Below are 130,128 nucleotides of genomic sequence, written 5' to 3'. Positions count from 1 at the left end.
AAATTTGGCTCCGTCACTAAGGCGCAAACAGGCTTCGTCACTAAGGGGTTAAATGAACTGGCGCACAGTCAGCTGATCAGCGTCAGGGAAGTGTATTTGCGCATGCACTCCTCTTTGATGAAGTGGAGAAGAAACGTGCAGGTTGAGTGGAGAAAGCACACGTGTCCACTAAGGTCTACAGCAACGACAACACAACACTGTCAGTGAGGACTGTGCTAATATAGGTGTATCCTGCGGAGCTTAAAGGAGACATAAATGGAAAGTTAAGCAGCTGATACAATTGCACAAACATAACAGGCGGCATTTTGAAAAATAAAATATGCTAGATATGTGCATATAAATAAAATCTATAAAAAAACAGAAAAAATGAACAGTACTCCAGTTAAAATAAACAATTTAAGTAAAAAAAGCTCATGTCCTATTAAATCCTCATCCCACACAGCATCGTAAACCATTATAGGTAAATATGTAAATAAATGAATATAAATAACCATAAAACACACAATATATATGTGAGCAAGTATGAAATAGAACTAAAATTGAGTCAAAGACATTTTGAAAGCCCTCAATTAGACCTATTGAGGAGATTGAGGAGTCTCGTGGCACGTACTGAGTCGTTACTTCCCCAAGATCCGTCCACAATAAAACATTGACAGGGATGTTTTTGAGAACCCAACTTCCTTCATTCCCCTCCCCATACCCCAATCGGGATGCACCCGGGCCATCAGCAGGGTAGGGTGGGTGTCCCCAATTTCTATCAGAGTCATAGTCCTTCTGGGAATGATGTCCATGGGGGACAATACTACTGGCCGGATGATGGTCACCTCAATGCCCATGTCCAGAAAACCCACAGTCACGTTCTCACCCATGGTCACCAATTGCATGGGTTTGTTGCTTCTTCCAGAGCACCTACCCGCCAATAGCACAGCTGGAGCTATCATGGGGGCCTTAGGAGGGGCAGCTCCTCTCCTCTTGTCTGGGCAGTGGATGCTGACATGGCCCATTTTACTGCAGGAAAAACATCTAACATAGTAACATAGTATGTTAGGCTGAATGAAGACAATGTCCATCTAGTTCAGCCTTTTTCAACCCCTAGTTGATCCAGAGGAAGGCAAAAACCCCAAGAGGCAGAGGCCACTTAGCCCATTTGGGGGAAAATTCCTTCCCGACTCCATATGGCAATCAGAATAATCCCTGGATCAAACTATGATTGTTCCTACCTAAATATAAGACCTGGAATTATAAACCCACTGGTCACCTATATCCTGTAATATCCTTCCACTTGAGAAAGATGTCTGTGGGTGTCAACAGGAGGCGTAGAGGGGAAAGAGGGAGGAAACCCCCCTGAGGATTTAGGAACATGGAGGAAGGGTTTGTCAGAGTTACTGTTCTACTTGCCCCCTCTCCAGCTGGTTCTATTGGATTTTGGCAGGTCCGACTTCCAATTGGTGATGTAGTTGGTGGTGATCCAGGCTGTTTGAGCCAAATCCTTGGGCTCCCAGTCCTTGACGAACTGCCGCACCTTTTCTGGGCAGACCTCCAGAAACTGTTCCCACTTTATCAGGTCCCTCAGGCCATTGTAGGTGGTGATAGATAGCCCCCAGGTCCATTGCTAGAAGGTAGTACTCAGGCCATCTGCGAGGTTGATGTAGCCATTTGGGAATCCAAGACGAAGGGTCTGGAACTTCTGGTGGTACACCCCTGGAGTGAGGCTGTACTTGCAGATAAAAGCTGCCTTGATGGCCTCATAGTCACTATCCTGCTCCCTTAGAAGAGCTATGTATGCTTCCAGGGCTTTGTTTGTAAGTCCTGGAATTAAGTACTCAGCCCATTGCTTGGGAGCTGGCTAATACCAGTAATACGTCTTTTCAAATCCCCTCAGAAAAGTGTCTAGGTCCCCTCCTTTGCTAGGACAGTGAAGTGTTCTCGCCAGAGTTGCTTGTTCATCGTGCCGCTGGCATTACCTGTCGGTGGCGTTGGATTCCGCACCTGGGACTCTGCCATTTGCAGTTCGTGTTCACGCTCTGTGTAATGTTCTGCAGCGTCTCGCTCTGCCTTGTGCTCTGCAGCCTCATCTTCTTTCATCTGTAGAAGTATCTGCAGGTGCTGCTCAGGGTCCGTTGGGGCCAACTGCTGCAGGGCCTCTGTATAGGTAAGTCCCAGTTAGAGTCCACCTGAGGGCCTGTGCTGTCTGGATCTCCTTGATCCTGACTAGAGATGAGCGAGCCTACTCGGCCACGCCCCTTTTTTGCCCGAGTACAGTGATTTTCGAGTACTTTCATACTCGGGCGAAAAGATTCGGGGGGCGCCGTGGGTGAGTGGGGGGTTGCAGCGGGGAGTGGGGAGGAGAGGGAGAGAGAGAAGGCTCCCCCCTGTTCCCCGCTGCTACCCCCCGCGCCACCACGCCTCCCCCCGCCCCCCCGAATCTTTTCACCCGAGTACTGAAGTACTCGAAAATCACGGTACTCGATCGAGTAATTACTCGAAATGAGTAGGTTCGCTCATCTCTAATCCTGACCCATAATCTGCTCTCTTATGGGGCCAACCATCTCTGGCTCGGGGGCCATGATGGGCTGGTGCTGGACATCATCTTCCTCTAGCAACTCAGTCATCTGCCCCTTTAGCTTAGTGACCACCTGGCTCCTAGTTACCATTTCCGTGGCTGCTTGCCAAATAAAAGACAGGATAGAAATAAAAGGAGGGGGGGGGGGGTGCTGTCTGTACACACAGCATAGCCTTACTCCCAAGCAAAAGATTAATTATTTATTAGCACTGAGTCAAAGTCTTGTAAAAGTTTCCCGGCAATCTACGCAAAGAGTCTGCTAACTTTTTTTTGTATGAGGATTCATTGCTTAGTTCTGGCAATTCTATAGTGAGATTGCAAGTGTGGGGTTGCCAGACTACAGTGGATTTGTAACCAGCTTTTATGGGATCCTACCACATGCAGACCGCAGCTCAAATCACCTGCTGATTCGGCCTAAAGCACTCCAGCACGCTACAATGCTTCTCACATACACATGCTGCCATGACCAGCTGTTCAGGGAAGCTAGGACTATGAATTATGCATACAATCTTTGGAGTTTTTGGTTCGTTTCAAAATGGACAAAGCTTGATTAATAAATTGCAGATTTATGCTGAAAAAGACTAGCAGTTCAAATATCAAACTACTAACCTACCACTTGAATCATAGAATCATAGAATGGTAGAGTTAGAAGGGACCTCCAGGGTCATTGGGTCCAACCCCCTGCCAACTGCAGGATTTACTAAATCATCCCAGACAGATATTTATCCAGTCTTTGTTTAAACACTACCATTGAAGGAGAACTCACTACCTCCTGTGGGAACCTGTTCCACTCATTGATCACCCTCACTGTCAGAAAGTTTTTTCTAATATCTAATTTGTGTCTCCTTCCTTTCAGTTTCATCCCACTGCTTCTAGTCTTTCCTTATGCAAATGAGAATAGGGCTGATCCCTCTGCACTGTGACAGCCCTTCAGATATTTGTGGACAGTCATTAAGTCTCCTCTCAGCCTTCTTTTTTGCAAGCTTAACATTCTCAGATCCTTTAACCGTTTTTCATAGGACATGATTTGCAGACCGCTCACCATCTTGGTAAGTCTTCTCTGAACTTGCTCCAGTTTGTCTATGTCTTTTTTAAAGTGGGGTGCCCAGAACTGGACACAGTATCACAGATGAGGTCTGACTAAGGAACAGTAGAGGGGGATAATGACCTCACGTGATCTAGACTCTATACTTTTCTTAACACATCCCAGAATTGTGTTTGCTTTTTTGGCTGCTGCATCACATTGTTGACTCATGTTCAGTCTATGATCTATTAGTATACCCAAGTCTTTTTCACATGTGCTGCTTAGCTCAATTCCTCCCATTCTGTATGTGTTTTCTTCATTTTTCTTGTCCAGATGTAGGACTTTCTCCTTGTTAAATACTATTCTGTTAGTCGCTGCAAGTTTTTCTAGATCTTTTTGAATACTCTTTCTCTTCTCTCGTGTTAGTTATCCCTCATAGCTTTGTGTTGTCGGCACATTTGATCAGTTTCCCCTCAATTCCCTCCTCCTTGTGGTACACCACTTGATACATTCTTCCACTTGGATGTGCAGCCATTTATGACGAATCTTTGAGTACGATCAGTAGACTGTTGTCTTGTCGATCCCATATTTGGTCATTTTTTCAATAAGTATAGTGTAAGATACTTTGTCAAATGCTTTACTAAGGTCAAGATAAACTATATCCACCGCATTTTACTGATCAATCCAGTCGGTGATACTGTCATAGAAGGAAATCAGATTAGTCTGGCATGACCTGTTTTTTACAAATTCATGCTGGCTCTGGTTAATTGGATCCTGGATCCACCTTCTACCCTTTTTTGAAGAAAGGGACAACATTTGCCCTTTTCTAATCTTCTAGGACTTCTCCTGTTCTCCAGGAATTTTCAAAGATTATGGCAAGTGGTTCAGTAATTACCTCCGCTGCTTCCTATAGTATCCGAGGATGTAATTCATCTGGACCTTGAGGCTTAAATTCATTTAAGTTAGCTAAATGTTCCCTCACCATCTCTCTGCTTACAGGTAGCCTGCATTCTTTTATTTCCTCAATAGCACAGTCCATGTTGATGTTCCATCTACTTTCTGAGAGAAAACAGATACAAAATAGGAATTTAAAAGTTCGGCCTTCTCAACATCATTCTTGGCCAATTCACCATTTTCATCTTATAAACATCCAATAGATTCTTTGACTTTTTTTTGCTTTTGACAAACCCGCAAAATCCTTTTTTATTACTTTAGGCCTCTGTTGCAAGCCTCAAGTAATTAGTAGCTTTAGCTTTTCTAACATTTGCCCTACAGTTTCTGCAGACTGCATTATATTAACCTTCTTGGAAATTTTTGTCCTTAAGAACATCCAGCCATTGGATTCTTCCTACCCTCTTTCTCAGTTCATTGAAATCTGCCTTTCTGAAATCTAACCTTGAGGTCTGACTTTTCTCAGGTCTTCCTCCCCTTTTTATCCAAAATTTCAGGATAGCATGATAATTACCTCACAAGGTCCCAGCCACCCTTACTTTCTCCACCATTTCCTCCCTGTTGGTAAGAATTAGGTCCAGGGTAGCAGATCCCGTTTTTCTCTTCGATGTTTTGGAAGATAAAGTTGTCAGCGAGAGCGGATAAGAATTTTTTGGATCCATTACTTTTACCTGAGAGAGATTCCCAACAAATGTCTGGATAGGTAAAATCTCCCATGATCACTATGTCATGCTTTTTTGAGAGCTTGGCCATCTGATGTAGAAATAGTTCATCAATATCTTCTGCTTGTCCATGTGGCCTATAGTAAATGCATACTATAATGTGTCCTTTCTGCTGTTCTCTCCTTGTATTCTTACCCAAACAGTTTCTACAGAACTACCATGCTCTGAAACTTGAATCTCTGTGGAGATGAATGTTTTCCTAACATATAATGCAACACCTCCTCCCTTTTTTTGGTCTATTTCTTATCAATAAGTTGTATCCTTCAAGCCTTGTATTCCAATCATGTGTATCATTCCACCAAGTTTCTGTGATGCCTATGACATCATATTTCACTTCCTGTGTTAGAAGCTCCAATTCTCCTTGTTTGTTTCCCATGCTCTGTGCATTTGTGTAAAAACATTTTAGTTTGTGATCGGTGTCTCTTGCTCATCTACTTGCCTTCTGAATGTTTTGTCTTTGTTCTTTCTTTCCACTCCTAATAGCGAGGTTCTCAAATGTATTAATTAGCTGTATATTTTTACCTGGCCTTTCACTTCCCTTCCCATATTGTTCTAGTTTAAGACTCTCCTAATGAGTGAAGCAAGACGCCCACCAAATATATGCTTCCCTGTTTTTGTAAGGTGCAACCCGTCTCTAGCAAGCAGTCCATCATATAGGTAATTCATTCCATGGTCTAGGAATCCAAATCTTTGCTGACGGCACCATCGACGTAGCCAGTTTTTCACCTCTAGAATCCTGTTCCATCTTCTTATTCCATGGCCATCCACTTGGAGGATGGATGAGAAGACCACCTGTGCTCCTAGTTCCTTCACCTTCTTTCTGAGGTCTTCAAAGCCTCTGCAGATAGTTGTAAGGTCCTTTTTTGCTGTGTCATTTATCCCTACATGTATTAGTAGGAATGGGTGGTGTTCTGTAGGACTGAAGAGTCTTGACAGACACATGTTTGATTTGTGCACCTGGAAGACAGCACACCTCTTGTGCGGTGTCAGGTCTGCAGACAGCGGCCTCTGTTCCTCTCAACAGGGAATCCCCCACAACCACCACTCTGCTTTTCTTCTTTACAACATAAATTCTTTTTCTCCATTCAAGTGGACTCTTAGCGCTTACTACACAGTTCTTTGTGGGTAAAGTCAATTCTTGCTGTACCTCTTTCTTCTCTGCTCTTTGTGGGTAGAGTCATTTCTTGCTGTACCTCTTTCTCCTCTGCCCTTTGTGGGTAGAGTCATTTCTTGCTGTACCTCTTTCTCCTCTGCTCTGTTATTTGTGCGTAGAGTCATTTCTTGCTGTACCTCTTTGTCTTTTGCCCTGTTCTTTGTGGGTAGAGTCATTTCTTGCTGTACCTCTTTCTCCTTCTGCTCAGGAACCAGTAACAGGTCCTCCTGCGTGAGAACCTTGTACCGGTTCCCGAGCAGTATGGGTGCTGGCTGATTCCTGATTCTCCTGCTTCTTTAGCTCTCATGCTTCCATTCCTCTGCTTCTGCAGGTACACTGGATTTTTTTTTTTTTTACTTTAACATTTTGAAGACTTTATTCTACTCTGTCAAGGAAATCCTCATCTTCCTTAATACGTTTCAGTGTAGCTATTCTCTCCTGAAGACCACGTACATTTTTCTCCATTAGAGACACAAGCTTGCATTTCTGGCAGGTGAAGTTTAGCTTTTCGTCTGGTAGGTTTGTAAACATATAGCATACATTGTAGCTCACCAAATGGCTCCTCTCTTTTTCCATGTTGTCAGTTGATGTCCAGTTCTAAACTTCTAAAAGTCAAGAATTGTAGAGAAGATATACAGTTAGGGCCAGAAATATTTGGACAGTGACACAAGTTTTGTTATTTTAGCTGTTTACAAAAACATGTTCAGAAATACAATTATATATATAATATGGGCTGAAAATGCACACTCCCAGCTGCAATATGAGAGTTTCCACATCCAAATCGGAGAAAGGGTTTAGGAATCATAGCTCTGTAATGCATAGCCTCCTCTTTTTCAAGGGACCAAAAGTAATTGGACAATGGACTCTAAGGGCTGCAATTAACTCAGAAGGCGTCTCCCTCGTTAACCTGTAATCAGTTAAGTAGTTAAAAGGTCTGGGGTTGATTCCAGGTGTGTGGTTTTGGATTTGAAAGCTGTTGCTGTGACCAGACAACATGCGGTCAAAGGAACTCTCAATTGAGGTGAAGCAGAACATCCTGAGGCTGAAAAAAAAGAAAAAATCCATCAGAGAGATAGCAGACATGCTTGGAGTAGCAAAATCAACAGTCAGGTACATTCTGAGAAAAAAGGAATTCACTGGTGAGCTTGGGAACTCAAAAAGGCCTGGGCGTCCACGGAAGACAACGGTGGTGGATGATCGCCGCATACTTTCTTTGATGAAGAAGAACCCGTTCACAACATCAACTGAAGTCTAGAACACTCTCAGGGAAGTAGGTGTATCTGTCTCTAAGTCAACAGTAAAGAGAAGACTCCATGAAAGTAAATACAAAGGGTTCACATCTAGATGCAAACCATTCATCAATTCCAAAAATAGACAGGCCAGAGTTAAATTTGCCGAAAAACACCTCAAGAAGCCAGTCCAGTTCTGGAAAAGTATTCTATGGACAGATGAGACAAAGATCAACCTGTACCAGAATGATGGGAAGAAAAAAGTTTGGAGAAGAAAGGGAATGGCACATGATCCAAGGCACACCACATCCTCTGTAAAACATGGTGGAGGCAACGTGATGGCATGGGCATGCATGGCTTTCAATGGCACTGGGTCACTTGTGTTTATTGATGACATAACAGCAGACAAGAGTAGCCGGATGAATTCTGAAGTGTACCGGGATATACTTTCAGCCCAGATTCAGCCAAATGCTGCAAAGTTGATCGGACGGCGCTTCACAGTACAGATGGACAATGACCCCAAGCATACAGCCAAAGCTACCCAGGAGTTCATGAGTGCAAAAAAGTGGAACATTCTGCAATGGCCAAGTCAATCACCAGATCTTAACCCAATTGAGCATGCATTTCACTTGCTCAAATCCAGACTTCAGACGGAAAGACCCACAAACAAGCAAGACCTGAAGGCTGCGGCTGTAAAGGCCTGGCAAAGCATTAAGAAGGAGGAAACCCAGCGTTTGGTGATGTCCATGGGTTCCAGACTTAAGGCAGTGATTGCCTCCAAAGGATTCGCAACAAAATATTGAAAAAAAAATATTTTGTTTGGGTTATGTTTATTTGTCCAATTACTTTTGAGCTCCTAAAATGTGGAGTGTTTGTAAAGAAATGTGTACAATTCCTACATTTTCTATCAGATATTTTTGTTCAACCCTTTAAATTAAACGTTACAATCTGCACTTGAATTCTGTTGTAGAGGCTTCATTTCAAATCCAATGCGTTGGCATGCAGAGCCCAACTCGTGAAAATTGTGTTACTGTCCAAATATTTCTGGCCCTAACTGTATAACCTGTAAAATACTACTAAGTGTATAATTTCATGTGACGCTAGGCGCGCAATGTCCTCCGAGCACCTAGACCTGGCTAATCCCAACAATCTTCCTGCTTACAGTAATTCTTTGCTCTTCTCATAATGCACAGGGAATATGCAAATGATCTTCCTGCAGCTCCAATCTCTGGTTTGACGATGTCCTCTGAGCAGCTGGACCCAGCTATTTCCAGCAATCTTTCTGCTTACAGTGATTCTTTGCTCTTCCCAGAATGCACAGGGAATGATCTTCCTGTAGCTCCAATCTCTGGTTTGTCTGTGAGTGCTTCTTATGCTCCACCTCTGGTGATGTCATTTCTCCACGCCCTGGTGATGACATCAAAGGTCCTACAACAGAGGGGGGTAGTCAGTGTAGCTAGCGACCTGGGTCTAAGCAATGGGAATGTGGGTCGAGCAGGGGGTGGGGTTAGTACAGTTAGAACTGAGAGATCAGCCAATAGTACCATTAGTAACCAAATGAATTTAAAAAACAAAAAAACTGTATAAATTGTATGACCACGAATGCAAGAAGTCTGATCGGTAAAGTGGGTGAGCTTGAAGTGAGAATGACTGATGAAAACTATGATATAGTCGGAATAATGGAATCATGGCTTGATGATAAGTGCGATTGGGCGGTGAATTTACAGGGGTACAATCTCTTCAGAAGAGACCGTGGAAACCAAAAAGGGGGAGGGGTGTGTCTGTACGTTAAATCGTATTTAATACCGAGGCTAAGGGAGGATATAGGGGCAGGAGATGAACACATGGAATCTCTATGGGTAGAAATACAGGGAGAAAAAAAATAACAAAATCCTGATAGGGGTTTTCTATAGACCACCAAAAGCAACAGAAGAAACTGAAACCTTACTACTAAGGCAGATAGAAGAGGTGTCAATCCACAATGAAGTAATTATCATGGGAGACTTTAATTATCCGGACATAACATGGGAAAAAGAAACCTGCAAATCTCAGAGGGGTGATAAGTTCTTGAGAACAATTAAAGATAACTACCTTACCCAACTTGTGCAGGAACCAATGAGACGGAGGGCCATTCTGGACTTAGTACTAACTAACAAACCGGACCGAATAACGGGGGTACAGGTTGAGGAGCACTTGGGGAACTGTGACCACAATATAATCAACTTCCAGCTGTCATTCAATAAGAAGCCTTATCAGGGAGCAACAAATAAAGTAAACTTTAGTAAAGCAAAATTTGATCAGTTCAGAGCTACTATTGGTAGCATTAATTTGGAAATAAAAATATCAGTACAGAGGACAAATGGGAAAAGTTCAAAAGGATCCTAATCACCTCATGTGAGCAGTTCATTCCCTTTAAAAATAAAAGAATTTCAAGTAAAACGAAACCAATGTGGCTCGACAAGACGGTAAGAGGGGCAATAAACGAAAAAAAGAAAGCGTTCAAACTACTAAAGCAAGAAGGCAGCGAAGAAGTGCTAAAATCGTACAGGGAAAAAAACAAAATATGCAAAGATACGATCAAAATTGCCAAGGAGGAGGCGGAAAGACTGATCGCCAAAGAGAGCAAAAACAACCCGAAACTATTTTTTAACTATATTAACAGCAAAAGGATTTACATTGAGCACTGTTCCTTTAACAAATAATGCAGGAGAAATCATTGAAGATGATGTAGGGAAGGCAAACCTATTAAATAGTTTCTTTTCAAGCGTATTCACAAGCGAAAAGGAAATGCCATATGAGATGCAGGGGAATAATATGAATCCCTCACAAAATCTATCATACCTAACGTAGAAGGAAGTGCAGAACAGGTTAAAGAAGAGGCCCAGATGGAATACACCCAAGGGTACTAAGGGAACTAGGTGATGTGATAGCTAGGTCGCTATATCTAATATTTGTGGATACTATCAAAACCGGGGTTGTACCATTGGATTGGCGCATTGCCAACGTGGTTCCAATTTACAAAAAGGGGTCCAAAAGTGAGCCTGGTAACTACAGGCCAGTAAGTCTCACTTCAGTAACTGGAAAAATATTTGAGGGGTTTCTGAGAGACGCCATCGAAGAATACCTTAAAGAGAACAACGGAATAACTCCTCACCAGCATAAATTCATGAAAGGTCGATCATGCCAGACCAATCTGATCAGCTTCTACGATGAAATAAGCTCTAAGCTGGACCTGGGAGAGTCTATTGATGTCGTATATCTGGACTTCTCTAAAGCATTTGACACTGTGCCGCATAATAGGCTGATATATAAAATGAGACAGCTCAGATTGGGTGAAAACGTGTGTATATCGGTAAAGAATTGGCTCAGAGATAGAAAGCAGAGGGTTGTAATAAATGGTTCATACTCTGATTGGGCCACCGTCGCTAGCGGGGTGCCACAGGGTTCAGTATTGGGCCCCATTCTATTCAATGTATTTATCAACGACCTGATAAAGGGGCAGCACAGTAAAATATCAATATTTGCAGATGACACAAAATTATACAATATAATCAATGCAAAAGGGAAAAGTGATATGGAAAAAGACCTGAGGGTATCAGTGGATTATAGATTAAACTGGAGTAACCAATGCCAGTCAGCTGCTACGAAAGCTAATAGAGTCTTTGGGGTGCATTAAAAGAGGTATAGGGGCAAGGGACAAGAACATTATCCTCCCACTATATAAGGCACTTGTCAGGCCTCACATGGAATACTGCGCACAGTTCTGGTCACCAGTGCTCAGGAAAGATGTTACGGTGCTTGAGGGGGTTCAAAGAAGGGCAACTAATACATGGAATGAAGGGACTGGAACACTCAGAGAGGCTATCCAAATTGGGATTATTTACCCTGGAAAAAAGATGGCTAAGAGGTGATCAAGTAACTATGTGTAAATACATGAGGGGACAATACAAGGATCTCTCCCAAAATCTGTTTACACCCAGGACTGTGACGGTAGCGAGAAGAAAGCAGGTTTCATTGCCAACACACAAAAGGGTTCTTTACTGTAAGAGCAGTGAGACTGTGGAACTCTCTGCCTCAGGACGTGGTGATGGCAAAATCCATAGAGGAGCTTAAAAGGGGACTTGATGTCTTTCTAGAGGGGAAGGATATTACAGGATATAAATCTTAGGTTAATTGTTAATCCGGGTATACAGGCAGGTAGGAACTATTAGAGGTTGATCCAGGGATTACTCTGATTGCCATTAGGGAGTTGAGAAGGAATTTTCCCCCAAAAGGGGTAATTGGCTCCTGCCTCTTGGGGTTTTTTGCCTTCTTCTGGATCAACAATGTGGGAGGATGGGCGGGCTGAACTGGATGGACATTATCTTCATTCGGCCTTACATACTATGTTACTATGATGTGTGGGGGTCATAATGAATGTACTATGTAGCAGAGATGTGTGTGTATGAATCAGGATGTACCAGAGCTGCATGTGTCATGTGTTTTGTGTGTGTGATGTGTTGGGTCAGGATGGATGTAGTAGAGATGTATGTGTTGTGTGGGGATCAGGATGGATGTGCCATGTAGCAGAGCTGTGTGTGTGAATCAGGATGTAGGAGAGCTGTGTTTGTCATGTGCTGTGTGTGTGATGTGTGGGGTCAGGATGCATATAGTAGAGCTGTGTGTGTGATGTGTGCGGATCATAATAGAAGTACTATGTAGTTGAGCTGTGTTTGTGTGAATCACGATGTAGTAGAGCTGTGTGTGTCATGTGATATGTGGAGTCAGGATGTATATAGTAGAGCTGTGTACGATGCGTGGGGATCCTAATGGATGCACCATTTAGCAGAGCTGTGTGTTTATGAATCAGGATGTAGCAAAGCTGTGTGTGTGATGTGTGGGGTCAGGATGCATGCAGTAGAGCTGTGTGTGCGATGTATGGCGATCATAATGGATGTACCATGTAGCAGGGCTGCATGTGTGTCAAAAAGGATGTAGCAGGGCTGTTCATATCATGTGCTGTGTGTGTGATATGTGGGGTCAGGATGGATGTAGTACAGTTTTGTGTGTGATGTGTGGGGATCATTATGGATGTACCATGTAGCAGTGTTGTGTGTGTGTGTGAATCAGAATGGATGTAGTAGAGCTGTGTGTGATGTGTGGGGATCATAATAGATGTACCATTATGATCTCGCAGATGGCTCCAACATACTTCTATATCTATCTTGCCCAAGGGTAGGTTTACCAGTGTTATTCTAGAAGTTTCAACGGTTTGGGAGGGTCACTAATTTCAAGGTCAACCTACAGCAGTCAGAAATTTAAAATATCACGTTGCCGCAAGCAAAGTGCCTATCTTAAATAAAGAGTTCCCTTTTATGTTCAATCACTTTTTATTAAGTTACTTTTTTTTCCAAAGTACAATACAAAATATCCATCAAAGGTCACGCAGGACTCTGACAGACCCCCCCCCCCCCTCCTCCACTTGTTCCTACATCCTCAGGGGGGTGTTCCCTCTCCCCCCTCCAAGTCTCATATGGAGATCCGCAGATGTTTTTCCTGCAACAAAGTGGTAGGTATTATCCTGGTAGGTATTATCCTGACGGGTGGGGGTGGTAGAAAGGACACTGGCAACCTTCAAGCTGTCGCTGTGGGAAAAACTGTGACTGTGGAGCTGCATGATACTGATGCAGAGATGACCATCATGCACACTGAACTGGTGTCCACCACGGACATAATTCCTGGAAGGACTATGACTGTGATGGGAATTGAGGACACCCAACCTACCCTGCCTATGCCCGATTGCAGTGTGGGGAAGGATTTGCGGGAGTTGGAAGTCTCTGATGACCTTCCTGCAAATGTTTTATCAATTTGTCATGTAGCAGGGCGAGGGGAAGGAAGGCTCTTAGATTGTGGATCGACTGATACACAATTTTTCGAGACACCGGACAAGCGACCATGAGCCACAGCCACAACTCTACAGCAATGCGCCTGGCCCCGCACTGTAAACCACCAATTTCGTAACGGTAAATTGGAACCCAATTTATAAATTATTAATATAATCTTCAGAGAATATGGTTTCGTGTTAACACGAAGGAGGAGCACTAATTAATTTAAAGTTTTATTCTCAAAGAAAAGAGCAGTGCTTATTTACAGAAATAATACAAAAATGATAATATAAGATAATCAGCAAGAGACTTACATATGATATCACAAAAAGTAAAATAACAAGGATTAAAATAAGAGTGTTACCATTTTTATGCATGGAGTCTCGGGGGATACTATGGGGCAGTCATCACATATAGTGACCTCTAAGGGGCTGACAATTTGGGGTCGGTGACCTCCCACTTTTAAAGGATCCCTCAGTACACACCTTCTCCCTGCCTTCTCTGAGGTTACACAGAGCAGGGAGGGCTGAATTTGTAGGAACTCTGAAAAATCATAATTTCCTACTTCCAGTCATATCGTCATGGCTTACTGATTGGAAATATAGGCTCGGCATATTTTTAGCTACGACTTTACCTACACGCTGAGTCCACACATGAGCTGATTTGGGTGTATCCTGTCCAAGATATGCAATTCTCAGTTCCAGAGCATCATGGAAATATGGGAGTCCCTGCATCTTATTTGTAGTGATTAGAGATGAGCAAACGTACTCGTCCGAGCTTGATACTCGTTCGAGTATTAGCGTGTTCGAGATGCTCGTTATTCGAAACGAGCACCACGCGATGTTCGAGTTACTTTCACTTTCATCTCTGAGACGTTAGCGCGCTTTTCTGGCCAATAGAAAGACAGGGAAGGCATTACAACTTCCCCCTGCAACGTTCAAGCCCTATACCACCCCCCTGCAGTGAGTGGCTGGCGAAATCAGGTGTCACCCGAGTATATAAATCGGCCCCTCCCGCGGCTCGCCACAGATGCATTCTGACATAGTTCAGGGAAAGTGCTGTCTTGCTGAAGTTGCTATAGGGAGAGCGTTAGGAGTTATTTTAGGCTTCAAGAACCCCAACGGTCCTTCTTAGGGACACATCTAACCGTGTGCAGTAGTGTGGAGGCTGCTTTTTGCAGTGTTGCACTTTTTTTTTTTTTTGTATATCGGCCGTGCAGAGCATTGCGTCCTGCAGTAATTTTCATTGTCCAGGGCCAGTAGTGGTGAGGCAGGGACAGAAGACATGTTTAGTGTATATAGGCAGTGGTCCTTTCCAAAAACATTTGGGAAAAAAAATCTATTTGGGCTGCCTGTGACCGTCCTTAGTGTACTGGGTCTCTGCTGGGGGTAGTTGTCCTAATTCATACGCAGCCAGCTAAGTGTTACAGCAGGCTTGCGCAAAATTTTTTCCTGGCTCTGTGTTGCCTGTTACATCACCGCTGTATTCCTGTCCACAGTGAAACAGTCTGCAGTAATTTTACATAGTACAGGGCCAGTAGTGGTGAGGCAGGGACAGAAGACATATTTAGTGTAAATAGGCAGTGGGCCTTTCCAAAAACATTTGGGAAAAAAAATCTATTTGGGCTGCCTGTGACCGTCCTCAGTGTACTGGGTCTCTGCTGGGGGTAGTTGTCCTAATTCATACGCAGCCAGCTAAGTGTTACAGCAGGCTTGCGCAAAATTCTTTCCTGGCTCTGCTGTGCGTTCCGTAAGCGAAGTCAGCCTCCAACCACAGGCCAATAAGCGGCACATTTAATTACAGCGTTCTGTTTCTGCACTACTGGTAATACAGCATGCTGAGGGGTAGGGGTAGGCCTAGAGGACGTGGACGCGGGCGAGGACATGGAGGCCCAAGTCAGGGTGTGGGCACAGGCCGAGCCAGTGCGGTGGCCAGGGGTAGAGGCAGGGCCAGACCGAATAATCCACCAACTGTTTCCCAAAGCGCCCCCTCGCGCCATGCCACCCTGCAGAGGCCAAGGTGCTCTAAGGTGTGGCAGTTTTTCACAGAGATGCCTGACGACCGACGAACAGTGGTGTGCAACCTTTGTCGCGCCAAGATCAGCTGGGGAGCCACCACCACCAGCATGCGCAGGCATAAGATGGCCAAGCACCCCACAAGGTGGGACGAAGGCCGTTCACCGCCTCTGGTTTGCACCACTGCCTCTCCCCCTGTGCCCCAACCTGCCACTGAGATCCAACCCCCCTCTGAGGACACAGGCACGAGTGCCTACTGGCCTGCACCCACACCCTCACCTCCGCTGTCCTCAGCCCCATCCAGCAATGTCTCTCAGCGCAGCATCCAGCCATCGCTAGCGCAACTGTTTGAGCGCAAGCGCAAGTACACCGCCATGCACCCGCACGCTCAAGCGTTAAATGTGCACATAGCCAAATTGATCAGCCTAGAGATGCTGCCGTATAGGCTTGTGGAAACGGAGGCTTTCAAAAGCATGATGGCGGCGGCGGCCCCGCGCTACTCGGTTCCCAGTCGCCACTACTTTTCCTGATGTGCCGTCCCAGCCCTGCACGACCACGTCTCCCGCAACGTTGTACGCGCCCTCACCAACGCAGTTACTGCCAAGGTCCACTTAACAACGGACACGTGGACAAGCACAGGCGGGCAGGGCCACTATATCTCCCTGACGGCACATTGGGTGAATTTAGTGGAGGCTGGGACAGAGTCAGAGCCTGGGACCGCTCACGTCCTACCCACCCCCAGAATTGCGGGCCCCAGCTCGGTGCTGGTATCTGCGGCGGTGTATGCTTCCTCCACTAAACCACCTTCCTCCTCCTCCTCCTCCTCCAACGCAACCTCTGTCTCGCAATCAAGATGTTTCAGCAGCAGCAGCACGTCGCCAGCAGTCGGTGTCGCGCAGCATGGCAGCACAGCGGTGGGCAAGCGTCAGCAGGCCGTGCTGAAACTACTCAGCTTAGGAGAGAAGAGGCACACGGCCCACGAACTGCTGCAGGGTCTGACAGAGCAGACCGACCGCTGGCTTGCGCCGCTGAGCCTCCAACCGGGCATGGTCGTGTGTGTGACAACGGCCGTAACCTGGTGGCGGCTCTGCAGCTCGGCAGCCTCACGCACGTGCCATGCCTGGCCCATGTCTTTAATTTGGTGGTTCAGCGCTTGCTGAAAAGCTACCCACACTTGTCATACCTGGTCGGAAAGGTGCGCCGGGTCAGCGCACATTTCCGCAAGTCCAAGACGGACACTGCCACCCTGCGGACCCTGCAACATCGGTTTAATCTGCCAGTGCACCGACTGCTGTGCGACGTGCCCACATGGTGGAACTCTACGCTCCACATGTTGGCCAGACTCTATGAGCAGCGTAGAGCTATAGTGGAATACTAACTCCAACATGGGCGGCGTAGTGGGAGTCAGCCTCCTCAATTCTTTACAGAAGAGTGGGCCTGGTTGGCAGCCATCTGCCAGGTCCTTGGAAACTTTGAGGAGTCTACCCAGATGGTGAGCGGGGATGCTGCAATCATTAGCGTCACCATTCCTCTGCTATGCCTCTTGAGAAGTTCCCTGCAAAGCGTAAAGGCAGACGCTTTGCACTCGGAAACGGAGGCGGGGGAAGACAGTATGTTGCTGGATAGTCAGAGCACCCTCATGTCTATATCTCAGCGCGCTGAGGAGGAGGAGGAGGAGCATGAGGAGGAGGGGGAAGAGACAGCTTGGCCCACTGCTGAGGGTACCCATGCTGCTTGCCTGTCATCCTTTCGGCGTGTATGGCCTGAGGAGGAGGAGGATCCTGAAAGTGATCTTACTAGTGAGGACAGCCATGTGTTGCATACAGGTACCCTGGCACACATGGCTGACTTCATGTTAGGATGCCTTTCTCGAGACCCTCGCGTTACACGCATTCTGGCCACTACGGATTACTGGGTGTACACACTGCTCGACCCACGGTATAAGGAGAACCTTTCCATTCTCATACCCGAAGAGGAAAGGGGTTCGAGAGTGATGCTATACCACAGGACCCTGGCGGACAAACTGATGGTAACATTCCCATCCGACAGCGCTAGTGGCAGAAGGTGCAGTTCCGAGGGCCAGGTAGCAGGGGAGGCGCAGAGATCAGGCAGCATGTACAGCGCAGGCAGGGGAACATTCTCCAAGGCCTTTGCCAGCTTTATGGCTCCCCAGCAAGACTGTGTCACCGCTCCCCAGTCAAGGCTGAGTTGGCGGGAGCACTGTAAAAGGATGGTGAGGGAGTACGTAGCCGATCGCACGACCATCCTCGGTGACGCCTCTGCCCCCTACAACTACTGGGTGTCGAAGCTGGACACGTGGCCTGAACTCGCGCTGTATGCCCTGGAGGTGCTTGCTTGTCCTGCGGCTACCGTCTTGTCAGAGAGGGTGTTTAGTGCGGCTGGGGGAATCATCACGGATAAGCGTACCCGCCTGTCAACCGACAGTGCCGACAGGCTTACACTCATCAAGATGAACAAAGCCTCGATTTCCCCAGACTTCTCTTCTTCACCAGCGGACAGCAGCGATACCTAAGCAATACATAGGCTGCACCCGCGGATGGAAGCATCGTTCTCTATCATCATCAAAAACGGGGACATTTTTGCTTCATCAATCTGTGTATAATATTCCTCCTCCTCCTCCTCCTCCTGCTCCTCCTCCTGAAACCTCACATAATCACGCCGAACGGGCAATTTTTCTTAGGCCCACAAGGCTCAGTCATATAATTTTTGTAAACAATTTTTATACCTTTCAATGCTCATTAAAGCGTTGAAACTTTCACCTGAACCAATTTTTATTTTAACTGGGCTGCCTCCAGGCCTAGTTACCAATTAAGCCACATTAACCAAAGCAATTAATGGCTTTCACCTGCCCTCTTGGTTGGGCATGGGCAATTTTTCTGAGGTACATTAGTACTGTTGGTACACCAATTTTTGGGGGCCCTCGCCTACAGTGTAATCAAATTAATTTTTAGCCCACCTCCATTACATCCCATGCTGTGGGTCCACACGGAGTTGTAACTACATGTGTCCACTTCTAAAGAACCCCAGTCTGACTGGGGCATGCAGTGTGGGCCGAAGCCCACCTGCATTGAACATGACATTATTACCTCAGCTGTGATGGGCAATGCAATGGGATATTTTTATGTACCGCCAGTGGGTTCCAGGGAGCCACCCATGCTGTGGGTCCACACGGAGTTGTAACTGCATGTGTCCACTTCTAAAGAACCCCAGTCTGACTGGGGCATGCAGTGTGGGCCGAAGCCCACCTGCATTGCATCTGACGTTAGCTCTGCTGTCCAGGGCACTGCAATGGGATACATTTATGTACAGCGGGTGGGTTCCAGGGAGCCACCCATGCTGTGGGTGCAAACGGAATTCCCATTGCGGAGTTGGGGATTCCCAGTTGTACCTGCCTGTGACTATTTATAAAAAACCGCGGTCTGACTGGGGCATGCAGACACCTTGACAGAATGAATAGTGTGTGGCACATAGGTTCCCCATTGCTATGCCCACGTGTGCAGCTCCAGATGGAGGTGGCACAGGATTGGATTTCTCATTGCTTCTGTACAGCATTGTGGGCTATTGCCCCGCAACTTTTAAAGAGGGTCGCTGCCTGGCCCTGCCAACCCTCTGCAGTGTGTGCCTCCGGTTCTTCCTCATGGCAGACGCACTTATAAATAGACATGAGGGTGGTGTGGCTATGAGGCCAGCGTGTGGCATGAGGGCAGCTGAAGGCTGCGCAGGGACACTTTGGTGTGTGCTGTGGACACTGGGTCATGCCAGGGGGGGGGGGGGGGGGGGGTTGGGCAGCATGTAACCCAGGAGAAGTGGCAGCGGAGTGTCATGCAGGCAGTGATTGTTCTTTGTTGGAGGTAGTGTGGTGCTTAGCTAAGGTATGCATTGCTAATGAGGGCTTTTCAGAAGTAAAAATTGTTGCTATTGTGGCTTAATAGTGGGACCTGGGAACTTGAGATGCAGCCCAACATATAGCCCCTTGCCTGCCCTATCCGTTGCTGTGTCGTTCCCATCACTTTCTTGAATTGCCCAGATTTTCACAAATGGAAACCTTAGCGAGCATCGGCGATATACAAAAATGCTCAGGTCGCCCATTGACTTCAATGGGGTTCGTTATTCGAAACGAACCCTCGAGCATCGCGAAATTTTCGTCCCGAGTAACGAGCACCCGAGCATTTTGGTGCTCGCTCATCTCTTATATATATATATATATATATATATATATATATATATATATTGAAAAGGTGTACTACAGAGAATGGCCTGTAGGGGGCAACAGACAGGCATTCTGGTGCCTGAGAAAAGGGAAAACGCCCATAGGTGTGGTCAGGAAGTTGGATATATGGGTACATTCCTGCTACACCCAGGGAGATGTTGGCTGAGAGAGCCAGAGAGACAGCTCAGTGGAGCTGGGAGGGCTGCTAGCCCCAGGGTCTAGTGCAGACCAGGAAGGCAGGAGGTTGTCAGGGTTGACCACCCTAACCTCAACACCCAGGTGGGATGTGTATGTGGACTTTTATGTTTTGTTGAAGAACGTTATATGGACTCTGTTTACTTTGGTTGTATTGTGAATAAAGCCTGGCAGGAGCCAGGTTTAAAGGAAATCCACGTCTCCAGAGAGTACTTCTACGTGGTCGGTGCCCATTCTGGTCTGAGAGTTGGCGATCCGCATGCAAGTGCACCCCGCTTGCTACATATAGTGGAGGATGCGGGCACAAATGGAGTGGGGCACAAAGCAGCATTTAAAGAGCCAGGAGGCTGAATTTGCGGTTGCCTTAGGGGTGACAAACATCTGCTGGAGGCAGTTTAAAGGGCCAGGAGGCCAACTGTACAGTTGCTGCTGGAGCAGCATGTAAAGGGCCAAGAGGCTGAAAAATTGCGGTTGCTGTGGGAGCAACAACGGACCAGACTGAGGACGTCTATGAGGCAAGTTGGTAAACTTGTTGCTTTATTTGCTCATTGTGGATTGTGTAGTCAAGATGGCGGCCGTTGCAGGAGGCAACCAAAAAGAGCCATGCTGGAGGTGTCTACAAATGGACTTATGTATGTACGGGTGTCCAGTAGCAAAGTGGCCAGTAAAACCCCACTGGTCTGTATTGGAGGCTGCCTACAGCGCTTTGAGGGTACAACAGGAGGTGTCCCCGCCAAAGGACTGTGATAACAGTCCATGGAGTGGTGAGACCACTAAAAGGACTGTGGGTTATGTGTGATATGGACTTGAGGGTGAACAAATTGATGACAATGTGGTTAAAATACTGCCTAACTAGAGATGAGCAAACATACTCGTCCAAGCTTGATGCTCGTTCGAGTATTAGGGTGCTCGAGATGCTCGTTACTCGAGACGAGCACCACGCGGTACTCGTCTCGATTAAACGAGCACTGACCATTGAATTCAATGGAGTCGGCAATACAGCCGGCTCCATTGAAAGCAATTGGCTGCCGGCGATCTCAGGATGAATTTTCAGGAAGGGCTTAAAAAATATAAGCAATTACCTGAAAATCATCCTAAAATGTGTAAAAAAAAAAAAAATAATAATGTATACTCACCTTTCCGCTGCAGCCGGAGTTCAGCCGCGTCTGGCCGGCAGTTCTCCTGAACTGCTCTCTGTAGTATTCAGCAGGTGGGGATTTAAAATCCCTGCCTGCTGAATGAGCTGCCTCTGATTGGTCACAGCCTCACCAATCAGAGGCAGCTCTCACTCACACCCATTCATGAACTCATGAATGGGTGTGAGTGAGAGCTGCCTCTGATTGGTCAGGCTTTGACCAATCAGAGGCAGCTCATTCAGCAGGCGGGGATTTTAAATCCCCGGCTGCTGAATACTACAGAGAGCAGTTCAGAGAACTGCCGCGGCTGAACTCCGTCTGCCGGGACCGGGTGAGTATATATATTCTTTTATTTTTACACATTTCTGGATGAATTGCAGTGAAGGCCTTATATATTTAAGCCCTTCCTGAAAATTTATCCCGCGCTCGCCGGCAGCCCATCGCTTTCAATGGAGCCGGCTGTATTGCCGGCTCCATTGAATTCAATGGGCTAACATCGTTCTTCTCTGCCACAGATGTTACAGCTGTGGCAGATGAGCATGATCTTTATGCTGACAGTGCGGGGGGGGGGCACTCTTGCCGCTATTGTGGCTTAATAGTGGGACCTGGGAACTTGAGATGCAGCCCAACATGTAGCCCCTCGCCTGCCCTATCCGTTTCTGTGTCGTTCCCATCACTTTAGCGAATTTCCCAGATTTTGACAAATGAAAACCTTAGCGAGCATCGGCGATATACAAAAATGCTCGAGTCGCCCATTGACTTTAATGGGGTTCGTTACTCGAAACGAACCCTCAAGCACCGCGGAAAGTTTGACTCGAGTAACGAGCACTCGAGCATTTTGGTGCTCGCTCATCTCTATGCATAACAGAATGTTTTCCTTGCAGGAGGGTGCCGGGAAAACGTCAGTATGTGCATTGGGTGAAAAGAAGTCCCAAAACTGTATTGTGGATAATGTGTTGCAGAAAAATTCCTCTAACCTTGAAATGGGTGTGGGGGATTGTGGGATGTTTTCTGTATATGATATGTGTAGTAATGTTCCGCAAATGAAGTCAAGGTGTGAACAGGTTGCAATGAGGAGTGCAGACAACACCCATGTGGGAGTCAGGGCAAGTATACCTCTAGGGAAAGAGGGAAGTAATAATGAAGATAGTGTGTGTAGGACTAGGAATGCTGGAGTGAGTAGTACTATGCCTTTAGAGAGAGAAGGGATAGATCGTACTAAATGTGCACAGAAGAAAAAAAAAAAGGCTGCTGCTAGTGAGACAAGTGAGGTTGTCAGTGCAGATCCTAAGGTCAAGGGTGAGACAGCAAGAGGATGCTTGTTTAAAATTCAGGAGGGATTTGCACCAATGCAAGCCCATGAAGAGATACAAGACCTCAGCGATGTAACCAGAGATGAGGCTGATCGCAGAGTATGTCTGGAGGCACAATCTGTGAAGTATGAACCGGACTCTAAGAAACTGCAAATGAAAACCCAAGAGTTGAAGATGACGAGTTGCAAGTTAGAAAGAGCTTCTACAGATGCACGTAATCAAACTACAGGTTTGCAGAATCAGGTTGCAGAGTTGAAAATGCAGTTAGCAAAGAAAAATGGGGACTTGGAGTGCCAAATAAGTCAGCTCAAGAAAAAGCTGGAACTAGAGAAAGCTGCTTGCAGTCAGGCAGAGAAACAAGCAGAGATCTTGAAAGACTTACTGGGTTACAAGGAAAACCAGGAGGCATTGCATGAGAGACTGTTGTCCCAGCTACAGATAAACCTGGATGAGGAAGCTGAAGAATATGAAGCTTAGATCCAGGACTTTAATCAGACCCATGCGCTAGCTATGAAGGAACTGTCCCAACGGTTAGAGCAAGCTGACAAGATGAATGAAACCTTGGAAGAGGTCAAACAGGCTGTGGAAAGCAAGTGTACTGAGCTTACCTATAAGCTGACGGTCCTTTTGCAGGCTAAACAGGAGTCTGAATGCAAGAGAAATACAGTAGAGATGCAGCTTCAAGAGCTACAAATAAAAATAACTGAAGGTGACAGTGTGCAGACAGCGTTGTCTGAGCAGGTAAGCAGGCTGCAGGTGGAGCTGGAAGCTCAGAGTGAAGAGTCCAAGGAAGTTGCTACAGGAAGAGACGCAGCAGAGGATTGGTCTCAGTGCACACCTGAAGACAATGCAAGAGGAAAGAGATGTGTTCCTCAAGCAGGTAGAGAAAGATGCAGAAGCTAAGAGAAACCTGTCAGAGCAGGTTGCAACACTTCAGGCTGAGGTGTTTGACCTATAATATAGACTGGAGAAGAGTGCTGTGTGCTTGGATTCTGTGGAAGCGCAGAAAAGAGAAATACAAGAGGAGTTAGAAGCTATAAGGCAGCAGTATGAAGAGAAGACAACTGCCTGTGATAAGCTTGAGAAGGTTAAAGTAAGTCTTCAGCAAGAGATAGAAGATGTTTCTGTGGAGCTTGGTCTCCAAAAGGAGCTGGTGTCCAAATTAAGAAAGACGCAGAAAATATGTGAACAGCAGCTTACAGAGGAGAAAATGAGGTCTGCAAGATATGTCACTGAATGTGAGTGTGCTGAAGAAAGGGTCTGTATGAAAAAGACTGAAAGGTTAACTTTGACACGCACCCTGAAAATGATGTCCGAGAAAAAGGGGTTGTTCCAAAAGTTCGCCAAGAATTCAAGCATGAAGATGAAACGCTGGGCAGCACAGTGTCATATTGCTGAAAAGAGGGTTCAGAGACTAGTGCGGTCTAGGAGCCAGTTCAGCAAGTAAAAGAGAGGAAACACAATTCTGGGGTGTATTATGAGAAGCATAGAGTCTAGATCACGTGAGGTCATTATCCCCCTTTTCTCTTCCTTATTAATGGCGTTTTCTGGAATACTGTGTCCAGTTCTGGCACCACACTTTTAAAAAAACATAGACAAACTGGAGAAAGTTCAGAGTACCAAGATGGTGAGCGGTCTGCAAATTATGTCCTATGGGGAACGGTTAAAGGATCTGGGAATGTTTGACTTGCAAAAAAGAAGGCTGAGAGGAGACTTAATAGCTGTCTGCAAATATCTGAAGGCTGTCACAGTGCAGAGGGATCAGCCCTATTCTCATTTGCACAAGGAAAGACTAGAAGCAATGAGATGAAACTGAAAGGCAGGAGACACAAATTAGAAAAACTTTCTGACAGTGAGAGTGATCAATGAGTGGAACAGGTTACCATGGGAGGTGGTGAGTTCTCCTTTAATGGAAGTGATCAAACAAAAGAAATAAAAAAGGAGGGTGGAGCAAGCCCCAGTGAGGGTGGTGGAATATTTATGGAGTACAAAGAGCTTTCAATGATTGAGTATTTTGAATGGTGGAGGTGCTGCCAACCAGATGACGCTCCACCAGTGTGGGCGTGAGTGTAGCGAAAAAGATGTGAAAAGAACTGGTATGGAGGCGCAACCCTCTAAGCTACTAGAAGATGTAGATCAAAGTCCAATGTGTGATGGTGAAAGCACTTCTTTTTTATTATTTTTTCACAAATTAAAAACCAGCAATAGAATACGCGTTTCGGGGAAGAACCCCTTCGTCAGTTCGGCTGGATAGGACAACAGGATGCCTGGGGGTGATAGGCAATTTGGGGACTATGGCAATTTTTTGCAGACTGATTAAGTTGCATGAGGAGATAGCCTTATCTAAAAAAAAACTCGGCAAGCTACAATCACACATGGACTGTGGTACCCCTATCAGTTCCACAGTGCCAACACATCTCAGTCACCTCAGGGAACATGGCATTGAGGCGGACTGAATAGCTGCACCATCTCTGTATGATCTTGAAATTTGTGTCCTGGGTGGCATAGGCTATAGATAGTTTATGGGTAAAGATGTATGCCTTCTGCCAGTCCTTCCGCAGTGTTGTAACTCCCCGTTCCTGTTCCCAGGCCCACTTAAAGCTAGGTTCTGTGGTGTAGGTCTTCTGCATCAACAAGCCGTAAACTAGAGAGACTTAATGTGTCACAGGGGACGGGTGTGAAAACAGACACTGAAAGGAAGTGAGCACTGAACCAAACAGATTGCAATTGATCTCCAACCAAGGGAGGCTACACTCCCTGAATGTATTCCTTAATTCTTGAAAAGATGGGAACTAAGATCCATTTAGCATGTGGTGCACCCGTGTGTCTTTACTTTCTTGCAGGAATGCTGGGTTAGAGAATAGTTGTGTAAAGGCACCAAATATGACGCGTGATAATATCTGCTTCCTTATTTTTAACCCCTTAGTGACCAAGCCTGTTTGCGCCTTAATGACCAGGCCAAATTTTGCAAATCTGACGTGTCACTTTAACATGGAAAAACACCAGAAAGGTTTTGCATATCCAAGCGATTCTGACATTGTTTTTTCGCCACATGTTGTACTTCATTTAGGCGGAAAAATTAGACCGATAGAATTTGTGTTTATTTATTAAAAGCGCCAAAATTGGAAAAATTTTGAAAAAAATCGTAATTTTTTCACATTTCCAACTGCAATATCTTATATATGTGCAAACATAATATAGAAATTTTTGCTAAGATTTATATTTCCACCCCTTTACTTTATTTTGGGCACACATTGGAAAAACTTTCGTTTTTTTTTTTTTAACCATTTAGGAGACGTACAAATTTAACATTACTTTTTAGCATTTTGAGGAACACTTTGTTTTCCTACACCAAGCCAAGATTGGAAAGGCTCATGAGTGTCAGAATAATAGATACCCCCACAAATGACCCCATTTTAAAAACTACACCCCTTAGTGTATTCACTGAGGGGTGTCATGAGTATTTTGACCCCACAGTTTTTTTTCAGGAATTAATTCAATTTAGAGGAGAAAAAGTAAAATTTCATATTTTTGCAAATCTGTCATTTTAAAGACATATTTTTTTCCTATAGTTTACATGAAAATGAGGATTTACACTCCAAAATGGATACCCCTGTTTCTCCCGTGTTCAGAAATATACCCATTGTGGCCCTAATGTTATATCTGAGTCCACAACGGGGCCCAAAATGAAAGGAGTAGTCAGTGTCTTTCAAAACAGAAATTTTGCTTGAAGTCCTTTTAGACCCCATAGTACACATGTAGAGTTCTTGAGCGCCCAAAACCATAGAAAACCCCCACAAATGACCCCATTTTGAAAACTAGACCCCTTAAGGAATTTATCTAGGGGTGTACTGCATATTTTGACCCCACAGTTTTTAAATGAATTCAAGCCAATCAGAAGGAAAAAATTGTGATTTTCGTTTTTTTGGCAATTCTGTCATTTTAAAAACAGCTTTTTTTTGTACAGCACACATATGAATGAAGACTTGCACCCAAAAATGGATACCCCTGTTTGTCCCGTGTTCAGAGACATACCCATTGTGGCCCTAATCTTATGTCTGGATGCACAACAGGGCCCAAAATGAAAGGAGTAGTCAGTGGCTTTCAGAACATAGATTTTGCTTGAAGTCCTTTTAGGCCCCATTGCCCACTTGTAGAGTTCTTGAGCGCCCAAAACCATATAGAACCCCCACAAATGACCCCATTTTGAAAACTAGACTCCTTAACGAATTTATCTAGGGGTGTACTGTGTATTTTGACCCCACAGTTTTTGAATCAATTGAAGCAAAGCAAAAGGGAAAAATTAGGATTTTCGTTTTTTTGGCAATTCTGTCATTTTAAAAACAGCTTTTTTTATACAGCACACATATGAAGGAAGACTTGCACCCCAAAATGGATACCCCTATTTGTGCTGTTTTCAGAAATATACCCATTGTGGCCCTAATCTGATGTCCGCATGCACAACGGGGCCCAAAATGAAAGGAGTAGTCAGTGGCTTTCAGAACATAGATTTTGCTTGAAGTCCTTTTAGGCCCCATTGCCCACTTGTAGAGTTCTTGAGCGCCCAAAACCATCAAGAACCCCCACAAATTACCCCATTTTGAAAACTAGACCCCTTAATGAATTTATCTAGGGGTTTACTATGTATTTTAACCCTACAATTTTTGAATAGATCTAAGCGAAGCAGTAAGAAAAAAGTACGATTTTCATTTTTTGGGCTATTGCGTCAATTTAAAAACAGTTTTTTTTGTACAGCACAGATATAAATGAAGACTTTCACCCCAAAATGGATACCCCTGTTTGTCCTGTGTTCAAAACATACCCATTGTGGCCCTAATAGACTTACAGGACACATGGCTAGGCCTACAATGAAAGGAATACCCGTTGGATTTCAGGGTACAACTGAATAAATTCCAGGCCCAATTGCCCACTTATAGAGCCATTGAGCGGCCAGAACTATAAAGAACCCCCTCAAATGACCCCATTTTGAAAACTAGACCCCTTAACAAATTCATCTAGGGGTGTACTGCGTATTTTGACCCCACAGTATTTGAATGAATCTAAGCAAAGCAGAAGGAAAAAGTTACGATTTTCAAATTTTTGGGCAATTTTTTAAATTTAAAAACAGTTTTTTTGTACAGTGTACATAGGAATGAAGACGTTCACCCCAAAATGGATACCCCCGTTTGTCCCGAGTTCAGAAACATACCCATTGTGGCCCTAATTTACTTACAGGATCCATGGCAAGGCCTATAAAGGAGGGAACACCCGTTGGATTTCAGGGCACAACGGAATAAATCCCAGGCCCCATTGCTTATTTGTACGGAATAAAAATTGACTCCCTAAAAATCCCCCCCCCCTCCTCCGTGCCCTTTTTGGCGTTTGCAAATCTTTGATAAAAGTAATAATGTGAACTGTGTGGTATTTCCGAAGACAGGGGTAATTACGGAGGCTGGTTGGAATGGGCCCATGGGGCAATAAAACCGTGTATTCCCCCTCCTCTCATGCTTTTTGGGGGTATTTCGTGACCTTAGTGGCAGGGACGGGGTGTGAAAAGTGGCGTTCCATGAGTCTCCGTAAGCTTGATGAGGTGCGGCGGTCTCGCACAGAAGGCGCTCAACAAGCTGCTCCTGGAACTGCATGAAGGCAAGCGTTCCCGGGGCTTCTTGTAAAATACGTATTACAGGTAGCGGTCTGAATAACGCCGGGCTCACGCAGCCGTAGGCAGAATCTGCTTGCGGAGGCCCGCAGGGGATCCCATCTGTGAGCCCGGCTGTGACCCTGCGTACGGCCGCGTAATGTACTGCGCATAACTGCGTACTTACACGGGAGGTCATGCGCAGTACACCTTTTTTTGTTTGTATTTCCCGCACCGTCGCTTAGCGATGACGCGGGTACCCGCAGCCCGTACACAACGTAGTTGCATATGGGCTGCGGGTATATCCATGACCACGGAGCACAATGGGCTCTATGTTGCGGATATCCACGGTAAAATAGAACCTGCTGCGTTCTGTTTTCTGCGAGTGGATTACACAATTCCAACCCGCTAATGTGAGCAGAATTGTGTAATCCAATGCGATTGATCTGCGTATTAGCGCGGATCAGACGCATGCGGAATCCGTAATTCCTATCCAGTCATGTGAGACCGACCTATGTTAGAGCGCTACTTTTTTATTACGTGACCAGGGACCGCTCAACGAGGCCACCCGTCACTACTCCAGGCTCTCGGCGACCGTTGGTCACCGAGAGCAAGGAGATTTTAAGTTTCCTGGGCTCCCCGACTCCTGCGCATGTGTCTGGTATTTTGCCGGCGGTCACATATGCAGAATCCGGGTAAGTTCACGGATGAGGATCGCGTCGGGGTGCAAATACGGAGGCCTCCGGTAAAAAGTTTCATCTCCTCTCACCGATCGCATCGGTGAGGGAAGATGAACTTTCACCTTTTTTAAAAAAACTTTTACGTGATCGCCATTATCCATTGTATTACGGCGAACACGTGATCAGGAACTGCTCACCGCGGCCCCCCGTGAAATCTCCAGGCTCTTGGCTCAGTTTTGTAGCCAGGAGCAGGGAGAATTTCAATTATCCTGGCAACCCACAGCTTTTGCGCATGCGTCCGCCATTTTGGCGACGGGCGTGTGCGCAGAAGCTGGGGTAAGGCCTGCGGATACATCTGGGGGCCTTATGTACGTACTTTCATTCTCCCCTATGGATATTATCCGTGAGGGAAGATGAAACGTACGCTTTTTAAACTTTTTTTTTTACTTTTTAAAACTTTTTTAACTCTTTTTTTTTACTTTTTTACACTTTTTTTAACTTTACATGATCACTGTCATCCATTGGATGACAGTGATCATCTCTGCAGTGACATCCCTCTGCTCTTGGCTACACATGGCAGTCAGGAGCAGAGGGATTTTGAATTTCCCGGGGCTCGAGCCCCTCTGTGCACGCGCCCGATGTCAATCATCGGGCGCGCATGCGCAGAGGGGGACTTCGGGTCCCGGAAAACCGGGGACATCGGCGGACCCGAGTTGAGTATTTTCACCTCCCCTCATGGATCCGATCCATGAGGGGAGGTGAAACTAGCACTTTTTAAAAACTTTTTCGTGATCGGATCGCGGGCCCGGGGACCGCTCACCGCGGTCCCCGAGAACACCTCCTGGCTTCCGGCTACCTTCAGGAGCTGGGAGCCAGGAGATTTTGAATTTGCCAGGGGCTCCCGGGCTTCTGCGCGTGACGTCATCGTCTGGCACGGATGCGCAGAAGAGTGGCGGCGGGTCCAGGAGGACCAGATCTCCGGGGGACACCGCCGACAAGGCAGGTGAGAATTTTCAGCTGCCCTGGTGGATCCGATCCATTAGGGCAGCTGAAACTTTAACTTTTTGGGCACTTTTATTTACTTTTTTGCGATCGGCGCTATCCATTGGATAGTGCCGATCGCAATGCCGGGGGGGGGGGGGGGGTCCCCGCAGCCCTGGATGACAGCTCCATGCTGTCGGCTACCTGCGGACACCGACAGCATGGAGCTGTCATGTCCAGAGCCCGGGGGGCTTTATTCTCTGCAGAACGCATGTTTTTACGTCCTCAGAGAATAAAGCCCACTTCGGGAGGACGTAAAATCACTATGGGCTGGTCGTTAAGGGGTTAACTTCTATTCCCCAAAGCTTCCCTTTCAATGAGTAGTTAGGAGTGAGGGTCTGGGCCTCATCACAAGGTTGAATCCAGGGGAGAAGTTTTAATGGAATCAAGCAGTCCAACTCTTCTATATTCACCCATTGTTTATGGGCTGCATGATGGTGGCAGTCTATTAGGTGTGTTAAGACTGCAGCTGCATGATAGAGCCTAAGATTTGGTCCCTGATGATCTCATATGAATTTAATCATAGCTGACCACAGTGAGTTGAGAAAGGATGTAGAAGGTACTATAGGAACAGCTTGAAAGATATATAAATACTTGGGCAACACATCCATTTTGAGAGTGTTTATCTGCCCAAACCACAATAGGTCATGTGTCACGAAGGAAGAGAGGACCTTTTGTAGTGGCCTGAAGTCTATATATCCAGCCCCTCCATAACTGTCATACATGTCATGTCTTCAGTGTGGATGCACTGTGCAAATTGTCCTGTCATTAGTTTTGTGTATTGCACAGCTGCCGCATGTAAGAGGTTAATGTCTGTGTATGGCTGGGATATGTCTGGAAAATGTAACAAGTTTGTCTTGTCATGTGAGTGAAAAGTGAGACAGAAGAGGGACCCTCTTCTTCAACGGTGGAGTGTGGAGAGAGGGTGCCGGCCACATGAGGGTACTTTCAATCCTCCTGTGGTGAAGAGATGGAGGCCGAGGAGAGGTATCCTGATGTCCATATTTCCAGGATCCCCCCTAAAGAGTGAATGGAGAAAGGAGTCACCGTGCAGTGTCCAACCTACTAATTTCAAGTTCTTTCCACCTCCGGTGTGTCTGTCCAGGAGTGGAACCTCACAGATAACTCAGCCTGTAGGCCGGGGTCATCCTGTGTCCCGGAGTGTGTGTGTCTGTCCAGGAGCGGTGTGTGAAAGTTGCTTTTAAAGAAAGTAAAGTTCCAGTCACTGTCCGTTTTGCAGGCAGCAAACTGTATAAGGAAGCTGCCAGGGACTGGAGGAAGAGGGCAGGAGAGGGTTAAGGAGAAGAACGACCGGGGTTAAGAAGAGGTGAAGCTAGGGCAAGAAGAGGCAGAGTCGTGTGGAAAAGTGAAGAAGACAGACAGACGGAAGAAGCTTCGAACAATTATCCCAGGGGTGCCCCAAGGCTAAAAAGGTTGGGAAAAACTGGTCTAGATAGTGTATTACCGATGTTAAACCTGTCTCGTACCTTAACATCCACTCCAGGAATGAACTGAATAACTCAAAACAAAAACATGAGATCGAGCAACCCCTCGGTAAACACCAAAAGGGTGTGTGGTTAGGGGTGTGGCTATGGTGCGGTCATGGGGCGTGGCTAGGATGTGGCTTATTACAACATATGATTTTTACCTCCATCATTATAAAAAGGACAGGGCTGTTTAAAAAAACACACAGGGAGGAACGCTGGAGCGCTGGGTGGACTATTGATATACATTCTATCTAAAATTAACATGCTGCGGAATCCCTCACCACATGTCAATATCCACATGGGTTTTGTACAGATTGTTTCCACATCGTGTAGTAATAGTGTCCCACCCCTATGTTGCTGGCCCCCAAATTAATAGCGACCCCCTTAATTGGTGGCGCCACTAGTAATAGCGGCCCCCTATATTGGTGGCCTTGGTAGTAAAAGCGACCCCCTATATTGGCGGCCCCGGTAGTAATGGTGCCTCCCACAGTGGCCTCGGTAGTAATTATTGTGGCCCTGGCAGTAATAGATGACCCCTATTGCAGCCACCCGTAGTAGTAGCGACCCCAGTAGTTATAGCGACCCCTATTGCTGCCCCAGTAGTTATAGCAACCCCTATTGCTGCCCCAGTAGTAATAGTGACCCCAGTAGTAATAGCGACCCCTATTGCGGCCCCAGTATTAATAGCGACCCCTATTGCAGCCACAGTATTAATAGCGACTCCTATTGTGGCCCCAGTATTAATAGCGACCCCTACTGCGGCCCCAGTAGTTATAGCAACCCCTATTGCGGCCCTATTAGTAATAGCGACCCTAGTAGCTATAGTGACCCCTATTGCTGCCCCAGTAGTAATAACGACCCCAGTAGTAATAGCGACCCCTATTGTGGCCACCCGTAGTAGTAGCGACCCCAGTAGTTATAGCAACCCCTATTACGGCCTCAGTAATAGCGACTCCTATTGTGGCCCCTGTAGTAATATTAACCCCACAGTAGCCCCAGCAAAAATATTAACCCCCCCAGTAACATTAAATCCACCAATAACGTTAACCCAGCCAGTAATAACAATAACCCCCCCAGTAACAACATTAATGGGGTTGTCCCGCGCCGAAACGGGTTTTTTTTTTTTCAACCCCCCCCCCCCGTTCGGCGCGAGACAACCCCGATGCAGGGACTGAAAAAAAGAACAGCACAGCGCTTACCTGAATCCCGGCGCTCCGGTGACTTCTATACTTACCGGTGAAGATGGCCGCCGGGATCCTCTACCTCCGTGGACCGCAGCTCTTCTGTGCGGTCCATTGCCGATTCCAGCCTCCTGATTGGCTGGAATCGGCACGTGACGGGGCGGAGCTACACGGAGCTACACGGAGCCCCATAGAGAACAGGAGAAGACCTGGACTGCGCAAGCGCGTCTAATTTGGCCATTAGGCCATTTTAGACGGCGAAAATTAGACGGCAACCATGGAGATGAGGACGCCAGCAGCGGAGCAGGTAAGTGAAAAACTTTTTATAACTTCTGTATGGCTCATAATTAATGCACAATGTACATTACAAAGTGCATTATTATGGCCATACAGAAGTGTATAGACCCACTTGCTGCCGCGGGACAACCCCTTTAACCTCCCCAGTAACAACATTAACCCCCCCAGTAACAACATTAACCCCCCCAGTAACAATATTAACCCTCCCAGTAACAACTTTAACCCCCCGAGCAACAACATTAACCCCCCCAGAAATAACATTAAACACCCCAGTAATAACGATAACCCCCCCCCCCAACCCATATACTTACCTCCTCCTGGTACTGATGTATCTTGATGCAACCAGGAAACTCGGGGTTTGACAGTGCAAGGATGTAGGAACGCCCCTGACACGCCCCTAGCTCCCTATTGGCTGCATTCTATAAGGTCCTTGAAGGTCCTTTAGCTGCGTCTTGCATGTCCCTTGGGAGCATATATTTATATTCCACAACACTTCTGTTTGATTCAACCCAAACAACTAATCACTGTGAATCAGCCAACCTGAACAAATAATCACTGTGAATCAGCCAACCCAAACAACCAATCACTTTAAATCAGCCAACCCAAACAACCACCGACCGTGAATCAGCCAACCTAAACAACCAATCAGTTTATGAATAGAGCAGAAGTGTTGTGGAATATAGATATATGCCTCCTTGGGAGCAGACTGTGCCTCTGCTCAGTCTCTGCTCCTGGCAGCATTCTTCCAGCTCATTTGGCAGTGTTCTGCATGTCCTCTGAGAGCGGGGCTGTGCCTCTGCTCAGTCTCTGCTCCTGGCAGCATTCCTTCAGCTCCTTTAGCAGCGTCTTGCATGTCCCCGATGTGATTTCCAGCCAGAGAGCTGCGGCACCCCTGGCGGCCTCCCCAGTGGCACCCCGGTTGGGAATCACTGATCTAGGTGATTTCTTGTTCATTGGCCCCAAAGCATCGACGGATTGTGCCTTTTTGTTGTTGACGTTTCGGAGGTTGATGGGCCAGTTGGGCGTCCGGCTATCGGAAGAAAAAATAGTGGGGCCCGTGTCGTGTTTAGTCTTCTTGGGCATAGAGATCGACATAGTTTCCATGGCTTTCTGGTTGACAGATGACAAAGTATCTCGCCTAAAACATATGGTGAACGAAGTTGGAAGTGCAAAAAGGTCACACTGCACCAAATGCAGGTGCTGTTAGGCCTACTAAACTTCACGTGTAAGGTAATTCCAATGGGCCGTGTTTTCACTCGTTGGCTGTTGTTAGCTACCGCATAAAAGAAAGCGGCACACCACTTTATAAGAATCACCCGTCAGTTGAGGATGGATTTGCATATATGGCAAGTTTTCCTACATTCCTTCAATGGGCAGGTGATTTGCCGGGGGGAAGGAAGCATCGGGGCTGGAGCTCAGCCTTTTCTCAGATGCATCGGGAGCATGCGGTTTCGGTGTGATTTTTCGGGACCATTCATGCAGGGCCTCCTGGCCGGCAACATGGTTGGAAAGAGGATGGGAAAAGAACATCACGCTGCTGGAGTTTTTCCCCATTGCGGTGGCTTTGGAGGTGTGGGGGACGGAGTTAAAAAATCAAAAAATTTGTTGGTGGTCGGACAACAAAGCAGTGGTGCCAGTGTTCAACAGGCAATCCTCTTCTTTCCCCCCAATGTTGGTGGTGTTGCAGCACGTGGTTTTGCGATGTTCGCAATTGAACGTTTGCCTGAGAGCGTAACATATTCCAGGTTTAGAAAATGAGGCTGCTAATGCTCTGTCTCATTCACAGTTCAGAGGGAACTCCACCCGACGGCGGAGACTGAGGGGGTACGTTGCCCTATTTTCTTATGGGGCATGGCAGAGGAGAGCTGTTAGAAGTGGTGCGAGCCTCAGTGGCCAAAGCTACTTGGAGAAGTTACAGTGCAGTATGGACAAAGTGGTTGTGCTATACGGGGGGGGGGGGGGAGTTATTCAAAAAGGGGAGGTGGCCACATCGCCGGTTTTAGGCATGCTAGCGGATTTGCACGTGAAAAAGACGTCGGCGGGGGGTAGCTTTGTTAAAACTGCACGGTGAGGCCGACGTTACTAAAGCTTTTGTGTTCGGACAGATTATAAAGGGCTGGAAGAAAAAGCGGAAGCGGGTAGATAGATGCTGCCCAATCACTTTTCCAGTTTTAGTTTCGCTCCTAGAGGTTTTGGAGACGCCATGCATAGATGAGTCAGAAACCCTTCTTTCCCGGATGGGTTTTGCGTTAGCCTTTTTTACAGCCCTGAGAATAGGCGAGCTGGTGCCTGCAAGCAGAAGCAAGCCAGGGGGGCCTCTGGAAGTGGGCAAGGTCCTGGTATGCACCCGGAGGTCAAAAACGGACATGTACGGGAGGGGGGGCGTGGATATGCATCATGGCGCTGGGTTCGGGCTGGTGTCGTGTCGGGTTAGTTGAGCAGTACATATCCAAAAGACCAAACTATGACAGTTTTCTAGCGCATGCGTTGGGACTTCCGCTAACGCGTTTTCAGCGGTTTTACGTGCAGCTTTAGATAGAGCGGGTTTGCAAGCCAAGGAGTTTGGCAAGCATTCTTTTCGGATTCGCGATGGCGTATGACTGCGGGATTGGCGAGAAAGGGATAAAACGGCTGGGTAGATGGAAGTCAGATGCATACAAGACATATGTCAGGCCAGATTTCAAAGTGGTGGGCAAACCATAGGGAGCAAACATCGGTGCGAAAACTGAGATTAGGGGACAGCGGTGGCATTCTTTCGTTAGTTTACAGGAAGCTGATGACGGGGTTTTTTTGTTGAGCGTTTTTTCATCTTATTGGGCTATTTGTTTTCAGCGGATTCCTGGCAGATTTGGATCTCCGGCCATTCCTACGTGCACTGGGCAGAGAGACGCACGCTTATTCGACCAGTCAGAGGAGGACTCGGTCTTGAGGGAGCAACGGTGCACTGGTTAGGCATTAAGAGGCCTGAGATGGTTTAGCTTGTTACCTGAAGTCATACGCGTCAGCAGACAGGCGCAACGCTGGGTGATCCTGCTGATTCACGCAGGGGACAATGACTTGGGCTTCATGAAAATGAGTGAACTGCTGGTTATGATGAAGCAGGACTTGCTTCAGTTTTAAAAAGTGAAAAAAGTAGTGAATGCGAAAATGTTAAAATTTGTACAGGATTTAGGAGGGATCGCCATTCGCCATTGGGAGCTGGAGAGCATGGAGTGCTGCGTCCACTTAAACGATATTGGAATTGACATTTTTCTTTCCACGTTACAAGACGGATTAGAGGCAGCAATGGAGCGAGGGAGTGGGGTGGGGCAGAGTGCAGCATAAGGAGGTATGCCGCATCCTCTGTTGCAGAGGAAACTTCCCATGTCAGAGGAGGAAGGCGGTTAGCAGCCCGCTTAGGGCGGGGCTTGCGTACGACTTGGGGGTTTTAAGAAAGAAAGTTAGGTTGAAGTGTTAAAGTTATTTGTTATACTATTTAATAAAGCTGTGGCAACCCCACGTGAAAAAAAGCCAGAAGGTATTGAGCGTTTTTATTTTATTAGAGGGAGTAGAGAGGTCAGGTATTTCCTCCAGTCTTGCAGACAGCAAACTGTATAAGGAAGCTGCCAAGGACTGGAGGAAGAGGGTAGGATAAGGTTAAGGAGAAGAACGACCGGAGTTAGGAAGAGGTGGAGCTAGGGCAGGAAGAGGCAGAGTCATGTGGAAAAGTGAAAAAGACAGACCTGTGGACGAAGCTTGGAATATGCAGCACCCACCCTTCCAGGAAGGAAGGCCGGGGAGCCGGGAAAGAAGGTTGACGCATAGACCCAAGTAGATGGAAGTCATGACAGCTGTGATGCGGAGGAAACTTCCAATGCCAGAGGAGGAAGGCGGTTAGCAGCCCACTTAGGGCGGGGCTTACGTACGCCATGGGGGTTTTAAGAAGGAAAGTTAGGTTGAAGGAAGCATGGGGAGAGTTAGGTTTTATAAAAGTTGAAGTTTTAAAAAAAGTTATTTGTATAATAGTTAATAAAGCTGTGGCCACCCCACGTGAAAAAAAGCCAGAAGGTATTGAGCGTTTTTATTTTATTAGAGGGAGTAGAGAGGTGAGGTATTTCCTCCAGTCCCTAGTGATTGAGTTATTCAAAGTTAACTGTGTGTGGACTCTCTTATTTTCCTGCTACATAATCAATGGTGTGAAGGAATGGTGGTGTCTAGAGATGAGCGATTATACTCGCTAAGGGCAATTGCTCGAGCGAGCACTTTGGTGTCTAACAAAGTGGTTCTGGGCATTGTCATTTTGCACCCTCTCATAGGGGCGAAGCATGGAGTGAGGAGTCCAAAAAAAAAAAAATTCCCAAAACAAACAACAGTTCCTTCAACTTTCACCGAAGTAGGTGTGGTCAACAGAACTTGATATGGTCCGTCAAACCTTGGGTCCAAGGCCTTTCTTACGTGTCTTTTTACGACCACCCAGTCTCCAGGCTGCAAGAAGTGAGTCCCCTCTAGGTTGTCAGGGTCTGGAATTGAAGAAAACACTAGACCGTGTGTTACTTTCAGCTTACGACATAGTTCTTGCACATATTCAGTAACCTTATCACACCCCTGCTGCAGGGCCTACAGATGGTACAGGCCTAATCTTGGCATTGAGCCAAACAGTACTTCATACGGAGAAAGACCTGTTTTTCGATTGGGGGGGGGGGGGGGGGTGCGTACAGAATAAAGAGCCATCGGGAGGCACTCTGGCCATGGTTTTCTAGTTTCAGCCATGGCTTTTTGGATTTTGAGTTTTAAAGTACCATTAAGTCTTTCTACTTTTCCCGAACTCTGCGGGTGGTATGGAGTGTGAAACGCTTGTTCCACCCCAAGGGCTGACATCACCTCTCGCATCACTTCACCTGTAAAATGTGTACCTCTGTCACTCTCAATTGTCTCTAGTATCCCAAATCTACATACAAGTTCTGACACAAGTTTAGTCGCTGTACATTGTGCAGTGGCTTTGGACAGGTCCACGCACACAAGGACGTACTCATACCTGCCTGATTTGGGAAGCTGGATGTAATCGATTTGTAATCTCTGAAAAGGATACAGTGGTCTGGGTGTGCACTTCACATGCCTTCACATATGCCTTTGCCAACCTGTCGAACCCTGGAGCATACCATACCTTGTCCACAACAGAAACCATGGCATTCCGAGAGGCATGCACTTTCCTGTGAGCTAGGACGGCGAGGTGGGGGTAGGTGGCCGCTGGTAAACACACTATGTCTCCTAATTTCCATACATCATCTACGTACCTGGCTCCTGCCTTGGTCCACTGCTCCACTTCATCCTGTAGGACGCCAAATCCCACATCAACAAGAGTGGTGAAACCAAGATCCAACTTACAGCACACGGGGTCTTGCGTCCTGTTCAGAAGAGCTGCAGCCTCGGCTGCCCTATCTGCTCTATCATTCCACTTGCTCTCTGGTGACTGCCCCTGCATGTGTGCTTTAACCTTTATTATGGCCACCTGTTCTGGCAACATGATGGCCTGCATTAATCTACCTACTGATACACCATTCTTAATGGGCTTGCCTTGTGCCGTGAGAAAGCTCCTGGACCGCCAGATGGGTCCATAATCGTGTGCAGTACCAAAGGCGTACCTGGAATCAGTGTAGATGTTAGCAGTGGTACCTTTTTCAATCGTACAGGCCTCAGTTAGAGCACGGAGCTCAGCCTCCTGCGCTGACATGTGTGGCGGCAGTGGTTTTTGTACAAGCATCTCATTCAGTGTGACTACTTCAAAACCTGTTACAAACCTTTCTTCGTCATTCAGGTATCTAGATACATCCACAAACATTTCAAGGTGGGGGTTTAGGAGGGGTTTGTCAGTGACATGTGTGAACCCAGCTGTCTCCTGCTCCATGAGCGCTGCACAATCATGCTGGTGTTCTGCGTCAAAGGCCTCCTCCTCATCATCAGTCAGAGAATTTGCAAAAAGCTGGTCCCCTGTACTTACTCCCCCATTTGAATCAGTGTCACCTAATGGTAATAAGGTGGCCGGATTCAAAGTGGTGCAACGTTGAAATGAGACATTGGATGAAGAGTGTACCGCAAGTTCCATTTTGATCTGTCTAGCAAGGAACAGATGTCTACGGCTTACCTGTGTCAGGATACCATGTATGTCATGTGGGGTGTAGATCACCATGGTGTGATCTAAGACAACATCAGAACTTTTGTCCAGTAGCGCCTGAACTGCTAGAACCGTTCGGACGCATGATGGACACCCTCTAGCCACCACGTCAAGATAGGCACTGTAGTATGCTACAGGTCGCTTTTTGTCACCGTGCATTTGTGTCAGTACAGCGGTGGCGTGTCCCGCCATCTCAGTGACGTACATTTGGAAAGGTTTGTCATAGTCTGACAGCCCCAGTGCGGGTGCACTGGTTATCTGTACTTTCAGCTGATGGAAGGCTGACTCGGCCTGCGGGGTCAGGGTAAATGGCCATGAACCCAAACAGTCATACAGAGGCTGCATGGTCATGAAGGCAGAGCGTATCCATGGCCAACAGTATGAAACCAGTCCCAAGAAGGTACGCAACTGGGCATGGGAGGTGGGAAGTTGCATGTCACTTACCACCTTCGTGCGCTCCGGCGTCAGGTGTTTAGTACCTGGACCTAGGCAGTGGCCCAGGAACACTACATGAGATTTGCAGAACTGAAGTTTCTCTTTGCTGGCTTTGCAGCCATTCTACTCTGATGGAAGAAACACAAAAGGCTTAGTGATGCATTGAGGCAACTATTTGGGTCAGGAGCACATAAAAGTAAGTCATCAACATGTTACAAGAGGGCGGTGCCCTCGGGAATTGGCCAGGCGTGTAATACCAGCTTCATGCATCTGGTGAACTGGTTTTGGGCTATTCTGTGCCCCTTGTGGCAGCACTGTCCAACAGTACTGCTTTCCTCTGAAAGTAAAATGCAAACAAATACTGACAGTCTGGCTGGCCCTTTATACCCTTTTTCTTGACGGGGAACAAAGGGGTATTGACTGGGGAGACACATTCCTTGAGGGCTTTAAGTTGGCATAAAGAAAAGACGGTGTCTGCAATTGCATCTTCCTGGGCGTGTGCTAGGGGGTACTGATGGACCATGGGGGCTTTTTCCCCTTCTTTTAGGTAAGCCATTACCGGTGGGACTGACAGTCTGCCGCGGTCCGTCTGACTGGTAGCCCAAAGGCTCGAGGAACGACACTAAGAACTTGTTCCTCTGCGTGCGTAAGAGTGAGGACAGGGAGAGGTGTCGCTAGGTCTGCTGCCATCCGACAGAAGGTCGGATGAATTTCAGACCCGGGGTGTATACGAGCCTCACCGGACGGGTGAAGTTTGATACAACATCCCAAGGGTCCCATCACGTCGGTTCCCAATATGCTTTCAGGACTTTCCAGCACAAGGAAGCGCGTGAGGCATCGTGACCCTTCAGCATCTTTTCTTTACTGGAAAAAGAGGGGTGTTAGCTGGAGGACGTATCTCATGCAAATCCCCCATTGGAACCAAGTCTCCCACTTGTTCCCCAATCAACATTTTTCTTGTGGGAAACTAAAGGGATACTGTTTGACCCAGGGGTGTGTATCCTGGCTTCAGATTTACCATCATAGGAGGTATATTTAATTTCCCCATGTCTGTCTTGGAGGTGGCTTACTGTTTGTCAGGACCTGTGGAAAGCTGAGTTTCTGCAGTAGCTATCAAGACAAACACATAAGCCGGATCCACCAAGAGAGCAGTTAGTTTACAAAACTCTTCTGAACTGTCACCTGAGGTCTCAACCCGTACCGATCCATCTGGTGAGAATTTGATGGATGCAGATAAGGCTTGTAAGATATGAGTACAAATAACAGAGACATGAATTACAACAAGGCAGAACAATCCACAAACATCTAGCCACATTGGAATATGATATTCTTTAAGCGAATTCATTAATCTGATCCTGCCTGCAATGTCTCATCAAATTTGAGAAGAAAAAACTTTTCCTAACTGCCCAGGTTTCTCACCCCCCCCCCCCTTTCAGAGAAGAGAGGGATGAAACATTACGTACGTTTACATCATCTAGCTCCACCCCTTCGATACTGGCCGTTTGCGTGTTTCTCCTACAGCACATTCTCTCAGAGACAGTACAATCCTAACAGCATTTAGCAGTGATACAGACGTCCAACCAATCACTGAACTCACATTTACACAAAAAGCAAAATTATACCTTAAAATCCCTATATGTTTTCTATTTTTAAGACCGTATAATTCATGTAATTCATTACAAGTTTCTTATTTCATCAGCGTCTGTCTTCCTTTCTATGACCCTGAATCTTATCTCTCTATGAAACAGAACAATAGCTAAAATATTAAAAAGTAGCCAGAACATTCAGACTTTAAACAACATTAATTATTAGTAGAGATGAGCGAGCACCAAAATGCTCGGGTGCTCGTTACTCGGGACGAAATTATCGCGATGCTCGAGGGTTCGTTTCGAGTAACGAACCCCATTGAAGTCAATGGGCGACCCGAGCATTTTTGTATATTCCCGATGCTCGCTAAGGTTTTCATTTGTGAAAATCGGGGCAATTCAAGAAAGTGATGGGAACGACACAGCAACGGATAGGGCAGGCGAGTGGCTACATGTTGGGCTGCATCTCAAGTTCCCAGGTCCCACTATTAAGCCACAATAGCGGCAAGAGTGGGCCCCCCCCCCCGCACTGTCAGCATAAAGATCATTCTCCTCTGCCACAGCAGTAACAGCTGTGGAAGAGAAGAACGATGTTAGCCCATTGAAATCAATGGAGCCGGCAATACAGCAGGTTCCACTGAAAGCAATGGGCTGCCGGGTGCGCGGGATGAATTGTCGGGAAGGGCTTAAATATAGAAGCCCTTCCCTGCAATTCATCCAGAAATGTGTAAAAAGAAAAAAAATATACCGTATATACCGGCGTATAAGGCGACGGGGCGTATAAGATGACCCCCAACTGTCATCTTATACGCCGGGAATACAGCGGAGCAAAAAATAAAAATCATTACTCACTTCCCCCGGCGTTCTGCGGCGCTGCTGCAGGATGTCGCTCCCTTCTGGTCCCCGGCAGAGCATTGCTTTCTGGACGCAGGGTCTTGAAATCCCCGCCATATAGGCATACTCCTTGCCCTGTACGTTTCCCATATTGTCTGTTCTTAGAGCCCTCTTATTCCTTCCCTGACACTATTTTTCCTCTTCTACAAACGATTTCCCCAGGATTTACTATTTAAAGTTAGTCCTGTTCTACCCAGGCTTCTCGCAACCCAAAAGTTGTACCTGTATAGATGTCAGTAGGGGGATTCCAGGGCTCACTACTGCCCCTTTAGACGTTTTCTGTAAACCTATTCCTCTTTCTAAACCGGCGTCTCTGATATCTTTCATGCTTTCTCCCGTACTATTTCCAGAACTCATAGTTAAAGATTCCCGCCTTTTTAAGTCCCATCTGTTTGTATATTTTATAAGCTTGTCTGCATATGTCTCCCCCTTCCCTCTCCTTAATTATCTCTATAGGGGTCAGGTAAGCTTTAGACTGTTCAGACCCCATTTTTCAACCGCAAAGGTAATTTATTCCCCACTATTCTTCACTAAGTATACAGGACCTTATTTCACAGTTACACTGGGGACACTTAGTCCCTGGTCCTGGAATAGTTTTACGGACTCACTACAGCAGTCACTTAGACTACTTAGGGGGGTTTTAGGGGAGACCAGACCTCTCTTCTAAGGGAACTTTTGGTGATATTATAACAGATCCAGTAAAAGCAAATTATTATGGCTAGAATGACACAGACTATCAACATACAGATTTCAGCAATTACTACAGGCAACATGGCATGAAAATATCCCAGTAGTGAGTTCTTCTAGCACGGTTACTAAGAACACCGTAAATTTACAGGCAGAAGCATCCTATATAACACGGGACTGAAGTCAGGGGAGCCCAGAGCTGGAGTGGCAAGTCAAGGGCTTACCTTACACCGGTGTTTTGTAGATCTGGGGTCCCGTGGCCTCTGGTCCAGCTGGTCGTCAGGTAGGGTCGTCAGGTATCGGCTGCAGGTAAGGAGTTAGCTTCTGCCCCACATTTAGGCAGCCAAGTAAACTGTGGGGGGTCTTCAACGGAGACCAGTGCTGATGTTGCCTGAGTCCAAATTCAAATGAAAATTATAACGAGTACTCGGAGGAGAACCATAAGAAGCCACTACACACACAGCCTAGTGAATCTAATGAATTCTGCTTTATTAGGAGAAGCACACAGCTTATATAGGCCGTCGCCCGCACAGGGTGCGACTTTGAAGAATTACTTAATCAGGTGACTAGTTTGAGAAACAGAATATTAGCACATTCCATTCTTGCAAAAACAACTTATCTTGAAAAAGCACATCTGCTGCGTTCGGGCGCATCCGGCCACAAACTGTCAGTAAGAAACTTATCTACTTAGTTCCTTATCTGGTGCAAGGTCCGGACTGAAATAAGGAACTTCTAAGTCCCTCTTCTTATGTTATGTTACTCAGAAACAAGATTAACCCTTAACATCTTGGTCAGGTAGGACTAATGTTATCAAAATGGCCCCCCACCCGAAATTTTCCTTTATCTTTGTCAGACAATGCCTCTGCACCTATCTAGAATATTTTTAGTACGTATACATAGAACAATAAAAAAATTTGTATGGAAGGGCCGCAAGCCAAGATTGAATACATAGTCTTCTCACATGCCAGAAGTCTTCTGGGGGTTTGAGATTATCCGATTTCCCCCTGTACTACAGGGCCAATATAGCGGCCTGAAGTCTCTATTTTTGGCCGCTCCATAATTGTCATACATGTCATGTCTTTTGTGTAGACGCACTGTGCAAAATGTCTAGTTTCTTTTTATGTATATTGCACAGCTACAGCATATGAAAGGTTAATGTCTGAAAATGGCTAGGATATGTCTGGAAAAGAATCAATATCTGTCTAGTCGTGTGGTATGTTAGACCCTATAAATATGAGTGAGACATGTCTGGGTCATTTATCATCTTTACCGGCCACATGGGGATACCTTCAACCCTCATGTGGTAAAGTGATGGAGGAAGAGGATAGGTATCCTGATGTCCCTATCCCAGGAACCTTTAACTGAAAGTGAGAGATGAGTGGAGAGAGAGAGAAGTCCACCATACAGTGATCCGAGTTGAATCAAGTGAGTGTCTGTGGAGTGATCCTACCCCCATCCTTCTCTGGAAAGTTCCAGGACCGATACCTTACAGATAACGTGGACTGTGTCTCCTCCCTGACCTCACAGTTTACTGTCCTACCTGCACTGGTGTGTATTAAGCTGTACGCTGTCAAGTTACAAGTAAAGTTTTTCCAGCCCCTGTCTGTTCCCAGGAACTGAGGTATTAAAGTTAACCCCTTCATGACGCAGCCCTTTTTTTTCCATTTTCGTTTTTTCCTCCCCCCTTTAAAAAAATGATAACTCCTTTATTTATCCATTAACGTCACTGTATGAAGGCTTGTTTTTTGCTGGACGAGTTGTAGTTTTTAATGGTGCTATAATAATAATAATAATATAATAATAATCTTTATTTGTATAGCGCCAACTTATTCCGCAGCGCTTAATGTGCTATTTAATGTACCATATAATGTACTGAAAAACTTTTAAAAAATTCTAAGTGTAGTAAAATGAAAAAAAAACAACTACATCCTGCCATCTTTCAGTGCGTCTTGTTTTTACGGCGCACAAACTAAAAAAAAAGCAACATGATAACTTTATTCTATGGGTAGGTACGATTACTACGGTATGATACCAAACTTGTATAGTTTTTTTTTTACTATACAACCCTTTTTTTAAAGACATTTAATTTTTTTCAATTATTTTCTGCCATCATCTTCTGTGCGCAATAACTTTTTTATTTTTCCGTCGACATAGTTGAGCAAGGGCTCATTTTTTGTGGGATGTCCTGTAGTTTCTGATACTACCAATTTGAAATATATACAACTTTTTAATCGCTTTTTATTGTGTTTTTTCTTGGAGACAGAGTAACTGAAAAAGTGCATCTTTGGCGTTCTTTATTTTTTTTTTCGAACGACATTCACCGGGCGGGAAAAATAATGCACTATTTTGATAGAGCGGACTTTTATGGACACGGCGATACCAAATATGTATTTTTATTTTATGATTTAGATTTTTTAATAATCAATATGGCGAAAGGGGGGTGATTCAAACTTTCTACCTCTCTGCATACATACCCCGACGCTCCAGGATGTAAATGTACGTCCTGGAGCGGGAAGGGGTTAATTGTGTGTGTGGACTTCTGGATCATACCGGTTGTAAGGAATGGTGGCGCCACGAGTGACAAGTCTACAGTCTACCACACGTATACAGGTAATCACTGTCCCAGTGTTTCCTGAAAGAGGCCTAGTGGTACTTGGGCCAAAGTTGCGTGCGTCTATCTGGGGAAGAGCCTGGTAAGAGCCACTGGGACAAGTGCCGACTCTACCCTCCCTGCTCCTCAGTGTGGGCCTCGTGTCTAGGTGGCCGATGGGACACTGCACTAACATATGCAAATGTGTTTTGAACCTTCCTAATCATAGGTCATCAAAAACCTGAGTGAAATAAAATATATGACACAGAGCCGAGATTAACCCAGGGAGTTTTCTGGCTCCCCAAGCATTATCTTAGAGATAGTCCCACATTTCTCCATTGCTTGGACAGCTGCTGGAGATCTGGAATGGATTTACCACCCGATTTAAATTAATTTACTACCTCTGGTGGGCAATCCCCTGTTACGGTATACTACTCTTGATTTGCCAGCCCGGGGGCCCTAGATCTCACCAACAACCCCTGTCCCTGCCTGCTTTCCTCCACTCCTGACTAACCCCAGGTGGGTAACTGGGCGGCGGTCCCTACTCTGACTAGGGACCGAAAAAGGGACACTGGCGTACCTAGATGGGAAGGGTAGAATACTGACAGGAAAGGCAGATGAAATTACCAACACGAACAATGCTAAGCAGAGCAGAGGCAGATGGAAAAACCTGGCTGATAACAGCAAAGAATAGCAGACAAGCTGACAGAGGCAGGAGACCAACAGAGGCAGACTAGCTAGCACACTGAGGGAAACCAATAACTGGCAGTGATTGCAAGTTTCTGCCTGACCTTTAAACAAAAGCCTCCTCCCAGGGGCGGAGAGAGGGAAACAGCCAGCTCCCAACAGAACATAATAAAAAGGGAGTTCGTGCATGGCAGCTGCACTCACAGGTGCGTGCGCGCCACCCGCACCCCCGGCAGCCGGACAACAAGCCGGGGAGACGGACCCCGACCGCGGGACCCGGAACACCGCCGCCCCGGGAGGACCAGCAACCGCCGCATGGTAACATCCCCAATTCGAGGCCACAGTACAAAACTCTACCCTCCTTTCCCTCCTGAATACACCTGTGCCATGTGTGCGAGACCTATTGACCCAGTCAGTATTAAAACTATTGCCAGGCTTTTATAGGGAAACCAGGGTTACTGTGGGAGTGTGGATACAGGATTGTCAACTATAGGACAACGTAGACAATTAACGCCCTGCAAGCAGAACTGCTATTGTAGCAAGGGAGATGAGGCGCTTTGACATCAATATAGCAGCACTTCAAGAGACCCGGAGAGCAGGAGAGGGACAACTGAAGGAAGAAAAACAGAGGCTACACCTTCTTTTGGAAGGGCCTGCTGGAACAAAAATGAAGACTACACGGAGTTGGCTGTGCAATTAGAAACAACCTGATGAAGCATCTGTCAGAAGAACCCATCGCCATCAACGAATGACTGTCGACTCTCCAAATTAATCTTGCCAAAAACCAACAGGCAACTTTCTTAAGTGCCTATGCACCAACATTAGGTGCTGACGAAGACATCAAGGAAAGATTTTACTGTCATCTGGACACTATCCTAGCAGAGATACCCAAGGAGCATCATCCTCCTGGTTGATTTTAATGCAAGAACTGGACGAGACTTCGACCTTTGGCCAGGGACTACAGGAAAAAATGGAGTTGCAAACAGTAACTTGAATTGCATCCTACTACTTCATACCAAATGTGCAGAACATAACCTTTTTATCACTAACATACTCTTCCGCAATAAAAATAAATTTAAGACATCATAGAAGCACCTCTTAGACAATATAATTATATGTGCCAGAGACCGCCACGACGTACTTCTCACAGGAGTCATGACAGGCGCTGATCATTGCTGGACAGACCACAGGTTAATTCAATCTATGATGGCTATCAAGATCACCCCCAAACGCAGACTCCAAGGCAGAAAGATAAGACATGGTAAAGGCCAGGTAAAAATATACAGCTAATTAATACATTTGAGAACCTTGCTATTAGAAGTTAAAAGAAAGAACAAAGACAAAAAATTCAGAAGGAAAGCAGAAGAGCAAAAGACACCGATCAAAAACTAAAATGCACAGAGCATGGGAAACAAACAAGGAGAATTGGAGCTCCTAACACAGGAAGAAAAATATGATGTCATAGGCATCATGGAAACTTGGTGGAATTATACACATGATTGTAATACAAGGCTTGAAGGATACAACTTATATATAAGAAACAGACCTACAAAAAGGGGAGGAGGTATTGCCTGGTATCTTAGGAAAACATTCATCTCCACAGAGATTCAAGCTTCAGAGCATGATAGTTCTGTAGAAACTATTTGGATACGAATACAAGGAGAGAACAACAGAAAGGACACTATTGTAGGCATTTACTATAGGCCACCTGGACAAGCAGAAGATATTGATGAACTCTTTCTACATCAGATGGCCAAGCTCTCAAAAAAGCATGATATAGTGATAATGGGAGATTTTAACTACCCAGACATTTGTTGGAAATCTCTCTCAGGTAATGGATCCAACAAATTCTTATCGCTCTTACTGACAACTTTATCTTCCAAAAGGTAGAAGAGAAAACCAGGGGATCTGCTATCTTGGACCTAATTCTTACCAACAGGAAGGCAATGGTTGAGGAAGTAAGGGTGGCTGGGACCTTAGGAGGCAGTGATCATGCTATCCTTGAATTTTGGATAAAAAGGGGAGGAAAACCAGAGAAAACTCAGACCTCAAGATTGGATTTCAGAAAGGCAGATTTTAATGAACTCAGAAAGAGGGTAAGAAAAATCCAATGGCTGAATGTTCTTAAGGACACAAATGTCCTAGAAAATATAGAAAGTATTCTATTAGGAAAAGGAGTCACTGCGCTTCATGATATTGTGTTATATTATGTCCTAAGGACATAGAATATGGGTATAAGAAAAACACTTACTGGACAGGAGGGGGGTGTGTGGTATTCAGAAGCCCCCTACTTGAAGTGTTGTCTCCAATCACAGAAGTAAGTACGCACCAGTCCACTGGGGTACAATCCAAGATTTTTTTAATAATATGATCCACAGACAGTATGATCAACAGGCGGCAACGCGTTTCGGTGTTCCAACAACACCTTTTTCAACACCGAAACGCGTTGCCGCCTGTTGATCATACTGTCTGTGGATCATATTATTAAAAAAATCTTGGATTGTACCCCAGTGGACTGGTGCGTACTTACTTCTGTAATTGGAGACAACACTTCAAGGAGGGGGCTTCTGAATACCTCACACCCCCCTCCTGTCCAGAAAGTGTTTTTCTTATACCAATATTCTATGTCCTTAGGACAAAAGACTGTATTTAATATAACACAATATCATGAAGGGGAGTGACGCCTTTTTCTAATAGAATACTATCTATATTTTGTTTCGGGGTTCCCCTCCTTGTAAGGGAAACCGTCTTTATGTCCTGCAGCTCTCCCGACACTTTGGGGATTGAATATTTGTGAACGAGACTTTTTGAAGACCTTGTGGCGCATTCCTACACTATTACAAATATCCTAGAAGGTTGGGAAATATTGCGAAATGAGATACTCAAAACACAATTGTTAACAATCCCAAAAATAAGGAAGAATGGGAAGTATTTAAGGAGACCAGGATAGATGAATGCAGAACTTGCACACAAGGTAAAAAAGGAAGAAGAATATGTTTATCAAATGAAAAGCGGGGGGAATAACTAAAGAAGAATATAATGACTTCCGCAGAAACTGTAGGGCAAGTGTCAGAAAAGCTAATAATGAATTGAGGCTTGCAACAATCGCCAAAAGCAACAAAAAAGGATTTTGGAGGTATGTCAAAAGCAAAAGAAAAGTCAAAGATGCTATAGGATGTTTACAAGATAAAAATGGTGAATTGGTTAAGAATTGATGTTGAGAAGGCTAAACTTTTAAAATCTTATTTTGTATCTGTTTTCTCTCAGAAACTAGGTGGAACATCAATTGATCTTCCCTGTGCTATTGGAGGAATAAAAGAATGCAGGCCATCTATAAGCAGAGAGATGGGGGGGAGCACTTAACTAACTTAAATGAATTCAAGTCTTAAGGTCCAGATGAATTACATCCTAGGATAGTAAAGGAAGAGACTGGGGCATTTGCTGAACCACGCACCATAATCTTTGAGAATTCCTGGAGAACAGGAGAAGTCCCAGAAGATTGAAAAGGGGCAAATGTTGTCCCTATCTTCAAAAAAGGGAAGAAGGTGGATTCAGGAAACTACAAGCCTGTGAGCCTGATTTCTATACCGGGAAAGATCTTTGAACAAATTATTAAACAGCAAGTATGCAAGTCCTTGGATAAAAATAGAGTAATTAACCAGAGCCAGCATGGGTTTGTAACAACAGAGTCATGCCAGAGAAATCTAATTTCCTTCTATGACAGAATAACCAACTGGGTTGATCAGGGAAATGCGGTGGATATAGTATATCTTGACTTCAGTAAAGCATTTGACAAAGTATCTCATACCATACTTATTGAAAAAATGACCAAATATGGGATTTACAAGGCAACTGTTAGGTGGATTCACAAGTGCCGTGAGTGATAGTACTCATAGTACTCAAAGATGGTTATAAATGGCTGCACATCCAAGTGGAAGAATGTATCAAGTGGGGTACCAAAAGGCTCTGTCCTAGGCCCAGTGTTGTTCAACATTTTCATAAATGTTGGGAAACTGATCAAATTTGCCGACGACACAAAGCTAGGAAAGATAGCTAACACTAGGGAAGAGAGTGGGAGTATTCAAAAAGATCTAGAAAAGCTTGTACAGTGGGTGGCAACTAATAGAATGGTATTTAACAAGGAGAAATGCAAAGTCCTACATCTGGGCAAGAAAAATGAAAAAAGCACATACAGAATGGGAGGAATTGGGCTAAGCAGCACATGTGAAAAAGACTTGGGTATACTAATAGATCATAAACTGAACATAAGTCAACAATGTGATGCAGCTGCCAAAAAGGCAAAAACACTTGTGGGATGTATTATGAGAAGCATAAAGTCTAGATCTTGTGAGGTAATTATCCCCCTCTACTCTTCCTTAGTCAGACCTAATCTGGAATACTGTGTCCAGTTCTTGGCACCCCACTTTAAAAAAGACATATACAATCTGGAGAAAGTTCAGAGAAGAGTTACCAAGATGGTGAGCGGTCTGCAAATCATGTCTTATGAGGAACGGTTAAAGGATCTGGGAATGTTAAGCTTGCAAAAAAGAAGGCCGAGGGAAGACAACACTTGTCTTCAAATATCTGAAGGCTGTCACAGTGCAAAGTGATCAACCCTATTCTCATTTGCACAAGGAAAGACTAGAAGCAATGGGATGAAACTGAAAGGGAGGATACACAAATTAAATATTAGAAAAAACTTTCTGACAGTGAGGTGTCGCGGCTTGTTGCTTACGACAGCATCGTGGCATGGTGGCCTCGACGTAGGCCAAGACCTGTCGCCTTGTTATGCAGGATAAGGGTTAATGTTCCCTGTGCAGAGACTGATGGGTGCTGTTTCTCTTTGCTGCATGATGCATGCTGGATTAGTCATGCCTGGAAGATGGTTGGAGGTGTGCTTCTCTAATTGCTGTGCTAATCCTCAGGTGTGGAGTAGCTTTATATTCTTACCCCTCCTTGTGCTCAGTGCTGCTTAGAGCCCACTCCAATATTCACAACATTTTGGTTCAAGATAAATCATTTGAGCTCTACACGAACCATGTCTTGCTCACTTTGACAAACACCTTGATCTCCCTCTCAAATCTCCACAGCACCCTATGTATGGGCACATGTCTTGGTACAAGCTGAACACCTCGAAATCTGAAGCACTCCCCATTATTATTCCACAGGACCTATCCTCTACTCATCAGGCTTCATTTCTGTATTCTTGGAATAGCTGGGCATTCACATCCCGACATTGTATGCTGCCATCTATTCCACTCTTTCCTGCTTTGATCTGGAAAACTAATGGATTTGTAACTAAATGAAAACGTTTCCCCTTTCATTGCTAGATCGAATTGCAAAGCTTAAGACATCAATCACAATATTTTTATTTTTTTGAGACTTTGCCGGGAGAGATCCCTGAGGCAACTCTCAAATCTGCGCAGTCTTCTTTCTGAACTTTGTATGGCAGTCCAAAAGACATCCCATACTTAAAGGGGTTGTCCCGCGCCGAAACGGGTTTTTTTTTTTTTCAACCCCCCCCCCGTTCGGCGCGAGACAACCCCGATGCAGGGACCTAAAGAAAGCTTACCGGAGCGCTTACCTTAATCCCCGCGCTCCGGTGACTTCTATACTTACCGGTGAAGATGGCCGCCGGGGTCATCTTCCTCCGTGGACCGCAGCTCTTCTGTGCGGTCCATTGCCGATTCCAGCCTCCTGATTGGCTGGAATCGGCACGTGACGGGGCGGAGCTACACGGAGCCCCATAGAGAACAGGAGAAGACCCGGACTGCGCAAGCGCGGCTAATTTGGCCATCGGAGGGCGAAAATTAGTCGGCACCATGGAGACGAGGACGCCAGCAACGGAGCAGGTAAGTATAAAACTTTTTATAACTTCTGTATGGCTCATAATTAATGCACAATGTACATTACAAAGTGCATTATTATGGCCATACAGAAGTGTATAGACCCACTTGCTGCCGCGGGACAACCCCTTTAAAACATTACTGAATGCGACTCTTCACAAGGCAGCCTAGCTCTCCCTGATTTCACACTATTATTATGCCACCAATCTCCAACACATTATCTCATGGACTACTTTAATATCCTTTAATAAATTGACTGAAATAGAGAAGCTGTGGCTGGTTCAGATACAATTCTCTTCTCTGATATGGGGTCCAATGCCAAGTGTCCCGCTAGGTACTCTCCTGGGACGTATATGGTTCACCATACAGTGTGGCTTTGCTGCAGAGCCCATTCCCCATTAACTATTTCTTTATACCCCGCTACTCCCAAGCAGCCCTATATTCACTGTTGGGCTATTTAGATTTGATGACTTCACAGACATTCGGCATAGGACCTTCCCGACACTTACTGACTTCAGCCAAAAATATCAGACTCTATCCACAGCCTCAATTAGTTATCAAATTCAACATTGCTATTGTTTTGTTTATGGCATCAGACCACTCCCTCATCTAACCAGATTTTAGAATCTTTATATGGAGGGACCCTCCTTTAAGGGCCTCATCTCTTCAAGGTGGTGAGCATCCCCTTCCTCACGCAAGCACTTGTATATGCTTAGATGGGAGAGGTGGCTTAATAAGGAACTGCCTTTGTTCCTTTGGTTTAGGATTGAGTCTGTAGTGGCTAAGAACTCAATTTGTACATTTTATAAAGAAAACCAATATAAGATTCTCATGAGCTGGTGTCATACCCCTTCCCTCCTACACAAATTTCCCCCTATAATTCCTGACTGTTGTTGGCATTGTGAATCCTATAGAGGTACCCTGCAGTACCTGTTCTGGGAGTGCCCCCTTCAGCATGACGCGTCCTGTCTGTACAGTATGAACGCTGGAGGAGTCAGGCTATGCTTTGGAACCGCACTCTCAGACAGCAGCACTGGGCGGAATACAGGTTGTGCAGTGAACGTACGTGGTGGGTACAGTGTAACCACTGCAGCCTTTAAGATGGTGAAGCAGTTTGGGCAGCTGTGGGCCTTTGGGAGCCTCAGCTGAACCCTCCTCTGTTATAGTCCACCACTGCAGGGACTCACTGCATCCGACACGTTTCACAGGGGATTTCTAGCACTCCCCAAAGCGTTACTTGCGAAACATGTGATGGCACTCTAGTGTTCTTTGGATTATTTCATTTACACGTTGTGGTTATGCATTATTTTATTTGTCGTACAGTGAATGGCAGAAATGTGAAAATACAGTGGCAGAATTGCCAAGTTGATTAATAAGTTATATGTAAGCCAAAATGGTGCCATTTAAGAATAAAATGCATCTAAAAGAACTAGCCCTCATACAGTTACAAATTTAACAGAGATGTCCCGAATATATAATAACCATGATATACTTTATGTATACCATATTGTTGACTGTAACTGTTTACATGCATTTTGTAGGCAATAGACATACTGCATCTTTTGACTTGTACAGCTACATATGAAAGAATAAAGTTATGGCTCTTAGAATGCGGAAGTGAAAAGGCAAAAATATTGATGTGTTCTTATGGCCAAAAGGAGCTGCATCCTTACCGGTTGAAAGCCTTTTTGAGTTTATTTTTTGATAGCAGCACATCGAAATGTTGTGCCCATGTGTCAACATGCCTTCATTCATGTAGTATATACATTGATCAGCCATAACATCAACACTACCTGACACATTTTATATAGGTCTTTAATGCTCCACCAAAACAGCACTAACTTTTCGAGGCATGGACTCCACAAGACCACTGAAGGCGTCCAGTTGTATCTGTCACCAAGATGGTAGCAGCTAATCCTTACATGCCCGATCAGATTGAGATCTGGGAAATTTGGAGGCCAGGTCAACTCCTTCAGTTCTTTCTCATGTTCTTCAAACCATTCCTGGACAATTTTTGCAGTGTGCTAGTACGCATCATCCTGCAGAAAGAGGCCACTGCCATTAGGGAATACTGTTAACGTGAAGGAAGGTATTTGATCTGCCACAATGTTTAGGTAGGTGGTACATGTCAAACATCCACATGGATGCCAGGACCCAGCAGAACATTGTTCACATGCTCATTCTAGATGCCTTTGGTGGCTGGCAGGGGTCAAATGGGCAGCAAGCTGTGAGGTACTGTACGTTCTATTACCTTATCATCATGTCCATGTCCAGCGATCTGCGCTACAGTAGTTCTCTAAGAGGTCAGAAGGACTAGCCTTCAATTCTGACAGATATCATTGAGCCTTGGGCGCCTATGACCAAACCAGTGTGCAGCTTTTTCAACTATCCACGGTACAGTAGATCTTCTGTGGGATCAGACCAGATGGACTAGCTTTCCCTCCTCTTTCACATCAAATAGTCTTGTTCAGTATTATTGTATCTTGACGCCACCGAAAGCTAGGGGTTTGACAGGGCTCGGATGCAGGAACACCCTGTCACACCCCTAGCTTCCGATTGGCTGCCTTCATTTAGGTCCTACCAGCAGTGCGTGGATTGCTTTTTGCCTGGCCTGGAGGGTTAGGCTTAGGGATTCTAGCTCGTGTTAGGCTAACGTTATTAGCTGTCAATGCTCCCATGTTACAGTGGTAACATGGAAGCATTTACAGCAAATAATCTAAGGCCAACAGGAAAACTAATCCCTAACCCTCCAGGGCAGGCAAAAATGTATGCACACTGTTACCAGGGAACATACACCCTGGTGCCACTGCCGGCAAACTGGTCTGCTGATTACACTGCTCCTGCACGGCCAGCGCTGACATGTGGCAAACTGCTCCACACTCCCCCCCACCTCCTGCATGGCCAGAGCTGACATGTGGCAAACTGCTCCGCTGATTACACTGCATCCCCACACTGCTTTGCACCGCTCACTGCTCCTGCACGGCTAGCGCTGACATGTGGCACAGCAGCGATAACAAGTGCCAACCACCGGCACTCACCTTCCTCCACGGAGAGGGCCTGACGCAGGCTCCAGGGACTGTCACCGCGGGGCCGCTAAAAGGGAGTGGAGGCCATCATGTTCAGCGCTGCTGGGAGGCCGCCGCCTCCAGGACCTGTGAGGCCGAGGACAGGGAGACAGGCGGACAGCCAATCACGAACAGGGAGCGTCAACCCACTGTATCTAGGCTCCACTACTACTTCCGGTGGCGTCAAGATACATTAATACTATCTTGTTCACCTCCTATCCTCCCAAGGTCCACTTCTGGTAAGTACTAACTACGGCCAGTCGCAGTGTAACGCATGGGCCTGATGGACACTTGCCTGGGGGCCCCACAAGCATAGAGGCCCCATACTAATCTATGTATGTTAACATTTCAATGCACCTTGTATTATATATGATAAATGTGCGGCAAGATATAAACTTGGCTCCAATCTGTTTATGCCATGTGTGAAGACTTTAATTTTGTCACTTTCTGTTTCACTTTCAAACTACCCCTAATTCCTATAGTAAATTATCCATAATTTCTATAATAAAAAGAGAGATTTCCCGCCGAATGGATGTGTGGATCATCTTGTGAAGTGTAGTGCATTGTCTCGTTACTTTCTTGTGTAAAGTAGCCTGGCACTATGAGCAAAGAGACGTCTACAAGAGAAAAAGGGAACCTAGAGACTTAGACTTCCAGTTCTCCAGTCTAGGTCGACGGTTACTAACGCGCTTGTCTGCTTTATTCCTGTGAGTAGTTATCGTAGGGGCCCCAGTACACTGCTTTGCCCGGAGTCCCATAATGCTGTTAAGACGACACTGACTACGGCACAATGGGGTTTTAGAAATATCATCTACAAAGGATCAGTGGTTCGTACCAAAAACTGCGGTACACAAGTGTGGGCACTCTGGCTGTCACTATACACAGGGCCGCTATGTACTCCAGCAATGTAATTGACACTAATTTGTGAAGGCACTCCAGTTGGCATTTTTGTGGGGACACCTGGCACTGTATGTGATACTGTAGGAATCTGGCTTGCATAATTGGTGGAGGCTCTCTGGTTGGTATTATTGGTTGCAATGCTTTGGCTGGTACTGTTGGTGGCGTCACCATGGCTGGCATTGATGTTAGCACACTGGTTGGCATTACCCGTGGTTGCACTCTTCTAGTATTTGCTGTGTGATTGTTGGCACACTGGTTGGCATTACCTGTGGTTGCTATGAGACAGTGTTGGCACACTGGTTGGCAGTACTTGTGGTTATGTGACATTGTTGACACACTGGTTGGCATTATCTGTTGGCACACTGGTTGGCATTACCTGTGGTTGCACTCTTCTAGTATTTACTGTGTGACATTGTTGGCACACTTGTTGGCATTACCTGTGGTTGCACTGTTCTAGTACTTGCTGTGTGACATTGTTGGCACATTGGTTGGCATTTTCTGTGGTTGCTATGTGACAGTGTTGGCACACTGGTTGGCATTTCTTGTGGTTGCTATGTGACAGTGTTGGCACACTGGTTGGCATTACCTGTGGTTGCACTCTTCTAGTATTTGCTGTGTGACATTGTTGGCACATTGGTTGGCATTACCTGTGGTTGCCATGTAACAGTGTTGGCACAATGTTTGTCATTACCTGTGTTGATAAGTGACATTATTGGCACAATGGTTGCATTACCTGTTGTTGCACTCTTCTAGTATTTGCTGTTTGACATTGTTGGCACACAGGTTGGCATTACTTGTGGCTGCTATGCAACAGTGTTGGCACACTGGTTGGTATTACCTGTGGTTAAACTCTTCTAGTATTTGCTGTGGCGTTGTGAGCACACTTACTAGCGTTCTAGGTAGCACTATTGGTGGAATAGAGGACAGTGCTACTCGTCTTCCATTGGCGCTGTAGAGTACGTCCGCACAGAATGTTGTTTCCAGCAGAAAAATCCACTATAGATTTGCCGTCGAAAATGTTGTTTCTCAGCTAATTTCTGATGGATTGTAGCGCTTTCACACGGCTGAGAAAATGGTGTCAGATTTGTGCAATGCAAGGCGCACAAATCTTGTATGAATATGAACCCTATTCTTTTGAATGAGGTCAAATACATGAGTGATTTTTTTCCTGCATCACGGTATGGGAAAAAAATTGCGGCATTTCCTGTCTTTGGGCGTTGCCTTGGAATGCCTCGTCCATTGTTTGCAATGGGGCCCAGAAAAGCTTTGCATGGCGTGGAAGGGGCCTGCAATGTGAGGATTCCCATTGGAAACACTTGCTGATCCTCCACTGTGGCTTCCCTGAAGTGATGCCGGGTGGTTTTAACACAGAAACGCCTCACATCTGTGGGGACATCGCAAGTTCCTGACCGCGATATCGGGCCAAGTGTCACACCAATAGGGTGCTCGCCGGTGTGAAATTTGCCTAGAAGTGGATTCTGCTGGGGATGTCACTCCTGACGTCCGCAGTGATAATTGGCAACATTACTGCACCTGTTGCGGGTGTAGAGACGACGACGCGCGCCACTTTCCACACCTATTTTTACGTGGATCTGTTAAACATGCTGAGGATTCTGTCGACGATAGGAGCGGTTTACGTGGAATGGTTGTCGCTGGATAATCAGTGTGAACGCTGCCGGCGACTGAACAACAAACCTGGATTTGCTCGCTTATCGTTCATCTTAGAGGCATAAAATGCAAACGATCGTCGGGTGTAAACAGGCGGCTGCCGTGAACGACGGCCAGAAGAGACCTCCAGTGCGCCACCGCCATTCAGGGGAAGCTCAGGCTGTTGGGGCTTCGGCCCAAAGCTGCAGCATATCCGCCCCGTGTCAACAGACCGTCGAGGGGCTGCCGGCTGTAATATGGTCAGTATGAGGGTCCGAGCGGCGGATAGCCGGCTGTAAGTGGACCAGACATGGCCGCCCCGTGTGAACAGACCGTTATGGGGCTGTAGGACTAGACATGGCCGCCGAGTCTACTGGCGGCGGGCGGCCTCCTCTCGGGGTGTGTACAGACGGGCTGTCTGGGCGGCTCCTCACACATCTCCTCCTCAGTCTTCTGGGACAGCGCACTCACCGCCGCTCGTCTGCAGGTAAGTGGCCACCACAGGCTTGTTACCCGCTCGGCGGCTCACCGACATTACTACCGCTTCCTCTCCGGAGCCCGTTCGTCCCGAGCGGTGAGACAGACCGAGCCTCCCCGACCGCCCGCGGCTGCAGAGCGACGGCTAGTCGGGTGACGGGAGCCGCCGCACAGGCGGACTGTTGCAGCGGACTACCGGTGAGCCGGATTACCACAGCCGGACTACTGGCCCTGTAACACGCCGGCTGACGCCTTCCGCTCGGATGTCACATTATTATATTATTAGGGGTGGTTTTTACACATTTATCTCCGGATTGTTCCCACGTGCCGGCGGATGGTTTGGTATAATCGCGGGCGATTGCAGACAAGTGAACGATTCTCTTGAGGAATGTATCTTTATGTTACACCGAGCGACCCGTGACATCGTCTCCTCGCTCAGGCGAACAACTTCTCGCTACGTGTAACTGCGCCCAACGCTGCCATAACGCACGCTATACGTTGTAGCAGAGTTGTTACGTTCGTGACCTCAAGGATACGGACAGGAATACAGGGACGACTCGTCCTATAAACATGGCGGCGGCCAGTCTCCCCTCTAGATCTGTCTTGCGTACGGTTCACGGTCGGCGCTCTTGGATACACTCCCTGAGGCCGCTGTCACCGGGCTGCGATGTTTAGTGTGTTGACATGTTTGTACATATGTCCACGCTCTCACACACCCCTTTTTACCGCCATTAGTGCGGCGTCCTGAGTCGGGGGTTCTCAGACCTGTGATTAGAAACACCCCAATTTTCGAGCGCTGTCTGTTCTATTTCCTCACGTTTTTGCGCTTTTTAACATACCTCATCACCCATTCCAATGATGCGTTAAAAAGCGCTGTCAAACGCCGCTCAAAATCGTGGTAAAACGCCGCAATTTCAAGCAGCGTTTTCTTGTGTGAGTGGCCTAAGAGGCCTCATGAAAGTATGGCTACTTGGCGAGGTATTTCAGCGGCTACCGGCTCTCTACACGGCCCGTGTTCAGGCACCTCCAGCCGACTGTCATGTGTTACGTGTTCAGCCTCTACCGGCTCTCTACATGTCCCTCTTGTGGCACCTCCAGCTGACTGTCACGTGTTATCATGTGTTACGTGTTCAGCAGCTACTGCCTCTCTACATGTCCCGTGTTCTGGCATCTCCAGCCGACTGTCATGTGTTACATGTTCTGTGGCTTCTGGCTCTCTACACGGACCGTGTTCTGGCACCTCCAGCCGACTGTTACGTGTCATCATGTGTTACGTGTTCAGCGGCTCTCGGCTCTCTACATGCCCCTATTGTGGCACCTCCAGCCGACTGTTACGTGTCATCATGTGTTACGTGTTCAGCGGCTCTCTGCATGTCCCTATTGTGGCACCTCCAGCCGACTGTCATGTGTTGCATGTTCAGCGGCTACCGGCTCTTTACATGTCCCGTGTTCTGGCACCTCCAGCCGATTGGCACGTGTTATTATGCATTACATGTTCAGCATGTATGTGCCGCTTTCACATCTGCATCGGGGATTCTGTTTTTTGCTCTGGGGACCAGGAAAGGGGAACCCGCTGGTTGAACGGATCTGTCTTATGACGGAACCAAACAGACGCCATGGTGTATAATGCGGTCTGTTTGGTTGCAGCTCAGCTGCCTGGCATGCAACTCTTTTTTTTCTTCCAGTATTACGTACCGGATCTGCGATGGAAGCTCCAAGCAGAAGTTCCAGCGCAGATGTGAAGGCGGCTTACGCCCCGTACCGGTATCACTCTGAGTGCTGCGTGTACAAGAGTCCTAGGATCTGGGCAGGATCCAAAGATAAAGTTGCAGGGCGGTGGTGCAGGATTTTCTTTGCGCCATTGTTGATGCACTCCGCTCACATGTGGACTGATTCCAGTAATAGTATTACTGATAGTATGTAATAAGGCGCTCACTTACCGGAAACCCTTTAACTTTATATTCTATTCCGTCCATTTCCTCTGGATTGAACATATATTTCCAGTTAGGCCGGGCTCACACGGGGAGATTTGTATTGTAGATGCCGCGATCACAGATAATCCGTGGTAAAATGCAGCATTGAAAGGCATATTTTTTCGCTTTTTCGTTCACACTTGCGGATCCGAATTGCGTATTTCGCGTGTGGAAGAAAAATCGAAGCATGCTCTGTTTCGCTGCGGAATCCACACACATGGGCTACATTGATATCAATGGAGGCATCCGACCCACAGACCGTACGCAATTAACAAACAAAATAAACTGTACTGCGCATGACCGCCTGCGAGCCTCAGCAGTCATCCACAGTACAGTAAATGGAGGTATGCAGGGTTGCTGGCTGGGCTCACTGCCGGAATCCTACCCGCTTGTATGAGGCCAACCCTAGGCAGTCCATGTGATAAGTGTGTATAAACGGTGTACTGTCCACAATATCTCACCTCTGACCTTCATCTTGAAGGGTCAGTATGTCCAGCCGATGATCGTGGAGGTGCCGCTTCTCTGTTACCATCTTGTTTCTGCTCTTAATGGGGAGTAGTTCTCATAAGAGTCTGGTCTCACATCTACGTTGGAGCTGCCGGACGGAGATTCTGTTGCAGATCCGGCTCAAAATATCGGAAGAAAAAGAACTGTATGTGGTGCTTTGTCAGACAGCTGAGTAGAACGTGGGTGGACCCCATTATAGTCATTGGGGTCCATCCGGCGCTGTTCCATTCCTGAGATGTATCTGTGCGGCGCAGGGATTCTGTTTTCCTGCATTGGGCCTTTAACAACTTTCTTTTTTTATATTCTGCCACAACTTTGTGTTTGTGAGATCCAGGCAGGAATTCCAGGAACTGCCCATACTTGTCCCAGAGCAAGAGAGGCAGCTTCTCTGCTAGTCTCACAGCAGTGCATGGGTTAAACATGCGCTATAGCAGTGCATGAGTTAAACATACACTATGTCTCCGCAGGTCTGTTTATTGCTAATGCAAATAGTGTGTTTCCAGTGCTGGGAGCATGAAGGGGTGGCATTGTGACATCAGAGAAGGATTTTCCTGCGTGGGAGGAAAGTCTTACTTGAGCCAAATGTAATCTTTTTGATGTTCCTTTTTTAAACCTGGTCTGGCGAGCCGTGTGCTGACAGATCGGCATTATGCTGGGACATGACGTCTGTCTTCAGTATGACCTGGTGACTGTATGAAAAGGTTGGTGGGCTCCTGTTATGGCTGGTTGGAAGTAGCCTTCTGACTACAGAATATATTTACTGTACAATCTGCAACCAAATCCTCTTCCACTGTCATTACTACAACAGATCCTGCAAGCCGTGGGAAACAACTAAACTGAAACCGATACAGAAAACTGGCTACAAATTGATTTTGGTAGTAATGTATCACTACATTAGAAACATTAGTGCAGGTGAGGTCTTATGCCACATTGCACTAGATGATGCTGTAAATGATTTCTATCAACTCTTGAAAGCCTGTTGGTTGGGTACAAATGGCCACATGGAGCTCTGCTACTGTTTGGCAGTAGATAAAGCAGGCTCCAGTTTGCCCACTATGCACGACCCAATGATTGCCAGCACACCTCATGGCCCTGCTGTTCTGGGTGTAGAGAGATACCGGCTGGAGTGGGCAGACCCAAAAGGGTTTCATGTAAAGGCTATAGTCTTTCTGTTGCTGCTCTAATGCCAACATATTGGGCAGTGTTGTATAGAGACCGTCGTCCCTTACATCGATCCCAGTCCCTAACGGGACTTGCTATCTAATTTGCCTTTCTCAGTGACACACACGCCAGTTAGGCTACTGGACTAGAGATTTGTCTTGTTGAGGAAACCCTTAGGCTGGGTTCACACAGGGCGGATCTGCCGCGGTTTTGCCGCAGCAGATCCGCCCGCGGCTGCTAATCTCGGGATTAGCCAGCCATGTGGATGAGATTTCTCAGAAATCTCGTCCACACGGGACGGCTAATCTGCTGCGGTAAATCCGGTTGAAACTGCGGCCGCCGCGGTTTCAAAAGATTGAGCATGTCTGTTTACCTTTCCTTTTTTGTTTATTTACGTCGCGGCCGCGCTCTCCTCTATGGAGCGCCGGCCTCAACTGAAAAGCAAGCAGCCGAGCTGCTTCAAAGCCGCCGCGGCTTAAACCGCGGTGGTTCTCCCGGCGGAAATCTTGCGGTTTTTGCTGCGGCAAACCGCGAGATTTCCGACGGGAATCCGCCCTGTGTGAACCCAGCCTTACTAATGCGGAGAGAACATACTAAATTCATGCAAGTGCTGTCCTGGTCAGATTCACCCCCAGGACCCTAGTGCTAACTGAATCTGCTGTCCAATTGGGGAGGGAAAGGGTATCTACCAGCTAAAAGTAGTAAAAAGTTGCCTATAGTAGATGCTATAATATTATGTCTTTGATGTTGGGACATATGGCTTCATAGCGGCTGCAGAGTCAGTGCTTGTAGACCGCTGACCACTACTATCTTACATTGGACACAGTTTGGGTCTCTTCACAACACTGAGAAGGTAGAGAACATGATTCACAAGGACTTGTTACTGAAGAGATCCACTAAGACCAAAAGCATATGGACATCCGACCATCACATCTGTATGCGCTTGTTGGGCCCTATGTTGTGGCTAAAACAGCCTCCACCATTCTCCATGTCGATGGGATTTGTGTCAGGCAGTTCCAGTTCATTCTGAAGGTGTTGGATGGGGTTGAGGTTGAAGCACTAAGGAGACCATTTGAGCTCCTGTACATCAAACCTCTCAAACTGCTGTATGTGGCTTTCCGTTTGTGCAGTCTTGGTGGAACAGGAGAGGGAGGTCAGTAGGGGACACTAGATAACCTCCTTATCTCTGACTGTGTGATCTCTCTGCTGGAAGGCTTTAAGCTCTGGGAGAGGATTAAGGATGGAATTGGAACAAAGGTTGTATCCTAGCCTGGAAGGAGAATGCTGTAGATGAGGCTTTATTATCAGTCCTGTGTAATATTTCAAGGAAGATGTGCGCAACTATAGACTGTAGTTTCCTCACCTGCGTGCTGTCGGTAGGGCCACTTTTGTCAGGGGTTGTGACAAAGCAGGAAATATCAGATAGTTTGAGAAGTCAGGCGCGTGTTACACAGAACGATTGTTCACCAAAATCATTGGATCATGCAAAATTGAACAACTATTTTTTAGTATAAAGATAGCGACGACTGAACGACGAACGGAAATTTGTTCACTTCTCCTTTATTTTATGCAGGTATCCTTGTTGGCTCACTTGCATGTTGTTGCGCATAGACTGCGATTGTTCAGTCGTTCACATTCACTAGTACAGTGAATGTGAATGATATGCGAATGAAATTGCAAAGCGTTTATCTGCCTATATAAACAGGCTGCATGGAGCGATCCAGTGAACTCATGTGAACGATTTATGGCTCCGTGTAAGAGGAGCCTCCGTCTCCTGACAAACGGATCAGTATGTTCTCTCCATACATGCAGATTGCCGTACATTACTACATAAGTGGTTCCACCTCCACTCATCCAGTGATATGTAGGCCATGTTACAGCACTATCACTCCATTCACTCAGAGGCTAGATGGTAAATGTTACTCGGATCTGTTTTATAGACCGCGGCGTGGCGCTGTAGTGCTTTAGGACATACTGCACGTGCTTCAGACCCATCACTGGTACTTGGGGTTTGTTTCCCCTTTACTTCTCTTGGGAGCTAGAGCCTTAACTCTACGCAGCCATGTATACACTAACAATTGTTGCCTATATGGAAATATGTGGTAAACTGGTATGTATAATATATGGCATCTGAATTCTGTCAGTATTCTTGAGAGTTTGTGTTTAACAGTAGTATTGACCTATGAATCTACCCCTCTCCTTCTGCGTCAGCGAGGGCACGCGGTCATCTCTCTGACCCGTTTACAATCTCCAGTGGTACACATGACGGATGCCCCTCTCTCCCTGGATCTGTGTCCTCCACTCGGAGCCCTTACTTTGCCGGGTTTGTTAAAACCCTGCCATAATAACAGTAAGTGGGTCCATGCGCACAGTAGCTGCCTATGCAACCCTCGTATTTTTGTCCCCAACTTCCTTGCGAACCTTCATAATTACAGTCACTTGTCTAACTTTAACTTTAAAATCAGTTACCAAAAATTAGAAGCCCTTAATGTTTCATCACCTCAGAGCTTATAGAAATAATGGGCCTTTCTCGTTTTGCTTGTCCAAAATGATGTTTTAGACCCACTTATGAAGCAAATGCACCAAAAAGAATAACCCTGAAACCAGCTTTTACTAAGGCGACTCTGATGGACAAAAATGCTAGTGGCGAACATAAATAACGTATAAGGCGTTTGTCACGAGGGTAAACGAGATCACAATGTTTAACGTGTTGGATTATACATACATGTATATTAAATGTTTCATGTGCTTTTGGCTATTACTCCAGTCTCAGAGCAATCTGTAGCAAGCTCTGCCGGATTACTGCACCACGGGGAGAGCTTGATGAGCAACAATTTAAGGCCCTTTTACACGTAATGATTATCGAGTTTTGTGTTACAAGATGCACGAAAATAAAACCCGTTATTTGCAATGTGGGCGTTCACATGGGGGATTTGTCTCGTAGCAATGTTACGAGATGAAAAATTTGCAGCGTGTTCTATTTTCATGCGAGTCTTTAACAACAGTAGATCTTGTTACTGTGCGGTCCCCACACATCACACTGACGGGGTGTCCGTGCGCTGTGCCATGCAAGTCACGCCCGAGAATGTGAGACTGTCTTTTGATTGGCGCGTGCCAACCCCTTGACATTGGCACCTGTGAAGGGTGAGGCGTATTATGCGGCAACTGAACAGTCCGATTTTGTAGTTGATGTGTTGGAAACAGGAAAAGTAGGCAAGTGTTAGGGATCATGCACACGGGTGTATTTTGCGTCCATATTTCGTTCGTATTTTTTGTAGACGTGATACGAACAGCACAGAACACCATGGGTTTCCGTTGCTAATATTATGACATACAATTTTCAGCCACATGAAAAGAATTGCAGCATGTCCTATCTTGGCTTGTATGATGCACAAAAATCGCCCATTCCAGTCTACGGGAGCATTAAACGCCATGTAAATGTGCGTTATGGGCAGATTCACTGCTTTTTACTCATGAAGAGAGATGAGCGAGCCTACTCGGCCACGCCCCTTTTTCGCCCGAGCGCCGCGATTTTCGAGTACTTCCGTACTCGGGCGAAAAGATTCGTGGGGCCCCGTGGGTGAGTGGGGGGTTGCAGCGGGGAGTGGGGTGGAGAAGGAGAGGGCTCCCCCCTGTTCCCCGCTGCTACCCACCGCTCCGTCACGCCGCCCCCGCTTCTTTGCACCCGAGTACTGAAGTACTCGAAAATCGCGGTGCTCGATCGAGTAATTACTCGAAATGAGTAGGTTCGCTCATCTCTACTTATGAAGTCAGAGGTCGGGGTAAACATTTACATCAATTGGTTCTGCTTGTGGTTTTTTTGCGTGCAGTGAATATGCGCTCTAAAAAAAAAAAAGCATCCGCACTAAATATGTACATGTATATGCAAAGAAAGCAGCGTATTGCCATGTGAATGAGCCCTAAGGACTTCATAGACTTTGCCAAGGGCCAAGTTGTAAAAGTTAACCTCTTAACCCCTTAAGGACATGGCCTATTTTGGGCATAAGGCTGCAACGATTTTTGGCGTATTTTCATCTCCACTTTTGAAAAGCCATAACTTTTTCATTTTACCATTGAAGCAGCCGTATGAGGGCTTGTTTTTTTTGTGTGCCCCCTCCCCACATTGAGATACACAGCGGCCGTTCCCTATTGAACAGCCGCTGTTTAAACTGCACGATAAGCGATGATCTTCATCGCTCATCTTTTATGCAGCAGAAAATCTCCTGCACTGCCCCCCTGCTGGTCGCTCCGTGTGCGAGCCAGCCCTGCTAGCTCCTGTGCAGGAGCACGGGGATACAGAGACAAGTGTCGGATACAGAGACAAGTGTCGGGCATCGTTTGCCCAACACTCGTCCAGTGTAAATGGTCCTTTATCCTCTGCACTGGGTCTGTAGGGGTTTGTCCCATTTCTAGCTGTTTTGCTGCAGGGAGCAGACAGCTCCATATATTGTGTAGCGGCCCAGATTGGTACTGTGTCTCATTGTTTTCAATGCACTCTTCCAGCAGTACCAATAAAGGCCACTGTGAATGTGCGGAGCTGTCTGCTCCCTGCAGCAAATTAGATAGAAGTGGGACCTTTGGGACTGTGTGTTGTCCATGTGATTCCCATTTATGGCCTATGAGGCTATACTCGTTTGCCGATGGTCTAGCTAAAAAAATGTTATAACGTCCTGTTCTTGTCCGTTTCCAAGACAAGAAATAGGACATGCAAGCGCGATGCTCATGTATATGGGACAGTGCAGCGGCGGGCTCTATCTGCAGTCCGATAAGAGTCGCTGCTGACAGTTGTGGTTAGTGTACGGTGACAGCCTGGTGGCTGCCGAAGCCCTCAGAGCTGTCCTGTGGTGACGCCTGTAGGCATGTACCATAGTGCTAGTTATTTCCAGGCCATAACCTGCTGACTTGCATGTAAGCGTGGCGTGCAGCAGAGTGCAGGTTACTAGGCAGCCGCCTGCAGTGTTTGTAGGAGTGGCACTGACAGCTGCTGCAGCTATTTCCATAGCAGACCCTCCCTAAATGAACGAGCTGCTCGAGCAGCCCTCTTATCTCTCATGTCTGCTGGGGAAAACAAACCCAGGAAGCTTGTATGTAGCTGTAACTGGCCGCCACTCCTTGCTAACCCAAACCTCCCCCACAGCCCTCACTTTGTAGCAGGAGATGTAGCAATGAGTGCTACAAAGAATAATAATAATAAACTTTATTTGTATAGCGCCAACATATTCCGCAGCGCTTACATAGACAGGGGAATACAGAAAGACAAAAGTACAAACATTACAGAACCACGGTTACATAGTAATCAGTTGATGGAAACAATAGGGGTGAGGGTCCCGCTCCAACGAGCTTACATACTACAAATAGTGGGGTGATACAGAAGGTAAAGGGGCTGGAGATGTGCACGGTTTTGCGAGGTGGAGAGTGAGGGATGTTATACACAGACAATGGTCAGACATTTAGCCGTGTGACGGCAGAATCGGTATGACTGCAGGAGCGGTTTATGATGGCTAGCAGGGATTGCAGTCAGTCGGTCAGGGAGCATGTTATCAGGCAGAATACAGAGGGGTTTGTTTAGGGTATGCGGTATGCCTCCCTGAAGAGGTGCGTTTTTAGAGCACGCCTGAAGTTCTGCGAGTCCTGGATTGCTCGGGTAGCCTTTGGTAGTGTGTTCCAGAGGACCGGTGCTGCTCTGGAGAAGTCTTGGAGGCGGGAATGAGAAGTTCGAATTAAAGGGGCGCTCAGTCTGGTTTCGTTAGCAGAGCGGAGAGCCCGGGCTGGTTGATGGATTGAGATGAGGGAGGCGATATAAGGGGGTGCTGCGCTGTGGAGGACTTTGTGGATGAAGGTAGCGAGTTTAAATTGAATTCTGTATTTAACGGGCAGCCAGTGCAGTGACCGGCACAGGGCAGAGGCGTCCGAGTAGCGTCTGGACAGGAAGATGAGCCTGGCTGCCGCATTTAGGACGGATTGGAGAGGGTAGAGTCTGGTGCAGGGGAGGCCGATCAGCAACGAGTTGCAATAATCGAGCCGGGAGTGGATGAGGGCAACAGTAAGCGTTTTTAACGTGTCCACAGTGAGAAAAGAGCGGATTCTTGTGATGTTCTTGGGGGTGCAGCTGACATGTTCGGGCCAGAGATTGGATGTAGGGGGTAAAAGAGAGATCAGAATCAAATATGACCCCAAGGCAGCGGGCATGTTGTCTACGAGTTATGGTGACGCCACACACTGAGATGGAGATGTCAGGAGGAGGTCGGTTAGTGGAGGGTGGAAATACTAGTAAGTCAGTTTTAGAGAGGTTTAGTTTTAGGTAGAGAGAGGACATGGTATTAGAGACAGCAGACAGACAGTCGGTGATGTTTTGGAGTAAAGGTGCAGAGATGTCACCGGAAGAGGTGTATAACTGGGTGTCGTCAGCATAGAGGTGGTATTGGAGGCCAAATCTCCTGATGGTTTGTCCAACAGGGGCTGTGTAGAAAAGAAGGGGGCCGAGGACCGAGCCCTGAGGGACCCAAACAGCAAGGGTAAGAGGGAGGGAGGTAGAGCCAGCAAAGTAGACACTGAAAGAGCGGTCAGATAGGTAGGAGGAGAACCAGGAGAGGGCAGTGTCCTTTAGGCCAGTGGAGCGTAGCATGCTGAGGAGGAGTTTGTGGTCAACAGTGTCAAATGCTGCGGAAAGGTCGAGGAGGATCAGTAGGGAGTAATCGCCCCTCGATTTGGCTGTCAGTAGGTCATTGGATACCCTTGTAAGGGCAGTTTCTGTCGAGTGTTGCGGTCGAAAGCCAGACTGTAGGGGGTCGAGGAGAGAGTTCTCTGATAGATAGCTTACAAGGTGGGAGTAAACCAGGCGTTCTAGTAGTTTGGAGATGAAGGGGAGGTTTGAGATGGGTCGGTAGTTGGCAGCATCAGTCGCATCCAGAGTCGGCTTCTTTAGTAGTGAGGATATGATGGCGTGTTTGAAAGAAGGAAAGATGCCAGAGGTCAGAGAGAGGTTGAATATAGTGGTGAGATGGGAGATGACCACTGGGGAGAGGGATCGGAGGAGGTGTGAGGGGAGGGGGTCGCTAGCGCAGGTGGTGGGGCGAGCAGAGAAGAGCAATTTGGAGACTTCTTCCTCTGTCGCTGGTCTGAGTACAGGCAGTGAGCAGGAGCTACATGCAGTGCTGACAAGACTAGGGTCAGGGCTAGTCTGGGATTGGGAAGTTATTTCCTGACGGATGTCCTCAGTTTTCTTTTTGAAGTAAGCAGCCAGCTCTTCGGCACTGAGATCCATCACTGGGGGCTGCGGTTTAGGGCTGAGAAGGGAGTGAAAAATATCAAAGAGCCGTTTAGGATTGTGCGATAATGAGGAGACTAGAGAGGTGAAATAGACTTGTTTGGCATGGTGGAGGGCGAGGTTGTAGGTTCTGAGCATGAATTTGTAATGGAGGAAGTCTGCGGGCGTTTGTGATTTCCTCCTCAGCCGTTCAGCACTTCTAGAGCACCGCCGGATGAAGCGCGTTTGAGGCGTGAGCCAGGGTTGCCGTGGTCTACATCGGATGGCTCGGGTCCTGGGGGGCGCCGCTTCATCCAGGGCATGTTTGAGAGCGGTGTTGTAGTGAGCGGCAGCCAGGTTGGGGCAGGTGAGGAGAGAGATGGGGGACAGAGAGGACTGTAGGGATTCAGCAAAGTCCTGGGTGTGAATGGCCTTAAGGTTCCTGTAGGTACGGTAGGTAGGTGGGTCTGGAGAGATGTTATGGAGCGTGACAGAGAAAGAGAGGAGGTTATGATCTGAGAGCAGGAGGGGGGAGTTCGTGAAGTTGGAAGCAGAGCAGAGACGGCGGAAGACCAGATCCAGAGTATTGCCATCCCTGTGAGTGGGAGAGGCTGTGAGTTGAGAGAGACCAAGGGAGGAGGTGAGCGAAAGAAGCTGAGAGGCAGGTGGGGAGTTGGGGTCATTAGTGGGGATGTTAAAATCACCTAAGATGAGGGTTGGAATTTCGCAGGATAGGAAGTGGGGGAGCCAGGCAGCAAAGTGGTCCAAAAACAGGCGAGCAGCAACTGGGGGGCGATAGATGACTGCTACTCGCATGGACAGCGGGCGGAAAAGCCGTCGCATATGTATTTCAAATGATGGAAAAGTGAGTGAGGGTACAGGGGGGATGACCTGGTAGGTACATTTCGGGGAGAGAAGAGCATTTACTCCTCCGCCACGCCTGTCATCTGGTCTCGGGGTATGGGAGAACTGCAGGCCATTGTAAGACAGTGCAGCAGGGGAGGCCGTGTCAGACTGCTGTATCCATGTTTCTGTAAGAGCTAGCAGATTTAAAGATTTAGCAGTAAAAAAGTCATGGATGGTGGGGAGTTTATTACATGCTGACTGGCAGTTCCAGAGTGCACATTTAAAGGAGTCAGGGGAGGGTATGCATGGGCTAGCAGTTGGGCTTGGGGATTTTATTAGTGAGCCCGGTAGGGGGTAATAGCTAGGAGCAGTGGAGGCTGTGCCAGGATTGGGAGAGATATCCCCAGCAGCTAGTAACAGCAGAATAGTGAGGGTTAGCAGATGATTAGGAGATTTATGAGGATGACTGTTATGTTTGTTAGTGACATAAGGGGTTTTGAGGCTAAGCAAGAAGGTAAAGAGTGCATGCGAAGTGTGCATAGGTGAGGACAGGAGAGAGGGGCTAATGTGAATAGAGTGCCCCAGAGGTTGGCACTTGAAAGAAGTTCTGAAACTGAGAGCAAGGATGAGAACAGAAGTGACAGCATTAGCAATAGCTTTGAAGTGTAAAGTATTTAGGCAGAGTTTGTGGCCTACCTGTCTCCAACCATGTCGAACTGCCATGGTCAAACTGTATCATACTTTCTCCATCCCATACTTCATCCAGCTCATAATCTTGTGGCAGCCACCCACGTGGCATGCATGCTTACACTGATATTCTAGTGAAAGTTTAAGGTATAGCTGGGAGTGACTTATCCGGTTCCAATTGACTAGCCAGCTGACTTTAGCATTGCAAACCTAATGACCAAGGGGGTGTTGACCAATGACCTAATGACCAATAGTCTGGTGTTAGCCAGTAGAGCAAAATATGAGTGTTCTCAGTAACGGAAACCACATAATCTTCTAGATATGAGACCTTCTAATGGCTAACAAAAATACATGATGATGATCCAACCTACTCAGTGTTCTTCCTCAGGCTTAGGCCGCCTGCACACGGGCAGGTTGGACTCCGCACTCGGGATTCCCCCAGTGACGATCAACTCGGGGCCCGGCTGGTGACCCCAGCGTGCCTCTCCGACGTCTTCTCCTCTTCTGGTGATGTGTCGGCCGGCACACATTTGCAGTACAGAGGACGCCACGCCGTTGCTATGGCAATGAAGCGGCTGCCGCGACTATTCTGCAATGATGATAGCAGGATGGCCGCGGGACGGACTGCTTCCATTGACTGCAATGCAAGCCGATTGAGCGTAGCCCGCACAAAATCGCAGCATGCTGCGATTTCTCCCCCATGAGCGGATACTCTCAATCGATTTCCGCTCATGGGCAGGGAATTGTGTATTGTTTTAGCGTGCTATGGGCTGAATTTGCTGCAGAATCCAGAGGCTGAATCCCGCTCCGGATTCGCAATGCAAATCCACGCGTGTGCAGGAGGCCTTAATGGAATAGATTCGAAGAAGTGTTTGTGTGTGTGTGTGAGATTATATATATATATATATATATATATATATATATATATATATATATATATATATATATATATATATATATATATATATATATATATATATACACACATGCATGCATATGACAAGGCACAGACATGGATGAGATTAATTTGCATATAAAACAATACCAGAACAGGATGAGTAAAGGAGTAAATACTTATTTAGTCCACTGATAAGGATGTGAGAGTTTTATGGTCTCTAGATTGGTGTTAAGGCCCATTTACACCCAGTGTCTGCTTTTCAGCTGATTGTTAAAAGTGAGCTGCGATTTTTATGTTGGACTGAATTTATCAGTTGTTCTCCATAGCATTGTTTTCCCTTGGAGAACAAAGGATCTGAGTGCAGATAATAGCCTCCGGCTATTAGCCTGCATTCAGTGAAGGCTTCATTTGCATATCTAATTGGTATTTAAGTAGCTGAGTAGCTACTTAAATACTAATTAATTTTTATGCAAAATAATCGCTCAAAGCTGTCACTCAAACTGTCGTTTTAGCAATCTTTGAGCGATTATCTGCTCATGTAAATGGGCCTTTAGGGGACCACCTGTGTGTTATCTTTACTCCAGATTTCTCATATTCTCCACTGATTCATGAAGCCCCTTGACATGTGTAGGCCTATACTGAGTGTCAAAGATGGTTAGAAACTTGTACTCCCAAATTCTTCTGTGACGCTGAGATTTCAAATTGCCTTTTAATATGATGACTTTCATATGTTCTAGGTTGTGTCCTTAACTTTAACAATGTTCGGCCGCAAGTAATTCTGTCTTTCTTTCTTTGTGTGGCGATGAGATCTCATCCTGGCTTTCAGTTTTTGTCCTGTGCCTCCAACATAAAAGCCCCCAACAGGACATTCACTGTACAGGATCAGGTACACAGCAATTAACAGGATTAAATATTTCAAGCAGTTTCATGCATCGTTGGAGATGATGAGAAATCTATAGTACAGACAACACACAGGCCTGGTTGACCCCGTAACGCCAAGCTAGAGACCATAAAACTCTCACATCCTTATCAGTGGACTAATTAAACCCGCTTTTACACACAATGATTATCGCTCAAAATTTGTTCAAACGGTGGCAAAATCGTTTGGCAAAAAATGCTACCATCGTTTACTCTTCGACTGAACAATGATTTTAAGGTGAGCTTAAAATCCATCCTACAGTCGGCGAGATGAGCTTAAAAGCCATCCTTCAGCAAGCAATTTGTTCTCTGTGTTCTTCATGGGCTATCAGAGATTACATTGTATTCAGCGGTCAACCCTTGCGAGAACAATGGAGCTGTGTGCAGAGCTCAGACCATCTTCTGTGTCCTGCAAACTGCTCCCGAAGGCTCATCTACATGCAAATGAAGCTAATAAAGTGCTAATGGACATTAACCCCTTCCCGTTCCTTGATGTACCGGTACGTCATGGGAGCCTGGTACTTCCCGCAATATGACGTACCGGTACATCATCGGGATAGCGCAGGAGGGAAAAAGTTTACAGAGGGAGCGCGCTCCCTCTGTGTCTCCGGACGGCTCTCGCGAGAGCCCAGCCTGTCGCCATGGCAACAGGACGTCAGGCACTGGCGTCCTGTATTGCCAATGCCTATGATCGCTGTATAAGCGATAAGGCATGGCAGAGCAGAGCTTCTGTCTGGCTGGAATTAAAGTTTTCTCTTTTGCAACTACCTCCGTGGATGCTGCTTCTTCTCTACTACATTTTTGGTTTATGTCTCTTGGGGTCCCGGATCCAGACCTGCTTACAGAAGCGTGCAGTTTTTGCCTTTCTGGTTCCTTCCTCCAGTTCTTCTTGAGGTATTGTGTGTGCTGTAGTCATTTTCCAGTTGTTTGCAAATCACAGCGATCATAGGTACAGTGCTGCAAGTCCCTCAGAGGGACTTAAATAGTGTAAAAAAATGTAAAAAAAAACCTTTTTTGTGCTTTTTTTAATATTAGCATAAAAAAGGTAAAAAAATAATTAAAACCCCACATATTTGGTATTGACGCGTCCGTAGCGACGTGTACAAAAAGTTGAACATGCTTTTTATTTTGTACGGCAAAAAGCGTAAAAAAAAACGCTAAAAAACAGAGGCAAAATGCTAATTTTTAGCATTTTGCCTCCCAAAAAATGCAATAAAAGTGATCAAAAAAGCCGTAGATTCCCCAATATGGTACCAATAAAAACGACAGCTCGTCTCGCAAAAAATAAGCCCTTATAGAGCTCCGTACATAAAAAAATAAAAAAGTTACAGGACTTTGAATGCAGTGATAGAGAAAAAAAAGATTTCCAAAAAAGGTGTTTTATTGCAAAAAAGTGTAAAAACCTAAAAAAAAATAACAATTTTGGTATCGTTGTTACCGTACCAACCCGCAGAAAACATTTTGTGTGTCATTATGCTGCATGATTAACGCTGTAAAAAAAAAAGGAAAAAAAAAATTATGGCAGAATTGATGAGTTTTCTCTCCGTTATCATAAAAAAATAATAAAAGTTTTACGATATAGCCTATGTACCCAAAAGTGGAACCGATAAAAACTACAGTTCGCCACGCAAAAAACAAGCCCTTATACGGCCGCGTCCATGTAAAAATAAAAAAGTTATGGCTTTTGAAAAATAGAGATGGAAAAATACCAAAAAATCGCTTGGTCCTTAACGCCAAAATAGGCCATGCCATTAAGGGGTTAATGTCAATTAACACTTAATGCAAAAGAATCGTCAAAACTATCAATCTTTTGAAAGATTGTCTTTGTGTGTAAATGAGCCCTAAGTATTAACTCCTCTACTCATCCTGCTGTGGTATAAAATTTAAGTGCAATTAACCACACCATGTCTCTGCCTTTTCATATGTATGTCTATGTATATATTTCTTCGAATCTATTTCATTAAGGGCGCCTGCACTTGAGCAGAAATTCCGCGGCGGGATTTCCACTGCTGGAACCCTGCATAGGATTGCGTTAACAAACGCAATCTATGCAGACTGCCGCGGTTTGGCCGTGTGAAATCTCGCGCGGCAAACAAACCGCAGCATGTCCTATTTCTGTGCGGGGCTCGCAGAGCCCCACACAGAAACGTCACTCACCCGCCGCCCGCTCCGGTCTGCGCATGCGCCGGCTGCCCAGCACGCCGGCACATCAAACAGCCGGAGCCGCGGGTGAGTACGCACTGGTCCCCGCAGGCGCTCGGGTCGGCTCCCGCGGCAAAATCCACACCGCTGGATCCGCCAGTCTGCTGGCGGCCTAAGCCTGGGGAAGAACCCTGAGTGGGTCCAGAAACTGCTATAACATCATGTATTTTTGTCAGTCATTAAAAGGTTTCATATCCACAAGATTACTTTGTTTTTTACTGAGTCGCATTATATTCTGTTATGTTACTTCCTGCCAGTTCGCACATGGCAGATGACCGTAAATGGGAAATAAAACATTCAGCTTTCTTCATCTACTTTGTGGTAAATATTGTGTAACTGCGGCGTATAATCCTAATCCGCACAGACATTTTGAGAATAGTTCGACCATTGAAGACGAGAACTATTGAGAGTTTGTAACATTAGAAAATACCCTTGCAAAATCTCCATGAGTGATATGAAGGCTTCTGATCCAGTGGCGTAGTTGTAGGGGTCACCTCTGCGGCCCAAAGGGCCCCTGTACCACAGCAATGGTTATCGCCACTTCCCCGCTCCGGTTCCCGTTCACTCATGCAAAAGTTATTCCACACAGGCAGACAGAGGGGCCCAGTGCTTCTCATGGTAAATCACAAATCTGCATCTCCCCTGACTCTAAGGCTGGCTTTATGCCCAGCCCAAGAGCAACCAGCAGTGCCTGCCGCCGCCGCAATATCTACAGGAGAGCGCACCAAACACACCACTCTAAACTACATAACCATGACACTCTGTGCCCCCTCATGTATTGTGAGCCCCTGTGCCCTAGTACTGTATACTATGACCCTCTGTGCCCCCTCGTGTATATTGTGAGCCCCTGTACCCTAGCACTGTATACTATGACCCTCTGTGCCCCCTCATGTATTGTGAGCCCCTGTGCCCTAGTACTGTATACTATGACCCTCTGTGCCCCCTCATGTATTGTGAGCCCCTGTGCCCTAGTACTGTATACTATGACCCTCTGTGCCCCCTCGTGTATATTGTGAGCCCCTGTACCCTAGCACTGTATACTATGACCCTCTGTGCCCCCTCATGTATTGTGAGCCCCTGTGCCCTAGTACTGTATACTATGACCCTCTGTGCCCCCTCGTGTATATTGTGAGCTCCTGTAGCCTAGTACTGTATACTATGACCCTCTGTGCCCCCTCGTGTATATTGTGAGCCCCTATACCCTAGTACTGTATACTATGACCCTCTGTGCCCCCTCGTGTATATTGTGAGCCCCTGTACCCTAGTACTGTATACTATGACCCTCTGTGCCCCCTCGTGTATATTGTGAGCCCCTGTACCCTAGTACTGTATACTATGACCCTCTGTGCCCCCTCGCGTATATTGTGAGCTCCCCCTGTGCCCTAGTACTGTATACTATGACCCTCTGTGCCCCCTCGTGTATATTGTGAGCTCCTGTAGCCTAGTACTGTATCCTCTGACCCTCTGTGCCCCCTCGTGTATATTGTGAGCCCCCCCTGTGCCCTTGTACTGTATACTCTGACCCTCTGTTCCCCCTCATGTATAGTGTGAGCCCCTGTAATCTAGTAGTGTATACTATGACCCTATGTGCCCCTAGTGTATATTGTGAGCCCCCTGTGCCCTAGTACTGTATACTGTGACCCTTCATGTATTTTGTGAGCTCCTGTACCCTGGTACTGTGTACTATGACCCCCTGTACCACCTCATGCATATTTTGAGCCCTCTGTGTCCCATTTCTATATACTACAGTATGATCCCTCTCTGCCCCTATAATGTACTCTGACCCCTTGTGCACCCAGTCCTATAAATTATGACCTGCTGTTCCCCTCGCTTTTATATACTATGAGTCACAGTATATAGGAGGGGACACATGGGGGTCATATTGTAGTATCTAGGAATGGGACATGGGGGGGGAGGTATACAGGGGTGTCATAATACATAAAAAGGAAAAGACAGGTGGTCAAACCATAGCATATAGGAGTTAAAAAAATTTATCTTGTTATTTGTATAGCGTCGCCTTATTCCGCAGCACTTTCAAGTAATTTATTTATTTTTTTAATGGGGCTTCTCAGACTAGCGTTCGAGCACAGCGCTTCTAACACCACTTTTTTCAAGCTCTGTGCTATTTTCAGCTATGTCAATAGGGAGCATTTTTAACTCTCAAAAACATGGTAGAAAGCTGTGTGCAGCGTTTTACTGCGTTTTTGAAAGCAGCGTTCTACGTCAGCGGGAGTGAAGGTGAAAGTGGTGACGCCATCGGCTTTCTTTGTTTACATTGTTACTGCGCTAAAAGCAGGCAAACGCTCGCACTGAACGCTGTACAAAGGAGCCCTGTCCTAGTAAAAACACAGCGTTTACGGCCACCTGTGTGAGAGCGGCCTTAGGGTAGATTTACACGGGACAACTGTCGGCCACCTGCCTCATTCATTGCGAATGGGCATTCATTCAAACTCGCTCACTAGTTGCTTACTTTCATTGATCTGAAACAGTGACTACAGGGGAATTTCTTGCTTAGTGCCCTGTTGGGTCCGGGCTCGTATGGGGCAACTATAGCTTGCTTCAGCAATCCTTCGGCTACTGGTTTTGCCATATAAAGCAACACAGATCTCCGGCTAGCTCCACCAGTATCCTGGGCCATCCTGCCTCCACTTACTTTAATTCTATTAAAGGGGTTATCTGCGGGCAAAGCTGCTCAACCTGTTGTAAAAAACATTAAAGCAGCAATACTCCCCTCTTCAGATCCCTGCAAATCCTGTTCTTCCAGTGACAGTCATCCACTACTCTCTACTTCCATCTGCAGCGCCCCAACGACAGGCCGCGTGACCCCCTGCAGCACCCCAACAATGGGCCGCATGACCTCTGTAGCTGATCAGTGATAGCCTGCCGTGATCGCGCGTTCCTGCTGGCGGTGACAGAATTGCTGGCTTGCTGGGAGTGGAGAGCAGCTGTAGACCCAAGTGTCGGGTGAGGGGAGTATTGCTGCTTTTGTATCATTATCACAGGCTAAGCAGCTTTGAACATTATATTAGTCCCCGACTACTCCTTTAACACTACTGACTGGTGGCTATATATTGCCCCCTGGTTTACATACTTCTGTTTATTATGTCCTTGCATTATTGCAACTAATAGACGAGCTACTCTCCCATCAAACATGGCGTCCGCAGATGTACTTCTTGATGCCATGTGAGAACCAGCATGGACAAATAATCCATTCTGAAGCCCACAGGAGCCGTACAGCTCAACCATAAAAATACCACTAAATCGCTTCCTGTAACACATTACAGATAGAGGTACAATAAATACACAATAGGAACCCCTAGAAGAGTTAATTGGCATCTTGAAACCTGTAAGATAGACAACACATCATGGCTCTGGCCAGGAGCGCAGCGGCGCACCGTAAGTCAGGTCAGCAGTCTGTACTTACGTGGAGGAAGTCTCCTGCGCCTTGCAGGTATGCGGCGCAGAACGCTGGTTATATTGCACAATCACTTCTTTGATCGAAGAGAATCTGTAGGTCCTTTTTTTTTTTTTTTTGTTGCGTACAGACTGACTGCAGTCCTGTTTGAGAGCAAACAGACTCTTGTAAATGCACCACTAAGATCTATACACGTGGAAGGGCGACATTGGGGTATCCCCAGCAGTGTCCAGCTTCATGTTTGGATGACCCTAAACTGCAGTCACCATGACAACTGCAGACCAACGACACCAAAAAATGCTGTGAGGGAATAAAGTATTGGCGCAGAATGGCGCACACGCCTCATGAACACCTCGTGGCGATATTAAATAAACACAGGCTTTGTATAAATATTAGTCTGTTTATTTTAATCTTCCCAAATCTGCAGTTTATTTATGGTAATAGTTAAGCAGGAACCTGTCAGGAGATTTGCAGTGTCTGAGCCACAAGAGCATGAAATACCGCCATGCCCCCTCGTTGTTAACAAGGCCCTGTTTCAGAGAAAATGTAAGGGCACATTTATAAAAGATTTTTTACAACAGTATGTGGTGTAAAAAAAAGTTTGAATTCTTTTTGAGTAAACTGCTATTTGAGCAAATATTTTCAATTTTTAATGCCAGCCGCACCTCTTTTCTGAAGTAGGTGGGGCTTACTGGGGGTGTGGGGTCACCCATACCGACAGATTTATGTATAATTTGCTCCAGAAAATAGCATAAATTATGTCATGAATGTATGCCAAGTCAGACTTGGCGCACAGAGGAGCTGGGATGTGCCTCATACATGAAGATGTGTGCCCCTTTTGTATGTATTAGGCACACTGCGATCTGGGGGAAATCAGACTAAGTCGGTGCCAGAGATGCCAGGTTTAGTGAATTTCCAACGTAGTTTGAAAATGAGATACAAATGGGTGAAGAATCATTTTAAGCCCTTCCCGCTTTGGTTGTCAAGTAAGCAGAGATGGAGGGCCAGCAGTTACAACTTCGTTTTTACGAAAACTGTCTAAAAGTAAAACCAACCAATCACAAAGGAGCTTTCATCTCACAAGGCCAGAATTTGAAATTAAAGCATTTTGCCTTAAACCTTGTCATAGCTCTTCCATGTTTTCTCTGCCGCAGGAGTTCAGAGCACAAGCTGTTAACTCCCAGGGAGACCATGGTTCAAGCAGTACCAATCCTCTGATGGGTTCATTTAAATGCATTTAATGTATTGAGCATTCAGACCAATTTCACACCAGAGCATTAATGTGCCAGTATTATGGTTGAATATACTGTCCTGATCACAGGTCTACTGATTCGATGTTAGAGCATCATAGGGATCTCTGATCCTTTGCATTCAGGTCAGTAGACCCACCAGTCAGGCTGCGATCCTCATCCTTATTAAAATTTAACACTTTTGTGGGAAATTGGCCCTCTATGAGGGTAGAGCCAGGCAGAGCACCAACTATGGTTGTTCGCTGACACTGTTTAGGTGACTAGAACAGCTGCAGAAATGTCTGCTATGTGTGAATTCTTCCTACATTTAGGGATCACTCACACGGGCATATGTGTCCCACATATAATACGCAGTGCGAAATGCCCATTGAATTCTATCGGGCCACTCACACCTGCATGTACTAATTTATAGTATTTTCGGCACTAACATAAGTTATGGGGATTTATGTAAATGCATATCTCAAGGTCCAAATGAATTACATCCTAGGATACTAAAAGAAGCAGCGGGGGTAATTGCTGAACCACTCACCATAATCTTTGAAAATTCCTGGAGAATAGGAGAAGTCCCAGAAGATTGGAAAAGGGCAAATATTGTCCCTATCTTCAAAAAAGGGAAGAAGGTGGATCCAGGAAACTACAGGCCTGTGAGCCTAACTTCTATATCAGGAAAGATCTTTGAACAAATTATTAAACCGCAAGTATGCAAGTACTTGGTTAAAAATGGAGTAATTGACCAGAGCCAGCATGGGTTTGTAACCAACAAATCATGCCAGACGAATCAAATTTCCTTCTATGACAGAATCACCGACTGGGTAATCAGGGAAATGCGGTGGATATAGTATATCTTGACTTTAGTAAAGCATTTGACAAAGTATCTCATACCATACTTATTGAAAAAATGACCAGATATGGGATTGACAAGGCAACTGTTAGGTGGATTCACAACTGGCTGAGTGACCGTACTCAGAGTGGTCATAAATGGCTGCACATCCAAGTAGAAGAATGTATCAAGTGGGGTACCACAAGGATCCATCCTAGGCCCAGTGTTGTTCAACATTTTTATAAAGGATCTGGAGGAGGGAATTGATCAAATTTGCCGACGACGCAAAGCTAGGAGAGATATCTAACACTAGGGAAGAGAGGGAAAGAGTATTCAAATAGATCTAGAAAAGCTTGAACAGTGGGCAGCGACTAACAGAATGGCATTTAATAAGGAGAAATGCAAAGTCCTACATCTAGGCAAGAAAAATGAAAAAAGTACATTCGGAATGGGAGGAACTGGGCTAAGCAGCACATGTGAAAAAGACTTGGGTATAGTAATACCCTGTTTCCCTGAAAATAAGACGTAGCATGATTTTCCAGAATTTTTGAGGATGCAAAATGATTTTTCAGGCTTTTTGAGGATGCTTGAAATATAAGCCCTGCTAACAGTGAATTAAAGTCAATTTAAATAGTGTCCAGGCAGCTATACATGTAAAAAACTTCAACATTTTTGATCAAAAATTAATATGACACTGTCTCATTTTCGGGGAAACACGGTAGATCATAGACTGTCAACAATGTGATGCAGCAGCCAAAAAGGCAAACACAATCTGAGATGTATTAAAGGGGTTGTCCCGCGCCGAAACATTTTTTATTTTTTTTTCAATAGCCCCCCCGTTCGGCGCGAGACAAACCCGATGCAGACGTTTAAAAAAAGAAACGGATAGTACTTACCCGAATCCCCGCGCTCCGGTGACTTCTTACTTACCTTGTGAAGATGGCTGCCGGGATCTTCACCCTCGGTGGACCGCAGGTCTTCTGTACGGTCCATTGCCGATTCCAGCCTCCTGATTGGCTGGAATCGGCACATGTGACGGGGCAAAGCTACGAGGAGCCGCTCTCCGGCACGAGCGGCCCCATTCAGAAGGGAGAAGACCGGACTGCGCAAGCGCGTCTAATCGGGCGATTAGACGCTGAAGATTAGACGGCACCATGGAGACGAGGACGCTAGCAACGGAACAGGTAAGTGAATAACTTCTGTATGGCTCATAATTAATGCACAATGTACATTACAAAGTGCATTAATATGGCCATACAGAAGTGTATACCCCAACTTTGTTTCGCGGGACAACCCCTTTAAGAGAAGCATAGAGTCTAGATCACATGAGGTAATTATCCCCCTCTACTCTTCCTTAGTCAGACCTCATCTGGAATACTGTGTACAGTTCTGGGCACCCCACTTTAAAAAAGACATAGATTAACTGGAGCAAGTTCAGAGAAGGGTTACCAAGATAGTGAGTGGTCTGCAAATCATGTCCTGTGAGGAACGGTTAAAGGATCTGGGAATGTTTAGCTTGCAAAAAGAAGGCTAAGAGGAGACTTAATAGCTGTCTACAAATGTCTGAAGGGCTGTCACAGTGCAGAGAGATCAGCCCTATTCTTATTTGCACAAGGAAAGACTAGAAGCAATGGGATGAAACTGAAAGGGAGGAGACACAAATTAGATATTAGAAAAAAACTTTCTGACAGTGAGGGTGATCAATGAATGGAACAGGTTACCATGGGAGGTGGTGAGTTCGCCTTCAATGGAAGTGTTTAAACAACGGCTGGACAAATATCTGTCCGGGATGATTTAGTGAATCCTACACTGGGCACGGGGTTGGACCAGATGACCCTGGAAGTCCCTTCCAACTCTACCATTCTATGAGTCTATGTATATACTGTGTACTGTGAATTTTACATGTGGGAAAATAAGTGCTTACTGCGTTGGACATATACACCCGTGTAAGTGCATCCATAAAAAGTGAAATTGATTTTTAACACAATCTCTCATTTCAGGTGTAAACAATTGGCGAAAACAATGAGTTATCCCGGTTATCCTCCAATGGGAGGGTTCCCTTCTATCCCCACTGGTAAGGACTACAAACCTCTCTGCTTTATGTCCAGTTAGTCACACTGGAAGCTTTCTGTAGCTTGCTGTGCTTTGTCTATAAACAGGGCTAAGTTCACAATCATATACTTTTATTTGTTCGGTTTATGCAAAAAATCTGGGTCTTTTGTTTCATCTGTATGCTGTTTAAGGAGGCTGTAAGGGATTGTCCTGCTCCGACTGATGTCCTGTCCTCAGGACAGGTCATTAATAGGTGACCATCGGAGGTCCAGTGTTCGGGCTCCCCACAAGTCAGTTGTTTGCCGGGCCACACACGGCTCCATACATGTTGTAGTGGTCCGACATAATACTGCAGGCACTGCTCCCATTCACTAAGGTTAATTTTTAAAAGTATTGTTTTAGAATATTTGATCATGGCAAAAGATTGCATTTAATTTTCATTCACATTAAAACAGTTTTTTTTTTTTTTGTCTTTTGGGGTAAATTTGTGCTGCTTTTGTTTTTCTACTACAGGCAGTAACCCATGGGGCACACCCAGCAACCCTCCTCCCATAGGACTGGACATGCAAGCGGGCTTCTCTCAACAGTACAATCCACAGCAATATATGGTGAGTGCTGACAGACGCTGTTATCAGTCCTTAGAAGAAGACTGCCATTAAGGCTGTTTTCAAATGTTTTCAGATATGTTGTTGTTAGTCGTTCACGCCCCTCGGGGACCCTAAAGGCACCCTCCCTCCATGTTTTTGGTTTTGTACTGCTTCTTTCAGTTGTGTGATATCCATGCCAGTATCCGCTCTGACAGTATCGGCCATCATGTATCCTTTGGCGGCCAGGTCTTCTTTTGCCACTGATCGGTCCAAGCATTATAGATTTGTCCAAAGACTCTGCTCACATTCCATGGCCAAAATATAAAACTCCTGTTTTTGATATTGGGGAATTGCAAGAAGAGCAATTCTCTAAGAGCAGTTTCACACCTGCTCTCTCCAGATACCCCTTTCCTGCTCCCTGAATGGTATCCCTGTGGCCAAGCGGTTCGGTCTCAGGATGGAACCAAACAGCGCAGAACGGACTCCATTGACTATAATGGGGTCAGTTTGTTTTTCGCTCAGCTGCCTGGCTTCTAGCATTTTGAGCCAGATTGGAGGTGCCAATACGGATGTGAAGTCAGCCTAATATATTTCTTATATGAAAATCCCCTCTGTTATGAGTAGCTAATAAAGGATTCTGTTCCTACAACAGTAAAGCTACCTTTACACGGGGAGATTATCATCTGAATTATCACTAAAAACAGCAAATTCAGATTATAATCCTCCTGCATGCACGCGGCTGCCAATAGGACAGTGAGCGCCATTCTTGCCCATTTTATCTCATACAAGCCCTTTTATCACTGCATGTACAGTGATGCCTTGGTTTAAGAGTTTAATTCGTTTCGTGACAGAGGTCTTAACCCAAAACACTCGTAAGTCAAATCAATTTTCCCCATTGCAATGAATGGAAAAGCCAATAATCTGTTCCGGATCGCGAAGCTTTCCCACTGATTTCAATGGGGATGGCGTAGCCACATTGAAAGCAATAGGACACCAGCACCCCCGCAGTGATTTTTTTGTGGAAGGGCTTTAAATATAAGCCCTTGTCTGAAAATCATCCCTAGCTGTAGAAAAAAAATATACTCACCTATCTGCCAGGGCTCAAGCGCATCTAGCCGCCGCTTGTTCTCCCTGCACTGCTCTGAAGTTTTTCCGCAGCAGGGATTAAAAATGCAGGGAGAACAAGTTGCGGCTAAACACACCTGAGCCCCTGGCGGACAGGTGAGTATATATTTTTTACTACAGTAGGGAAGATTTCCAGGGAAGGGCTTATATTTAAAGCCCTTCCCCGAAAATCACTCCAGGGGTTGCTGGCAGATCACTGCTTTCAATGGGCCCATCGGCAGCAGCGGCGGCCCCATTGAGAGCAAGGCTCTTAACCCAAGTTTCTGCTCTTAAGTCAGAGCAAAAATTTGGAAGAGAGCCTGCTCTCAAGTCAAAAAGCTTGTAAACTGAGGCACTCTTATCCCACGGTATCACTGTATTAGCCACTTCTGCTGACTACTAATGGGCTTTACAACAGGGATTTCCAAACGATGCCCCCCCCCCTGCATCTCTGGACCCCCCTCCTCCATTTCTGGTCTGCCCCCCTTCACTGCATTTCTGGTCTTTTTCCCCTGAATATCTGGTCTGCCCCCTGCATTCCTGTTCGTATTCTTACTGCTCTCTGCTCCCTTTCAGCTACTTCCCAAATGGAGAGGAGAACTCTGAGATTGTTTTTCTTTTTTTCTTGTGAACCAGTATGACCTATTCTAAGGATACGCCATCAATTTAAGATTTTGAGAAACCTTTTTCGCCCCTTTCCTTGAATATGCCTTCATGGAGCACAATGTATATTTAGTGTTTGTATGTAATTTGTGTAATGTTAAATACTCTTGTATAAAAAAAAGGGACAAATATTTGGGGGGTGATGCAAAAAATTTGTGTGTCAGGCCTTTGTGGCTCATCTGGCTTAAGCCCCATTTACATGCAACAATTATCGTTCAAACGATGTCTTTTGAGCGATAATCATTGCATGTAAATGCTACCATCGTTTACTTTTCAGGCGAACAATGATTTTTAGGCAAGCATTAGAGATGATCGAGCATACTTGCTAAGGACAAATACTTGAGCGAGTATTGTCCTTTTCGAGTACCTGCCCGCTTGTGAGAAAAGATTCGGGTGGCGCCTGGGGAGAGCGGTGTGTTGCAGGGAGAGAGAGATTGGATCTTTTCTCACGAGCAGGCAGGTACTCGAAAAGGACAATACTCGCTCGAGTATTTGTTCTTAGCGAGTATGCTCGATCATCTCTAGTAAGCATAAAATCCATTGATTGGCCAAAGAGCTGATAGCAGGGACCGCACGCTGTGTTCTCCATAGGAGCGCTGATTACATTGTATTCAGCTTGCAGCCCTGATGCAGAACAAAAGAGCTGTATACAGAGAACAGTCCACCTGTTGTTCTTTGTATACAGCTCCAGGAGGCTCATTTACATGTAAATTAAGGTAATAAGCTGCTAATGAGCATTAGTGCCCATTAGCAGCTCATGTAAAACTGTCAATCTCCATATCTTTTGAACGTATTTTGAGTGATCATCTTTGCGTGTAAATGAGCTGTTAGCCAGATTATAAGCAAGAAAACCTGTATACACAAAACAGACATGGTGTAATTAATTTACATTTGAAAAGGGCAGCATTTCAAATTGGAGGAAGAGCCCAGCATTTACATAATGATAAACTAGAGTTTTAGGCCAAAGACCCATTTACATGTATACATTATCACTCAAAATTCATTTAAATGAACAAATTTGAGTGATAATCATTCAGTGTGAATGTGAAAAAAATCGCTCACTTGTCGTTCGCGGTTTGTTCAGCTGATCAATACAAGATAATTAACCCCTAAGGGATAAAGCGTTTTTCGTTGTTTTCTCTCCCCTTTTACAAAATTGTAACTCCTTTTATTTATACATCAACGTAGCTGTATGAGGGCTTGTATTTGCGGGACGAGTTGTATTTTTCAATGGTGCTATTTAATGCAGTGTTCCCCAACTCCAGTCCTCAGGGACCACCAACAGGTCATGTTTTCAGGATTTCCTCAGTATTGCCCAGGTGATGTAATTATTGTCGGTGCCTCAGACATTGCCACAGGTGTTCCTACCATATGATATCCTGAAAACATGACCTGTTGGTGGTCCCTGAGGACTTGAGTTAGGGACCCCTGATTTAATGTACCATATAATGTACTGAAAAACTTTAAACAAAAGTGGAGAGAAATGAAAAACGAAATGAAATTCTGCATTTCTCAGTGCACAAACTGCACCAAGAATGACATGATAACTTTATTCTATGGGTCAGTACGATTACTATGTTACCATACCTATATAGTTGTTTTTTTTTGCCGTACTAGTATTTTATGTTCAAAGATATTTAAAGGGGTTGTCCCGCGAAACAAAGTTGGGGTATACACTTCTGTATGGCCATATTAATGTACTTTGTAATGTACATTGTGCATTAATTATGAGCCATACAGAAGTTATTCACTTACCTGTTCCGTTGCTGGCGTCCCCGTCTCCATGGTGCCGTCTAATCTTCAGCGTCTAATCGCCCGATTAGACGCGCTTGCGCAGTCCGGTCTTCTCCCTTCTGAATGGGGCCGCTCGTGCCGGAGAGCGGCTCCTCGTAGCTCCGCCCTGTCACGTGTGCCGATTCCAGCCAATCAGGAGGCTGGAATCGGCAATGGACCGCACAGAAGACCTGCGGTCCACCGAGGGTGAAGATCCCGGCGGCCATCTTCACAAGGTAAGTAAGAAGTCACCGGAGCGCGGGGATTCGGGTAAGTACTATCTGTTTCTTTTTTTAAACGTCTGCATCGGGTTTGTCTCGCGCCGAACGGGGGGGCTATTGAAAAAAAAAAAAACACGTTTCGGCGCGGGACAACCCCTTTAATTCTTTTAAATTATTTTCTGCTAATTTATTTTTCCGTCGACATAGTTGTGCATGAGCTAATTTTGTTGGTACTATTTTGGAATACATACAGCTTTTTGATCGCTTTTTATTGCATTTTTTTTTGGAGACAGGGTGACTGAAACAGCGCATTTTGATGTTCTTTATTATTATTATTTTTTTTGACAATGTTCATTGTGCGGGGTAAATTATGCGCTGCTTTAATGTGTAGTACTTTTACAGACGCAGCAATACCAAATATGTATTTTTGTTTTACTATTTAGATGCTTTTATTATAAATATGGCAAAAGGTTTTTTTTTAACTTTTTATTGCTTTTTTTTGTTGTTTTTAACCAATATTTAGTAAAACTTTATTGATCTTATTTTTACTTATTTTACTTATGCGATGCTTTGATCGCTCTTGCAGTAGAATGTAATGCCATAGCATTTAAATCGTACTTCGATCCGGCAGGCAGTCTATCAAGCCACCGCACAGGCATGGCTTGATAGGCATTCTGCTAAGACAGCCCTGTGGCCTTTCAGAATGCCCCCTGCAGCCATGAAACCTGCATGGCTCCCTGCGATCTCATTGCAGGGGACTATACGGGACCCCCGAAAAATATCGATGTCAGAATTGATCACGGCATTGCGGCTGATCGGAGCTGTTGCCGCCAGATGCCGGCTGTAAGAAACAGACGGCACCTGCATTGTATGGAGGGAGATCACAGCACAATCTCTCTTCATACATAGACTGCCGATACAGACCGTCAAAAGGTGTCTCGGCAATAACCATTGGGTTAATACAACGGAGGACAATGTAAGGGCTGCAAATAGACCTAGATAAGTTAGGGGCTTGGATAAAAAATGGCAAATTAAGTTCAATATTGATAAATGTTAGGCCTCCTTCCCACGAGCGTGACGGGCTCCGCCGCGTAATATTACGCAGTGAAGCCCGTCACGGCGCCCCCCAGAGACCCCATACTTACCAGCGGAAGATAGCGTGAAGACGCTTCCCCGCCCACCGCCGTCGCGTCATGTGACACGCCCACCGCGTCACATGACGCGGCCGGCCGTGTCACGTGACGCGCCGGCCGCGTCATATGACGCGCGGCGGTAGGCGGGGAAGCGTTTTTTCACGCTATCTTCCGCTGGTTCCGACGGCTTCCGAGAACGGGAGATTTCACGGTGCGTAATTCCGCGGTGGAATTACGCATCGTGTGCATTGTGCTATTAGGTTCAATAGAACCTAATAGCAGGGTGCAACGCAGCGGATTTTTGCCGCGGATTTACGCGGCGTAAATCCGTTCGTGGGAAGGAGGCCTTAGGCTATACACATGGGCAGGAAAAACGGATGTCACCAATATATAGTTAATGCGGTACTGCTAGGGAAAAGTGATATGGAAAAAGACCTGGGGTACTAATGGACTGTAGACTTAACTAGAGCAATCAATGCCAGTCAGCTGCTGCAAAGGCAAATAAAGTCTTGGGCTGCATTAAAAGAGATATAGGGGCGAAAGACAAGAACATTATTCTTCCATTATATAAAGCACTTGTCAGGCCTCACATGGAATACTGTGTAGAGTTCTGGACACCGCTGCTCAGGAAAGATGTTGCAGGGCTTGAAGGAGTTCAAAGAAGGGCAACTAAATTAATAAACGGAATGAGAGGACTGGAATACCCAGAGAGAGATCAAAATTGGGATTATTCACCCTGGAAAAAAGACAGTTAAGGGGCGACCAAATAACTATGTACAAATACATGAGGGCACAATACAAGGATCTCTCCCATGATCTGTTTATTCCCAGGATTGTGACAGTTACAAGAGGGCATCCTCTACAGTTAGAGGAAGGAAGGTTTCATCACCAACACAGAAGGGTGTTCTTTACTTTAAGAGCAGTGAGACTGTGGAACTCTCTGCCTGAGGACGCGGTGATGGAAAAATTGATAGAGTTTAAGAGGGGACTAGATGCCTTTCTAGAACACTATGATATTACAGGATATAGACATTAAATGAACTCAGGGTCTTGGAGTCAGGTAGAAACTTTCAAATGTTGATTCAGGGATTATTCTATCTGCCATTATGGAGTCGGGAAGGAATTTTTTACCCTACAATGAGGTAAATTGGCTTCTGCCTCATTGGGTTTTTTCCACCTTCCTCTGGATCAACAAGGGGTGGAGACGGGCTGAACTGGATGGACATTGTCTTTTTTCAGCCTTGCGTACTATGTTACTATAAGTACTCTGCAGCTCAGTATATGAGTGGGACTTACGGCATTTTACCCATGCCGTAACTAATAATGTGTTAAATTTACTGAGATGTATGATATTTTCTGTCAATTTGAGAAATTTTTTATAAAGGATTTTGAAATAAAACCATGCATGTACCTGTACGTGACTTCTAGGTAACATACATTGTTGATTGAATGTAATCTTTTAGACACAGCCGGCATCGGGCTTTGCATTCGGAGGAATGAACCAGCACCAAGGAATGTATCCCCAAGCAAGTGGTGGTTATCCACCTCCACAAGCGCCTGGTTATGGGGCACCACAACAACCTCAAGTGCCTGGTTATGGTATGTACCCTCCAGCTCCAGGTGGTGGACCTCAACCAGGGATGCCAGGGTTTAATGCCGGATTCCCAGGTCAGCTTCCAGGTCAGCCACTCCCAACACCAGGGCAGCCGCCAATGCCAGCACCGGGACAGCCTCAAGTGATTTTCCCTGGCCAGCAACCAATGCCAGGCTATTCTCAGGCTCCAGTAGTAGATCCCTCAATGCCGCAGTATCCCTCACAACCATCAGGGACCCCCAGCATTCCTCAGTTACAGGTAACATTTATATATTAATCTACAGCCTCGTATTTGTTTGATATCCTTTTACTCCTGAGTCATATTTCATTGTTTCATTGTAATTTTTCAGCCTCACCTTCCAAGAGGTATCACTTTATTTTTCCTGCAACGCAGCCATATGAGGGCTTGTTTTTTTGTAGGACAAGTTGTATCAAATTACTGAAAGGGCAGTGAGAGCCTGAGCAAAAATAGTTGGCAAGTTAGTCTTACAGAGACATCATTAAAGGTTCTACATAAAGCATGTTTAGTGCCATCCTGCATACATGCCATCTATCCCGAAATCTCCAACCTGTGTTAGGAAGTGGGAGTGGAGGAGATCTCTGCCATCACAAGACGTTGTTCGGCCGGAGGACGCACTAGAGCAGGGGACTCGAGCTCCGGAGCAGAAGACGGGCTACTGAGAAGAGCTGCACGCAGCAGGAGCAGATTCTGAATGTCCTGCTTCCAGCATAGAGCCACCTCACATGTGCAGGCTGCGGGGAGGAAGGGAGACACGCCGCCACCTTACATGTGCAGCCTGCGGGGAGGAAGGGAGACACGGGACGGACGCTGGCACCTCACATGTGCAGGCTGCGGGGTGGAAGGGAGACACAAACAGACTTACAGGGGCTAGAGCTCCGGAGCAGAAGTCAGGCTACTGAGCAGAGCTGCGCACAGCAGGAGCAAATTCCAAACATCCTGCCTCCAGCACAGAGCCACTCAGGAGACACGGACACCGGTACCTCACATGTGCAGGCTGCGGGGAGGAAGGGAGATACAAACAGACTTACAGGGAGTACGGCCGGCAACTCGCATGTCCAGGCTGCAGAGAGGATGGAATTTCTGTACATGTAGCCAATCCACAGCCGGGGGCGTCACCAGGGCCTTCACTGTCACTGAGCCCGGCCAACCCATGTCTCCACCCATAGTTCTGTGGGAGACCAGATGCACCAGTATCACATTCATTACCACCTCCAACTTCAAAATACAATAAGGCCTCATGTCCACGGGGACAGATCCGCAGCGGGTCACCCGCTCATGTGTGATCCGCGCCCCATATGGATGCGTTGGACACCCGCAGGTAATTAAACACCTGCGGATGTAATTTTCCCTTAAGGCGTGGATTGCGTGTGCGGGAAACACCCGCAGCATGCTCCATTTTGGTGCGGGTCTCCCGCGGGGACGGCTCCCGCAGGCTTCTATTGACGCGTATGGAAGCCGTCCGGATCCGCAGCACACCCGCAGCTGAATTCCTGCTCTCCAGCACGGGAGAGCAGTAGTTTAAAAAAAAAAAGAGTGCGCGGCGCATGTGCGCGGCACGCTGCCGGCGTGCTGAGCACGTCCGCCGGGCCAAAGAAAGAAGAACCAGCCACGTCCCTAAAGGTAAGTAAATTCTTATTTTTAGGCCTCATGTCCGCGGGAAAGGAGAGACCCGCTGCGGGGTTCTGCATGAAGAATCCGCGGCAGGCCTGATTTTCCCTGTGGACATGAGGCCTAATTGGTGTAGAGCCCGAAGATATTAGAGGCAACCCTCTCCACAAAAAAACTTCACTGGCCAATTGAATCTAAAGCATAACCACAAAGAGAAAAATAAATAAATAAAAAACAAAAATACTATTACCCTGAGATTCTCTAAAATGCCAACAAAGTGCCGATATTGTATTGTACTGTTTTCCCCCACTCACCCCGTTCTATGTTGGTTTTGGATTTGTATATGTTTATAATTTTCTTCAGACTTCATCGATTTTATCGATGCTACGTATTCATGCCTTATACCAAATCTTTCTCCCTTTGCGTGGGGTCTATGTGGCAGGATGTTGCCAAAGTTTAACTTTACTTTCAGTAAATACTTTTGAAACATAAATCACTGAAAGGAAAGTGAAACTAAAACTTTGCCTTTTGTTAGTAATAAATAGATAAAACTCTCGTATAAAGTAAATATCTCCTTTAAAATGAGCTGCACAAAAGACTCATAAGTGGTAATTGTGCTAGATCGCGGTACTTATGCATCTTGTCTACACCAAAGTGATGGGTGGAGACAAGGTCTGGCCAGCTGGAGCTGCAGGGAACGCCCACAGCTCCGGATTGGCTTGTGGATACACACCTTCACCTACGTGTCGGCGCGTTGTCATGCTAACAGAGCGCCATTACAGGCATCCTGCTTAGCCATGCAGGAGAAGAAGCTGCCATTTAGGGTTTAGGGTGAAGGGTCATTTTACACTTAGGGTTAGGAATAGTCGAGTGGCTAGGAACGCTGTTCACTTGGCCACACAGGGAGCCGCCTCGCTCACAGTGGGAGTCGGCCTCCCACTGTATTAGCGGCTGTTAAGTGCTTGGCACACATTTAACACTGCAGGGTGGGACCGAGGCGCATATGTGCCAGAGAGCAGGGGTAAAGTGAACAGCCTGATGTAGAGAGTTGAGCAGGCCAGATGGAGCAGGCAGATCAGAGTTGTAGGATGTTAGCAGAGCGGGGGCAAGGCTCACTTTGCTGCACTGTGGGATAAAGTAGACAGTTGACCGGGGCCAGGAGCAGCAGAAGAATCACAGTTGCTGCAGGTTAGCATAGCGGGGCCGCAGCTCACCTCGGTGCAGATGTTTATCTGCTAGCCAATCTGGAGCTGTGGGCATTCCCTGTAGCTCCACCCACCCGGCCCATGTCTCCGCCCATCACTCTGGTGGAGACAAGATACACCAGTACCCTAGATCGCAATATGGCACTACAACACCATGTCTAACAGGACCAAAATCATCCACTTAATGATCCAAAAGAATATATATATGAATGACCCCATGTGTTTATGTTGTCTTAACATCTTCAGGGGTCTCCACAATATCTCCTGGGCTGACCTGCTAATGAAGTTACTACTTTAGTGTTATAGGCCCTATGGCAAAGTACTACTAGTGTTCCAGGTATACTACATTAATATGCAGCCTCTCCCACTGCACCATGGTCGGGACCCGGATCCATAGGCTTACTAGTTATATATTTCAGCCTTCAAATGAATTAAAAACCAGGAAATGTGAAACCTCTATTGTTTCTAAGAGCTCACTGACGCTCTCACATGGAAATGTAATAAGTCATCTTTTATGCCTAGTGTGTCCCCAATAGCTGTAAGCTGTAATTTATACTATTTTTGTAGTGGTCCTGTACAACGGGGCCCCTCCTCAAAAGTGTGTATGCTCAGTATTATTTGGTCAGTGGCCTTTGTGTTGTGTGACTGAAGTTTATTGCATATTTGCAGCACTGAAAGGGTAAATGGTCTGGTATGTGAGCTGACTGTCTGGAAAATGTATCCGTTTGTCATGTGACCTGGTGTGATATATGTGTTTGCAAGGTGTGCGCAAGAGGGTTGTTCTGTTCTGGGCTTGCAGGAGTGAGTTAGTCTGTGCAGAGTCGGGTCGGTGTTCTGCAAGAGGACCACGCAGGCACCTTCAGCCTGTGTGGCCCACAATGGAAGAGGCTGAAAGAAGTCTGCAGCCTGCCCTGGACCTGCTGTACCCAGGAGATATGAAAGGACTCCTTCCGTACTAAGAGAGAGAGAGCGAGGAACTGCCATGCAGTGCACCCTTTCTTTCAAATGTGAGTATTGACTGGTAGAGTGTTGGAGAGAGGAGAATGTGTTGCCGGGATCAGGACCTACAGATAATAAGACTGGTTTCTCCTGTCCACTTGTGCGTCCGCACTGTCACACCACTTTGACATTTTGCACTTTTTTCCTGCTGGCGTGTTTTCTGAAGTTGTAGTCAAGTTACTTCAAGTAAAGCGACCAGACCAGTCGCCCTTCCGTTTCCGGGGGCTTTGTCTCAAAAGAAGTGTGTGTGTGTGTGTGTGTGTTTGTGTGTTGACAACTAGGAATTCCCCCCACGGAGGCCGTGTGAGGGTGAGTTTACTCTGCCATCCAGGAATTCCCCCGCGGCAGAAGAAACTGTGGCCTCACGCTTGACACAAAACAGGACTAAGGTAATCCAGTATTGGCTTCCCCGTTTATTAAGCTGCCCTCGCTTGTGTCACCGGTTACCCTCTGGGTGAGAGACGGTAGAGCCACCGTGAAAAGGCCCCAAACTCTACCCCGCTGTCTCCTAGGCTGGGTCCCGCTCCTTGGGTGCTGCATGTAGATGTGGCACTGATAATAGCCTCACCCGCATAAGGCCTGCGTACTTGCAGGACTACACTGACACCCCTACACCGAGGTCAGTATACACTAGCAGGCCATCTCTTTATCAAGAGCTCAGTAACATGACTCTGGCTCTGATAACCGCCTCACCCACAAGCTGGCGGCCTCACTCAGCCCTAAGGAACCTTATACACGATGCCACCTGCCAGACACAGATGCCCAACAGGTCCTACCAGCGATGATTGATTGATTGATTGTTCCTGTGCTTTTATACAGGAGCGAGTGAATGGAGGTGGAGCGGTCGGGGATCATTCCAGCCCACCTGCCTCCATTTACAGTAAACAGACAGTCATTCATAGATGACACTACCTGATCCGTCGTTTATTGTTCCGTTTCTGCGTGCAAAAAAACTGAATAATAAACAAATGAATTCTGGTACATTTCCACTGAATAACAGTCGTTCAGATTTCTGCGATCCAGTGAGAATCTTAACAATTTCTCTGCCCGTATAAAAGGCCACAACTCCATTACATATTCTGTCTATCTAAATCCCGAGATCCGTTCAGTGGTATGGCAACTTAAGTGTCAACCGACAAGCTATATTGTTTAATGATACCATATAATGTACTATGCAATGTAAGTGGGGTGAAAGGAAAAGCAATTGGCACCATTGTTTTTTGAGTTCACTTGTTTTGACTGTGTTTATGGTGCAGTCGAAATGACTCTCTTTCTGGGGAAAAAGGGATTCAGCAACACAAAATGTATGTACTTTTATGTTTTACTATTTTTAAAACCTAAATTACCAAAGTAGGCCTCTGCGTTGGGGACAAAGCTGTCCGCTTCTGGCTGCGTCCCTCACTGACAGCTGCCTGATATTATCATCTGATCGCCAGGGATCTCGAGCGGTGGAACACAGCTGATCAACTATTGATGACCTAGCTTGAAGTACTGGAAAACCCTTATAAATCCACACAATAAGACAATATAATGTTAAAACTGTTTGATTAAGCAATTGCTTGTGGTTCTCTACTTAGACTGTGACGCGAGGAACTATTACAGATGCACCAAACTTTGACCCACTCAGAGATGCCGAAGTTCTCAGAAAAGCCATGAAAGGATTTGGTAAGAAATTGTAAAAGAAAGAAATAACTACAGATGTTTCTTGCAGATCCATCTATTGTCTTTGGTTAGAAAATATTTTAATTCCCTATTCTTCGGTTTTCTATGTGTTTCCTTCAATGTAACTCCAATCGTTAGGCTGGGTTATAATGGCTGGGTTCACAAAAGTCTCATACATTGCTTTTATCCTTTTACATTGGCACCAAACAGCTTTATCCTCCTTACTAGAGTAAGCGAACATACTCTGCCGAGCTAGATGCTCGTTCGAGTATTAGCGTACTCGATGGTGCTCGTTACTCGAACGAGCATCAAATCGTGTTCGACCCCGCCCCAGCTTTTGGCTCCTCCCCGCTGTGACGTGCCTGTTTTGGCCCCTCCCCGCCGCAGCGTGCGTCATTAGCAAATTTTTTGTCTGGCAGGAAGGGGAGAAAGAGAGAGTCAATGGGGTTCGTTACTCGAGTAGAGCTCTCGAATTTTACGAAAAGCTCGACTCGAATAACGCGGACCCGAGCATTTTGGTGCTTGCTCATCTCTACTTACACCTTCAAATATGGAAATAAGAGAAGGCATCTTAAATCAACCATCGTGCATACAACCATAGCATCTACATTAGATATTAAATCGCCCACTTGAATCGCCATTTACAGTACTTCTTGGGAGGAATTTGTTGCGATGTGTAGCATCCATTACTGAACTGTATTGATAGTAATACGGACAGTACTCTGTACAGAAAGGCATATACTCTTGTGCAGAATGTGGTAGACCTCTCAAATACAAGTGAGAGCACTTACTAGTGCTAATACCAAGGAAGAAAAATCTGCAGTAGAAAGTTTATACTTTCTGAAAATTGTAGATTTTCAGGTGCCAGGACCAAATTAACCGCTTAACAATTACATCTGCAAGTGACTGGTTGGACAGGCCTAGCTTAAGATATCCAGACTAATTAAGAGGAAAGTCCTCATTATCTGCCAATTTTCCAAGATGGGTCAACATCTAATGGCCCATTGACACATGACGACAGTCAGCTAAACGACTGCACGACAGCTGACATCACCGCTGAGGTCATCAGCGATTGGGCAGAGCGTTTACACTGACAGACTGCGCTCCTTGATCACTGGGTTCTCCTGTGTGAAGCGATGAGCGGGCAGCATCTACATGAACCAGAAGCCAGCAATACCGCAATGGTTTTTATACTGCGAACAAATAGTGTGTTTATTTTGTTATTTTTGGGGGGTTTTTTGCATTCACACTGCGCGATTATCGCTCAAAGTCATTAGTTTGAACAAATTTTTAGTGATAATCGTTACGTTGGTGTTTGTGGGTGTCCATTATTTCTTCTAACAACAGACATTATCATTTGTTTCCAAAGGAAATAAGCTGCTGTCTGACCTGTCTTGTCCCCCGTTAGGTTCCACAATGATTGGAATAAAGATAAATTGTTACCTAAAAGATAATTTTTTCATGCCGACTATATATCAGAAATCTGTGTGGAAATGTTTTCTGCTCTCCTCTTCTACAATCTGCTCATTTTTGGGGGGTTTACAGCATAATAAAGTGAGAACTGCAGAGACGCAGTAAGTAACATATATACTTGGATGTTCTGCTAACAGGTACTGATGAACAGGCCATTATTGAATGCCTGGGAAGCCGCTCAAACAAGCAGAGGCAGCAAATCAGTTTATCCTTCAAAACTGCTTATGGAAAGGTAGGTCTATTAAAACCTACAGCCCTGACCTTATATTTCACTTGTACATCATTTTTCAGGTGTCCAATGCAGATGGCGATTTATACAGTGATTATTTGTATTGTGGGTACTATGACGAGGTGCAGAGTTATGTCTATGTGTACACGTAAAGCCAACTCTTTCCATAGCAGTAGCCATATACAAATACAAGTGTAAAGTACAGTAACAATGCAGCGGTTTTTATTTATGTATTTATTTCTCTTTGCACCAACGCATTCTACAGTGCTGTTGAGAAATTGTCCCCATTTATATTCGTCTCTGTCCTCTGTGGCGTTCTTCATCATACTTTCTTTTCTCAGGCACACTCGACTGACAATTTAATATGATTTAGAGTGTGAGGGGAAATCTGCGCAAACACACAGTATGCAGATTCAATTAGGTTATTGCCCTTGTTTGGATTTCAAGGTGTTTTTCTGTGTTATATATACAGAGAGGTGAGGTAGATTTTGCTTGGCATATACACAGAGAGGTGAGTTAGATTTTTCTTGGTACATACACAGAGATGTGAGGTAGATTCTCCTCGGTATATACACAGAGATGTGAGGTAGATTCTCCTCGGTATATACACAGAGATGTGAGGTAGATTCTCCTCGGTATATACACAGAGATGTGAGGTAGATTCTCCTCGGTATATACACAGAGATGTGAGGTAGATTCTCCTCGGTATATACACAGAGATGTGAGGTAGATTCTCCTCGGTATATACACAGAGATGTGAGGTAGATTCTCCTCGCTATATACACAGAGAGGTGACGGAGGTTCTCTTCAGTGTATATATACAGAGAGGTGAGGTAGATTCTCCTCAGTATATATACAGAGAGGTGAGGTAGATTCTCCTCAGTATATATACACAGAGAGGTGAGGTAGATTCTCCTCAGTATATATACACAGAGAGGTGAGGTAGATTCTCCTCAGTATATAAACACAGAGAGGTGAGGTAGATTCTCCTCAGTATATATACACAGAGAGGTGAGGTAGATTCTCCTCAGTATATATACACAGAGAGGTGAGGTAGATTCTCCTCAGTATATATACACAGAGAGGTGAGGTAGATTCTCCTCAGTATATATACACAGAGAGGTGAGGTAGATTCTCCTCAGTATATATTCACAGAGAGGTGAGGTAGATTCTCCTCAGTATATATTCACAGAGAGGTGAGGTAGATTCTCCTCAGTATATATTCACAGAGAGGTGAGGTAGATTCTCCTCAGTATATATTCACAGAGAGGTGAGGTAGATTCTCCTCAGTATATATTCACAGAGAGGTGAGGTAGATTCTCCTCAGTATATATTCACAGAGAGGTGAGGTAGATTCTCCTCAGTATATATTCACAGAGAGGTGAGGTAGATTCTCCTCAGTATATATTCACAGAGAGGTGAGGTAGATTCTCCTCAGTATATATTCACAGAGAGGTGAGGTAGATTCTCCTCAGTATATATTCACAGAGAGGTGGGGTAGATTCTCCTCAGTATATATTCACAGAGAGGTGAGGTAGATTCTCCTCCGTATATATTCACAGAGAGGTGAGGTAGATTCTCCTCAGTATATATTCACAGAGAGGTGACGGATTCCGCTGCGATATTCCGCTGGCAGAGTCTGTCACAGCTGTGGGCATTAGCCCTTGGGTTGATCTTACAAGCAGCAACGTCTGATCACTCTTCATAATAATATACAGTTAATGCAGACTGCCACTATACAAACTGAAGCAACTAACTTTGTGTGAACCAACATTTGTATCAGTCTCAAAACCACTGTCCACAACTGTAGTATTCTAGTAAAGTCAATGAAACTCTATTGTAATGAGTTGTCACAGACAGTGAGTGGAGGTAATGCCGATGTCTTTGCTTTATGAAATGGTTGGGACACGTTTCCTGGCTCACTATATCAAATAATACTTGTAGGGAAAATTTCCCATAAACATTAGAAAGGAAAAAAAATATATAATTTTTTTTTGTGAAACTGTATAATTAAGCTCTCAATAACCTACAGCTGTATAAAGACTATTAGTATGTTTACAAGAAAGCATATCTGTGCGGCATTTTGCTATAAAGAGTACATGCAAAGAGAAGAAACTTTGTAATACAGCTTCCCTCTAGATATGTCTCCTGTCCTTCTCACAACTCCACACCTCAGTAAGTATTTACTAACTCAGAATTCATTGATCAAATCCATGTAGCTTGGAGAAAATAGATTTTCTGCTTCACTGAGAGATGGGGTAACAGCTGCCAATAGAAGTCTATTAAGAGGCGAGAGGTGAACTAGGAGGAAGTAGCTGCTGCAAAGAGAAGCAGAGGGATATGTAGACATTGCAGCATCTAGTAAGGTTATATTCATACACAGCGGTAAAGTTGTGGGTCTTTACTGCAACTACAGCAAGACTGCAGAAAAGTACAACTGTTTTGTCACGTTTTTGACGCTTTGCAATAGTTGAGGTAAAAAAAACAATGACATAAAGACTACTTTTGAATATACTATGAGTGTTTTAATTCCTCACTGTAATTCCCAGTAACACTGCTTGTTATGGTTGTATAACGGTCTCTGTCCTGCTGCTTTATCTATAAGTACATTAGAGAGGAGCAGAATCTTCTCTGTGTGCTGTGTAGGGGAAACCTCATATCAGCCAGCTACTTCTCTGCTATGTTCTGTGAACTCTATCAAGCACTGCAGCGTCTTTCCTGAGCACCGGTGTCCAGAACTGTACACAGTATTCCATGTGAGGGGGGCCTGACAAGTACCTTTATATAGTAGAAGAATAATGTTCTCATTCCTCACTCCTATACCTTTTTTAATGCGCCCCAAGACTTTATTTGCCCTTGCAGCAGCTGACTGGCATTGATTGCTCCATTTAAGTCTACAGTCCACTAGTACCCCCAGGTCTTTTTCCATATCGCTTTTCCCTAGCAATACCCCATTTAGAGTATATTGGTGATATCAGTTTCTCCTACCCATGTGCATAACCTTTCATTTATCAATATTGAACTTCATTTGCCATTTTCCCTCCCAAATCCCTAACTTATTTAACTCAATTCTACCCAAGCCCCTAACTATTTGTAGCCGTACATTATTCCCCGTTGTATTAATTATCTTGTATAATTTTGTATCCTGTGCAAATATCGATATTTTACTGTGCAGTCCCTCTATCAGGTCATTGATCAATGTATTGAACTGAATGGGGGCGGAACAACAGGGTACTAGAGCCTACATGCCCACCTATATCACATTTTGTATCCAAACTAGAGGTGGTACAACATGGTACTAAAGCCTCCGTCTTTCAATTGCAGGACTGTTTTTCAAGCATGGTTTGCACTTAAGTCCCAGAATTTTTCATCTCTATTGCCTGACATATTTGTCATTCTTATAGCCCTCTGGCTCATCAATATCACTGGGGCAGTAGCAGCCTCTTCTACAATAATAATTTTTCACATTCTTCACGTGGCCAAGTGACATAGAGCTTTGCTTAATTTGCTCTCTCTGTGTTCATTGAGTGAGAAAGAGGCTGAGACATTGACAGAAAACTTACTAAAACCTTCAGCAGTCATGTCACTCACCCCAGTGCTGGATTTACTGCTACACTGCTCAGTACTGCTATATAATGTCCTCCATGCAGCTGCTGTTTCTGAGCGTGTGTTACAGAGAGATAGGAGAGTAGGATCTCTTCTGTGATGAGACACCTCATAGCAGCTAATTTCCACCCATTAACTCAGGGATGAGGAAGTTAGTACAAGCAGCATTCACTTGTTCCCATTCAGGCAGGATCTAATGGTGCAACGCCAACGGCAGGCGGAACCCGGACTTCAGTTCCATAAGGTACACACAGAAGAATGAAGAGTTGTTACGGTATGCTTGACAAAGACCTGATAACAACAAAGGTCGAAACGTTGCAGCCATGATTTGGACGGAGGAATAAAGTATTGCATCTATTTATTGCATCACTGTGCTGCCACGGACTCTTCATTATTCTGTGTATCACTAACTCAGGTAAAATTGAGAATTAAAGATGGAGCCTGCAGAAGAGAAAAATGCAAATGATCAATGATGGTATATTTTGATATTGCACTCAACTTATTATAGATGATTGAAATATATTAATCAATTTTATTATTACAGCATCACTATATGTATGGGCCACAATGGTAACAAACAGTCCAGAGACTGAGTAACTCCCAGTCTATGGTAGTAGCGATTGAGACACTTGATGCAGTGTGAATTTTTAGTCCTTATAGTAGCTAAAGCACATGATGCGATTTGGCACAAACTAGCATGTGTCGTCAAGCTTGATGACAAGTATTCTCATCCCCAGATGCGTAGCTCAGAGATAGTATAGAAACTAGGAACAGAATGATCCAATAGTAGGTTTATTGTTAGTGACGAGTACGTGATCACTGTGACTGAACTTAATATGTTCGGAGATTTTTTTATTTTATCTGGTCACTGTGATTACGTTTGATGTGCTCAAATCACTAAAACTTCAATTTTACACCAATTGCCAGTGTGCTTCAACAGTCATCACCTCTATTTCATTGAGGTATAATGATTGACAGTTGTTAATTGTGCATCATACACTAAGTGACAAGTGGAGGATAAATTCAAGGTATAAATCTCCTTTGTCATATATTAGATGCTATTGGTTGTGCATCATTCACCAAATGACAAAATAGAAGATTTTACTTGTGATATAGATCTCCCTTCATCACATATTAGGATGCTACTTAAAATAAATGACCAACTAATGACCAGTGGCATATGTTCCTATTATAATAGTATGATCTGCTGCGCAGTCATAACTCTCTCTAGGAGACCTCTATCCTAAAGTGGCTGTTGCGGTATAATAGTATATTGTCTCCACATGCCACTAATCTGTAAAGGGTTAAAGATTATATTAACCCCTTCTCCCCATCGACGCGTTTCAACAATCAAGATGTAAATGGTTGTATCATCGGGATGGAGTATAGGAAGGAGTAGCATGCAGCCAGTCCGGCTGCTGGGTGGTAAATGGACACGAATGACTATGGTTTTGGATAAATAATTTTTCGAAGTGATTCTATTTGTAATTGGTAAATATATATTATAGATGCATTATTGTTCCTAATTTTTGCTAGACTAGATGTAGTTATTAACAGGACAGCTGACCCCATTACACTAAATCCTCTAAAGGACCTGTAAATACAATAGATCTAAAAACTGCATAATCAAAATTCACGTCTTAAAATGTAAATCTACAGATGTAAACCATGGAGGAAACACAATCATATTACACTTTTTCTAAAATTAGAGAAAGATAGATTTAAAAAAAACTCTGGGCAAATCCGAAAATTTTCCCCACCCAACATCGCAATGGTTATCTGATTCACAGGCCTGACAGAGAATCTCTCATTGAAACTTGTGCTTCTCTGTCCGCAGGCTCCCCTGCCTCATCAGATAGTTTAGTAGATTTATATTTGATATACTTGATACACCTGCAGGAGGACACAACTGCTGTGTCAGATAAATGAAATGCAATTGGTGCTTTGGAACAATTATCATACAGAAATATTAATTGTGTTTTGTTTTTTTTTAATTTAATGCTCTTTCCTTTTTCATATTAGGATTTGATAAAAGACCTGAAGTCTGAATTGTCGGGTAATTTTGAGAAAACCATTTTAGCAATGATGAAACCGCCAACCGTATATGCTGCCCAAGAAATCTGTGATGCAATTAAAGTGAGTACAGCGCAAATTTGTCTTAAAGAAACAATACAGCGTGTGATCCGAGAGTAACTTTTATGCCTTTTCTCAGGGTGCTGGAACAGATGAAGAATGTCTCATTGAGATCCTAGCATCTAGGACCAATGCAGAAATTCAAGAAATTGTCAGAGTGTATAAGACAGGTAAATGAACAAGAAGCCTTTAGAACACACAATGCTGAATTTACTTTGCAGTCGTGTTTTTGTGTGGATCTCCAAGGTAACTTATGTCGTAACATCCGCAACAATTGAATAGATTTGTTTCCTTTCCCTGGCCTTTTGTCCACATTCAGTAAGGAAAAGTGATGCAATGTGTATCTTCCGCAGAGTTTAAGAAGACCCTGGAGCAAGCCATTAAGAGCGACACGTCTGGACACTTCCAGCGGCTGCTTATTTCCCTCAGTCAGGTAATGCTGCTTGCATATTGTTATGTTGCTGACATGTTTGTGGTTATGTTACCCATGTATTACCGGATAAAAATCCTGCAGTGTACCGACCTGAAAATAACAATGTGGTGACAAATCGTTAGGCGATAAAGGTGAGCTGGAGAGAGTTCAGAGACCTGCAACTGGAATCCGCCCGTGGACATGAGGCATAAAGCTGATAATGGAGGCTGTTTATTTTGGCAAAAAGCATGAATGAGGATTTCCTTGGGCCGTATAAATATTTAGTACATCAACGATACATTTCACATGTGCAATGTGGGGTGTTATAAACGCAGGAAGGTCCTTAAAAGGGTACTCTGGGCTTTTTACACTGATGACTTACCCCTGTCACTGCAGCGAACAGGACATGCGTCATCCGCGGTCACAGGAAGCAGGAGCACCAATGGCTTCAACCCATTGACATCAATAGGAGTGCCGTGCTGTTACTATACTTCCTGCTATGGACAGGATCTGACAGCCTGACCATGGTCTTGAGCAGGAAGTACAGGGACAGCAGGCCGGAGGTCAGGTGATGGATGGGGATCCTGAGTCGCGGACCCCCGTCTGTCAACTACTGATGACCTATCCAGGGTATAGGCCATTAGTGAAAACCACTCAGAATACCCCTTTAACACTTACAGCAGTTAATTTGTATTGTGGCCTCATTTGATTGGGTTGAAAGTTATCAGTAGTGTAAATTGGAAAAAAAACCTTTCCCGTACATATTATACACTATTGGGAACATTTTAAGATGCCTTTACATCAGAAAACTGGCATAGAAAAGTCATAAAACTTGGCGGAAGGGCGGCTTTAACAAAAATGTTACAACTTTTCAGCCTTTTTAGCTAGCCTTGCCACTTTTGGGGGAATACGTGTGGCTTGTTCAGAGGGAGTGTAGTCACTTGGGCTGACAGATTTATGTATAAATTGATACCAGAAATGTACGCCTCATTGGGACCAAGCGTACATTTCTGTGTATGCGCACAGAGCTGCCAGGCATGCACCTCTTCATGTATTAAGCGCACCATGTGCCGGGGGAAATGATACTAAGCACGGCAACAAAAGTGCTCGGCTTAGTAAATTTCCCCTTGCATCCCTAATAAGGCTAGTTTCACATTGCATTTTGTGAAGTGAGCACCACGCTTCACTGTTCAGTGTAAAACACTGACCGGGATGGAGACTATGTGAGATGGAGGCCAAAGAGGTCCCGCGCAATCTCCACTATGATACCATCCAGGTTCTGTCCTGGTTTCTGTCCCCATACAGTTTTCTGAATGGAGGTTGCAACATAGGATGGAACCAGTGCAGATTTTACAAAAGACAACGTAAACCCAGCTTAAAACTAAAGAAGAAAAATTATATTAAAACATTTGTATTAAAACAGCCATATGTCACAAAGTGTGCAAAAATTATTTTAATAGTCCAAGAAATAACATTTTTAAATTTTTTTTTCATTGTTAAACTACCCCAAAATTGCCAAAAAGGATAATTTAGGGCTGAAACACGCTAGCGGTCAGAGCTATTACTTATATTTCACTGAGTTTAATTTTTTTCTACAGGGGAACAGAGATGAGAGTACTCATGTAGATATGTCATTGGTCCAGCGTGATGTACAGGTAAGCTCACAGATGATTAATTGTTATGCAAGACACTAGGCAATGCCAATTACAGATATTCATCCATACAATATGCCATACATGTCTAATAAATGCAAATCCCAGAGGTGCTAAGGAAACTGCTGAGTCTTTCTGCATCTCCCATAGAGGTAAGTAGAGAGTGCCTACAACAGACACCTCACCAAGTGCTACAGGGGTATGGAGTTCCTTGTTCAAGTAATCCACTGTCAGGCAGAATTAACTCCCCTAAGCAAGTTTGCATCTTTTCCCATGTTTACAAACATGTCTCTGTCTATGCACAGTCTATATTGTAGTTGCACAGTATAATGCACATTAAACAGCGGCGTAGCAATAGGTGTTATAGCGGTCATAACTGCAACTGTGCCCGAAGGCCCCGCTCATCACCGTGCCGCACCACAATAGGACCAGAGCTTGCCTCGTGTTCCTGATCGATCAGAGTTAGCTTTTCCTACTCGTACAGATGGACATGGCACACTGCACAGTGTATGACTGCGTTCCTTCTCAGTACGGACAGGGTGTAGCTGTTGAAAGGCGCCAAGCTGTTATACACTACGGCGTATCTGCTGTTGGAGTGCTTTCAATGAATGCACAGCATTTTAGTGATAAAAGATAAAAATGTATACGTTTCCCATTATTTGCTCTTGTTTCAACAACGGACGTTCTTTAAACTTTTCCACCTAACGAATTTCTCGAACTAGAACCACAGAAGCATTATTGCTTGAATTTTCCAGCAATTGAAAGCATTCCAATTGCTTTTTGACCTTAAAGGGGTTGTCCAGGGTTAGAAAAACATGGTTGTTTTCTTCCAAACATAGCACCATCCTTGTCCATAGGGTTGTGTGTGGTATTGCAACTCCATTATAGTGAATGGGAGTTGAGCTGCAATACCAGACACAACCCACAGTTAAACGTGGCACTGTGTCTGGACAACCCCTTTAACACCTTTTGCTGCTATGCTGGGACTTGTCTCCAGTTTTAGGAAATCCTCGATAAACCAGCATGACAGAGTATTTGCTGGAGGTCTTTAGAACGCTCTGATAGGCTTCTCCATTTCTTATGCATGATCAGATCCTACCGGCAGTGTAATGTTCCACCCATGCATGCCAACCTAAGGAGTCCTTAACCCCTTAACGACCAGCCCATAGTGTTTTTACGTCCTCCCGAAGTGGGCTTTATTCTCTGAGGACGTAAAAACATGCTTCCTGCAGAGAATAATGCCCCTCGGGCTGTGGACGTGACAGCTCCATGCTGTTGGTGTCCGCAGGTAGCTGACAGCATGGAGCTGTCATCCCGGGCTGTTCGGACACCCCCCCGGCATTGCGATCGGCGCTATGCAATGGATAGCGCCGATCGCAAAAAAAGTAAATAAAAGTACACAAAAGTTAAAGATTCAGCTGCTCTGATGGATCGGATCCATCGGAGCAGCTGAAATTACTCACCCAGGTCCGGCACGCTGCTCCCCGCCCTCCTGCCGCTCCGGGGCCCGAAGCCGGTCTTCTGCGCATGCGCGCCAGGCGGCATTACGTCAGCCGCATGCGCAGAAGGCCCGGCGGCGCGGGAGATTTAAAATCTCCTGGCTCCCGGCTCCTGTAGGTAGCCGGGAGGCAGGAGATGTCAGCGGGGACTGCGGTGAGCGGTCCCCTGTACCGCGATCGTCGTTATCCAATGGATAGCGGCGATCGCAAAAAAGTTAAAAAAAAGTTTTTAAAAAAAGTCAGTTTCACCTCCCCTCATGGATTGGATCCATGAGGGGAGGTGAAAATACTCACCCCCAGTCCTCAGCGGTGTCCCGATGTCCTGGGACCCGAATCCCCGTCTGCGCATGCGCGCCCGATGATTGACATCGGGCGCGTGCACAGACGGGCTCGAGCCCCGGGAAATTTAAAATCCCTCTGCTCCTGGCTGCCATGTGTAGTTAGGAGCAGAGAGATTATACCGGGAACATGATCACTGTCATCCCATGGATGACAGTGATCATGTAAAGTGAAAAAAAAGTGTCAAAAAGTAAAAAAAAAAAAAAAAGTAAAAAAAAGTTTAAAAAGCGTACGTTTCATCTCCCCTCATGGATCATATCCGTGAGGGAGGATGAAAGTACGTACCTAAGGCCCCCAGATTTATCCGCGGACCTTACCACAGCTTCTGCACACGCGCCCGTCGCCAAAATGGCGGGCGCATGCGCAAAAGCTGTGGATTGCCAGGATAATTTAAATTCTCCCTGCTCCTGGCTACAAATTGTAGCCAAGAGCATGGAGATTTAATGGGGGTCCGCAGTGAGCGGTTCCTGGTCACGTGTTCGCCATTATCCAATAATGGCGATCACGTAAAAGTAAAAAAAAAAATTTGAAGTTTCATCTCCCCTCACTGATGCGATCGGTGAGAGGAGATGAAACTTTTTACCGGAGGCCTGCGTATTTGAACCCCAACGCGATCTTCCTCCGTGGACCTTCCCGAATTCTGCACATGCGATTGCCGGCAAAAAGCCGGACACATGCGCAGCAGACGGGGAGCCCAGGAAATTTAAAATCTCCTTGCTCCCAGCGACCAACGGTCACAGAGAGCCAGGAGCAGTGACGGGTGGCCTCGTTGAACGGTCCTCGGTCACGTGATAAAAAGGTAGCGATCTACCTTAGGCCGGTCTCACATGACCGCATAGGAATTACGGATTCTGCATGCGTCTGATCCACGGTATTACGCAGATCAATCGCATTGGATTACACAATTCCGCTCACATTAGCGGGTCGGAATTGCGTAATCCACTCGCAGAAAAGAGAACGCAGCAGGTTCTATTTTACTGCGGATATTTGCAACGTAGAGCCCATTGTGCTCCATGGTCGTGGATCTACCCGCTGCCCATACGCAACTACGTTGTATACGGGCTGCCGGTACCCCCGTCATCGCTAAGCGACGGTGTGGGAAATCCAAAAAATGGTGTACTGTGCATGACCGCCTGTGTGAGTAGGCAGTTATACGCAGTACATTACGCAGCCGTACGCAGGGTCACAGATGGGATCCGCTGTGGGCCTCCGCAAGCGGATTCCGCCTGCACCCGCGTGAGCCCGGCGTTATTCAGACAGCTACCTGTGATACGTATTTTACAAGAAGCCCCAGGAACGCTCGCCTTCCTGCAGTTCCAGGAGCACCTTGTTGAGCGCCTTCTGTGTGAGACCGCCGCACCTCATCAAGCTTACGGAGACTCACGGAACGCCACTTTTTACACCCCATACCCACCACTGAGGTCACGAAATACCCCCAAAAAGCATGAGAGGAGGGGGGATACCCGGTTTTATTGCCCCATGGGCCCATTCCAACCAGCCTCCGTAATTACCCCTGTCTTCGGAAATACTACACAGTTCACATTTTTACTTTTATCTAAGATTTGCGAACGCCAAAAAGGGCGCGGAGGGGGGGGGGAATTTTTAGGGAGTCAATCTTTATTCTGTACAAATAAGCAATGGGGCCTGGAATTTATTCAGTTGTGCCCTAAAATCCAACAGATGTTCCGTCCTTTATAGGCCTTGCCATGCATCCTGTAAGTAGATTAGGGCCACAATGGGTATGTTTCTGAACTCGGGACAAACGGGGGTATCCATTTTGGGGTGAACGTCTTCATTCCTATGTGCACTGTACAAAAAAAATGTTTTTAAATTGAAAAAATTGCCAAAAAAATTGAAAATCGTAACTTTTTCCTTCTGCTTTGCTTAGATTCATTCAAATACTGTGGGGTCAAAATACGCAGTACACCCCTAGATGAATTCGTTAAGGGGTCTAGTTTTCAAAATGGGGTCATTTGAGGGGGTTCTTTATAGTTTTGGCCGCTCAATGGCTCTATAAGTGGGCAATGGGGCCTGAAATTTATTCAGTGGTACCCTGAAATCCAACGGGTATTCCTTTCATTGTAGGCCTAGCCATGTGTCCTGTAAGTCTATTAGGGCCACAATGGGTATGTTTCTGAACACGGGACAAACAGGGGTATCCATTTTGGGGTGAAAGCCTTCATTTATATGTGTGCTGTACAAGAAAAACTGTTTTTGAATTGACACAATAGCCCAAAAAATGAAAATCCTATTTTTTTCCTTTTGCTTTGCTTGAATTTATTCAAAAACTGTGGGGTCAAAATATGCAGTACATCCCTAGAAAAATTCGTTCGGGGGTCTAGTTTTCAAAATGGGGTCATTTGTGGGGGTTCTATATGGTTTTGGGCGCTCAAGAACTCTACAAGTGGGCAATGGGGCCTAAAAGGACTTCAAGCAAAATCTATGTTCTGAAAGCCACCGATTACTCCTTTTATTTTGGGCCCCGTTGTGCATGCGGACATAAGATTAGGGCCACAATGGGTATATTTCTGAAAACAGCACAAACAGGGGTATCCATTTTGGGGTGTAAGTCTTCCTTCATATGTGTGCTGTACAAAAAAAGCTGTTTTTAAAATGACAGAATTGCCGAAAAAACGAAAATCACACTTTTTTTCCTTTTGCTTGGTTTGAATTCATTCAAAAACTGTGGGGTCAAAATATGCAGTACACCCCAAGATAAATTCCTTAAGGGGTCTAGTTTTCAAAATGGGGTCATTTGTGGGGGTTTTCTATGGTTTTGGGCGCTCAAGAACTCTACATGTGTGCTATGGGGCCTAAAAGGACTTCAAGCAAAATTTCTGTTTTGAAAGACACTGACTACTCCTTTCATTTTGGGCCCCGTTGTGGACTCACATATAACAATAGGGCCACAATGGGTATATTTCTGAACACGGGAGAAATAGGGGTATCCATTTTGGGGTGTAAATCCTGATTTTCATGTAAACTATAGGAAAAAAATATGTCTTTAAAATGACAGATTTGCAAAAATATGAAATTTTACTTTTTCTCCTCTAAATTGAATTAATTCCTGAAAAAAAACTGTGGGGTCAAAATACTCATGACACCCCTCAGTGAATACACTAAGGGGTGTAGTTTTTAAAATGGGGTCATTTGTGGGGGTATCTATTATTCTGACACTCATGAGCCTTTCCAATCTTGGCTTGGTATAGGAAAACAAAGTGTTCCTCAAAATGCTAAAAAGTAATGTTAAATTTGTACGTCTCCTAAATGGTTAAAAAAAAACGAAAGTTTTTCCAATGTGTGCCCAAAATAAAGTAAACGGGTGGAAATATAAATCTTAGCAAAAATTTCTATATTATGTTTGCACATATTTAAGATATTGCAGTTGGAAATGTGAAAAAATGACGATTTTTTCAAAATTTTCCCAATTTTGGCGCTTTTAATAAATAAACACAATTTCTATCGGTCTATTTTTTCCGCCTAAATGAAGCACAACATGTGGCAAAAAAACAATGTCAGAATCGCTTGGATATGCAAAACCTTTCTGGTGTTTTTCCATGTTAAAGTGACACGTGTCAGATTTGCAAAATTTGGCCTGGTCATTAAGGCGCAAACAGGCTTGGTCACTAAGGGGTTAAAGTATACTGCGTGAATACGAATTGCAGCGCCAGGCAGGAGCCGTGGCTGGGGGTTTCTCACTGAACAGATGATGAAATCTTTCTGTCTCCTTTTATCCGTTTGTATGTGTAGTCAGACCAATGATAATGTGTTTGCAGGAGTTGTATGCTGCTGGAGAAAACCGCCTGGGAACTGATGAGTCCAAGTTTAATGCCATCCTGTGCTCACGCAGTCGGGCGCACCTTAATGCAGGTAATGGAAAGTATTGTTTTGTTTCCTACTAAAACCGTGCATTAGACATTTCTTATGGGACACTTAGTAGTCCTCTGACTATCAGGATTACAGTGTAACACCTGTATTATAACACTGGAGGTAGATGACACAGAATCCACCACTGAGTGACACTCACAGCTCACCCCTTCCCCCTCCCTGCTCTTGCCACACAATGTGTCTCCTATAGAAATTGATGGGTTGTCTGCAGACTATAGTTTCCTATTTCTATGTGCCTAATGTAAAGCATATCTGACTGCTGTGAACCGTACAAAGCAGGGGCTCAGGCAAAATGGCGGCCCCCATAATCATGTACAAAAAATAATTATAATCAGAATGTTTTAGTATCTGATTTTAAATAGTAAACAATGTAGGTGATGGATTCCCTTTTAACCCCTTAAAGACGGGGCCCTTTCTTCTTCTTTTTTTTTTTTTCTTTTTTCTGAACTGTCTGAGGGCTTGTTTTTTACTGTTGTATTTTATTTTGTTGTTTTTTCCAGTGGTGCTATATAATGTACTGAAATGCATTTTTTTCATTTCACTCCACTGAATTTTTAAAAAGTAATTCTGCCATCATTGGGGGGGGGGGGAATTGATTCTACGGCACACAAACTGCAGCAAAAATGACACGAGAACTCTATTCTATGGGTCAGTACGATTCCGACTCATAATTTATTGTTTGTTTGTTTTCTGCTGTAAATAAAAAACTATATATATTTTTTTCAAAGATATTTTCAGCTGCCAACTTCTGACAGACATTGCTTTTTCATTTTTCTGTCAACCTAAGGCCGCCTGCAGACGGGCAGGTCGGATCCGGCGGCGAGGATTCTCGCCGCGGGACCCGACCCGAGCGCCTGCAGGGACCAGCGCTTACTTGCCCGCGGCTCCAGCTGTTTGATTTGCCGGCTTGCCGGGCAGCCGGCGCATGCACAGACCGGAGCCGGCGGCAGGTGCCGCGGTTTGTTTGCCGCACGAGATTTCGCGCGGCCGTCTGCATAGGATTGCGCAATCCTATGCAGGCTTCCTGCGGAGGAAATTCCGCGGGAAATCCCGCCGCAGAATTTCCGCTCGTGTGCAGGCGGCCTGATTGTGTGAGGGCTCGCTTTTCGAAGGATTTACCATTTTGGAGAACTTTTTGATCACTTTTTGATACTTTTTTGGTCACCCCGTCTTCAAAAAAAAACCCAGCCAACACCAGCATTGTATGGAGTGGAATTGACCCCTGATGCCACTTTTATACAAACCCTGAATCTCCATGAAGTAGCTGAATGTCCTGGAGCGTTTAGGGGTTAAATGAATTTTCCCATCAACAGTATTTTTCAGCATATCCACAGGCAAAGTTATCTGGTTTCTCAATAACATGAAGCAAATTCTATATAATGGAACAAAAGCAAACCACCATTGACCTCACAATTCCCTGCTACTTTAGCGCAGACTCTGGTGGCCTCGCCAGTCTTTGCTTACCAGTGGCCATGACTGCCGCAGCCAGTTGGTGGCCTCAGTAGTGACATGCATGCCATACTCTGCTAGCATCACTACTCAGCCACAAGACCCTGTATGATGGAGTCATCTGGTTTTACATTCAGCAAGGGAGCGTTTACATGTAACGATTTCTTGTTCACTCCTGCGGCCTGTTTATACCGGCAGGTAAATGATTTGTTCACAAATGGTTCAGTCGTTAATTCTCTGCACCAGCGAATGAGAATGACTGAACTATCGGTGTGTAAACCAAACGATTAGCCAAGGAGCCAACAATGATTTTCATGCTTGCATGAAATGAATGATACGTGAATGAATCATCATTCCATTGTTGGCAGCGTTTACATTGAAGGATTATCGTTCAAATTTGACTGATCCAGGGTTTTTTGTTTTTCAAATGCTAATCATTCCACATAAAAGCACTTTTAGCTGAAGGCTTAATTGGTTTTAGTATTGACTCCTAGAAGATTGTTTACATTCCTGAAGTATAAGATATGCGGACAAGCCCAGAGCCCCACTAATAGATGGGAGAGCGGCCTTGTAATGCCTCATTGGACAATTTGTAAGATAAATCCAGCTCATTCGTACTATATAAGTTTGCTTCAGACAAAGGAGTGCAGAGTCCACAATGGAATGCTGTTAGTGACGTCTACTCTCAAACACTGGAGCTGATGGGTAAATCAATAAGACACCACCCAGATTGCTGACTGCATGTCATGGATGCAAAGAATTATATTGTATTTCTTTTCCTTATCTTGTTCTATACTATCTGTGTATCCCGTTTGTATCTTTTGATCTTCTATTTATATCTGGTATACACTTTTTATCACTTTAAGTTAACACTTCGCATCTGTTTATGAACCCCCTTTTTTTTTTTTAACTCTCCAGGGGTGTTGCTGGGCCATTAGTGCCCCAGATCATAGCCCATTGCCCTGAACCTCTAAGCAGTGGCTTCATAATGCACAGTGTGTACCAGTGGCTGCAAACCTCACTGTGATTAGAAGGTCCCATAGATGAGTGCAGGGACATCGCAATGTGAGCCATACAGCCATTGTTATACACTGGGCAATAAATGAATAAAACTATACTGATGTTCACTAACCACTTCCAGATCATGGTGCATGGCAGCCAGTATATCTTATTCCCCTGACTACCACTTTCTGGTCCCTCCTCTTCTGTGGCACCAGAGTGCGGGAGATAAGAGATGAAGATAGAAGATACACCCGCTGCCGTGCACCGTGATCTGGAAGGAGTTGGTGAGCATTAATCCATGATCTACAGTGCAGTTAGGCTCAAAGAAAAGTCTGCAGGAGGAGGCATAATGGGTCCAGCTTCATTTACAGGTACAAGGAGGAAATGATAGTGGTGGCATGACTGTGGGGGCATCATCACTTTGAGGGCATAAAGGGGGCAATATAGTGGTGGCATGAGGGTACATTCACACATAGCAGATTTTGGTGCAGATCCGCACCAAAATCAGCATCAGAATCCACGCCATTTGATGGGATCGTAGCATGGTGTTTTTTTATGCGAATTCCACAGCCGATTTCACCCTTTCAGTTGCATGGATGAAGTCTGCTTCAGATCCCCGTCAAAATCCACACCAATTCTGCAATGTGTGAACATATCTTAAAGGATGCTTACTATATAAGGGCTCCAAGGGGTCATAAAGGAGATATTGTGGTAGGAGCAAAAAGGATGTATTATTATGGGGGCAAAAAAGAGAGGCTTATTACTTTACCAGCACAAAGAAAGCATTATTTGGGCTTAAAGAGGCACAGGGCATTATTGTGGGGCATAAGTGAGGCTTATTACTTTGGGGGGGGGGGGGGGGGAAGAAAGATGCATGATTGTCTGGGCAGTAAGGGTACTTTAGAGGCACAAAAGAGGGCACAATTGGTATTTTGGGGCCCTCAGAGGTGCATTACTGTGAGCAGCAGAATGGTCAGTTTGTGTTCAGAGAGGAGTCATGGCTAGAAGAAATCTTCATGGTGATTTGGGCCCAGATAAAGTGGAAAAGAGAAAGTGGCCAACTACAATCTGAGATGTCCCCTGTGATCACTGACTATGAGGTTGCTTTCAGACTAGCGAATTTCAGCTCTGTATTTGGTCCGTGTTTTGCGAACTATAATACAGAGCTAATGTAAACCTGTGTATCCATTTGCATAGCTGTATTTTTCACGACAGTGAAGCCGCCTGACCTGTTTTCATTACCTTTTCCTTCACATCTTGACCTCTCCTTGCTAATGCTCATCATCTGTAGATAGTAAATATAGGATATCCGTTATAGGAAGCATCTACTTATAGAGAATAGGCCGCTTATGGCTGCATTGCATGTAGATGGGAAAGATAGAGTATTAACACGTAGGGGAAGCAAGCCAGTACTGATTGTAAGATCTCCATGTCACAGTGCCTTAAGTAAATAAGGTTAATTAGTGTAGATCAGCAATCATCAAGGTGAAACCAAATGATCTAGAACGTAACCATTAGAAATATTATGACTAATGTTATTTGTATCTACTGTAAAGCTACTCTTCCCTTTTTCAGGAAGTCTGTCACCATGGAGAGCCCCCTATTGACAGGCGTTATCACAGTATAGATAGGAAGTCCTAAATATATGCATAGAAGATAAGAAGGGAAGCTTCTACCTTGTCAGCACTGTAACATAAACAGTGGAAGTATTCTAATGTGTTCATTTTTTACTTGCATGGATTGCTGCCCCAGTTTTCTATGAGTACCAGAGAATGTGCAATCGGGACTTGGAGAAGAGTATCTGCCGTGAGATGTCTGGGGATCTGGAGCGAGGCATGCTAGCTGTGGGTGAGTGGCTTATTGTTTAGCATATCTGGGGATCTGGAGATACATGCTAGAAAAAGCCTATGCAAAGATACATGTGATCTACAGTTATCTGTGAAGTATTAGGCTAGGTTCTTACAGGGCGGAATCCCGCCGGAAATCTTGCCGTTTTGTCGCAGTGAAAAACTGCAAGATTTCCGACGGAAAAGCGCAGCTTCAAAACCTGCGGCACTTTGTGGTGGGTTTTGGAGCGGCTTGGCCGCGTGCTTTTTCGTTGCGGCCGACTCTCCCATAGAGAGCAGTGCGGCTGCAATGGGGGGAAAAAAATAGACCTGCTGCGGCCGGGGAATCCGTGCCACAGCGCCGGCTTTGACGCAAAGGATTGGCTGTCCTGTGTGGACAAGTTTTTGACAAAGCTTGTCCACATGGCTGGATAACCACGGGATTAGTGGCCGCAGGCGGATCTTCTGCAGTGAAATTCCGACCGGAATTTCCGCGGGAAATCCGTCTTGTGTGAACCCAGCCTAAGTGGACCCACTACACTCCCTCCCAAGACTTAGATTTCAGTTGTGGTAGTTCATCATAAGGAAAGCCCCATCTGTCAGTGTCTTATAGTAAACGGGGAAGGTTCACTGTTTTGCTGAGGCTTTCCCACCCAAATGACACACTGCACATTTTTTAGACGTCTCTGTTAAAACATCCCTGTCTCATGACAAGTGTTCTGAAGTGTTTTTTATTTTTTTAAAGCATGAATGGCTGGTGAATTAAAGTGGTTGTCCAGTTGTGAACCAACTGGACAACCCCTGGACAAACAGGTTGTCCAGTTGCTGTCCATAGGATAAGCCATCAGTAGTGCATTGGCAAGACTTTTTTGCCAGAGACCCCCGTCAATCACCTGTGTGCTGGGCCACTATACTCGTACACTGAGCTGATTTTCTCAGGAAGCAGACAGCTCCGTTCGCACTGTAGTGGTCAGGTTTGGAATTACAGGCACAGCTCCTATCGAAGTGAATGAAAACATGGTATGCAATACCAAACCTACCCACTATACTGGGAACTGACCTGTCTGCTTCCTAGAGCAATCGGCTCTATGCAAAAGTGCACAGACCCTTACTATAGCTGATTTGGCAGGGACTCCACGCAGCAGACCCCCGCCAATCTATTAGTGATGGCCTAGTCGTAGGGTAAGCCATCAATAGTTTACAACTAGACAACTCCTTTAATTCAGAATTATCCAGAAATGGAAAAGTTATTTCATGAGTTGGACACACTTATTATCTCTTATTTAATCAAAGACCAAATTACTATTTTAAATGCAACATTTGTCTTGTAAATGGACACATTGCTGTTCCTGTGTACTATTGGGCACTGCGATGGCCCTTTCAAGCCGTCTATTCATGGACTGAAGGCCTGTCAGTAGTAGTCTTCGCACTCTGACAACGCTGGTGAGGCAGTAACAGGGATATGATCTACTCTGCAGGCTGCTGTTAGTATTTGCAGCCTCTCTTCCCAGACTGAGTTACCATTTGTTTTGCATATATGTATGGTCTCTAACTTGTTGATGCTAATGTTGGTTCTCTCTCTCTTGCTTTGGTCACACATTAGCCTCCAGATGATACCTGGTAATTCTTGGAGTGCCTGTAGCACTCAGGTGTCATTAACAATGTTGCATAGACCCCTGTGTTCTGTGGCCCTCTCCATCTTTTTGCATGTATGGTTGCTGTGCTGTGCCTTTTACATCGTCATACTCTTCAAAACTTCACATTTTTTTCAAGTCTTATTTTTGCAGAGAAGGGAAGGCAGCAATGACCTAAAATTAGAGGGCTCCATATACTGGTCAAGAACTGCCTTTCAATTAACTATCGGAATTGTTTTAATCTTCGTGTAGATTTTACATTTACATAACCAAAATATAACATTATTTATTAAATTACATTTAGAATTATTTCATATATTATTGAATTGTATTTTGAGAATTCCGTGATAGTTGCAGGAAAAAGTGAATCCCTTTTGAGGTTAGCTGATATCTAATAAAACAGACATTTGTACCGTTCATATCATTTATTGGTGACCAATGCAGAAATCCAGATACAATCATTCCAAACGCTTCACTTTTTCTTGCAATAGCCTATAGCTCTCACCGAATGACTTCATGCGCAGGAATTTGGGTAACAGAAAATATCAACTGCAGGGGGCTCGGATTCCCCATCCTTGATCAATGGGATGCCCTACTGATAACAGTAGACTTCACCTGTAATTGCAGCCTGCATTCTGTCCATAAAGAGTGCAGAGGGAGCTGCTTGGCGATGGCTCTTCTCCTCTGTTACCCAGAATGCTCTTTCTTGTACTGAATACACTTTGTGTAATGTTGGGGTATATTAAGGAATATCTCATAAGGATACTTTCATGCAGTGTATTTCAGAAAACCATGGCAAGTTTTTGATGCCTTTTTTGGAGGCAAGCCAAAAGTGGATTTAAAGGGTATAGGACATATAAAGGAAGGGCTTGTACTTCCCGCTGGTCCACTTCTGGCTTTGGCTCTTAAAACTAGATTTAAAAAATGCAGTTCCCCACCTCATTTAGTCTAAAAGGCCTCCAAAACTGTAGCTTTACTTTAAAACATTCTGACTGGCTGTTGATAACGCAGTTTATTGTATGTATGACTTCCCATTCTGTCATGTGTAAATATACCGTATGACTGCCATGTGTTACGTCACTCACAATTGGTTGTGCTTCCTCATATTTAGCTTTAAACTAGTACAAATGTAATAAGTTTACACATAGCAGAGATCTATCTTGCCACTTCCAAATATCTTTTCCTATGCAAGACTGTTCATCACTGGCGGCACCGGACGTAGTGAAGAGTTGTGGTCTCTTTACGTTTATTACTGTTTAATGAGAATCTCATTGCCTTTATTTTAGAACTTGACTGACATCCACTTTCACTGTACTTTGTGTTTTTTCAGTAAAATGCCTTAAAAACACTCAGAATTTCTTTGCGGAACGTCTCTACAAAGCAATGAAGGTTAGTGTATCAAGGTATTCCCCTAAGAATGTACCGGCAGCGGTCAGGAAAAGCCAGTAAAAGGATCTCTGATGACTACCTTATTTTTGCCAGTAGTATGAGAAATGTGCTTCCACCATTGCAGTGAGATGTTACACTTTATTCTGTGGCTCGTGATAATTATGCCAATAAATTTATATTTTTATTTGTTTTACTATGATGTACTGCAAAAATAGTGCAGTTCCATATTAGCCAGACTAATCTGTGTGATCCTAAATACTTTTGTAAATTTAGTATAAACAAGCCTGCAGGGTTTCTCTCCCACCACACTTCAACCACTTTGTCTGAACTTTGGAGGATGATTTCGGTGTCATTCAATTTGTCAAACCCTCACCACCGCCCTAAAATCTGAGTTTGAGACAGGCCCCCTCAAAGTTTCACTGTCACAAGCGGCGCTGTTAGGAAGATTGAACCGTTGCTAAGCAACACTCAGCCGCGGCGCGAATGAATGGAATCCTCACAGTGATGCGAGGCTGTTTTCAGATGAAAACTCCTTGCATCCATGGTTTTCACATGGATGGCAAGGGCGATATCGGGCCGATGTCACCCTCGCCAGTGTGATGGATCCCTTAGGGAAGAGGGGAGTTGCACACACGAGAGAGACACACATATACATGCACACACATGCATGCGCACATGCATATACACTTGCGCACATGCACATTTACATATATACTTGCGCACACACACATAAGCACACAAGCATACACATGCATGCACACACACATTTACACATACATGCACAGACTTACGCACACATACACACAAGCACACATGCATGCACATACACACACGTGCACACCTACTTATATGCACACATGCATATATACACATGCCTACACATATAAGTACATACATACATACATATATACACATGTACATACACACATATATATTAACCCCTTAGTGACGGCCCCATAGTGTTTTTACGACCTTCCGTTGCAGGACGTGTACGGAGACACATCGTGCCGCTATCTCCCTCTATACAGCGCAAGCGTCAGCTGTTTATTACAGCTGTCACCCGCAGGCAATAGCTGCAATCAGCCATGCGGCCAATCGCGGCTATTAACCCTTTAAATCCTGCGGTCAATTCTGACAGCGGCATTTAAATCCCCCAACCGATGTTTGGGGGTCCTGTACGGTTTAATGTAGTTTATTAAAAAGACAGAAGGAATTCTAGAAGTGATACCTTTATTGGCTAAGCAGAAGTATTAACCTGCCCGGTGAAGAGGCCGCTGTGCTTTGGAGGCAAGAACCATTTTTCTGGTTAACTAATAAAGCCATTCTCCTATAATACTTTTTTTTTTTTTTTTTATACAAAGACATGTAACATCCACAAGATTGTTTTACTACAAGTGTAGCTATTCCTGTGCCATACATTTATATCACTGTAGAGAAAGTACATCCTTCCAGCATTGTAAATGTGCAGTGTCCAAGGGGTTTACAATAAACATTTTCCGTGTCCATAAAATGGTAAAGTTAGCTATGGTTTTTCAGGCAGGTAGAAAATAAGATCTTTTTCATATGGACTGGTGACCAGGCACCAGTTCATTAGTTCTAGGAACATTTTTCTGGGTTATTTAAAGGGAATCTAATCTCTCAGCCTGAACACGCTGTCCAAAGGTTTATGAATTTTATTCATAAACCTTTGCTTATTCTGAGCTAAACAGTCTAGTGGGCGGTCCTATCAGTGATTCACAGCTAACTGTGTGTGTACAGTCCAGTGCGTGGTTCTGTCAGTGATTGGCAGCTAACTGTGTGTGTACAGTCCAGTGTGCAGTCCTATCAGTGATTAACATCTATCTATCTGTGTGTGTACATTCCAGTGGGCAGTCCTATCAGTGATTGACATCTATCTTTGTGTGTACAGTCCAGTGGGCGGTGCTATCAGTGATTGATAGCTAATTGTGTGTGTACAGTCCAGTGGGCAATCCTATCAGTTATTTACAGCTATCTTTGTGTGTACAGTCCAGTGTGCGGTTCTATCAGTGATTGTTTTGCCAACTGGCAAACAACAAGTTCGGATACGGCTTTAAAGGACAAGTGGGTTGATACAACACAATTTATTAATACAAATGAATAAATGATTATGATAAAACAAATTTACATAAAACTAGGTGATATTGCGTAAATGTTTACAATGATTCTCTACAGGTAAAATACATACAGCAAGTGATAAAACATAAACACACTTTACAATACAAAAGACTTACAAGACATACCTACAACATACAAACTGCATCCGTTAATAAGTAGGAGCCTTCCTTAAACATTTCTGCCTGGAGTTCATCTTTCACTGGAGAAGCCACAGTGACGGGCAGACGGGTTCCATTGGCCAACACTGTAGGAGATTATCTCCTTACAGGTACAAGATGCTTCTGATCTATTACAATTTGTTTCCTATTTTATACGCTAAAACTTGCTTAGTCATAGGCCATATGCTCCAAGCTTTGCATCAATGATGTTAGCAAACTCTAGAATTGACCAGTTTCTATAGAGTGATAAGATCTAGTCAGACAATGTCTACCTCCTAAACAATAGATATGTATATGGCAGGCTCCTACAAAGACAGACTGATTGGTGTTATAACAAACATCAAAGCCATTCTCTTACTTACACATGATAAACATGTAGAACAGGTCTGGGGTTAATTTCTTAGAGTGCGGGGCCTAGTTGATATATTATAGCCTGTTCACATATGTATATACATATAGAATCAAGGATTAATGGCTACAAAATAGCCCTAAAAATATTTCCATTACAGTCCACCCTTGGTTATTTTATAGCCATTATAGCAAAGATATCACACAGCTATTTCATAATGTGATCAAGAAACATAAAATATACAATTTAGGGCCGGAATATGCATTTTTACATATCATGGTTTGATCTTCAAGTTCTATTAATGAACAATTAGCTTTTTCCAAATGTTTCCTTCAAATGTTCCATATTTTTTCATAACAATGATACATTCACTTTTATTACACTGTTCCCTATCTTTTCATTTGCTAGCAACATAAAACCAATCTTGTCAAATCTGGGCTCGAGAAAATAACGAAAAACAAAAAATTCAAAAACCGTTAGATATTGAATACAAATGTCTCTTCCTGTAAAATTGTGTATTCTTCTCTTGATCTTTAGATCCTAAACCTATAGGATCTCCGATGCAGGGAAGCGGGGGGGAGGGGAGGATTATTATGCCCTCACTGCTTTTCCTGGTTAGCCAAAGAACAGACCCTAAGTAGGAATCTGTCCCCACCCATTACATTGGTATCAAACAATCTTATCCTTTCTCCATATCCAGAAGTATCTACAGCTGACTATAATGCAAAAGAGCTATCAGCAAACAAAATTTTCTGCGCTCGATAAATAGTGTGTAACCACAGTTAGTGATCTGTCAAGAAATAAATAGGAGTTACACTTACTGGGGAGGAGGGGGGTATGATGACCATGAGCCCCCTCCTTGAAGTGATGACTCCTTCAGCCTCCAAATAGATGTTTACCACACGTATTAGAAGTGAAGCAATAACACCTTTAATTCCACACTTCGCTAAAATAACAGGCGACGCGTTTCAGTGCACACAGGCACCTTTCTCAAGCCATAATACAACATAAAATCATCACATATATATAGAAAATGGATTACTTACAAAACATGCTGCTGGTGGAGGCAGCCATGATGGAGGCGTGTCATAATGTGCCGACGTCACGGCGCCGGTCACATGGTCGGCGTCTAGACATTCTATTGCTGCTGATGAGATATGGAGGCAGCCGTGATGGGGGCGTGTCATAATGTGCCGGCGTCACAGCGCCGGTCACATGGTTGACGTCTTGACACTGCTAATGAGATATGGGGGCGTGTTGTGGTGTGCTGTGGTGAACCTACGTCATTGCGCCGGTCACCTGACCGGCGTCCCGACGCCCACCACTAAAAACATCTCCCGATGGTGGTGGCTATATTTATGGCATGTGTTAGATTATACAGCGACATCACGTCAGTCAATTGACCGGCGCGGTGACGTGTGTCAACGTATGGAGCGTCTGACAATCGCGGCCTTGGTAGGGGCAATGTCTAGTAAGCCCATGTCATCGCGCCGGTCATATGACCGGCGTTCTGACGTACTGATGTTGCTGATGTATCCTAGCAACGACTTTTTTCCCTGTTTTAATACTTTTACCAATGATCTTACCTCTGAATAAAAATCCTCTAACCTGGATGCAGTGGGTTGTTCCTGCGACATGGAAGGAAGGAAGTCTCTCTTGCCATGTGACTTGCTGCACCCCCACTGTGGAATTTCTGCATCTTTAATCATTACCTTTTTATTTTGGGACCCCTGTTTCTTATTAAGCCCCCTTTCCTGGTACATCCTCCACATGTGTCTTGTACTTACACCATCTATTGTATCTCTTATGAGACCATCTTTCAATAATGCAACAAGCATTTCTTTTCTGGAAACCCGATTCTTAACCCCTTAGTGAGGGCGCTATCGTAAAACTATGTCCTGCTGTTGCAGGACGTGTATGGAGTGAGGTAGCGCCGCTATCTCCCTCCATACAGCGCGGGTGTAAGCTGTTTATTACAGCTGGCACCTGCGGGCAAAAGCCGCACTCCGCCGTTCGCGGCTATTAACCCTTTAAATGCTGCTGTCAATTCTGACAGCGGCATTTAAATCCCCCGAACGCTGTTTGGGGGTCCTGCACGGTCCCCCCGCGGTGAGATCAGGGGAGCCGTGCAGGTGTTATGGCAGCCGGGGGCCTAATGAATGGCCCCAGGGCTGCCTTAGCAGACTGCCTATCAAGCCATCCACACAGGGTGGCTTGATAGACTGCCTGTAAAAAAGCAGTATGACGTAATGCTATAGCATTACGTCATACTGCAGGAGCGATCAAAGCATCGCATGTTAAAGTCCCTCAGGGGAACTTCAAAGTAAAGTAAGAAAAAAGATCAATAAAGTTTTTTTAAATTTGTAAAAAAAAAAAAAGTTATAAAAGTTTAAATCACCCCCCTTTTGCCATATCAATTTTGAAAAATACAACTCATCCCGCAAAAAACAAGCCCTCATACAGCGACGTCGATGGATAAATAAAGGAGCTACGATTTTTTAAAAGGGAGTAGGAAAAAACAAAAATGGAAAAAAGCAAAAAAGCTCCGTCACTAAGGGGTTAACATTATTACTCTGACACTTATCTCCTCTTTCCCTGTTAGAATATTGCTTGGGACCCCATTCTCCCAAATCTCCCAATTGTCTGACCGCCTCCAGGACGGCTCCTGTTTCCTGTCCAGTCTGGTTCACCAATAAAGCCATAATAACAGACTTGTACGCTGGCGGGGCACATTTAATAATTTTATTCCTCACACCCACTGGAAAGGGCAACAGTAACATTTCATCTGCATGCCCCACAACAATAGCTGTTTTCATCATCTCTTCTTTGAACACAATCTTTTACTGTATACCACTGTCTATCATTAGACGGCCAATCAGCTTCACTGGGATATTTCTCATTACACCCCCTGGCTGCTACAGCTAACACATTTGTTAACCCTTCTTGTTCTAAATTACTGTAATCACGGAATGCTGTTTGGACATTTGGTTCATTACTAAGGGTGATAAACTTTTTCACATCCTGCACTTCCAAGTTAAAGGGGTGGTCTCGCGAAACCAAGTGGAGTTATACACTTCCGTATGGCCATATTAATGCACTTTGTAATGTACATCGTGCATTAAATATGAGCCATACAGAAGTTATTCTACTTACCTGCTCCGTTGCTAGCGTCCTCGTCTCCATGGTTCCGTCTAAATTCGCTGGCAGCTTGCTTTTTTAGACGCGCTTGCGCAGTCCGGTCTTCTCCTTTCAGCACGAGCCGCTTCAGTGTGCTCCCTGCTACAGCTCTTCTGCGCATGCGCAGATGAGCTGTCACTGCTCGGGAGCGCGCTGGAGCGGCCATTCTGTACCTTCCTCTGTTAGAGGAAGGTGCAGAGCCGCCCAGCTGTCCGGAGAAGCCGCCCAGCTGTCCTGCCGTCCAGCTGTCCTGCCGTCCAGGTAAGTGATGGGCCGGGGGGGCTGTTGTCGCTGCGATGGGGGGGCTGTCGCTAGGCCGGGGGGGGGCTGTCGCTGCGATGGGGGGGGGGCTGTCGCTAGGCCGGGGGAACTAGCGCTGGGTCGGGGGTGATGTTCACTGACAGGTGAAGGCCCCGGAGCCCAGCGCTGGGCTCCGGGGCCTTCACCTGGGCTCCGGAACCTAGCGCTGGGCTCCGGAACCTAGCGCTGGGCTCCGGAACCTAGCGCTGGGCTCCGGAACCTAGCGCTGGGCTCCGGAACCTAGCGCTGGGCTCCGGGGCCTTCAATGTCTCCGGGGCCTTCACCTGGGCTGAGGGTCTAGCGCTGGGGAGCCGGGAGCGTAGCGCTGGGGAGCCGGGAGCGTAGCGCTGGGGAGCCGGGAGCGTAGCGCTGGGGAGCCGGGGGCTAGCGCCGGTTACCTGCTGCCTGGCGGTGGGTGACTGGTCGGCGGCTGCGGGGCGTCTGGTCGGCGGCTGCGGGGCGTCTGGTCGGCGGCTGCGGGGCGTCTGGTCGGCGGCTGCGGGGCGTCTGGTCGGCGGCTGCGGGGCGTCTGGTCGGCGGCTGCGGGGCGTCCGGTTGCCATGGAGACACAGCTGGCAGCGTCTCGGGAGCGCGCACGTCGGGCTGCAGCGAGCGACGGGGAAAGAGCCGGCGGCCATCTTGGGGAAACTTTTATAAGTTGCTGAAACGCTGGAACGGTAAGTACAAACCAGCTAGGAAAGTCATTTACAGGGGTAATTAGTAATGTATGTTTAATTAGGGGGACTGGGCAAAAAAAAAAAATCACTGCTTCCTCGAGACATCTCCTTTAACCCCTGAAGCTCCCTGATCATACAGGCGTACCATCCAAGCTATTAAACTTTCTCCTGACTTCTGCTGAAATCTTCCAATAAGATCAGTTATTTCTTTTCTTGCTGAGAAAAATCTTCTTTTCTGTTAGTATATTTAGTAGCTATTCGACCATTATCAAGAGTATTTACTTGCTTTCTTCTAACAGCTGGTTTAGCCTCAACTGTTAAGGAATCTACTTTTCTTTGTTCACCACAACCCTCTTCATCTTCTTCACTACTGCTAGAATCCCAGATATTTCCATCCCATTTATCAGGATCCCATTTAACCCCTGCTTCAGCTACGGCCAAAGCAACTTTCCTTCTATTTACTCTTCGTCTTTTCTTACACTTATACTGAGCCACTCGTACTGCTGCCTTCTCAGCCACATTCTGATAGCCATCACATTTATCCATAATCAACTTGTTCTGACACTGAGCAATTGTCAAAGCACTTCTTGCCTCACACAACTGCTTTTCTAATTCTTGCACTTGCACCAACGTTCGTTCTTTCTCTTCTCTTTGAATACGATATGCTTCTAATAACATCCATCCGCGTCTCAACACATTAATAAAATCTTTTTCTTTCCTCAATTTGACTTGCAAACACGCTACCACATTCACTGGTTCTGCATCCTTCAAACACTTTTCCCATGATTCACTTAAACCTGCACATTTTGACCATTCAGCCGCCAATGTATCATAGGGAGTCTCCTCCCACCCTGGGATCTCAACAGATTCATTCAAAACATTCTTTTTCTTAAAAATAGACATGTTTTATGCAATATCACACTATTTTTCTGTATTATTAGACAGAGTTCTTAAAATTCCAGATTATCGGAATTTTGCTAAATATCAACCACTGAACCTTCTGCGTATCCTGTTCACAGCGCCAATTATGTTTTGCCAACTGGCAAACAACAAGTTCGGATACGGCTTTAAAGAAGGACAAGTGGGTTGATACAACACAATTTATTAATACAAATGAATAAATGATTATGATAAAACAAATTTACATAAAACTAGGTGATATTGCGTAAATGTTTACAATGATTCTCTACAGGTAAAATACATACAGCACATGATAAAACATAAACACACTTTACAATACAAAAGACTTACAAGACATACCTACAACATACAAACTGCATCCGTTAATAAGTAGGAGCTTTCCTTAAACATTTCTGCCTGGAGTTCATCTTTCACTGGAGAAGCCACAGTGACGGGCAGACGGGTTCCATTGGCCAACACTGTAGGAGATTATCTCCTTACAGGTACAAGATGCTTCTGATCTATTACAATTTGTGTCCTATTTTGTACGCTAAAACTTGCTTAGTCATAGGCCATATGCTCCAAGCTTTGCATCAATGATGTTAGCAAACTCTAGAATTGACCAGTTTCTATAGAGTGATAAGATCTAGTCAGACAATGTCTACCTCCTAAACAATAGATATGTATATGGCAGGCTCCTACAAAGACAGACTGATTGGTGTTATAACAAACATCAAAGCCATTCTCTTACTTACACATGATAAACATGTAGAACAGGTCTGGGGTTAATTTCTTAGAGTGCGGGGCCTAGTTGATATATTATAGCCTGTTCACATATGTATATACATATGGAATCAAGGATTAATGGCTACAAAATAGCCATAAAAATATTTCCATTACAGTGATTGACAGCTATCTTTGTGTGTACAGTCCAGTGGGCGGTCCTATCAGTGATTGACAGCTAACTTTGTGTGTACAGTCTAGTGGGCGGTCCTATCAGTGAATGACAGCTAACTGTGTGTGTACAGTCCAGTGGGCGGTCCTTTCAGTGAATGACAGCTCAATATGTAGACACTGTGTCAGATGTGGGTATTTATTCTTGCTTCTAGGGTGCTGGAACAAAAGACAAGACTCTGATCCGTATCATGGTGTCTCGGAGTGAAGTGGATCTGGTAGATATTCGTCAGGAATACAAAAGGATGTATGGCAGATCTCTGTATACGGATATCACGGTAAGAAGAAGCATGTACATACAGAATACTGTAGGTGATGCGCCTCCAATGGTGGCAAACCATGCAGCTGCATTGGGGGCTTGTGGGCTGTGGGGGCAGTCAAGCAGTTCCATCGATTCTGCACAATTCTCTTTACCTGTTGGCTATCACCACTGTTCCCTTTGCACATGTTAATTTTTGCAGCAATTTAGCTGTCTTTGCAGCAAAAATTTTGCAAAACTGCAGTGTGTTTCTGCAGCTCACATGAGTTTTGGCAAATAAATGGCACATGAAAGCAGATAGTGGAGGAAGATTGCAGCCTGAGAATAAGTCCTAAAGCAGAGAAGGCTTGCTGCGTCTCCTCTGCATTATGGCTCGCTCATAATACGTGGACGTGCTGCAGATGTTCAGCCTGGATTCTACACAGATAACCTGCAGCCAACTGAAGAGCAGTGGAAGGGAATAGAATTGTCACAACCCCATTTACACATTTTTTTGATAAGATAAATTCTGCATGGATCTACAAATCCAACCGAAGGTGAAAGGCTTGACCCTGTGGAATGTCAAGCATGAAATTCTCAGTGATGCTGGCATGTGCTGGACATTTCACATTCCAGCTCTGTTTAATGTTTGTGGGGTTTTAAAAATCTTCTTCACTTCCTGTGAAAATCTGCCGATTGTGAAGATGCCTCAATGTGGAACGGACCTCGTTCAAATCTGCCAGTATCCATGAGTATGGGGAGGGGGCTTCTATGTAAAAAGCTTTGTCTTGGCCCAAAGTATGTTGTGTGTAGTCCCTGCACACAATACATGTTCTGTTCTATGTGTTAAGCTCTGCCACTATCATCTCATAGGGCGACACGTCCGGAGACTACAGGAAGATCCTGCTGAAGCTTTGTGGCGGCAACGACTGAGCCCATGTTTCCACCTTATAACTCAAGACTGTTCCTCCGTGTTTTTTCCTCTTATTTTCTATGCTTGGACACATGGTGAGCGGACTGCCCAATGCTTTCCTATAAACCACCTCTACAATCTGCAAGGACGTCTCTATATAGTTGTGTTGTGAATAAGCGCTCTTCACAATCCTGTTTACTGTTTCTTCTCATTAAAGCTTTTTTATGCATTATTAAAATATTTTACATTATATATGTGAAAACTAGAAGTCACTGCTGTTTTGCTTTGCTAACATGAGACCCTTCCTTCCTTCCAAGATGTTTTTTTCTGTGTAAAATATTTTCTTCTCTATACCTGTCTTTATAAGTAAAACCTCATTTCTGGTGGTTAACACATAAACCCAGAAGTGAATAAGATGGTGCAGGTTTGTTGGGAAAGCAGAGGCGGTGATCTCTCTTAACGGGGTTGTCTGGGTCAATACTGGTTTACTCATAATAAATAAGAGCGCCTTTAACCCCTTAGTGACACGGCCTATTTTGGCCATAAGGGCGCAACATTGTTCGAGGGGCTTTCACCTCTAGTTTTCAAAGGCCAAAACTTTTTTTAAATTTTGTAATTCCCATGAAATTAATTTTGGAGCATCAACTTTTGTGCACCATAAATTTTGTGCGTGGAGTTGTTAAATTTATCCCATTTAACCTAAAAGCCATCTTATTATTAATTAAAAAGAGCCATAGAATTAAAAAAGCTTTATGTCGGACAACCCGTTTAAACACAACTTGTATTGCTATACATGTAAAGACTCAGCATGAACTGCAAAATGTTAGCTTGAAGTGTGCCCGGATGATGGCGAGAGAAACATGATAAGGTATGCAATAAAACAGAATTATCAAAGTATATTATTATAATAAATACAGCCTTTGTAAAACAAACGATGTCATGTGTCTTGCTGAGGCCTCTTTTACACCTGCGTTGATAATTCCAGTCTTAAGCATGCTGCGGCATTTCATTTGTGCTTTTTAGCGTCACCTCTCTGTCACATGTGATCACGGTCGTATGTTGCCCACGTATTATGCAATGCTAAAAGCGTATTGATTTTTATTGGGTCACTCACACCAATACACACGTGAGAAAAAATGCAGTAAGTCCTATTTTGGTGAGTATTACGCGCTAATATCGTGTGTGGGAATTTAACATACACATGTACATCCATATATTTGTTGTGCATATTACGCACCAGTTTTCTCCCCAAAAAGGCGCATATTTTGCCGCATCCTCTTTTTTTTCCACTTTAGGGCGCCCACCCACTGGCGTTTGCGATTTTTGTGCGTGAAAAACGCAGCGTTTTCGGCGCGTTTTTCACGGCTTTTTCGCGGCTTTTTCGCGCCTTTTCCGTTAATTTCTATTGACATTCATGGGTGCATTAAGAGAAAAATAAGGACACATATGCAACTGACAGTTCCTATGTTAAAAATTGCAACGGACTGAAAAAAAAAACGCAAGTGGACAGGAACACATTCAATTCTAATTGCTCTTGAGAAAAAACGCAAAGGAAAAAAAATCGCCAGTGGGTGGGCGCCCTTACACTGCTCTTTTGCACTTTAAGTGGGTGTGACTTATCTGAAGGAGGTGGGACCACTGGCATGACAGACCTTCTATAATGTATGTCAGATATTGGTGTACATTATAGTGCAAATCTACACCAGCTTATAGCTGGTATAGATTTGCTTTGCTGACCCACAAATAGCCAAAATTGCAGCAAATGTATCAAAAGCTGTGCACCCCTTAATAAATTTGACACTTCTTACTCCAACATACTTCAAATTAACTAGTAACTGCACTTAGAATCACTATTCTGTACATTTTTTAAGCCTTTTTGTAATAGATTTATTAGCCTATTCTGTACATTTTTCGTACAAAACCCCTCTTTAGCCATGCAGCTAGATGAAGATGGTGCTGAGAAAGCAAACTTCAGCTAGTGAATCTAACTGTATAACTGAAGATGTTCTATATAACAGTGGGTTAATAAAAGTTTACTTTATACTTTATTTTCAAAACTACTTGGTCCTTCTGAGCCATCAGATGTGTCCGCAGCACTGGTTTGATTAGTGTCCTTTCTCCACTGCTCCGAGAAGCCGCTCTGTACTGTAGACCGCTTCTCCCCTTGACAGCGCTCATTCCCTACTGGACTCCATGCATTGTCAGGGTCTTGTTCTATCTGGTTGTGACAAACTGTGCACCAGATGCACGGAGACCCTGATGGTCTGGTGGGACACGGGCACTGTGATGGGTAGAAGCAGTGTGCAACTCAGACTGGCTTCTCCTTATGCAGCGCTAGGAGATGGAGCAGTAGAGGCAGGACACTAATAAAACCAGTGCTTTGGGAGACGCATCTTGGGGCACAGGAAGACTAATTAGGTTTGAAAATAAAATATAAGGGTACATGCACATGGACTTTTGACTGAAAAATCCGCCTGAAAACTGGACAGAAATTACACCCATTCATTTGAATGCATGCATGCACAGTGGCTTTTTTTTCTCTGATAAACTCTGTGTAAAACAAAAATTTTGCAGTGTGTCCTATTCTTGTCCGGTTTTTGGAGGAGAATAGCACATAATGTGCCATCTTCAGCACATCGGGCAACACATAGATAGGATGTCTGATTGCTATCGGATGAGAGTTGCACCCAGTATGTCACATCTTGGGCGTAACCTTTTTAAGCGCTCGTGTGTGTATCCTAAAGCAGGCTGTGCTAAAATGAATACCCTGTTGCCCAGAAAATAAGACATACCCTCAAAGTAAGCCCTACCATGATTTTTGAGAGGTTCAAAATATAAGCCCTACCTAGAAAATAAGCCCTAGCTGCATTACATTAAAAAGGAATACATTACCTAGCAGGCTTGGCAATGCCATGGCTCAGCCAATTCAAACAAAGATCTGGTACCGTGTTAGCCAGTAGCGCAAAATGTGATTGTTCTCAGTAAGAGAAACGACGTAGTCTTGTAGATATGATACCTTTTAATGGCTAACAAAAATACATGATGTAATAATAGCGAGCTTTCGTACCAACGCAGGGTACTTCTTCCGGCTAATGGATTGGATCTGAAGAGGCATGCATATTTATACACACATATAACATACATACTTATGGCAAGGCACAGATATGGATGTGATTGGTTCGCACTTAAAAGGAATTCTGCAACAACAAACAAACTTTTTTCGTCTAGGCACTGATAGCGGAGTGAAAGTTTTATGGTACGAAAGCTCGCTATTATTACATCATGTATTTTTGTTAGCCATTAAAAGGTATCATATCTACAAGACTACGTCGTTTCTCTTACTGAGAACAATCACATTTTTCAGCCAATTCATAAATTCTGCCTCTGCCACGCTGGCTGTGATTGCTTATTTGACCGCTGCTCAGCCAATCAATGCAGCACTTGATGAACCAATCATAGCCATTGCATTTCTTAATCAAGCGCTGCATAGATTGGCTGAGCAGCACTCGAGAACCAATCAGGGCCATCACTTACTGGAGGTGGAATTTAAGAATCCCGTAACCA

General features: G+C 45.2%; 1 protein-coding gene across 3 annotated transcripts; it reads left to right on the top strand.

The window, feature by feature from the left end:
- The first annotated feature begins 19,943 nt into the window (after window positions 1-19,943).
- On the top strand, window positions 19,944-127,496 carry ANXA11 (annexin A11). 3 transcript variants are annotated; one of them, XM_066600350.1, is made up of 15 exons: window positions 19,944-20,462; window positions 81,609-81,682; window positions 82,174-82,268; window positions 88,605-88,994; window positions 94,147-94,234; window positions 95,842-95,936; window positions 101,562-101,675; window positions 101,752-101,842; window positions 102,026-102,105; window positions 103,683-103,739; window positions 109,351-109,444; window positions 113,666-113,761; window positions 116,704-116,762; window positions 125,569-125,691; window positions 126,525-127,496. In XM_066600350.1, the coding sequence occupies exons 1-15, from the start codon at window positions 20,458-20,460 to the stop codon at window positions 126,582-126,584; spliced, it is 1,521 nt and encodes a 506-aa protein (XP_066456447.1). In that variant the 5' UTR covers window positions 19,944-20,457; the 3' UTR covers window positions 126,585-127,496. The 3 variants fall into 3 exon arrangements, with proteins under 3 accessions (XP_066456447.1, XP_066456448.1, XP_066456446.1); XM_066600351.1 differs by lacking the exon at window positions 19,944-20,462 and adding an exon at window positions 57,461-57,695; XM_066600349.1 differs by lacking the exon at window positions 19,944-20,462 and adding an exon at window positions 60,844-60,866.
- The last annotated feature ends 2,632 nt before the right edge of the window (window positions 127,497-130,128 follow it).

The sequence above is a fragment of the Eleutherodactylus coqui genome, chromosome 4 (genome assembly GCF_035609145.1).
Source record: "Eleutherodactylus coqui strain aEleCoq1 chromosome 4, aEleCoq1.hap1, whole genome shotgun sequence".
NCBI lineage: Eukaryota > Metazoa > Chordata > Amphibia > Anura > Eleutherodactylidae > Eleutherodactylus > Eleutherodactylus coqui.
Note: the sequence above shows the minus strand (reverse complement) of the source record. Positions and strands in the feature narration are given on the sequence as shown.

Excerpts from the sequence above, each read along its gene's own strand:
- ANXA11 (XM_066600349.1), top strand. Across the intron at positions 81,683-82,173 it reads GTTCCCTTCTATCCCCACTG|GCAGTAACCCATGGGGCACA; the intron begins GTAAGGACTACA and ends TTTCTACTACAG. Across the intron at positions 88,995-94,146 it reads CCAGCATTCCTCAGTTACAG|ACTGTGACGCGAGGAACTAT; the intron begins GTAACATTTATA and ends TTCTCTACTTAG.